The sequence below is a fragment of the Convolutriloba macropyga genome, chromosome 2, assembly GCF_964194025.1.
Source record: "Convolutriloba macropyga chromosome 2, txConMacr16.3, whole genome shotgun sequence".
NCBI lineage: Eukaryota > Metazoa > Xenacoelomorpha > Acoela > Convolutidae > Convolutriloba > Convolutriloba macropyga.
The window spans coordinates 55,590,685-55,728,959 of NC_134469.1; the positions used below are offsets into that span (position 1 = coordinate 55,590,685).

At 34.4% G+C, this 138,275-nt stretch overlaps 1 protein-coding gene across 1 annotated transcript; it reads left to right on the forward strand.

Moving 5' to 3' along the window:
• Positions 1-51,796: 51,796 nt before the first annotated feature.
• On the forward strand, positions 51,797-101,315 carry LOC142335363 (uncharacterized). The gene is made up of 3 exons (XM_075383824.1): positions 51,797-52,752; positions 96,533-96,609; positions 100,907-101,315. The coding sequence occupies exons 1-3, from the start codon at positions 52,439-52,441 to the stop codon at positions 100,996-100,998; spliced, it is 483 nt and encodes a 160-aa protein (XP_075239939.1). The 5' UTR covers positions 51,797-52,438; the 3' UTR covers positions 100,999-101,315.
• Positions 101,316-138,275: the final 36,960 nt, after the last annotated feature.

Genomic DNA, 138,275 nt, shown 5'->3' on the forward strand with positions numbered 1-138,275 from the left:
TAAGTAAGAGCAGATCCTTACATAGACAGCTTCACGGAGGCAGGGGGTTGAATTTTCAATCATAGGCGTGTGGTGTGAATCACACACCATACCTCTTGGCTATCCCGCCACAAGAATGAGTAAATATGAATTCACCTCTACATTTCACATTCAGTTGATAGAAGAAATCAACAAATGATTTTTCGAGCAGAAAAGGCAACGATTTGGTCAAGCAACAAAATGAGATTCTGAATTCAACTATCATTCAATTTTCGTATCTATTCTGCTTGCCCCCCCCCCCAGTGTTTTTATGCCCCGCCGTTAAAGTATATGTTGTTATATAGCACGTTAGCATGTAAAAAAAATAGAACGAGCTCCGGGGGCGTAAAAATGTAAGCTCACTAGGGCGGGGGGGGGGGGGCAAACAGAATAGATCCCAATTATCAAATCAAACTTCAAACGTTAAATTTTTTTCAAGAAACAATGCTGTTTGATTATCCAGCTTTGTTAACTCTTATTGACTATTGACTATAAGTTAATTTTCAGAATTTTCCAGTTTGCGTCCCCCTAGCTTAGTGGGTGCATTTGATTTGCACCCACAGACGCACGTGTTTTAATTTTACATAAAAAATTACCCTATAATGACATGTGCTCTATAACTGGGGATATATAATGTATTGGGCTGCACAAAATAAAAAGATCCGATTTTGCATTTTAAAAATCAGTTTTATGAAGTGAAATGTTCTCGTCAAGCACGCAAACTTAGTTGAAGATTGTTAGAACGCAGCGAAAAAGACATTTTTGCTTTTGACCGGAAATAGATGACCGCAACTAAAAACAAGGAAGACAACTGTTTAAAAACAGACAAGCCAAGATTTGAAATACAAGGAAAAAAAGAACCCAGGTTGACGTCCAAACCCAAATTTTTGTCTGATCAGACTTTCCAGACCGAAATAATATCTGATCAGACTTTCCAGATACAGACGGTCTTTGATCAGACTTTTCAGACCGAAAGCGTTCTGATCAGACGATCTTCAGACCATGGTCGAGACTCAAATTCAGACCATTGCTCAGACCTTAATTAGACTATGATCAGAATCAAGTGCGCTTGAGGAAGTTATGTTCAGACCCAGAACCAGTTGCGCTCGAAGCATTTATGGTCAGACCCAGTTGCTCTTACAGCCGGTTCTGATCAGACTCAAGTGCGCTCGAAATAGTCTGATCAGAGAAAAATTTTACTTTTGAACAAATCTCTTAATTTTGCTAATATATTCATTTCATAAAATGTGATGTTTGCAGTATTTAATTCATCTAACCAAAAATCAATTATAAAAGTATTGCTAAAGAAAACGAAACACGACTGTTGAGAACAAATTTTATTTAGCATACCGTTTAGTGTATATTTTTGACGCAATGGATGAGTATAGACAGCTTTCCGTAAGAAACATCGTGGTCTCCAGCTAATCAAAATTTTGTCTTAAGGGGAACTTCTTTGCTATCAACTGGACTCTTTTTTCTGATCTGAGCTATCGGACTTTAGATAAGTCTCTGATCAGAACGCTTCTTTATTGTTGCCTCTTAGTAAGACCAATATCTCTCCGTAAAAAAAAGCAAAAAATGAAAAAAAAATACGGCGCTCGAAATGGTCCCTGATCAAGCCCAATTGCGTTCGAGAACATATCTGATCAGACCCAATTGCGGTCGAACTGTTTATGATCAGACTCAAGTGCGCTCGAATGCGCTTCCGATCAGACTTTTCAGACCAAATTGACCTCTGACCAGACCAAATTCAGACCGTGGCCCAAACTGTAGTGCGCTCAAACTTCCGTGCAGACCATGTAATTTCGGTCTGGGAACACACGGGTGTGCTCTCGATTGGGTCTGATCATAATGCAATTAGGGTCTGCACCTCAACCTGGGAACCGGGTTTTCCAGTTTGTGACCCTCCCGTTTGGTGTGTGCATACTATTTGCAACCCTTCCGCAGACGCAGGTGCCATAATTTTTTGTGATCATATACTATGCAATGACACGTGCTCTATAACTGGGGGAGCATAACGTACAAAGTGGCACTACCGAAAATATCCGAAGAACCTAACTGTCCATTTATAGAGCGTTGAAAAATGCGCACTAAGTGTCTTTAGAAGATAGAACAATCAACATAGGGGACAGAAACGGACATTTCGTAAAATTCAAATTGTTTTTATGAGTTGATGGCCACAAGCTTAACAACAGCCGATAGTCACTTAATGAAAACATTTACAAAATTGTCCAAAAAATCAGGACTGCCTGCTACTTTTTTACTGCTGAACAGTGGCAAAATAACCTACAAGGCAACCGGAAAACAACAAATGAAGGCTACGTTCATAGAATAAGAAATTGTTGAAACTGAGTCTTATCGCAGTCAATAATACCACTACAAACTGAGACAACCAATAGGATTAATAATGTAGCATTAAAACCCGGGTCGAGGTGTCGACGCCGTTCAACGCAAAATTATGTAATATGAGCGGTGAATGCTGGAAATTTTGTAGGATAGGCGGTGAATGCGGTGAAAAAAAAACTTTATCGCCTTGTAGCGGTGAAAGTACAAAATTTCACCGCCGAATTTAGCGGTGAGTACACATAAATTCACCGCTCTGAAAAAAGTGTCCAAATTATGTGAAATAAGAGGTTATTGCGATGAAATTACATAAATTCACCGCCTAACTTAGAGGTGAACTTACATAAACTCACCGTTTAGAAAAAACTGTTCAGATTGTGAGAGATCACCAGTGAATGCGGTGAAAATAATGCGGAGAAAGGGTGGAATTGTTAGATTTAAGCCCCCCCCCCCCCCTAAAATTACCGCTTAATCTTACATCTTTTTGACACTTTTTCTAAGTAGTGAATTTATGTAATTTCAACACTAGAGTAAGCGGTGAACTTACAAAAATTAACCACAATTCACCGCTAACAAATGTAATTTCACCGCTGAAAATCGGAAATCAAACAAAAAATAACCGCGCATGTTTTACAGAAAGAAGAGTGAATTTGATTTATATTCAAAACAAAAACACCAGTAGTTAGTGAGAGATGGCGCAGTGGAAGAAGAAGTACATAATATCCAGGAGGAGAGAGGTTCGAACCCTTGTAAGAGCAGAGAAAAGCGTTACTTTTTGTAAGTTCACCGCTTATTATAGCGGTGAAATTACAATTTCACTGCATTTCACCGCAAAATTCTGTACAATAAATTTGCGGCGAAAAAACCAACTTTTCACCGCTTATCTTACATATTTTTCCGATTCTTTCTCGACCCGGGAAAGTTTATGATACCGGCTAGTATTGGAACCGAGACAAGACTCGAAAAAAAATTTGCGAGCAGATCTCAAAAATCTACCATGCTTTTTACAAACAAGATATCAAAGTCGAAAATCATTGTAACATTTTCGAAGCCTTAAACATGCTTAATTAGCAGCTGTAAGTAACAGATTGATTCAACTTTTTCACAAGAAATCACTGGGAGATTTCATTAATGAAACTAAATGTGAAGACTACAAGAAAACAAGCGAGAATTAAACATCCACCAACATTCCAATAAAAATCAATTATTTAACTCATATATTCTTTCTGATAAAAATACAAAGAACAGCTATTTACAGAAGAAATTACTTTTGACCATTAAACCTCAACTTGATCTCAAGGAGGCCTGTCATAAATGACACTATATGACAATACATGAAAAAGCTCCAGAAAAGCGCTGCAAGAAGAATGATTCGATTACTCAGCGCTCTAATTGAACCTTGATCAACTGCCTTTGAAATAAGAGTACAATTAAACTATTGAAACGGTAGCAAACACCCAATAACCAAATAGTGATGCTGATTGTGCTGCCATTTAAATCATCAAAAGATCTTTCAAAATCTCTTCAAAAATAACTTCTGAAGCGTTTTCAGAGCGTTTTGCAATTTTTAGCGCCTATTGTTCTATTTCATTTGTGTCACAAAAGGCAAACTTATATAGATCTGATAAAATGAAAACTGAATTGTAAAGAGCCTAACATCCTCGTATTACGACTTACAAGAGCAAAAATCTTGTTGCCGACCAAAAATATTCATTTCTCTTTTTTGATTTAATTTCAAGTAATTATCGAAAAAACACTGATTGCAATGCTTTTCAGAATCGAATAGCGATCGACAAATCTCTCCCTTCAATCAAAGATTAAAACCTTCAGAGGTTCAATTCACAAGACCTACGGACCATAATTAATGCTTTTTTAAAATTGGATTTAGTTAGGGTACCGACAAGCAAGCATCGTCTGGTTACCTGCTAGAGTGCTGCTATGTGTTTCGCAGAACTTTTTCCTGAGCTATTATGAGCTATTTTTTTTTTGGTATTTGTTCTAAATTAGCTTGAGTTTTGATATAGGGCTATATTTTATTGTGAAAGGTTGCATTTTAAAATGTTCTATCAAAATTCTAGAAAGATGAGGGCAATTTAAATTCCATAAAACTTCTATTAGGACAGATTGGTTTTCACTAGGCTGTTATTTAATCTTACTATGTAGAAAATCTGGCATAAGGAAATTTTACAATTTTATTAGATTTAGCCACTAAAACTTCAGGAAGATAAATCATACTAGACTGCTGGTATATGTTTTGGTGGAACGTTTTCCTAAACTTATATGACCTAATTTATTGAGTCTTCGTCTAAACTAAATTGAGTTTTGCTATATGGCTATATTCAATTTTATGATAGGGAAAGTTTATGATACCGGCTAGTATTGGAACCGAGACAAGACTCGAAAAAAAATTTGCGAGCAGATCTCAAAAATCTACCATGTTTTTTACAAACAAGATATCAAAGTCGAAAATCATTGTAATATTTTCGAAGCCTTAAACATGCTTAATTAGCAGCTGTAGGTAACAGATTAATTCAACTTTTTCACAAGAAATCACTTGGAGTTTTCAATGATGAAACTAAATGTGAAGACTACAAGAAAACAAGCGAGAATTAAACATCCACCAACATCGAAAAAACACTGATTGCAATGCTTTTCAGAATCGAATAGCGATCGACAAATCTCTCCCTTCAATCAAAGATTAAAACCTTCAGAGGTTCAATTCACAAGACCTGAGGACCATAATTAATGCTTTTTTAAAATTGGATTTAGTTAAGGTATCGACAAGCAAGCATCGTCTGGTTACCTGCTAGAGTGCTGCTATGTGTTTCACATAACTTTTTCCTGAACTATTATGAGCTATTTTTTTGGGTATTTGCTCTAAATTAGCTTGAGTTTTGATATACTGCTATATTTTATTGTTAAAGGTTGCATTTTAAAATGTTCTATCAAAATTCTAGAAAGATGAGGGCAATTTAAATTCCATAAAACTTCTATTAGGACAAATTGGTTTTCACTAGGCTGTTATTTAATCTTACTATGTAGAAAATCTGGCATAAGGAAATTTTACAATTTTATTAGATTTAGCCACTAAAACTTCAGGAAGGTAAATCATACTAGACTGCTGGTATATGTTTTGGTGGAACGTTTCCTAAACTTATATGACCTAATTTATTGAGTCTTCGACGAAACTAAATTGAGTTTTGCTATATGCCCAGGTTGAGGTCCAGACCCAAATTGAGTTATGATCAGACCCAGTCAAGAGCACGCCCGTGTGTTCCCAGACCGAAATTACAGGGTCTTTTCGGAAGTTCGAGCGCACTACGGTCTGGACCATGGTCTGGAGATGGTCTGATCAGAGGTCATTTTGGTCTGAAAAGTCTGATCAGAGGCGACTTCGAGCGCAATTGGGTCTAATCATAACCTCTTCGAGCGCACTATTATCTGATCAGAGGCGACTTCGAGCGCAATTGGGTCTGATCATAACCTCTTCGAGCGCACTTGGGTCAGATCAGAGGCGACTTCGAGCGCAATTGGGTCTGATCATAACCTCTTCGAGCGCACTTTTGTCTGATCAGAGGCGACTTCGAGCGCAATAGGGTCTGATCATAACCTCATCGAGCGCACTTGGGTCTGATCAGAAACGCTTTTGAACGCATTTGGGTCTGATCAGGGACCATTTCGAGCGCATTTTTGTTCCATTTTTTTTGTTTTTTTAATGAAAGATGTTGGCTCTGCCAGGAGGCAGCCATAAAGCAGCGTTGTGATCAGACACTCATCTAAAGTCCGATAGCTCTGATCAGAAAACAGGAGTCCAGCCGATAACAGAGGCCGGTCCCCTTCAGAAAAAACTTTGATCAACTGGAGACCACGATGTTTCTTATGGAAAGCTGTCTAAACTCATCCATTGAGTCAGAAATATACACTAAAAGGTAAACTAAATAAAATTTGTTCTCAACAGTTGGGTTTCGTTTTCTTTAGCAATACTTTTATAATTGATTTTTCCTTGGATGAATTAAATACTGCAAACATCTTTTTTTTTAAATTAATATATTATAGCAAAATTAGAAGTTTTTTTCATAAGTAAAATCTTTCTCTGATCAGATTATTTCGAGCGCGCTTGGGTCTGATCAGAGGCAATTTCAAGCGCAATTGGGCCTGATCAGAGGCAATTTCCAGCGCACTTGGGTCTGATCAGAGGTCTAATATTTTTATTCAAATTCATCACAAAGCTTTTATTTTATAGCTAATTTTGCAGTAAAATCTCAACCAAAGTGTGTGTAAGTTTTGTGTGTGCGTTTATGGGGTAACCTGTTTGTCTTTGTCTGTTTGTCTGTGTCTGTCTGTGCCTCTCTGTGTGTGTGTGTGTGTGTGTGTGTGTGTGTGTGTGTGTGTGTGTGTGTGAGTGTGTGTTGTGGGTGGGGGTCAAGCGACGGGGTTAGGGTTGAGAAGAAGGTTGATGAGAGGGGAGTTCAACTCGATAGGGGGAGGAGAGTGGACAATTTAAGTGTTGTGGTTAAACAACGGGAGGGCTGACGATGGCGATTTTGAGTGTTTTTGATCAGAGTGGTCAGCTGGGGAGATGGTCTCGACTGAGTCTGATCAGAGGCTACTTGGGTCTGAAATTGGGTCTGATCATAGTCTGATTAAGGTCTGGGCCATGGTCTGAATTTGAGTCTGGACCATGGTCTGGAGATGGTCTGATCAGAACTCCTTCGGTCTGGAAAGTCTGATCAGAACTCATTCAGTCTAGAAAGTCTGATCAGAACTCATTCGGTCTCGAAAGTCTGATCAGAGATAATTTCGGTCTGGAAAGTCTGATCAGAGATAATTTTGGTCTGGAAAGTCTGATCAGAGATAATTTTGGTCTGGAAAGTCGGATCAGAAGAAAATTTGGGTCTGGTCCTCAACCTGGGTGGCTATATTCAATTTTGAGAGATTGCATTTAAATTATTTTTATTAGTACTCTATCAAACGGAATGTAATATATCAAATGAAGTAATTCCTCTTGGACGACAATCTTTATTAAACTATTTTCATTAGATCTTGAAAATGAAATTTCAGTAAGGAAAGTTATGTATTGGTGTGTCTTAAATGACTTGAATGTCACTGAAGAGTAACTGCACGTAGTCTAGTGGGGGTATGAAAGCTAATTTAAATGATGATGCTGATTTAAACTGATAAAAATTAACTTACAGAGTAGCTCGCAAGCAACAGTACTGTGTCCACCCGATTTCAATCCGAGAAACATTTTTTTTTACAAAAGGTTCTCATGGATCGGGGTTTTTTCAATTTTTAGTACGAACTGTGGTGAAATGCTTTGATAATGATCAAATATACAATCAAAAATCTGCAAACAATCAGCTCAAAATATCATAGATAAAAATGCGCTGAATTGAGTGAAAAATATGTAATGACCAACAAAAATCATTTATAAGTAAGATAAATATTTGAAAACTGGAAAGCGATTTTACGAACCACATAATAAATCCAAAAACTACAAGCTGTACTTTTACCGTCTGGATAGGAACAATTTGCTTTGCTTCAAATTGTAAGGACACAAAACTGTTTACATATACAGCACCTGCAACTGTATATATAACGCAAATTGCGCGTCCTAGGTTTGAAAGCTTTGGAATCTATTTTTGGTGTGTTAATTGCAGGTTTGTAAATATACATAAATGAAAAACTTTCCATAGTACACAATGCCACCTTGTGCATATTAGACTACTATAGAATCATTGAATGATGGATGCGGCTTTCGAGCAGATTTTTGACGCGAGAGCATTACAAGTGATGATGATGAAATACTGAAACAACTCAATAAAAAACATTACAAAAAAAATCCTTTTTACACCTGGAAAATTGGAAAAAAAAAACATTCTTAAAAGGTCTTCCAAACTCGAAATATGCTTAAAAATCATCGTCAATTTTGTTTTTGAAAATTTACGTCTTTTTCACCTTCAGCCCAGACATTCTCTAAACGACCAACTGCGAATTTTTTTGCCTCAATCATTTTCAATGTCATTGTCATTGTCATGCAGTAGTAAGAGCTGCACATACCTCTAGATATAGGTAAAGAGTTTATTTTATATAGCGTTTATTTCAATATATACTTTAATAAAAGTTCCATATTGAGCGAATGAGAAACCATCGGGAGCAAGTTTTGTCACCTTAGCAAAATGGTGTGCAAAAGTGCTTCTTTTGAACGAGCACAATCTGCTTGCAATCACAGAAAATATTATTGATAACAGAGGAGCATTGGTGGAGCATCCGATATGCTAAAAATAAAATCATTGCAAAAATTTGCGGATTGGTTGCAATGGCGAGACTTCGGTTTGAGAATGCCTCCAGTAGCTGGTTAACTCAACTCAGTTCAGATATCTGATTTTTCCGAACACAGTTGAAATTTGCGAATAATTGTGAATTTACTGTAAATTTATTCACTGTTAGCGAAGTGGCTGCTGCTTATTTAAATGCAGATTTTATTATTGAAAAGATTGTGTTTATATTGGGGAGCCATCAGTTTAGGAAGCAAAAAATTAAGTAGTTGAAAAGTGTACAAATTGTTCAAACTGCTATTAAAGTAAAGAACACTTTCTTTGAGCGAAATTTCGGAACAGTGACTTTTATTCTTAAGCGTCAAATTGATTATTGTCTTCGCTGTATTTCTTTCGGTTTTTTTAAAAAAGTTGTTATAGACTATACCTTTGATGTAATGGTGCGCATCAGCTGTTTGTTGATTTGATGATTTGATCAAGGACCAACAAAATTTTTAAATTGTTTTGACTCTATGTTTTTTTAAAAATACCTTCAATTTTTTTAGTTTCACTCGTATTTGTTGTAATTTTGTTGTCAGTATCAGTTGACGGTTTTGAAAATGCATGAAGCAACTTATATTTTTTCTGTGATGAGTAAAATTTGTTAGATTCGTGAACACTATCTGATTTTTTTAATTCTTCCGTTCTTTAGTTTTTTGGTGTCTTTTTTAATGAAATTTTTATTAATTATTTATTTTTATTTTTATTAATGATGAATTTTTATTTTTATTAATTAGAATTATTATTATTCTATTAAAATTTAATGAGAGGAAAATTTGGCCTTTTAGCGGAACATATATTAACTTTCAGAGAGTTTTGAGTGAAAAGATTATTGCTTCGAAACTAGGAGTTTTCGAGAGCCCTTTGCGACGTTCTTGTTGTCCCTGATTAACAACTTTTTTCCTGCTTATAGTTGAATCGAATTGAAAACAAGCAATATTCAGCTATCTAACATGGTAAAAATCATTTTTTAATGAATTTACAAAAAAAAACATATACAATATCATGAACCTTCTGTTTGCTGTTTATAATTTGCCTTTTTTGGCGGTGTTATCAATCAGTCTCAATAATGAGGAGATCATAAGGCTTACCAAGGTGCTATCAATTTACCCCTGTTTTGTCTGAGGTCAACAATTTACGCCTTTCATGACTTCATAAACAGTTTTTTAAATTAAAAAAATTTCTTCATGTGCTAGTCTTATCGTTTTTTTTTCTGGATTTGTACATACGTCTTATTAATAACAGCCGTCAGCTGATTTCAATTGAAACTAATTATCTCTTGAGAATGAAAAATCTATTTAGTTGTCATAGTTCTCATCGAAACAAAAACTTAGATAAAAACATACTTTGGATTTTTCATTGCTTTTTTATTGTCCTGAATAAAAATAGATCCAATATTATTTCCACCGCAATTAAGCGGTTTGTTGGTTTCGCAAACAGTTCTTCTTTTTTGGTATTTACATCCCTTGTAATTTTTTGTTGTTAACTGTATATTGGGAGGAATGTCTGAAGTTTCAATTACTCAAAGTTATGATAACGTAACTTCACTAAATTGCCATTACCAATTGAAGCACAATTTTTTTTGTCTTTGATCAACATTGACCCAAATAACTTGAAAATTTTGCAATTTGCACATTCTGTTTTTTTGCACGTCTCATAAAATTTTTTGTTGCAAAAATACATTAAAATTTTGTTTCCAATTAAGATAGCATCCTTTTATTTCGAACGAATTAGACTTTTCCTGTGTTCAGCTTTTTGTCGATTTCTTATTGTGATTATTCCCCTGATATGTTTTGTTCTATATCGAATGCTAACGTCACTAAAGATATTAAAAATTGGGTTGTTAGCTTTTCTATTTATTGGCTTTAAGTTTGGCGCTTGTTCACATTTCCTACGCTAAATAGTTGTATTTCTTTCAGTTACGACCATCTGCTACCGCTTCATATACTCAAAGAGCAAAATTTTCTCGTCAAACTGAAACATTCTGCCGCCGCTTTTGTGTTCTTGACGTTTTTTGATGGCACCTGGTGTATAGGTTTGTAACCAGTCGATTGATAAGTTGTCTAATATGTACGGATTAAGGTGGTTTTCGGCTTAATATTTTTAGGTTCCCTACAGTATTGTTGGCTGATTACGAACCAATTCTTACGTCGATAACATCAGACAAAAAAGCGGTAAAAGTCGGTTCGTATATCAAAAAAACAACAATTTAAAAAATGAGAAAACAATTTACTAAATTGTTCCATTATGAATTTTTTTCATTAATTTTCATGCAACCTAAAAAATTATAAAATCAGTACTGACAACTGATTAGCCGTACTTTCAAGCACAAAACCGTCCAGTTTACTAGGTTACCATTCCGTATTCAAGAATTTGCAAAAAATTGACCAAAATTGGAGAGAAAATTGGACAAAAGTATAATATTTTGACATTTTTCAGGAATCAATTTTTCCGACTGGAAAGTTCGTCAGTGGAGTAAAACCCAATACACACAGAAAGTAGAATAAAAATCACAACCACCGACCTACAGAAAATTATCGATTTCGTTTAATTTTTCTTGTTTCTCGATTCAATATCGTACGGTCCGCGTATTTTTTGTCCTTTAACTTTCCAAATCTCCACGTTCCGTTTATTTTTCACTAACGTCGCTCTCCCAAAATTTTGTTTTTATTTGCGTATCCGATTGTTCCTTTTTTTGTTCAGCGACGCATTTTTCCGCTTAATTTATACCTTCGATGTAGTATGCCGTATTTGATTAAATATGTTTCTGTTTTGTTGCAGTATGCTGATTATGCTTTTGTCTGGTAGCTTTTAGGGTTAACTGGGTTAATTGACGAGTTAGGGCTGAAATGTCGTTTGAATCTTTCAACCTTACTAACTTACTGGCTCCGCGGTTGTAGTATATTAAATTTTGCTGCTGTATGTTTGTTGGTAACTACATGATTGTTAGTTGGGTCGGTCTTGTTGCCTTCTAGTGTGTTACTTTGCTAGAGTTACGGCTAGACTTTTTCTTGATTTTTTCAGCTGTCTTAGCCTACAAATTCAGTTTTTCAATTTTTTGATCTTTTGCTGTATTTTGTTTAATGTTGTTAGTATGCTGATAAGTTGTTTAGGTTTGGGTATTGCTGGGGTGTGATTTAACTTTATTCTGCAGTTACGTCTAGTAAGTTTCTTGCTATTTTCAACCTTTTAGTATACTACTACGTTGCCATAAATTATCTTGTTCGGGTTTATTTTAAGTCCCATAATTGCTTGTTTTGCTGCAATAGCTTCTCACCTTTTTTCTAGGGTCTGACTAAAGTTCGTTCTGATTGGTTTAGTTCGATGCTGTGGTCTGCTAGTATAGTACCTCCCCACCTCCCCAATTGTTTCCTGCTCGTTTCACGCCCGTTCTTTCCCGTCTTCCTGTATCGTTGCGCTCTATTCGCTCGACGTTTCGTTCAGTCCATCTGTTTTCCTGTCGCGTGTTGCGCCCGTTGCCTGACATTTCAGTTTCGTCTGTTTCGTTTTCCGTTTCTTCGTGCATCGTTCGCTCAGCGTTAACGTCGCGTGCGTGTCGTCGCCCGTTTCTTACCTGCGCTTCCGCCCGGTCCATTACGTTTCCCTTTCGTTGTGCGCTGTTCGCCTGTCTTTCCCGCCCCGTCCGTTTCGTTTCACTTTTCGTCTTGCTTCATAGATCAGGGCCTATTTCGCCGGTCGCCTGTCTTCCGTCCTGTTTAGTTTCACGTTGCTTAAAAACACGTTTCACGCTTACTCAGTTTTTTACTTTCTCCGAGTAGTTCCTTTCTCGGTAATTTACTTCCTGCTCTTCGGCGTCTTGATTATCTAGTCGTGTTTATTTGGGATCGGTATAACCATCAACCTACGTGTTTGGTCGGAAGTTACTCTACATTAAGAAATTAGCCATTTCAAGATCATGACCGAACAGCAAGAGAAATCAAAAAAACTCAATATTGCAAAATCTAATCTAGAGTCCGAGTTACGCAACATCAACAATGACATTACTGACGCCATAGATCGGCAAGACAGGAGGATTGAAGTTGAACGCTTGGTTTCTAACTTGAAGGATTTTTTCGATAAACTGGTGCAGAAGATCGAAAAATCTTTGACTTGGCTATTAAAACCAAGACACCAGTTGCAATTCATCCCGTCACTGAGCAATAGTTGGATGATGTAACTAAGAACAATGATATTTTCTTGCTTGCCACTACAAACTATATTGATTCAGTTGCTGACCGAGACACCGTATGCCAGGGCGTTAACCCTCAAAGCTAGGCTAAGACAATTTGGCGCCTCACCACGTCATGAATGTCTAGCCAGCGTAAACATGACTTCCTTACGGCAAAACTAAAATCTGAAGAGTCTGAAAAGCAAGAAAAAGCTGCAATGCGCCTTGGAAATCAAAAACATGAAAATGCCATGTGGAAAAAAGAGCTTGAAAAACAAATGGAGCAGATAGCACTTCAAGAATTGGAGGAGGCCACAACTAGCGTAATGCGCAGCTAAATTAGATGAGGCCGAATTAATGGATAATCGTTCTTTGTTTAGTCACCACTCAAGTGAATTAGGTTTACTTAAAGATAGGGCATTAGATAGAAGTCAGAAACGTGTTCAGGATTGGGTAAATTCGTTTCCACCCGGTAATTCATTGACTGCTGCAAATGAGTTTAATTTTTCCCAACCTGATTCAGCTACCGCTGACCATCCCGTTCAAGATAATGCCCATAGTAAACCCCCAGAAAACTCATTTTATAATGCCGGTAACTCAAATCACCTTGAAATGCTATCTCAGTACAGACGGCCAGGAGTTGCAGTTTCCATTGCTCCGCTCAGCAAGAGGCATTGTATTGGGAATACCTCCAAGATTAAATGTCAATCAGTAAGTGACAAGGGTTCAGCAGATACAAAAACCCTCAGGCAGTGGTGTGGTGAACAAAGTGAACCAAGCTTCAGCCGACGTACAAAATATTGCACTGCCCCCACTCCAGCCACCTAAGCAACCTCCCCGGCCACCAATAACTGTTACGGCACAATCGATATCATACATTTTTGCACCTGGTTTTTCAACAAACCCTCAGGAAAAATCAAATTCAGGATCAACCCGCTGTACACTTGAGACCAAAAAGCTCTAATAAGCTTGGTCAGGTGCATCTGACCAACCTTCCTTTTGCACAACAACAGAATCTAACTCAATTTAACGTTCCACACGAAACAACTACTTATTACCAATCCCCCGCATGATATTCCTCGACCTCGAAACCTACACGTGAACCAACCAGCCTTAATCCCGCCTCAACAATTATTTAGTCCTCAGCCTCCCGTTATTCCGTCGTATTTTTCGAGCAAGCGCAACAACGTACCTACCCGTCTCTAACAATCCAATGCAAAACAGTGTCCATCCACCCCGAACCGGCCTGGTATCGTGCCCCAACGCACCGAAAAGTTCCCTTAACAGCAATCTTGATCTATACTTTCGACGTTTTCCTCAGACTAACCCCACAAACTCAAGTCAGGCAACAAACGGGGCAGCTGTTTTCAAAAACTTCCTATCGACTCTACTGCCAGGCTATGCTAACCCCACCATCAGTCATCCAATCATACAATCAACTCCTTCAAAAAGTGTTAACACCAACCATGCATCAAAGTGTGGCATCCCGTCAACCCCTTCTGTACAACTACTAACATCGTGCCGCCGTTTGTCACGCCCGTTATAACTCCAATATTTGGGCTTACCACCCAGATAACTTTCTGCTGGGGTAGTTCACCGCATCCCACGCCTCCGTTCGGTGCCAGCAACAAAAAAGCAAGCTTGATTAGGGCATCAGTTGAGGCCATAACTAGCAAGAGGAAAAAACCGCTACCCGAATGGAAGTTGTCACAATACAAGGGAGATCCCCTACAGTGAAACGAATTTTATGGTCATTTCAAAAGTTCAATTGACTCTCAGTCTCTCACTGATGACGTTAAACTGACATGCTTAAAGACCCCTGTAAATAATAACGCTAAAGCAGCTATAGCTGAATTCTCCTACAGCAGCGCAATTTACAAAGACGCACTTAGGACCATAGAACGTAAATTTGACCAATCACAGGCGGTCATAAGTGCTGTTTTGGACAAACTCAGCAGCTTTCCACCATTGAAGATGCAAAATAGTGAAAACATCATTAACTATACAGGCTTCATTTCTGTTCATGTCGGGGTCTTTAAACGGCTCCCATACGATTCGGATTTACAGAATGCTGGGCTCCTCAACAATGCCTTAAAGAAGCTACCGCCCAATATGAAGGAGTCATGGTCACTCTTCACTGTCAGAAAGAATTGTGTGCAAACTACTCTTCTCGATTTTATCGACTGTTTAAAGGAGAAAGCCGAGGCGCGAATATTAATGAAGAATACAGCAATTAAAACCAAGACTGAGGATATCATCAACCCAGTAAGCAAGACAAAAAATGCATCGAAGGCATTTGCTGCAAATACGCAACAAAGCGGGGTTTAAGAAACCGCAACAGAGATTTTCGCCAACATCTAACCCAATCTGCATTGTAAGCAAAGGCAGTCATTGGCTGTGGGAGTTTGGTGTATTTAAGGAAAAGACTCCCACGCAGCAATCCAAGGCTGTGGCAGAAGCAACGCTCTGATTCTTTTATTTGCGTGATAAACACATCTTCAGATAAGGTCCTAGTCCCCGTAAGTTTAGGATAGATGGCTGCAAACAGCTTCCATAACAAATTACTCCACGTAGCCGAAGGGTTTTCCGAGGTAAACCCACAACAAACATCATTAATTTGAAGTCAAAAGTAGGTACTGTTAAACCAGCTACCAGTCAACAGCAACCAGCAAAACGACCACTTGTCACGGATGTCAATGGCCTCCTTCAGGTGACAGAATTTCAACTAACAAAATCTTCTGGGACCAATACCAAAGCGTTGGTTTTATGCAATGCCACTCGCAGTATCTCTTGGGTATCCGATAGTCTCCAAGGGTAGCAATAAAGAAGAACTATTTGACACAAAATTGGTCCAATTGACTGTAACACTCATAAAAGTCAAGACTTTGTCGAACCTACTGTGCGTCCCTGTATAAGGGGAACATTAAACGTACGTTCCGTCATCATTGAAGTAAGGTCCATGCATGAAACTTACCCACTTCTGGCCGTCCTAGATCCGTTAAGATAAAAATCTATGGAGACAATGAGATAATTCTTGGACAGGATGTCTAACATGCCATCCGTCCGTTTGAGTACTTTTCAGCCGACGAAAAGCGCTCACTGTTTGCTGTTTGCTCACACATGGGTTTAGTTCTAAGTGGCCCATATCAGGTGCAGTTTTATTTTTGACGTGTTTCACAGCCAATATTGAACAAGATTTTGAACTGGCGTGTCAAGTTAAGTCTGGTTACGATATGGAATCGTACGGCGCGTACAAGCAGGTGGACCTGCGATGAGCAGCGGATGCTCGCGCGCATGAAAAACTAGAAATAAAGAATTTTCATAATAGGCAGAGGTGCGATGTCGGTATGTTGTGAGCCCAAGATAACATCCAGCTCCCGAACAAATACTCTTCGTCTATAGTTCAACTTAAATCTCTCGAGAAGCGCCTCTCGAGGGAGACAACATTAAAAGATGTCTACGCGAAAACCATCAGTGAGGACATTGAAAAAAGTTATCTAATAACATTTCCTGACGCTCACATGGTTGAGCAGCGGTCGGATAAAGAGTGGTACCTACCACATCATACCTTAACCACCCCGAACGAACCAGGGAAAGTGCGTAGAGTACAAAACGTTGCAGCGAAGTTCCACTGTACTTCTTTGAACAAAACTTTGGTCACCGGTCCCGACTAGCTCCAGAAATTAATCCATGTACTACTCAGGTATCGTCAACATCCATTTGCCGTGTCCATAAATATCGATGGTATGTCATCCAGTTTCGTGACCCAGAACGTGACCAGCCATCACTGCGTTTTTTTCTGGAGGGAGGACCCCACCACAAATGTTGTAGTGTATCAACACGCGCACCTTATTTCGGGGCTAAAGACTCAACAACTTGCACCAACTATGCATTGCAACGTACGGCTCGACAAAACATAAGACAGTACCCGGAAGCAAGCAAAGCCGTCCTAAAAAACTCTACATGCACGATTACCTAGATTCGGTGGAGTCCCCTGATAGGCTCTCATTAGATTGAAGGAATTGGTTCATCTTCTCCATCTATGTGGGTTCAAGTTTACTAGGTTTGCAAGCAGTGTACCAAATCTGGCTGATCAAACTGATGGGTCACCGCAGTCCACCGAACCAAAAGTAGTCGGTTGCGTCGTCTAAGGAGGAATCTTCGCATGTGCTTGGATTGAAATAAGATTAGAACAAGGATACCCCAGTTGTGAGTTGAGGTACCTCCAGTAAATTAACTAAGTCAGAAACGCAAAACTTGGTAGTGAGCCTAGTGTCTAAAGTGTTTGATCCCATCCGTCTAGTGGCACTATTTACCATTGGTGCCCGATTGATATTAAAGACATCTGGCATGTCCGCGGGCAACATTGGGATGAAGAGCTGTCAAAAGACACTGTAAGTTTCCTCGAATGAAGAACTATCCAAGCATGCCGAAACCACTATACCAAGGAGTTACTTTTTGGGAAACTTCGCACATTTGTAATTGCAAATATTTGGTGATAGTTATCCTGAAGTTTTAGTGCCGTTGCTTTCCTCCAAGCTCTGATAACTATTTCGAGTGGAACCCAAAAGGAGCTTGCGTGTGTCCTAGGCAGAACGCTTGTAGCACCTATGAAGCTATTCACAGTTCCAAAGCTGGAGTTATAGGCAACTCCACTGGCCGCTTGATTGAAACAAGCTATCTTTAGAGCTCTCACAGTGAAAGTCGACGGGGTTTTCGTGTGGACCGACAGTACTACTGTCTTGCAATGGCCTAATTCTACAATCAAGCACACAATATTTTTTTTGCAAACAGTGTTTGCGAGATCCTAGAACACACTAGCATTGACGAATGGAACCACGTTGCCTCAAATGATAACCCAGCAGACACTGGTGATCGTGGTATGTCAGCTGTGGTTTTGCAATCAAGTAGGTGGGTTCAGGGCCAAGACTTGCTAAGAACCAAGCAAATCCCGTTCGAACCAAGCACAGAAGTAGTTAATAACATCAAACTCGGTAAATCAACCAAAGAAAAAGATAATACTTGGGGTAAACCCAGTTAAACACTCAACTTACATCAATAAATCGAAGTGAAAAGTAGGTACTGGTAAACCAGCTACCGGTAATCAGTAATAAGCAATACTGTCTAGCAATGGCTTACTTCTACAACCAAGCGCGCAATATTTTTTGCAAACCGTGTTTGCGAGATCCTAGAACGCACTAGCGTTGACGAATGGCCCCACGTTGCCTCTGATGATAACCCCGCGGACGCTGGTACTCGTGGTATGCCAGCTAAGGTTTTACAATCAAGTAGGTGGGTTCAGTGCCCAGATCTCCTAAGAACCAAGCAAATCGCGTTCGTACCAAGCCCTGAAGTAGTTAATAACAACAAAATCGTAAAACAGCCAAAGAAAATGATAATACTAAAACATTGTTGGCCGCATCCGCAACGAGGTCAACAAAAGAACAGCCTAAGCAATTGGTCGCTTTTGATAAATTCAGTTCCTATCAAAGATTACTACCAATATAAGCAAACATACTCCAGCTGTTACCCTCCCATGAAAGCTACCGTAGTGTCGATGGTAGTATAATAGATCAACTGAGCTTGACAAAGCCGGTTGTCATCTTCAGTATCTCGTTCAGAACGAATCTTTAATTTCCGAAGGAAAAGATCTCATGAAAAACGAATCCTTTAAACGGCGTAGCCGTTTTGCCCCCTTTTCCCCTTTCGTCGGACCAAAAGGGCTAATCCCTTCGGCTGGCCGCATCAAACGGTTGGTCGAAATTGACTTTGTTGTAAAACATCCTATCGTTCTTGAAGGAAGCCATATATTTGTAAAATTGTTTCGACGGCATAACCACGTAAAAAACCACCATCAGGGCGTTGAATATCTGCTGGCTAAAGTACAGCAACCTTATACCATCCATAAGTTACGATCCCCTTTGCGTTCGATTAAATCCAACTGCGTCACTTGCAGAATGTTCCGCGCTGCCACTATTCAACCCATCATGGCTGAACTCCCATTAGAAAGACTCGTACACCAGTCTCCCTCTTCACTTCATGAACACCGGCTTCGACAATTTTGGCCCGTTTTACGTTATTCGGCGTAGAACTACCGAGAAGAGGTGGGGTTTCCTCAACATATGCTTAACTACTCGTGCTATTCATGTTGAAATTATTACGTCAATGGACGCCAGCTCTTGCGTTAAGGGAGTGGAGCGGTTTGTCTCCCGTCGGAGTACACCTTCAATTGTTTGGTCAGACAATGGTACCAACTCCGTTGGTGCGGAAAAAGAACTACGCAAGAATATCCAAAAGTTGAATACTATCAATTTTGCGGCGAAGTTTGCCCATAAAGATGTTAAGTGGGGTTTCAATCAGCCCAGCATGCCAAGCAAACGTGTATTCGATGTATTGCCGTCTAAGTTTTCACTTGTTTTTCCGACCTCATTGTGATTGGAGGAACTATATTCTCTAATGGGTTTTTTTGTGTTCAGACAATTTTGGCCGATCGATATATTCATCGTCGAGAAATGTGAATGGTGTCAATAAAAAGATCGTCCAGCGTAGAATTCGAATCAGTTAAGATTTTTTGAATTTCGTTTTTTGAGGAGTTATCGAGGGTTGCAGTTTTGTGAGAGCACGGGATATTTGATACAAAGAATTGTGTGCAAACTACTCTTCTCGATTTTATCGACTGTTTAAAGGAGAAAGCCGAGGCGCGAATATTAATGAAGAATACCGCAATTAAAACCAAGACTGAGGATATCATCAACCCAGTAACCAAGACAAAAAATGCATCGAAGGCATTTGCTGCAAATACGCAACAAAGCGGGGTTTAAGAAACCGCAACAGAGATTTTCGCCAACATCTAACCCAATCTGCATTGTAAGCAAAGGCAGTCATTGGCTGTGGGAGTGTGGTGTATTTAAGGAAAAGACTCCCACGCAGCAATCCAAGGCTGTGGCAGAAGCAACGCTCTGATTCTCTTATTTGCGTGATAAACACATCTTCAGATAAGGTCCTAGTCCCCGTAAGTTTAGGATAGATGGCTGCAAACAGCTTCCATAACAAATTACTCCACGTAGCCGAAGGGTTTTCCGAGGTAAACCCACAACAAACATCATTAATTTGAAGTCAAAAGTAGGTACTGTTAAACCAGCTACCAGTCAACAGCAACCAGCAAAACGACCACTTGTCACGGATGTCAATGGCCTCCTTCAGGTGACAGAATTTCAACTAACAAAATCTTCTGGGACCAATACCAAAGCGTTGGTTTTATGCAATGCCACTCGCAGTATCTCTTGGGTATCCGATAGTCTCCAAGGGTAGCAATAAAGAAGAACTATTTGACACAAAATTGGTCCAATTGACTGTAACACTCATAAAAGTCAAGACTTTGTCGAACCTACTGTGCGTCCCTGTATAAGGGGAACATTAAACGTACGTTCCGTCATCATTGAAGTAAGGTCCATGCATGAAACTTACCCACTTCTGGCCGTCCTAGATCCGTTAAGATAAAAATCTATGGAGACATTGAGATAATTCTTGGACAGGATGTCTAACATGCCATCCGTCCGTTTGAGTACTTTTCAGCCGACGAAAAGCGCTCACTGTTTGCTGTTTGCTCACACATGGGTTTAGTTCTAAGTGGCCCATATCAGGTGCAGTTTTATTTTTGACGTGTTTCACAGCCAATATTGAACAAGATTTTGAACTGGCGTGTCAAGTTAAGTCTGGTTACGATATGGAATCGTACGGCGCGTACAAGCAGGTGGACCTGCGATGAGCAGCGGATGCTCGCGCGCATGAAAAACTAGAAATAAAGAATTTTCATAATAGCCAAAGGTGCGATGTCGGTATGTTGTGAGCCCAAGATAACATCCAGCTCCCGAACAATTACTCTTCGTCTATAGTTCAACTTAAATCTCTCGAGAAGCGCCTCTCGAGGGAGACAACATTAAAAGATGTCTACGCGAAAACCATCAGTGAGGACATTGAAAAAAGTTATCTAATAACATTTCCTGACGCTCACATGGTTGAGCAGCGGTCGGATAAAGAGTGGTACCTACCACATCATACCTTAACCACCCCGAACGAACCAGGGAAAGTGCGTAGAGTACAAAACGTTGCAGCGAAGTTCCACTGTACTTCTTTGAACAAAGCTTTGGTCACCGGTCCCGACTAGCTCCAGAAATTAATCCATGTACTACTCAGGTATCGTCAACATCCATTTGCCGTGTCCATAAATATCGATGGTATGTCATCCAGTTTCGTGACCCAGAACGTGACCAGCCATCACTGCGTTTTTTTCTGGAGGGAGGACCCCACCACAAATGTTGTAGTGTATCAACACGCGCACCTTATTTCGGGGCTAAAGACTCAACAACTTGCACCAACTATGCATTGCAACGTACGGCTCGACAAAACATAAGACAGTACCCGGAAGCAAGCAAAGCCGTCCTAAAAAAACTCTACATGCACGATTACCTAGATTCGGTGGAGTCCCCTGATAGGCTCTCATTAGATTGAAGGAATTGGTTCATCTTCTCCATCTATGTGGGTTCAAGCTTATTAGGTTTGCAAGCAGTGTACCAAATCTGGCTGATCAAACTGATGGGTCACCGCAGTCCACCGAACCAAAAGTAGTCGGTTGCGTCGCCTAAGGAGGAATCTTCGCATGTGCTTGGATTGAAATAAGATTAGAACAAGTTTACCCCAGTTGTGAGTTGAGGTACCACCAGTAAATTAACTAAGTCAGAAACGCAAAACTTGGTAGTGAGCCTAGTGTCTAAAGTGTTTGATCCCATCCGTCTAGTGGCACCATTTACCATTGGTGCCCGATTGATATTAAAGACATCTGGCATGTCCGCGGGCAACTTTGGGATGAAGAGCTGTCAAAAGACACTGTAAGTTTCCTCGAATGAAGAACTATCCAAGCATGCCGAAACCACTATACCAAGGAGTTACTTTTTGGGAAACTTCGCACATTTGGAATTGCAAATATTTGGTGATAGTTATCCTGAAGTTTTAGTGCCGTTGCTTTCCTCCAAGCTCTGATAACTATTTCGAGTGGAACCCAAAAGGAGCTTGCGTGTGTCCTAGGCAGAACGCTTGTAGCACCTATGAAGCTATTCACAGTTCCAAAGCTGGAGTTATAGGCAACTCCACTGGCCGCTTGATTGAAACAAGCTATCTTTAGAGCTCTCACAGTGAAAGTCGACGGGGTTTTCGTGTGGACCGACAGTACTACTGTCTTGCAATGGCCTAATTCTACAACCAAGCACACAATATTTTTTTTGCAAACAGTGTTTGCGAGATCCTAAAACACACTAGCATTGACGAATGGAACCACGTTGCCTCAAATGATAACCCAGCAGACACTGGTGCTCGTGGTATGTCAGCTGTGGTTTTGCAATCAAGTAGGTGGGTTCAGGGCCAAGACTTGCTAAGAACCAAGCAAATCCCGTTCGAACCAAGCACAGAAGTAGTTAATAACATCAAACTCGGTAAATCAACCAAAGAAAAAGATAATACTAGGGGTAAACCCAGTTAAACACTCAACTAACATCAATAAATCGAAGTGAAAATTAGGTACTGGTAAACCAGCTACCGGTAATCAGTAATAAGCAATACTGTCTAGCAATGGCTTACTTCTACAACCAAGCGCGCAATGTTTTTTGCAAACCGTGTTTGCGAGATCCTAGAACACACTAGCGTTGACGAATGGCCCCACGTTGCCTCTGATGATAACCCCGCGGACGCTGGTACTCGTGGTATGCCAGCTAAGGTTTTACAATCAAGTAGGTGGGTTCAGTGCCCAGATCTCCTAAGAACCAAGCAAATCGCGATCGTACCAAGCCCTGAAGTAGTTAATAACAACAAAATCGTAAAACAGCCAAAGAAAATGATAATACTAACACATTGTTGGCCGCATCCGCAACGAGGTCAATAAAAGAACAGCCTAAGCAATTGGTCGCTTTTGATAAATTCAGTTCCTATCAAAGATTACTACCAATATAAGCAAACATACTCCAGCTGTTACCCTCCCATGAAAGCTACCGTAGTGTCGATGGTAGTATAATAGATCAACTGAGCTTGACGAAGCCGGTTGTCATCTTCAGTATCTCGTTCAGAACGAATCTTTAATTTCCGAAGGAAAAGATCTCATGAAAAACGAATCCTTTAAACGGCGTAGCCGTTTTGCCCCCTTTTCCCCTTTCGTCGGACCGAAAGGGCTAATCCCTTCGGCTGGCCGCATCAAACGGTTGGTCGAAATTGACTTTGTTGTAAAACATCCTATCGTTCTTGAAGGAAGCCATATATTTGTAAAATTGTTTCGACGGCATAACCACGTAAAAAACCACCATCAGGGCGTTGAATATCTGCTGGCTAAAGTACAGCAACCTTATACCATCCATAAGTTACGATCCCCTTTGCGTTCGATTAAATCCAACTGCGTCACTTGCAGAATGTTCCGCGCTGCCACTATTCAACCCATCATGGCTGAACTCCCATTAGAAAGACTCGTACACCAGTCTCCCTCTTCACTTCATGAACACCGGCTTCGACAATTTTGGCCCGTTTTACGTTATTCGGCGTAGAACTACCGAGAAGAGGTGGGGTTTCCTCAACATATGCTTAACTACTCGTGCTATTCATGTTGAAATTATTACGTCAATGGACGCCAGCTCTTGCGTTAAGGGAGTGGAGCGGTTTGTCTCCCGTCGGAGTCCACCTTCAATTGTTTGGTCAGACAATGGTACCAACTCCGTTGGTGCGGAAAAAGAACTACGCAAGAATATCCAAAAGTTGAATACTATCAATTTTGCGGCGAAGTTTGCCCATAAAGATGTTAAGTGGGGTTTCAATCAGCCCAGCATGCCACGCAAAGGTGTTTTCGATGTATTGCCGTCTAAGTTTTCACTTGTTTTTCCGACCTCATTGTGATTGGAGGAACTATATTCTCTAATGGGTTTTTTTGTGTTCAGACAATTTTGGCCGATCGATATATTCATCGTCGAGAAATGTGAATGGTGTCATTTAAAAGATCGTCCAGCGTAGAATTCGAATCAGTTAAGATTTTTTGAATTTCGTTTTTTGAGGAGTTATCGAGGGTTGCAGTTTTGTGAGAGCACGGGATATTTGACATGATTTTGCTCTTTTTTAGCGTAATTTTTTTTCAATTTTGTATCATTTTTATAAAAAAAAAGATTAATATAAAATTACATTTCACTCCACAAAATGAATCAATTTTGAGTTCCTAATAGACGAAAGGCAACAAAAACACTAGTTCAGGTCTCATACTAGCCCAATGAACAAAAACTTTTGTTTTCATGGAATCGCTTGCGTTTTTTTTGGCTTCGACTCTGAGTTATCTTAATTTTACATTCTAATTTTACATTTTAAATCTTTTATTTTTTTCGGTTTTAATAAAATTTCGGAGTCCCATGGCATAGACTCGCTAATTAAAAGTGTAAGAGGTTTCATGATGGGCAATAGGAGAACCTATCTAGGGCTTTGATTGGACAGCTAATGGCTGTTAACGTTTTTTAAAAAAGAATTTTTCGGGAATTTTTTTTTATTATTAACCGCTAATAAACATATTTCCGTTAATTGAAAGTCAGTGTCAACAATGACATGAGCCATCGTTGTAACCAAAACTAATCTGGTTAGCGGTTTTATCGTCTAACTATTTGGTATATGACTTCAATGCCACAAGATTTAAAATATTTTTGAAAAATTTTTTGGTTATTTTTGTATTGTTGGTTCTTCTTGAAATCTTATCACATTATCCCGATATTTATGTCTTGCATTTGCTTAGTAAAGACTTGCAATGGGTCATGGATAAGAATTTTACAGCAAAGCTTATGTTTTAAATGGCTTCGACACTTTCTCCTCGCACTTTCCTAAAGAATTATTGGGTTTTGCCTGTATTTGTTGTTGTTTCCATAGTCATAAGACTTATTGTGATGTCTTATTGATTACTCATGCATGAAAAATGTCCTCGTCCTCCAATTGATGAATAACTGGGCGTATTTATTAGCTTCCGTTGAAAGCTTTTGAATTTAACGGCTGTTAAGACTATGAAAATGATTTTTCTAGAATTTTTTTTAACGTTAATCGATCTTAAACTTTTTATTTTCGTGCGTGAAATGTAAGTCAGTCTCAGTTATGACTGGATCCCCATCTTTTCTACTTCAGCCAAAAATAGTGGAGTTAGCGGTTTTATCTCCTCACTATTGGTCTTATTACTTTGATGCACGAGTTTTCTTATTTTTTTTTTAAATTTTTGGATATTTTTTGTAATTTTTGTTCCTTCTGGAATATTAACACATTATTTTAATATTGACAGTTGCATTGGCTTAGATAACACTTTCAATGGATCAGACATATAGTTTTCAGTGAAAAGCTTATGGTTTAAATGGCTTCGACTCTTTGTTCTCGTTCTTTTCTTGTTAATTAAAGGATTTTGTCTGTACTTGTTGTTGTTTCTTTAGTCAATGACTCATTGTAAGGTCTTGTTGATGACTTATGATTGACAAATATCCCTATTCTTTCAACAGGGCATAACTTAGCGTATTTATTAGCTTCCGTTGACAGCTATTGAGTTTAATGGTGTTGTTACTATGGTTTTCTCTGAACTTTTGTGGTTTTAATGTATTTGTTCATTTTTGTTGATTTATTGGAAACAAAATGTTGAAAAGAAGAATTTCATAGCTATAACTAATTGAAATTAAAATAAATTTTTACCGAAAAGTTTATTTTTCATTGGCTTCGACATTCTTCTCGCACAAATTTGTTTCTGAATTTGCTGTTTTTGCCTGTTTTTTAATTCTTTATGTAGCCGTAAAAAGCTGACCAGTCTCATAAGATTTTAATTGAGGATTGATTGAATTAAATTTCCTGATTTGAACAGTTTGTAGCAAAAATGCTCAAGATTTTTAAGGATTTTTTTCACTTTTCGTTCTTTTCGTTAACTTGTAATTATTCTCATCATTGAGAGGCCTCAAGCAATTCCTTGTATTTCAATGTCCAGCTGGTTATTGTTATTTCGACATAAATGATGTTTTGTTTGTAGTACACTTTCCGTTTTCATAAGAATGTTATGTGAGTGCTGTATTTGTGTTTCCTTTTCTCTTACTTTAGCACAGGCCAATGATTTTCAAATGTCGCCCCCAATAGAACTTATTTATTCATTCGCTATAATTTTAGCTGAATTACTCTAAATAGAAACTGTATGAAAAGACTTGATGTTGAGATAATAGCTAATGATTTTATTGACTTAACTAATTTGTGTTTTCGCAATGTTTGTAAATTGTTGTTCGTAATTTTTTTTGTTTTTCTGCATCTTTAGTCTGTTCCCATGGCTTAGTCTAACCAACAACGGGTCCTATTGTTTTCATTTTGACTTTTTAGTACATTTATCAAGAACTATTTTGTCAAAGGCTAATAATTTTTCAGACTTGAAATTTTTTGGTTTAAAAAATTTTGATTGATTTTTGAATTTCGCCTAATTTCTTCTTCTTTTCGTCGATTTGTTACATAGTCTCATCAAGGAACAATCCCATCTGCTGTGTAGTTATGACAAAAAAAATTGTGTTGTTAGGGTTTTGTCTGATTATAATTTCACATTGTTACAATTTGCTTTCAAAATTAGATATGAGTTTTTACCGTTAAATTTTTGTTATTACTTTTTTTGTTTTTTTTTCTCGTATTTTTTTGGCAGATCTCGTTGAAGTGAGGCACGGCATACTTTAATTCAATTGATGATTTGATTGTGACATTTTTACTAGGTGCAATTTGACATTTTTAGGTGCTTGTAAATTTGGATATGAGTTTTTGCCATGAAATTTTTGTTTTTGCTTTTTGTTATTTTTTTTCTCGTATTAATTTTAATTGCAGATCTCGTTGAAATCAGACACGACATTATTTATTTCAATTGTTGATTGGGTTGTGTATCGATTTTGTTAAAACTCAAACTTCTATTATTGATTATCTTCGGCAAAAATGTAAGTCAAAAGACAGTTATGTCAAAATAAAGATGAGCGCGGGTCGGAACATCATGTGCGAACGCATATTAACGAGACTCATTGTTGCTTTGTAAGTTCTATAGCTTACACGTTGCGATTAAACTGTTCTTAAATTGAATTCTTAATTTCTTCTAAATCAAATTGAATCTTTCGAACAACAGGTCCCTACTGAGTTACAACTCAAATAACCTAATGTCCTAGGTTCATTTCTCGAAAGCAGCCGTTACATTAAGGTCTATACTTTGGTATTTAAATCTGAACTTCTTAATATGTTGCGAACCTCAAACCTACAATAAAATATGATAGAATAGACATAGACTATAAATAAATGATCAGATAACCTTAGAATTTTTACATGATTTTGCACATTAACTCTAATCATACATGTTTTTGTGCTTCTTAGCGCAAACACCTCGGCCGAGGAGTTCCTCAAACTTAAGGTTTCCTCGCAAAGTTGTTCATATCACATAATTGTCGTGCCTTAAAATTGTATTTTTTTATTATAACGAGTTTTTTATTTATAAACATTGGATAACTTTAATTAGTAAAGTCATGCTTTCCTCTCAAGTATTCATTTCAGAATTTGCTGCCTTCTCCGAATAGATCCAGATTATAGTGCGGACCTCTAGATCATCTGATACCTGTCATTCCATGCATGTACTAGCAGGGAGGCTCGGTAATCTGCGCTTGCACACAATGAAGAAAAATTGAACTGACGTATATTTCATATTTAGTTATGACAAATAAACTCAACGCATAACTTCTCGAGCAAAAACACAACAAATTTTTTCACGTAAAAAACTCAAGCTGTTGCAGAAAACGAAATTCTGAACTCAACCTCCACGCAAATTTAAAATCAAAGTTTACGACTCATTGTGTTTTGAAACGTCAGTTGGAATTTTCTTTAATGAAACTAACTGGCAAGACAAAGAAGCGCGAATCGAAAAAATATCTACTTAAGTGGAGTAGGAACGATTTAAAACAACTTGGGAGATCAATTGAAGAGTTCAATGAAAGTTTTGAGAGGCGTAATTTGAAAAGTATAACTATTTGGCTTTTTTTTGTGGTACACTCTTCATTATTTTATTTTCCAGGCAAATTTCAATATCTGTTGGTTTAATTTTTGGTTAGGAATAGTTTACAGTCATTGATATAGATAGAATGTTGATCGATTGTGTCTTTTGCTGTCTGTGTTCAACAATCAGTTGTATAGTCTGTCCCATAAAGTTGAAATAAGCGAATGTTCGAAAAACGCCAAAAACGTGCAATTGAGCATCAATGTGGTCATTTGAATGTCAGCGTTTTTTCCATTAAGTTTTCATTCATCAATTTTTTCTACATGTTTTAAATTTGAACTGTGACCTTTGAACTCCAACTTTTGGCTTTTGAAACGTTCGTTTATTTCAACTTTATGGGACACGCTATATATATATATATACCAACCTATTGAACGTGGACTTTCTCATTAGACCATAATGATATAATGATTTTTGATATCGGTATCGTCGCTGACATCGCGAACTTTTTACACAAATGTAGCTGAATTGAATTCTATTTTTGAAAAAATTTTAAATTGATAAGACACGATAAGATTATAAAAAAACGGGCCACACAAAAAATGCAAACGCTTTTCAATTTTCTCCATGAGCTCAGGCAAAAGATAAACAGAGAAAGAAAACATAAGACAGTTTGAATTTGTTGTTTTTATTGCCGAATGATTTCTGAGCAACAAATGCAAGGCAACAAACACCCTGTTCTCACTTTGAGATTATTAAAACTTTTGAGTTAATAAAAGGAAACGAGGCGTAGTGGCATGAGGTTTAATGTATATGACATAAATTCCTGTATAAATATTTTTGTGAAGTACAAAAACACACCAAATGCGACTGAAATAAACTTTTCCCTGGAAACTCAAGGATGACGAGTTTTAAGTCTGATAACAGATAAATCGTCGGTAAAATTAAACGTAAGAAATGTTCGCTATGTTCTGTTAGAAAAAGTAAGATTTCTTTGTTAGCTTTGGCTTCGATATGTTTTGTTTGAAAAGTAGAAAATCATCGGTTGCCCCATACAAAAATTTGATTTGGTTTTTAATGCTGTCAAATATTGAAATAATTTTCAAATCGTAGGAGTTTCCGAAACGCTCTTCGTGACAAACTTTTGAGAAAAAAGTCTAAATTTATCAGTTTTCCAGTACAGCTCAATAATTATACTTAGTGCGAAAAAAGTTTCTTTTACCGTTTTTCAACTTAAAAGCTTCATTTTGTTGAACTTGGATGGGCATTCAATTCAGTAAATCTTAATCACCTAAACTTGTTACGATCATGAAAAATCAGGTACATATATTAGCTACTCATGATTTCCGGTGGTTTGAAAACAAACATGGCGACAATTTTGTTCGTTTAAAATAAAGATATTTAATCTAAAAAATTTGACTGACCAACATTGTGTACGTTTTAAAACCGAACAGACCAATCATTTTGTAAAGATGATTGAAATATTCTAATGTATTACTCCTTTTTAAATATTCTTTTGAATTTGTCAAGTTAATCTAAATTTGTCGTGGTCGGTAAAACTGGTCAAAAAACTATAAGTTGAATTTTAAATTTAATTTGGAACTAAAAAAATTAAAAAAAATTAGCTCTAGATAGCACTAAATAAATTTAGTGTTATCTATGCGAAAAAATACCGAGAAAATTTAGATTAGCTAGAAATATTTTACTTGATTGACATGTGAATAGATCTTAGTTTCGAATCCCGGAGTTGATTTTCTATTTTCATCAACATTTCATGAGACTCATATATGTCCTAGAAACAATCGAATTCATCAGTTGGAGGTCAGTGGATGTTAGAATCAAGTTTCTGTTGGTGGGAAAATTTACTTCTGACATGTGATTGAAAGTTCAATAAGATAATGATCGTGCCAAAACAAAATTAGAATTGAGTTTAGTATTATGGCCATTCCTTATCGACATAGCAGCAAAGTTCGTCAGGTAAATTCATCTTTTGTTCTTTGAAACTCCGATAAAGAACACTTCTAGGTTTCTTGATGTTTCTTTTCACATCCTCCCTCATTTTTTAAGCAAGTTTGGGGGTACAGGTTCTCCAAATCTGTTGTGCTGTTTTCCGTTTCTTGTTGATGTTCGTGAAGGCTCTGGTGGATCGGATTGTTGATGCTCTGCAGCTTATGTGGCTGCAGAAGCTTCATACTGATGTGAAGGTGCCACATCTGTGTTCTGAAGTTGTGGTTCTGATTGATATATGGTCTCCTCCATTGCTGTTTTGGTTTTCACATTGTCCTCTTCTAGTCTCGCAATTTGGTTGTCATTCACTAGAAAAGTCATTGTCGAGTTTTCGGGCTGTATGGAAGATAATTTCAAACTCTTCCTGATGATGAAGGATGCAAGAACTGTCGTCGTCGTTTCATTGGCCTTGAATAGAATGGGTTAGCACAACTCGAAATCTGCTATTGCTGGTAGTCTCACTCTGCGTCCCAACAGGAGTTCAACTGGAGTTTTGATCCTCGTCTTTGAAGTGTTGCGGTGTGTCATCAGTGCCTTTTGCAGGAATGCTCCAAATGACACATTAACATTGGGACTCCATGTTTGAAGTGCCCGCTTCACTGTCTGAACTGCTCTGTCAGCTGGTCCATTAGCTCTTGGATGATAGACGGGGGGCTTCATTTTCTTAAGTCACAGTGATTGACATCACTGTTTAAGCTCATCCCTCACAAATTCAGGACTATTATCAGATACTAAAGTTTTTGGTATTCCGAATCTTGCAACGATTTGACTAAGATATAATTTAACTGTTTCTGATGTTCTGTTTCCCGCGGGGAAAGCTTCTATCCAGCCAGAACTTGCGTCAACAATTACTAAGATATTGCCCCGGTCCTTAGCATAACCCAATTCCATGTGGAGACGTTCCCAAGCAAAGACCGTTTTCCCCAGGCTAGGCCTGTTCATTTGACAGTTCTTACAATTACTAACAAAATGTTGAAAGTCTTGGGTAATGCCAGGCCACCATGCTATCAATATGACTGGTGCCTCAGTTGCATTCTTCCCAGGATGTGTCTCATGCGCTTTTGACAAAACAAAGTGCCGTAGTTTGGGTGGAACGAAAGGAACAACACCTCTGAAGATGATTCCTTTGTAAATGGTCAGTGCATCTTCGTGCTGTTCGAATCCTTTTCCACTTCTGAAAATCGTTTCCAAATGCTGCTTTTGATTCGTTTCATTATATTCTGGAAGAGTCTGTTTCTTCCAAGTTCAGTTTTGATTTCTGCTTGGGTCACCAAATCACTCTGAATGAAGTAGATGTTATTGATTGCGGAGCACACTCGATCGTTGTCGGATTCGTCTTCGTCAAAATCCATTCTGCTCAAAGCATCTGCATGGGTTGTCTGCTCTCCTGGTGTGTACTTCAACTCATAATCGAAGTACATTAGAGCTATTGCTCATCTTGTGATTCTAGCTGATGCTGTCTTCGGGATCTTTTCGTCTGGTGCAAAGAGATTTTTGAGTGGTTTGTGGTCCGTCTCTAGGGTAAATCGTCTTCCAAAGAGGAATCGCTTCAATCTTGTGACCACAAACAAAATTGCCACTGCTTCCTCCTTTATGCTCAAGTAGTTTTGCTCCGCTGGAGTCAACTTTCTCGATACATATATGACTTGATGTCCTTCTTGCGAAAGAACACCGCCATTGGCTTTTTCAGAGGCGTCATTAGTAACTGTTGCTTTTTTGTCAGCTATATGGCTGTAAAAGTGGGTTAGCACATAATTCATTTTTTATGTCTTCATGGCTTTCTTTTGCTTTTGCCCCATGAGAAATTTCACACGTTATTCAAGGGTAGCATTTTTGTTGCAAAATCAGGTATCATTCTTCCGTAAAAATTCGCTAGCCCAGCACACGGTTCAAGTTGTTTGTTGTTAGTTGGTGTTTTGCTTTTTTTAAAATTTTTTCAACATGTTCAAGATATGGTGCTATTCACTCCTTTGAAATGGAATATCCCAAAAAGCCAACGCTATCGACTGGTCTCGAGTTAGAATTTTTCTCCTTATTGGTAAACTTTTTCTAAACTAGTCGACTCTTGACTGCAAACTTTATCTTGTCGAACTGCCTCTTGAATGTTCCATAGACCAACACATCGTCTTGAAAGATCACAACACCTTTGATTCCTATGAGTGTTGATTCGATGCAATTCTGGAAGATTGAAGAGGAGTTTTTCAATCACTGAGGTAATCGGCACGTCTTGAACAGTCCCTGTGATGTGTTGATTGTGCATATATCTTTTCCCTCTTCTTCATGTTCAAATTGATAGTAGGCATCTGAAGGGTCCATTTTGCCAAAGTATGAGGCCCCATGTAGGTTGTGGAAGGTCGTCTCCATGTCTGGTATTGGGTAGTCCTCATCCATCACCTTGCCATTGATATGCACTTTCAAGTCCACGCAAAGTCTCAGTTCTCCACTCGTCTTTCTCTGCCACACCACCGGAGATGCATTAGTGACTCCTCTTGGCTGTACCGATTCAAAGATTCCCTGTCTGACCATCTGCTCCAGCTTCTCTTTGACCTTGTCTTGAAGACGTAGAGTTATTTTTCTGGCTTCGCAGAGCATTGGCTGCGATCCTGGTATCAGCTTCACATAAGCTTTGTAACCCTTTACAGCAAGTAGGTGCTCGTTTGTGATGATGTTCACATCGTGCTTTGGTAGAAGGTCTCTACCCAGAAGTCCAAATTTTTTATCAGACTGCAGAACTGCTAGTTGTTTTTGTGTGAGCTTGCTTCTGTTCCATTCAAAGTCACAAGTAAGTGATCCCTGAAGCGTTAACTGATGACCATCATAAGCTTCGAGATGTATCATCTTACCATCGAACTGAGGTTAACCAAACTGAGTCCATATTTTTGATGATATCACTGTGCGATCTGCAACTGTGTCTACCTGCATTTCTACATTGCAATTATTTACTGAGATATATTTCCATGTCGCAGACATGCTAAAGATTTGTTCCTTTGTATAAAGCAATCCCATCTCTGATGCTGGAGTTGCTTGCTCTGATGAATTGTTTCCTTCCTCGAAAAAGTTATCCTATTTATGTTACTTACCTGAATCTGGTTGAGGTTTGCTTCTACACATTTTTGAGAAGTGTCCCACCTTTTCACAGGTGTTCTTAGCGCTGGACAAGGTCTGCTATTAATTGTTTTACCTCCACACCTAGTGCACATATTGTAACTTTTATTAGCCGTAAATTTTTCATTTGGCTTTCAAGAGGTTTTTTTGATGTTGAACCCAACTTCTTCTTTCACAATAAAAGGATTTCTACCAGATGAACAACTTGCAAAAGCCATTGCTTGACTTCCGAATTGTAAGCTCTCGGTCCTTTCAGTAATCGACATTGTTGATTTTGCTTTAATACCGGCTAGTAGTCTGATTTTTGCTTCAGGTTCCCCAAACCTGAGATGAACTTTAATTTTACCAAATCCTCTTCGGGGTTGGCCGCTGTTTTGAGTTTTTCGAAGTCACAATAGCGTGCTTCTTCTCTAAGACTTGCTAGGATATCGTCTTCTGACTCCTCTACACCTTTGTATTACGGACAGAAATTAAACCCTTTCTGTCGTTACTGCTCTCTCTTCAGGAGAATTATGATTTTGAATAGCCAAACTGATGTCTTTATAGGGAGTGTCTATTAAATTTCGAGGACTAATTAGGCTCCTAAGTTTAATGATTGCAACTTGCCCGCACATACTAAGAAAGACATTGGTTACTTGTAGGTCCTGTAGAGTACCATCGGTGTTGATGTTTTCCTCTTTCTTCTCTGCTCGACATTTCACCACCAAAGACAAAATCCACGCATTAGCTGATTCTGCAATCTGTAGATTCAAAATTTTTCTGTCTGTAGTTGGTCTGGACACCATTTGCGTTGTCGAAAACACGGGTCAAAGGAATTCTGTAAGTTGAATTTCAAGTTTTTTGGAACTGAAATTATACAAAAACTAGCTCGTATTTATAGTACTTATCTATGTGAAAATATGCAGAACAAATTCAGATTAGCTAAAAATAATTTACTTGATTCTCATGTGAATAGATCTAAGTTCCGAATCCTGAATGTAATTTTCTATTTTCATCAACATTTCATGAGACTCACATATGGCCTAAATACGATCAAACTCATCAGTTGGAGGTCAGTGGATGTTAGAATCCGGTTTCTGTTGGTGGGGGAAATTACTTCTGACATATGATTGATAAGTCAATAAGATAATGATAGCGCCAAAAAAAAACAAGTATAGAGTTTAGTTTTGTGGCCATTTCTTATCAACATAGCAACAAAAATCGTCAGGTAAGTTCTTCTTTTGTTCTTTGAAACTTTAATAAAGAAATTTTCTAAGGTTCTTGATGTTTCTTTGAAACCATCACAAAATTGAAATGTTCTAAAGAGAGAACATGCAAAAATTCATTCACAAATGACGCAGAATTGGTTGTTTTCCGGTCAATAAGATAGGGAAGTTTTTCGGATTACAAATAACTAAAAGATTTTAATCATAGAACTTATACCTTCGACCAACGACTTCATATATTTAAAAAGTACTGAGAAAGTGGCAGGACTACAATAGGGCCATTAATGAAAGTTCTATGAATAAACAATTTCCACAATGGGAGTCCCATGATTAATTTTTTCAATTTTTGTCCAATTTCTATCACCAGTATGATTTAATTATATTGTGTTTTAGCATTTTTAAAATTTCTACTCAAATTTAACATCTTTAAACCTATCACTTAGAAAATTTGATTGCCTTCGACTTCAAATTTATAGTTGCCATAAAATGATCGTGTAGTTTTATTATTTTTTAATTAGGAGGTCAATCAGGGTAGATGAAATTTTACATAAACACCTGAAAAATTACAAATTTAACTAGTACAAACGGATAATAAAAGAAAGCAAAAGACACTTACTTTGAGCTGCCTTTTCTTAGCGATTAGTTATGATATGGTTATTGTGGTTTTCATTTTTTATCAATATGGTATATTGGTGACTGAAGAAGGTAAGAAGGCAGTAAGCAAAAAATGATTTCGGTATGAGACTCTAACTAGCCTGCGTCAGGACAAAATACAATGCCAAAGCATCTGATATGACCAGAAAAAACACGGCTTAAAACCTCGTGTCATAAAACATTTAAATGTACCCCGTAATGTAACTAGTTTTTAAAACTTTTAAATCACTACTTTGCATAATGTAAGAGCAGGTCAAATGGTTCCGCATACCAAAGATATTGCTCCTCCGAGCCATTGATTTGCCGAATGAGCAGATATTTTAGCGCATTCGAAAGGACTTGTGGGCAGAAATTCGCATTTTCTCTAGTTCGGCCAAGTGCCCTGTGGCTAGTTTCCAGGAACAGCGGTTATGATTGGTAGGTGCATTCAATTTTCTAGAACGAATAGCAACTGCGAACCAGATGTCTGACTTGTATGTTTCGCCACATACAACATTTATACAACCAAGCTCCTGGTAATCTTCTGGTCACTTCTACGCCTCCGGTTTGTGCCGTCTGAAACTTCAAATTTAAATCAACTGTAGTCCTCTTGCAGCGATCCAGTTGAAACCGCTCAAGCTTTTTTGGTTTTTCTGGGTGTAGAGTTCAAGGTAGATTGGAAGCTTGCTCTCTTTTCTTCTGATACTGAAGACCATAGACAGGTGTCCTCTGTCTGCAATGTGAAAAGTTTGCCTCGAGTGCATTCTTGATATTGAACACTAATGTCAAGCATTTTCATGCATCTATAATATCGTCAACCCAGACAAAAATACAGATGCGGCGCTCTCTATCGGCTATCATGAACAAGCTATGATAGTTCATGCACTGGTGAACCCCTGTCGCAGTAGGGAGTTCGCCGACTCCTTGTAACATTTGCATACAGTCTGTTAAAAATCATAAATTTATTTATTGAGTAAGCGCACCAAATTCTCTCCACCTGGCCCTCGTTTCAAAAAGTCCTCTTTCAGATTTACTTCTTCCTCTATTGATGAGTGATTCAAAGCTGTCTTGACATCAGATTGTTTCATCATATGGCCCTGCTTTGCTGGTAACTGAAATGGAAACCTGAGTGTCTCGGACTAAAGGTAGGCGCAAAAGTCTCAAAAAAGTCCAGTCATTCCACTTGTTTAAAATTTTTTGTCACATAGCGTGCTTTGTATTTGTCAATTTGACCGCTGGGTCCCAATTCAGTTTCGTAGACACATTTGCGCTGTATGCCTTTCAGTTCTGTGGGTGGTCTCAATTAGTCCAAAATCCTCAATTGTCTTGGAGTGCCTTAATTTTGTATTTCATTGCCGCATGCCACTGTTCTCAGTCATCACTTTGCTTGTTTTCGTTGATTGTTTTGGGTTCTACGTAATCAACGTCAGGCACAGCAAGGTCAGTTCTGGCATCTCCAAAAAAATTGCCGACCATTTTTTGCTCATATCCATCAACTGGGTTCAGCTCTGTCTGCTTGCTCCAGTGCTTTTTCATTGAAACCAATTGTCTCTGAATGTGAAAAATCTTTTGTGTCACTATCATCTAGTTACTTTGGGTCTCTGATACTCCCTCCTGTTGCAGTGTACTCCTCATTTTAAGCTGCTTCCTCATTACCCGAGGCATCACGTCTCAGTGCCCTTTCCTGATGCTTCTCTCTCTGTGTGTGTGTGTGTATGTGTGTGTGTGTGTCATTTAGCTCCTCTTTTATTTCAGTAGATGTGCTCTGTTACTCTTTGTTGCTAGAGTCTTGATGAGTTTCATCTGGGTGCCAGGTCCCGAGTTGCTGTGACCCTGCATCTAGTAGGTCAGGCGTCTCTGTGTTGAAAGGGATTGAGTCTCCTTCGGACACCTTGATGATCACATGTCGGACTTCCATCAACTCGCCAGAGCTGGGTATGATCACTAGATATCCATTGTCACCTTGATAATAACACCAATTTTTCTTTCAGTGCCTTGGGTTCAAGTTTGTTGACATCTCTCTCTCTCTCTCTCTCTCTCTCTCTCTCTCTTCCTTATGAAGTCTGTGCAGCCAAAAACGATAGCCTACTAAATGGAAAAGTAGGTTTTATACCTCGCATCGCTACAGCAGCTATTCATCTATCTTCTCCTTGCCTTACAACCAACGGTGAAATGAACGCTGCGTGGAGAATTGCTGAACCCCACATCATCTTGGGAAGTCCTGAATCAATGAGCAAACAAATTTCCGTCTCCAGTAAGGTGCTGTTGTACCTCTCAGCTAAGCGTTCTTCTATGGCGTTTGTTGTCTGTGTTTTGGTGTTCTTTTGTCGAATGTCTGCGTCTAAACATTATGTAGTGAGCGCCTCCGAGAACAACTCCTTTGCATTGTCTTGTCTCAATTTCTTGGGCGTTGCCCCACTGAAACTTCTTGAGGCCGACCAGTGCTTTACTCTTTCCCTTAAGCAAGTCCACCAACAAAAATTTTGTGTACAGGTATGCAAACAAAACGCAAAACCAAAAGCCTTACAATGACTATACTCTGAATTGTTCCATCATGTCTGTGAACGGTCTCTCGAATTTTTCTCTGATTAGGTCTCTGAAACTCTTGATACTGCACACTTTTTTGAGTTCCCACGCAATTCTGACTACATCCGCTTGATTCAAACGGCAAAATGTTGTCTGCCACTTCCTTGAATTTCCATGCTGTTGACACTTATTTTGAAATCTAGAACACTGCGGGATAAGTAAAATAAATTATCTCCTTGAGTCAGTGTCACCCGAATTGATTTCTGGAGTTTCATTCAGCTGTTTTTTTTCTCGAAATTTCGAAGGTTAATATATGTCCCCACCCCGGGATCTTGTGAATGATAGGAGGTTTGAAGAATTGTTAGGCACACACAAAACATTCTTGAGTTTTCACTAAAACTCCCCCTCTGTTTAGGGGAACGCTGATCCTCAAACAGCCTCTGCTCACCACTCTCGAAGCATCTCTCTTGGGATTTTGTATCACTGATCGATTCCGCACAAAGTCCAGTCACTCATCAATGTTTGTCAAGATGAGATTTGTACAACCATGCCTGCTGTCTTCCAATTGTTAAGAGCCGCCCAGTTTTTTATCTGTTTTAGCCAATGTTGGACTCATTGCTTATGAATCTTGCTTGCTTCTATCTCCTTGTCTTGTGCATGCCTTTTCTAAGTGAATTTTTTTGCCACACCCGCTGCATTGGGCTGTTTCATCCCTCCTGTAGTTCCAGGTAAAGCAATCCCAAACACAGAGCCGTTTTCCTTCTTTGGAACCTGTTTGAAATTGCATTTTTCTGCTTTGCCCCTGAATCACTATGTCCTTGTGCTTCTTTGCAGTGTTCTCATGGAGTTTCTGCATCTAGAGCCATTGCCAAATAGCACCAAACGTTGTATCTTTTCTCCTTGACGTCAGCAACTTCCTTCTCTGATATGTACCTTTCAGCATAATTTCGTTCTTCTCCTCGTTGCTTGCCCCATTGGCGAGTGGTGACGGCTCGAGGGGTTGATCCTCTGTTCCCATTGGTAGAGTGTAGAACTCCTTCGTCGGCATCATCGCCACAAATCTTATGCTTCCTATTGGAAGATGATGCGTGAGGGCATTGGGTACTCTGGACACCGAATATTTTTGCATTGACTACAATGTCATGTCATCTAGCTTGCTTATGCTCAAAAGTGTTGGGCTTTGGACTTTTGAATGCAGAAATAAAGCGTACTTAACTAAGTAAAAACATTTTATTTCGCAAAATTAAGAGAGAAAAACAAGCTGGTTTTTTACAGAAGACTTTGGAGACCAACAGGAGAGTTCTGGTTAAAGAATAAAGATGATAATTTTATTTTGAGTATGAAACAGGGCTCAAGAATCATTTGTATAAATACACATTAACAGTGCAAAAAAGTCGAGATACAAAACTAATCTGAGCGCCCCAATTTCTAGTGGGGTCGCAAAGAATACCCAATATAATTTGCCTCTGCAAAATTCCTAGAAATCAGTTGAAATGCATGCCATATATTGGATGCATATATAATTTGCTATGAATGTATTCATGCCTATGGTGGTCATAATAGCTCAATAAATGCTGCTAGGGAGATGTTACATCAAACAATCTCCTCTAATATTAACTAACTGGAATCGCCAGTTTGAACCGAGTTTTGGTTCACAGCACCAGTTATGAAGATTCTTTTATATTGATCAGATCGTTTATATTGATTCATTTATCGATCAAATCAAGTTGCCCTTGTCTGATTAACTGGTAAGTTAAATTTTTTAAAACTTCCATATAAGTATAAGAGTAAGGTTTATAAAACCAAATAAATGGTTAGATAAATTGTTTCTGTCCAAGGAGTGGTGCTCAAGATGACTCTGATCAGAGTTCATTTTGTAAACCAATCACCATTTTCTTTCCTCCGCCATCATAATCATAGTGCTTTTTTGTAGTTTTTGAGACTTTTGACATCTTTAAAATAACGGGATAAAAAAGTACTTTATTGGCCCAATAAAAAGCCAGAGAGTTGAAGGCAACATTTAAATCAAGAGCAGCGCTTAGTGCGTTTAATTTTTCCCTTTCTTTTGGTTTTTTTAACTGCTTTTCTAAGTTAAGCGCTTATTTTTTTTTTCATTTCGTGTGCACTCATTACGTCTTTTTTGGGGTCCAAGAATTTTTTTCGAGTTAGAAGCCATATAAATCGATCATTTTTATTATCTTCAGACAATCAAAATTTAAAAATTTCATCTTCTTATGCGACCAAAGTTTCCCAATTTTCTAGCTTTTTGGCAGACATATCTCTTTGTCTAATGAGGATGGTAGAAAAACTGGCTTGACTCATATAGTCCTGCTTCGCCGGTATTTGAAGTGATATCATGATTGTCTTTGGCGTGCACAGGGGTTGAAAATTCTTTAATTGTTCCTGTCTTTCCACTTGTTTGAAGTGCTAAATGTTTAGCGTGCTTTTTGTTTGTTGATTTGACCAGTGGGCGTCCACTTCATTCTTTTTAGGCATCATTATAAGTTTTCTCTGGATGACGACATTAGGTCCCAAATTTGTTGTTTTGGTTCATATCCTGAAGCCACTGATCCCAATTATCACTTCGCATGGCTATATGGATTTTCATGGTTTCACTTAGTCACACTCAGTCACAGCAACACGGGTCTTTAGTTCTCCAAAAAAATTTTTAACCATTCCTCATTTTCGATCTTTCTCTGGGCTTTGCGCTTTCCGCTTGCTCCTTCGAATTTTCTCTGTAGCTTAAATTCATCCTGTGTGACTGCTCCATATGGACTATGAAACTCTCCGATTTCCTTCTATTTGATAGATCGTTCATCTGGTTCTGTTTCCGAAATATTCGAGACTTCTCATCTCAGTGTTGTTTTTCGAGTTATCATACCTTCTGCGCCATAGCAATGATTTTTATTTTAGTCCTCTAAATGTTTTGTCATTGTCTACATTCACATTCTTTGACCCCTCATTCAGGAGGTCAGACCTCTCTGTTTGTCAAGGTTTGAGTAAAATTTATGTCCTTAGATGATCACTTCTCCGGTTGAGTATGTGCACGAGGTATACGATTTCACTCTCAGTGCAACCCAAAAAGTTTCCTTCCTACGCCATATTTCAAGTTTTTCTTATTTATTTAGATCAGGCAGCAACAATGGAAACTTTGCTAAATTAAAGTTTAACTTTTATAAACCTCATTAGCTCTGCCGGACTTCTAGTTTCTTGTCATCTAACAATCCTGTTTCAATTTCTAGCTAAATGGAAAAATACTGCTCCACACATCATCTTTGGAAGCCCTGAGTCTATATCCAAACATTTCGAGCAATAGATATTTGCACTTTTTGACTAATTGCACTATTATGTCGCCTCTGTAACAATCTTATCCCGAAGAATGCCTCTGTTTGATCAAAACACTTTAAATTGCTCTGAAAAAACTCCATCGCATTGTTTTGCCCAGCTTGGATTTTTTCAAAACTGATAATGATTTTCTTCAAGCTGACCAGCGGTTCACTCTTCGCATTAAGCAAATCAAATAAACACAAATTTCGTATGGTTTGCCAACAAAATACAGAATGAGAACCATGACAGTAATTCTACAACATAAACTTGGTTTGGATCGTCTGTGTCTATTTCTATACTGTGAAATTACACGCGGCTGGAATTCATCTTGATTTTTAATAGGCTTCAGTGTCAGTAATTCGAATTTTTATCCTGATTAAAATTTACTTCTGGATATTTTTTCCGGAGTTTTATGCATCTGTTTTTTTCTCTATAGTGAAGCTATGTTCTATCTCCTTGCATTATGAGAATGATAAAAGGCTTGAAGAACAGTCTGGCACACACGAAATATTAATGAGGTTGCTTTAGAATTGTCAATTGTATGATGGTACGCTGATCATCAAATCTTGACTAAAATTTGTGTGCACTAGCATGTTTGCTGTCCTCCAATGTGTCAGCGCTGACCCGGTACTCGTCGCCTGGTGTAGCCAATGTCAGACCCATTGCCACCTAATCTTATTTGTTCATATGCGTTTTCCTCGTGCATGCGATGTGGCGACATTATATTAAATATGGTGCTGTCTCTTATCTACTGCAGTTTTGGCTGAATGTCCTGGGACCCCACACGAGAAGTGGTTTCCGTTCTTGGGTTGCCTGTTGAAGTAGCAATTCACTGCTAATTCAATTGAACTAGTTTGTCTTTTTTGCTTCTTTGTTGTATTCCCTTGCAATTTCTGCTGCAGTTTCCTCATATCTGCATATTTTGTTTTAGGTTTGAATACTTCCTGAGTAATTAAACTTTTGCAACTCTGTGAGAGACCATTGAGGCTCATCAAAGCTGAAAAGGTCCTCTCAGAAATCTTCCCTTAGTTCTTGAAGCCTTGTACGCAGCTCGTACCCTCTGATGAAGAATATGTCCAGATCGTTATACTGCTTGAGCTAAATTTGAGCTAGCTCTGCCGCAAAAGTCCCCACACTCAGCGTCACCATACTCTCAAAATTTCTCCTGCAAAAAATTTCAAGTTGTTGCTCCGTCCCTTATTCCGTCATGCTCAAGACAATCATGTCTCATCAGCATGAGAGCAGCTTGCACATAAAATCACTGCCTGATTTTTGCAATAATTGTCCTCTTCCTCTTGATGTCCACAATTCCCTTATCATTTCGAGCCTTCAGTATTTTGTGGTTTTTCTTCTCGCCATTGCTTGTTCCAATGGCCAGTAGAACAATTTCACTGGGTTGCTCCTCTGTCCCCATTAATTATCCCTAGAGCCCATTCGTCTGCATCATAGCCGCTAATTTAATGCTCCTGGTTGCCAAATTTTGTGGCTTTCCTTTTTAGGTCATCATCCATTGCGTTCCATTGTTATTCGAGCAACCAAAACAATTTTGAAAAAGAAGAAGATCAAAAAGCAGAAAAAGATTATGAATGTCAAAAAACACGCTGAGTGTGCTTTATTTTTTTGGCACCAAAAATGCGCGGCTCATAAAAAGCTCGTGTATCAGCTTTTGCAGGAGTAATAAGAGCATTTTTATCTACTTTTTTCAGAGATAGAGACCGGCAAATTGATCTTCACAGTAGAATTGGGAGACTTACAGAACGGATTTTTTTCATAGCTTAAGAAGCTGAATTGAAAATGTGAGATGAGAACGGATCAAAATACATTTACATTATCAACGAGAAAAATCAAGATATGGATTCTAATCATAGCACCAAGGTTTTTAGCGGATTCCTAAGCGTGACCAAATATCGCTGACCTTTAAAGTTTGCTTAGAAATTGTATGCAAGGGATAGCATAAATTATGTGCGCTTTTCTACGAATTTGTCTACGAGGTAACATAAATATTCAATATTTTCTCAGAAGAGTTTACACAAAAAAAGCTCAATCTAATAATAGTTATCAAGATTCATCAGTTTGAGCGGAGTGTTGATTCTGAACGCCATTTCTTGAGATTCTTTTGTATTCATTTAGTGACTTGTATCAATTTTCCCTTCTCAGATTAAACTGGTAAGTTAAATTTTCTGACAAGTCCAACTATTTTATGTCTTTAGTTTTAATAGAAAGTGTGAGAAAAGAGTTTTTAAAACCGCTAGTATAATTTTGGAATGTTACTGCTTCTTATTTTTCTAAATATTGTTTTTTGAGACTGTTATTCTTCTGACTAATCAACAAAATACAAATAAATCATAGAAACCAATTATTTGAGCCAAACAGTTTTTTGATCATTTTGGCTTCTTTGCAAGTTATATCAAATTTTGAAAATTTTGTTTATTGTTGTCAGAAAGCAAACGCAATTTATTGTTTTTTATACCAGTAAAACTTATCTTTCTTTTCTCATGAAACACATTTTATTCCACAATTTATGTTTCTGTTGTGTCTTTTTATTTGGTTTTCTGTCAAAACTCAAAACAAATTAGAACAAAAGTTTATGGAAGAAGACTAAAGATTTGGGGAGCATTGCTCTTTTAATAGTTTAGGGATTTAGTCTCTAAGTTAGGCAAATACTAAGTAAATTGGCGATGATGCCTAGTTAGCTATTCTCTTGGTTATCGCAGTTCACAATACGCAACCATTTTAGTACCATATTAATTGTCTAAAAATATCTGGTTTCTATGTGAAGTGTAGTACTCAATTTTGTCCTAATTAAATTTATTTTTATTGAAATTTTTACAAATGTTTCTGTTACTTTTTGTCAAAACAAATTTGATTCCTTATCACTTCATCGGCAAATGGGACTAAATAATAAGTAAGTCTCCAAGTCTGTCTCCAAAGTAAGCGTCTTAATTTTTTTTATTTTTAGTAAAAGCTCAGAGCTGGGAAAAAAGTGATCAAGCCTTTATATTTTCACAAAACATTTAACACTAAAACGATATTCTTTATATTCGGTTAAAAGCAAGCGAAGTTATTACCTCAACTGTTTTTCTTAAAAGCACCTTTATTCACTTTTCTGTTGTTTTTAAAAGCCACAGAAGTCCAGACAACAACAAAGTTGGGTACTTTAGGTAGCAGCTTGCCCAACACCGGGTCGGCATTTCTTATATAGACTATTTGTAGATATAATTTAATGGTTCAATTTTCCGCCCTATCAAGCATAAATCCCGCAACAATAACCAACTAAACTTCCTAAATTTTAGTTGCGAAATTCACAAATTACTAATACCATCTATCAACAGAATACAATCTGAAAGTGGCTCCAGTTGATATTTTGATGACAACCGATTCCAAATAATCCTATTTTATGACATACAGTGAATTTAGTTCAGAATCAGCAGGATTTTGGCCTTGAAGTGTTGGGATTAATTTAATACTGTATAGTGATCTTCTGGTCTGGAAATCAACCATAGATTAATTTTGACCGCTTCCTGAGTGCTTTTACATTACAATAGTCGAATTTAGGACAAAATCCCTACAGTTCAAATTTTATTTGAGTGTTAATGAATAATTTCTCATTTCTGTGGCAATGAAAATTTATTTTTGGCTCGCGATTTTAACCTTAGCATCCCTCATTTTATGATTATATTTTCTCACCCATATATTATTGCACTCAAAAACTTTCAACAAATCTCTACGAATTTCTAATTTCAGTATTAGTCCCTAAACGTTTTACCCAAACCCTACATATCATTTATTATAATAAATGTTAATTTTACCAATTATATGTATAATCCCACCGAGATTTAGCTGGAATTGGTGCACTGGTTACTATTAGGGTTGAAAAAGCTGGACGTGGATATTTTTTGGTTGTCGCCACAAAATTGGAAAATTGTGATGGTTGATTAAGTTGAATTGAAATTTCTTTTCACTCATTGATATATTGAACCATGACGTATGAGAGTCTGAATAAAAGAGTTATGGGAGCATTTCAGGTTTATCTCGTATTTTGTTGATTACGCGTCATTAATTAGAGTTGATTATTAATATCTATTACTATAAGCTGTTCAAATGCAGATATGCAAGGTAAACTATCTTAGCTGTTCTGTAGTTTGGACCACTTTAAATTCAAAATTGCCGGAAAATTACAAAATTTATAGTTTTTGTCGTTTAAGATTATTTTAGTCTGTTCATTAGAATCTCCTTGAAGCTGTTAATACTAGTCCCGGACGCAATTATTACTGAAGGCTTAAAAATGAGATTTAAAACAGACTGACTGAATATTCATGCTCTCAAGTTCTCTTTTCGCACAATTAACCAAAAATTTGCAACATTTGGCTGGGAATTTACATATGAATGCTATAAAACTTTTGAGTTGTTTGATAAATTTTGGAGAGATTTCAATGTGTTAGCAAAACTATTGGGTTTTTTAGACAATGCAATGTCGTACTATAAAGAGTGGACATTTTTCATGCCGATTGTGGTCAAACGGTGACCCAGGTTTGGCCCCATAGAAGCCCATCGATGGATTATGGTAATTTTTTGAGGCACATGGCTGAGTGAAACTGCGCTCCATTGCCATATTATGGATGGCATATACTACTAATTCCATATTTAAGAAACTAGCCGTCGCACCCATATGACCGAAACTATTTTGATTTGTTGTGCGCAAAAGCGTTTGTAGCAACTATAGTAGCCATGTTGTTTTTTTCTGAATTTTTTTGAAACAGTAATTTTATGTTCGACAAATCGCTGGGCAGTTCTATTGGAGCCATAGTAGTCCGTAACCATGTCTTTGATTCACCGAAGCTGCTGAGGAGACATAAATTTATAGTGTAAACGCCAATTCTCAGATTGTTGGAGCTCCGATTCCCTCAACTCCCTCCACCCACGCCAACATTTGCAGTGTAAGCGTTAGCTCATTGTGATAATAGGGCAATAGACACCCCCGCCCCACCCTGCACCCTGTCTTTTGAAACCCCCGCCACATCCATTGAATATTGGAATCGTTTTCAAGAATTCAAGAAATACATTGCCTACGTGCAATTTGTCCGACGTTAGTCAGTTATGTTTTTAACTCCACTAGATAATGCTACGATTTTTCTATAATTATCTATGAATCACAGAAACAAAATGTAGCTCTCAAAATTATGTTTTCTTGTCCCTGCGTGCTAGCAAGTAGTAGCATTAGCGACTTGCAATTTTTTCTGCTCCATTCTATACTTGGAATCAATCCAGGAATATGTCTGCGAAGAGTCTGACTGCGCCAGCCTCAGAGATACTGTTCTTCTACTATATTTTTTTATTATATTCCGATGTACAAAAGATTTGGCAAAAATAAGTAGGAAAGAGAAGAAAACATTGATAAAAAATATTCATTGCTTTATTCTGAAGAGCTCCCTTCAACGGATTGAACACATAAGAGAACCTGGTCTTTGAGTTAATTGGTGTTTAAAATTGTTCTTGTTTCTTTTACATTTTTGGACGTCTATCTTGTAAGATTCTTGCAAGGTAAGCGTCCGGATCCTGCATCTTGCAAGATTAGCGTTATTTGCAATAATCTTTCAAGATCTTGTAAGACAACCATCCCAGCTTGTCTAGTGTAACTAAGAGTTATGGGGCGTAAAAAACTTGAAAAAAACTCGAGAAAAATGTTGCTATTATTGCCTGACGGAAAAAAATGAAGTGCAACAAATACTCAATATTGAAAAAATGTGATTTTATAGCGTCAATTGGATATTGAAATACAGCTCATAAGTAATTTAATTGAAATTCGCCTAATGTGCAAATAAACTTAACTCGAAATTTTTGCCTAAATAGCTACAAAAAATGTTCTTGCTTAATCGAGTTTTCGACTAATATCCTACGCCCCGTGGTGAGCACCTCCATCAAGCAGATACATCAGGTAGATCAACTGATAAACAAACGTTAATTTATGAGAATAACTATTATTGGACCTGTTTTCATATGTAGTACATTACTTGATATGGCTAATGCCTCAACACTTAAACATTAACAAGAAACTTAGTTAAGAAAATATAGATTATCTTGTTTTCGAAGTTTTGATAAAAGTCAAGTTTTTGTGGAGAAACGGGTTTCAATAAAATACATGTACTGAGCTTTTTATATTGCATAACTGTTTTGGGAGCGTTTAATGTCAAAAATGTTGTAAACAGGGACTACTTTATACAATAAATTGTGTAAATAAATTAGCCAAAACCAAAAAACAACTTATATTGCAGAACATGGATTAAGAGTTTTAAGATGTGCAGAACATCTTGCAAGATGTCCCATCTGAATTTCCACCCACGTATAGGTTCCAGGCCAAAGCCAGCTCTATTTCGATAAGACCATTTGGGTCCCACATGAGAGGTATGGATCAACCCATATTACAGGGTTTGAGAAGTGTTATGGTCGCACGGAAACTCGGACAATGGTTGCCAGATCTGGACCAAGATCTGGACATACTCTGATGAGGACCAAAGTCTGGACATATTTTGATTAGAGCTGGCTTTGGACTGGTACCCTAATGTGGGCAGATAAAACATTATCTCGAAAGAACAATGCCATCACAGATAACGTACACTACTTACGAAACGCTTTCTGATAGAAACTGAACAGGCTGCATACACTTTCTAGATATGAAATTGACAAGATTGTCATTGATTTTAGCGGAATTTGCAGGGTATCTCTTCCTTAAGTTTTTTAGAAATTCAAACTTTTTTGAAAAATTGAAAAACTGAAATGTGTCCCTACCGATCCGTACAACAAACAGCATATCATCTCTACAGTTTATTCATCGTGAGATGATTAAAATCTAGTTCCGTGCTCAGGTCCGAGTAAGTGCCATGAAAAATTCGAGGAAATTTATTCAAAGTAAAATGATGTTATAAATACTTGTTCTCATTTAGGGTGCGATTTTAGCTAAAAATGACAAAAAGTAAAGAAATTTCTTTTCCTTTTCAGTTTTTTGCCAATTAAACAGCAATGAAAACCTTTTCTAATTGTTTTGAAGAAACAGTTAATTTCTTTGCAGAAATTTAACATCAAATGACACCACCGGAAAATATAAAAATAAATTTATAAGTAGCATACAACAAAAATTTAAAATTCTCATAAATTTTTGTGTTCGCACTTTTTCTCCTCAATAGTTTCTCTTTTGCTTTTTGCTCTAGTGAAAGATATTATGAAGTAAAAATTTAAAAAAGCTTGTTTGAAAGAGATCCAAAACATTAAAGACATATTTCTAAATCAGAATGATCATACATCATGGCCCTCTATATTGCAAATTTGAGCATTCTTAAAAAAATCATTTTGTTGTTTTTCATGACATTCAACGTGCCTAGAGAAAGCATTTCATTGATTTCCGTTATATGAATTAATTTTTTTTATGAATCAGCTAGCTTTGCATTAGCCTCGCAATTTTGTCAAATGTATTGTTTCACTGCCGTCTAACATGAACGCAGAAACTTGTTAATAAAAAAAATGTTTTCTTTTGATATTTTTTTTATTTTCTACGCTCAGTCTATCTTTAAAATAAAAGGTTATTGAAAGCTATTTGATTAATATAATATAGCGTCGTATGTGCAGTCTTGAATTTGATTTATATTGGTTTCCTTGCATTGGTGGAAGAAAACAGAATAAAAGGGGAAAGTTTTACTAGGGTAGGGAAGAAGGTGGAACTTTTTCGTAAAATTGGACGGGTATTATTGCTTGCCAGACCTGAAAAATTTAACAGTTGGTCTTGGTAAATTCAAATTTGTATTGTTGTAAATTTTGCTGTTTTTTTGCAGTCTCTGTCGCTAAGAACAAAATTTAACCGTTTACTCGTTTACTTTTTAAATTTATATATGTATGTAAACTGCAAGTTTATGTATCTTAGCCTCCAACTGTATACCATAGAATTTGATGAGGTGAATTGAATTATTGACAGCCTGATAGGTTTGTTTATTACAAACAGTTTGATTTATTGATAATTGAAATCCAGCAATAAAACAAAAAAGTAGCCAAAAACGAGCAAAACTCTGGGTTTTGGTAAGCTTTAGTGATCCTAGTTTTCCTCTGTAATCTAATTAAAAGTTTCAGGTTGAATTTCTCTGCTAATATTGATTCGCACAATTGTGTCAATTTGCAGGGGAAAATCTATATTTTTTTGTAAAAGAGTATCAATTTATGTAAAAGAGTAAGAAATACCGTGCGAATTTTCTTGTCAATTACAACAGGTAGATTGTTTTTAAAAATAAATTAAATTATCTCTCACTTTGGTTTTTTTGTATCATTTTGTATTATGTTTTAAATTGTTTTTATTTTAAATGTTTAAGAACCAAATATGATACTGAACAAAAAACCCTCTGTATGTATATTTACTTTTGGGAACCTAAAAAGCAAGAGTGAGTGGTTCAGAAAAATTCTTCAGCCAGATTATCAGAAATAAGTTTAGAAGATCATGATTTAGTAAAAAAAATGTTATTTAATGTTGTAAAGTGGGATGGGATTTAATACAGGTGGGGTTTATTAAATGGTTAGTAAATTTCGATGAAATGAGGAAACAGCAACTTTTTCTTAGGTGGAAGCAGAGATAAATTTATTGACTTTTTAAAATAGGGTTCAACACATTCCATCTAAATGCAGTCCAAATAATCTTTGTCTGGCTGATAATCTTATGAAAAGCAATAGCATAGAAAAGTGCAAAAATATTTTTGACTCCTATGAGAAGTACCTCAGCAAAATTCGTATGAGGTTCTAGGGTTCAAGTTGAGAAAAAAATGTGGAGAAATGGCAGATCTTACAGCAGAAATTTGTATTTTTTAATAAGCAACTTATATTTCCACAAATTTGGACGTTGACTTTTGAAAAGAAACCAAGCAGTTTATGGGGTGCTGCAAAATTTTAATGTCAAGCTTCTCAATAAATACAAGGAAAATTGTGTTCATGGGTTGATTATCATTTTTTCATGAACTTCGTGTGCTGAGCGTGGTCTTTTAGCGGGCGTCTGGGTCAAGCTTCCAGTGAGTCTAGCTCTGGACAATTTATCGGTAGAGTGTGATCTTTTCATAGGTTAAGCAAAAAATTTTCCATGAATTTTGCTATTTTGGAAAGTTTGTCATTAATTTTTCCTCTTAGGAACAAACTGGAGGAACAACGGATCGATACTAAACTGCATTGCACAACAAGCACAGTACAACTTAAAAAAGCGTCATAAAAGTGCCAAGACATAAGAATTTTAACTAATCCATAAGATAGCGCAATTATCGCTGTTGGACTATGTTTCCAAATTGTTCAATTGAATGAAACTAGGTAGCTTAACTTTAATGGCCGTCTTATAATTAGACATGATGAGGGAATTTTCAACTTTTTTTCAAATTTATGATATCATTTTTTAAAACACCAAAAATTGTTTTTGATTACTGAATGAGACTTGATGTGAGACCATGTTATAAGCATTAGTGAGTAAAATCGACTCATGGCAAGACTTATCCTCAGCTCATGACTTAACAATTGCTCGGCCCCTATTTTGTAATTCACCTATTTGAGTCGAGCAAAAGTCAAGCATGATTTTTTTTGTCGGTCAAAAGTGCAGCGTGAAAATTTTGGGTCGAGCAAAAGCTGAGCATGACAGTTTGACGGAGGAAAATCCACCGTGAATAAATTCGGTCGAGGTTAATGCCAGTTGTTCGCTAAGTCGAGCTAAAGTCATTTCAAATGATGTTTGGGTTGATTATATGGTCTTTTCATGCCCTTTTGCTTGGGCATGGTTCTTTCATAAGTCAAGTTTTAAGCCCCGTCTCCAGGTGATTTGATGACATTGTGATGATACAAATGGTGGGCTCATCTTTATTCTGTCTGCGATCTGCAAGCAGTGGGCTTTTGTCCCCCCTATTGAGCAAACAATTGTTACCTGTTATGTTTATCTATATCAGAATGTGAAACAATTTGCTAACTTTCCATCGCAATTTGCACGAGAAAACTTAACTAGGCGTGGAATTTAATATGAATATGCTTAGGTATATACATATATAATCATAAATATGACATTGTGTAACTGGAGATAGGATTGACCTTCGACCGTGTAGTGTACTTGAGTCTGCAAAAGAGCAGCGTCGTTGGTCTGATCTGATATTGTTTAACTTCTTCACACTTGAGGCCCTAATCCTGGCGTAAACACAGTTATCTTCAAGCACAAATACACAAACAACAGTCACTGAGGGACATACAGAGCACACACACATTCTTCAGTCCTTTCAGATCAGAAAGAACCATAGCTGACAATTATCAGAAAGAGCTCTTAGCCGATTCAAATTTTTGGTGGAAAAGGGGGGGGGGGTGGAAAAGAGAGTCCAGTTATATTTGAATTTGAGGGATTCAGAAAGGATGCTTCTATAACAGTAGCCAGACAAACTTGACTCTTTTGAGCTGTATAAGAGAAATGATAAAATGCATTGTGATTGAGCATCAAGTGAGGGAAAAATTAGAGCCACCGCAGTTCAATTTTAACTTATCTTGCTCTCAAGATCTTGATTTGTCTCGTGAAATACTTAATGAAGTATTTTGTTTGAGCAGCCCTCGCGTTGCAGAGCTCAATCAGGCCTTTATAAACAGCACTTGAAAACATCAAATTATTTAAAAAAATGTAGTATGTGCCAAAAAAATTAGCAGACCAAAGGCGCCTAAATAACGTTGATGACATATTAAGTGTGTTCAATTAGTGCCAGAAAGCGAATTCGATGGTCTATATTAAATGGCTATTATTTTTCAACAACTTTCCCTTTATCGGGTGAAATAATTTTGCGCTTTTTTGGAACATTTGGTATTTTATCAATAAGGTTGCAAAATGACCACTGCCATGTAACTGTTAGGGTTTCCTCGATTTGTTTAACTCAAAATCAGAGCTGCTAAACAAAACATTTTTTTAAAAAATTTCCGCCTAATTTGTTTTGATTATTTTGTTTTTTAATGAATATCTGTGTCCACTTTTCTGCTTCATGGACTCGCTAAATGTTTCATAATCTTTTCATTGCCACAATCTAACGTCTGGCTTTAATTTCTGACCAAATCCTAATTCTTAATTAATCTGTTTCGCTTCACAGTCTCTTTTATTTATTGGTCTGCATTATCAAAGCTTGCGGCCCAAGTCATAATATTTGGTCAGAACTTGAAAGAAGAGCAGAGGCCTTGAATTGAAGCATTAGAAATGATTCAACCTCCGCCCCTAAACAGCTTGGTTACTTCAAACTAAATTTATGTTTAATATACTCGAGTAAACAAAGCATATAAATTACACCTCAGCTATTTGTTATCATTTTGTCCTATTCTGTTTGGTCAAAATATCTTACATTTATCACACTTAGTTTTTTCTCAAAACTTTTTTCACACTTCAAAATCTGTTCAAAATTTATTCCAATGTTTATTCAACTCTTATGAAAGAAACCATTTTCATTGGCTAAAATTCCTTCACTACTTTGACTATCTTCAGTTTGAATATTCATATGCAAAAATAAATTTTGTCAGTGTTATAAACGGAGCCACCGAGTATTGTAATTGGTTATAAAAATTGATAAATGAGTGAACCGAAAAAACTAACCAGTCCTCCACGAATATTTATGATCGCAAAAAATTATTTCTCACTATTTGTTCTTATTTATTTTCGCTCGCTTCCTTGAAAAGTAGTTTTTTAACTTGTGGTTATAAATTTCCCTTTTATTGTCTGTCCAACAATAAATTTTGAGAAGCTATGAACCATTTAATTTATTGCTTTTTGATTGCGCTGAACTTGTTCGTGTCGGGTAAAGATCTCCCGGAAGAGTACAGAAAACCCGCGAAAACTGAGTCCGCGAAAACTGAGTCCGCGAAAACTGAGTCCGCGGATCTCGGCGAAGACCAGTCAAATTCTAAGGCAGGTTCAGATGAAACCACAGGTGGTGGCGGAGGTTCCGGAGTGATCGAACCAATTGTGATGGCCTCGGGATACGTGTGTCGGGCACCGAACCCATCCTGGTGTCCTCTTCTAGAGCGAAACGATCGCAACCGAAGATTCTCACAGACAAGGTAAGTTGGGTTCCAAATTGTGTTCAACATATCAGAATTGTTCTCATTTTTGCTGTTCAAAAATGTCCTTCAAAACATTCGCATTTTCGAGAAACTTCAAAGTTAATGAAAAGTCGTCAATTCTCTGTCGCAACAATTTTTTTAAGCTAAAGATTTTTAAGATTACCCAAATTGTTTTGCAGACAAACTTTTGTATCTCTGCCCCCTTCCACACCTTAACCAAATGGGATGTTCACGAGACAGTAATGTTGGCAAAATTACCGCAATAGAATGTGAAAAAGTTTCATTTAAACCCATTGAAGTGGTTTCATAGACAAGAAACATTTTGTCCCCCTATCACTGCGCTTTGCTTGCTTGTAGGGATGAAAAAATCAATACATTTTAATGAAGTCATAACAGTACAAATTCCCAACAGACCAATTATTTTGAAACTCTCAGAATGTATGCAGACGTACTAATTGTGTGCAAATATTTCGTTCATCTATGTTTATTTGAATTTTGATTTGCAGTAAATGAAACTGCGAACGGTAGCTTCCTTCCTCTCCAGAAATTTGTAGCTGTCATTTTTGTTCCAGAAATTTATGCTTATCAATAATTTTCAACCTATTTTATTTCAATTCAATTCTCAAATGCACAGCTACGCAAAGTATGTCAGACGGTTTCATATATTTTGGATAACTTTTAACAAGTTATTTTTTTCAATTAAAATTGATTTTCGAACAAAAGGCAGTCATTCTGAAATTTTGAGAGAAAAACAAAACAAAATTGAACCATCTATGCTTTATAAATTTTAACATTTTTTCTATTTAAAGTATTTTCTGTATTTGAATATTTTTAAGGTACCTAATAGAGAATCCCCCTTCTGAGCTATACGTTACCACAATATTGCTTGACTTACAGTTTAGATAGCCGAATATCAATTTAAGCGCAAATCTATTCAACATTAGCCCCTCTTCACAAATGGGGGTGGACGATTGCTAAAAAAGATCAAACTTCTAGAACAAATAGTCGCAATATTTACGATTGTTATTCCTAATTGATGCCCTGATTTTTTTTTGCGAGAGCTGTCCAAGGAATTGATTTGCATTCTGTTACAACGAAATCTGTTTGTAAGAGGTTAAAAATATTATGAAATTGAGTCAAATTTTGGATATTAAAATAAACGTATTTACCTTATTTATGAATCATATTGAACACAAAAACAAGAAAAAGTCATACAGTTCATATCAGATCATTAAGCCGCTAAAATTTTTGTCTGGCGATACTTTTTTGGCCTTTGTTCTGAACACCCTTCGGAAATAAATTTGTGTCGTGTAGTTTTAACCACAAGTTAATTTTTCTAATTGGTTATTTTATTCCAGCAATGTAATTGGGCATTGGTTTTTGCGTCTAACCAAACAAATTGTTTGGGTTGAAATAATCTTTTTGAGTAATTTCATTGTCTCGTGTTTTTGGTCTGCGATCTTTGCCTCTATGCTTTTCCTGTTATTGTTGGAAGAAAGGATTGACAATAGTTTTACAGTAGAAAGTTCCGGGGCGCACATTAAAAAGCAAAGGAAAATATATGTTTTTTTAAAGTTGTTAATTTTTTTCTAAAAATTTACTCACGAGTAAAAAAAAACGTTGAAATTGTCTTGGACTAACTGTAACTTCATCTGTCTGCGTATCTTATCCAGAACATAAATTTTAAAAATAGACGGTTTTCTTTTTAAAAAATTTGTTGTCCGATCCCAAATTTAGGGGATAGATTTTTGTCCGAAGAGAACTAACTTTGTGCTAAGTCGTTTAATTGTGGCCAAGCGATATATTTAAATGTAGTTGCGTTCTTGCATGCGTTTGAGTATCGAGCGGGGAGTTCTCTATTGGAGTGTGCTCCGTTTGTTCTTATTGACTGATTCTGCGATTTAAGCGAGAGTGATTTTTCGGTGAAATTTTTATCGTGTTCTGCATTTGGCCGTTGGCGGGATTAATGATGAGTCACATGAGATTCCTAAAGACAATTAGTTTAATCTGCCTAAAGGATTTGTTAAAATACTAAAAACTTCCTTCAATTCAAAAGGTTGTCTGAAATCATTTGGAAGTCTATTGTTTCCCTTCATTGAAACCTGTCATCTAATTGAAACCACTTTTAGCACGTTTAATATCGTGATCAATTATGCTGATCTTGACAATGATGTTATCAATTGAGCCTCAACATCTCAAATTATGAGGATGCAACTTCGCAAACGTGATTTTGAAAAAGAGAAGGGGGATGAAATGTACACAGTTTTGCCCTTGATTCTCTAAACGAGTTCACGTAAACCCTAGACATTTTGGGCTGGTCGCCCTAATGTCAGGTCACGAATTCCTTCGGGCGACTAAGATTTATTAATGTTCTAGCATAATCTCAGTTGGAGTCAGGCTTCCTCCCTCAAACAAAAATAGATCACAATGAGGAAAATTAACATGAAGTTTTAATGCTGTTCTTTTGAGTATTGGAAGATTTAGAAGCTATACTTTGAGAAACTATTTACAAAATTGGATTACTTGTGTGTATTGTAATGGAGCATAGACACTTCCTTGGAATATTTTCCCTGCAAAAACAATGGGGGGATCTCAAGTAAATTTGGGAAGAACTTGACTCCATTTCTAGAGATAGGTAATCTTTTTGTAATCCATATTATCCATCCTTAGGAGGAGAAAATTCCAGGAAAATGAGGACTCCACAGAATCTATTCATTTGCCTTGGTGATACGTCATCTGTCGCAAAGGAAAGCCGTTGCAATCAGAGATTTTATGAACTACTGCAATGTTTGCAAACTGTTCATAAATAAAGATTAAAACTTCCTGAAAAAAAATTATTTTCTGGAATAATTACAGTTAGTACACAAATTGTTGCAAAAAAAACATTTATCTTTTTCTCGCTCAGGGAAAGCGTTGGCTGGGAAACCGAAAAAAATGAATGCAACAACATTCTCATTGTAAAAAACAATTGTTTGAAAAAAACCACAAGGTCTAAAATCAACCAATTAGTTAGATAGAAATTAACCACTTGATTTTCAAGTACATTTTGTTTAAAAAAGAGTAGACATTAAAAGACAACAGTAATATTTGTTTTCAAATTTTATAGGTGGCTTCAATATTGATCGTCATATGATTTTGCCCAACTCTTCGCAAATTTTAAGGTTCGTGTGATCTAATATTTTTGAAATTTTTTAGGGTTTGTAAATTTTGACAAAACAGCAGTTGACAGAAGTATTTGAAAACTATTTTCAGCATATCGCGCAAGAAGGGGTAAGACCTGAGACATTTTCCTGTGACATCTTGAAAATTGTTGATAAACTAATCAAACGATTATTAGAATGATATTCTTCAAGAAAAAATTTCAATCTTTAGATTCTCTTGTGGAAGAAAATAGAATTATATGAAAGAGATAAAATATTTATCGATATCAGGTGACACGAATGTAAATCAGACTTCTGGCATTTTTTTCTGCGAGTAACAATGGATTATGGCGATCTAAATCACTCCTATCTAGTGGTAATCTCAGCATAAAAACATTTTTAAAAAGCAGATAGCAAAGAATTTCAAGTATTATTATTGGCTTTTCAAACAATTTTTGAGAAGTGTGAAAATTTAGAGAGGTTCTGAAATGTAATAAAGTGCACTTAGATTTCTTTAAAAGAATTACGTTTTAAAACTTCACCAGTTAATTGGATTGATCTATTGTCAGAGGAAAGAAGCTTTTAAAAACATACTTGTACTTCATGAAGTTTTTTTTCCACTGTAGGTAATCTTTTTATTAAATGTTTTGACTAAAAAGAGATTGAATTCATTTTCATCTAGAGAAAGCATGTCAGCTAGACCTAATTGTTGTCTCTCTGTTGAAGAGTTTATTCAAGTAATTTTAAGCAAAACAAAAAGGCTCAGTAATGTTTGTTTGCACATAAGTTTCCGACCTCGCTCAACCACGCTTATGACTTAATTATCCGCCAAATGAGGAAGAGATAGAAAACTTTCAAAAAATCAATTTTTGTTAGAAAATAATTGCCTAATTTTTTTTAAAAAATTGCTTTGGCTCTAACCACTATACAAATGAAACAAAAACATATTGGAAGGCCGATGATACCTGCCACTGAGGAGAAAAAGAGACAAGTCAAACAGCAGTACCTGATAAAAACAACAAGCCTTACTTAAGATCAAAACTCAATCGTTTAACAATCTTTAACGTTTTTATCATATTTTATAAAAATGATCAATATAAGCAAAAATTACGAAAATTGTGAACAAAACAATGGAAGGGAATTTACGCTATCGTTCACAAATTTGTGATTCTTCATTACTCCTCGGAAAAAAACTAAAATCTGAAAATATTTTTAAATTCTAAATTCTACGCTTGACAAGCTTTTTATTGACACCACTCACAATCCTGTACGATGAATATATCGATCAGTAAAAATTGACTGAACAAAAGAACTGTGCACTTGGTAAACTAGAAGTTGTTGTTTAAGAAATGCAGTTGAAGCGAACTTTTTTTTGCAATTGAAGAGAACGTAAAACGTTGAACGGCACTCTAAAAATCGGTTCTAAAATTTCCTCATTGTTGCATTTTCAATCTTAGCTTTCAAAAAAACATCGCTTGTAAACATGCATCATTAAGAACTTAAGTTGTCTCTTAAATTAAGATAGTCTATTGAGATGTGAGAGCAGCTTTTGAAAATCAGTTTTACACTTTATAACTGTCACAGAAATCATCTTAAAACTGTCGCAAAACCACTCACTAATTTAATGAGATAAATTAGAATGGATGCTCTGTATTCTATCGGATCTGCTATTCAGATGCAATCATCGTGACAGTTTCAAAGACGACTCTTCATTTTTCTCAAAATCAGTTATTCTTTTTTATGCTGTGTTTGCAATTTGAAAACATTCATACAACAAGTCTAGCATGTGAACATTTTACATAAGTACGCAAAACTCCTCAAAACTGAAACACAAAATTGTGCATTTGCAACTAAAGTTGTATTAATTTGATGTTAATAAATGTTACAAGACCTGCTCTTTTAATCAATTTTGGAAAATTACTTCAGAAGAGCTTACTTCTTCATTATGAGGGTTTTAAAAGTAGCTCAAATTTAACTTGAAAGTCTGCTGGTGAACTCTGCCTGTGGTTTAGTCCCTCCTGCGAAATTTGACACCAAATTTTGTCTGAGAATTAAGAATAGAGATTCTATTTCCAATTGCGACTACATGGCGTTTCTATTTCTGGCGATTCTATTTCCAATTGATTCTATTTCCAACATGGCGATTCTATTTCCAATTGCGAAAACATGGCTTAAAAATCAAACTTCGAATCGATCTTTAAATCACCTCAAAAGTGCGACTTGAAGTCTGCGTGTTGAGGATTAACTTGAACTTCTAAAAATATCATCGTTTGCGCACAAGGCAGAGGTTTTTTCACTCATACGTTTTTTCGTAATGATATAACTTCTGAAACAGTTTTTCCGAACAATTTTTTGCTGAAAAATCATGTTTTATTAATATTTTTCGTCTAATGGAAAGAATATTATAATATTAAAGCACTTTGCGTACTTTTTTAAAAAACACTGAATATCTAATTTATATAAAATGGAAAGGAACGTTAACTCACTAATGACATTTTCAGCAACACAATAAATATAATAAATGTTGATAATATATCTAAGTTATATGCTGGACATCATAATTGACTTACATGAAACTGCGTCTGTTTTTTTAGTACCAGCTATCGCGGAACTTAGCTTTCTAAATAACAGAAAAAATACTTTCTTGAGATTCTTTTGAATAAACTGGAACAAACATAGATTTGCACACCTAATCACGTGCCACAGAGCCTGTTCCAGTATAAGGTAAATCATTATGCTAGAGTGGCGAGCTTTTTTAAGGGGGGTGGCTTCAAAATTATGTGAACTTTTAGACTAAAACTTATCCTGGATAATGAGATATTGTATCGGAATGAAGTACTTAGTTACAGTCATCATTATCAATCATAGCGCATAATTGTATGTACTACTAATGTGAGGAAATAAGCTAAGCCCCTAATTGAGAAATTTTCGGTTATTAAACATCAGAAATTGTAGGCATTGTCGTTTTTTTCTAGCCAAAAACGACAAAAGTTCCTATGATTTTCTCGCCGGTCTTGTCGTTTCTGTTCAGTATTTCACACAAGAAAGATTTGGTATGGTCGTCTTTAAACGTAAGACAGATTCGGTATCGTCATTTTTAAACGTAAGAAAAATTCGGTGTCGTTTAGAGAAACCGCACGATTTTCTAAACCGGATCTGAAAAGCAGTATTGTCCAGCAGGCCGAACAAAAAGAAGATTGGCATTGAACGTTTTGAAATGCAACCAACCGCCAAAATCTTTTCATGCCATCCTACAAGAAAGTATGTAAAAACTCAGTGAATGCGAATTATAAAACAAAATTTGCATCAATGTTCAGCAAATAGGCTAATTTTTTCAATTCAAACTTCATCAAGAAAATAAAACTAGTTCCATTATTTTTCGTGAATGAGCTAAAAAATGGCTATTAATGATATTGCACATTTTCTTCAGATATTTTTTTCTGAGAAAAACGTCAGATTATCTTGCAAGAAAACCGTATCATAACATTTGACTACATTGTATGCAGACAAATCAAAATTTCCAATAGAAAAAAACCGACATTTTCTTACGTCTAAAACCGAACATACAGAAGATCTAATACGTTTAAATACAAAACACACCGACTCTTCTCAAAGTGAACATGAACATACCGAATCTCTCTGGCGTCCAAAAAGGACCATACCAATTCTTTCGTACGTTTGAAACCGAGAATACCGAACAACCCGAACATACCGAATCCTTCTTACGTTTGAAACCGAATATACCAAAGATTTTTTTACAATTTTTTTCGTCTTTTTGTTCCGTCTTCTCAACAAATGATTAACTCTTAATGCTCGAGCTATATCGCTAAGCATTTCGTCGTCGCGCTCAGTTGAGTTTGTTGTTGTTCGCGGCTGTTCCTCTGCAGCGGGCTCGAATCGGATTGTATCTTCGAAAAGTGCCTATACTACAAATTCACTCCTTTTAATAGTAGTGATTGTTTATACTGTTTGCCAAATGGCATATTGTGAATGATTGATTCCTTATTTCGACATATACTACGGCAACAGCACAAGTTTGAATCAGATAGCACTTAATATTTTGGAGTTTTGTATTGTATGTAGCACTGATACGGCACCCACTAAAGTACTCACGGGGTGCAAGGAAAATATCCAAATACGGATATCAAGAACCATTAGTCAATAATCTGCCAGAACTTAACCATAAATTACTTAATAAATAGTTCACATGACATAATTGTTTTGGTTTAAAAAAATGCATTTACTTAACCGGAGGTATAATTAGTAATGGAAAAACAAAAACAAAAGGGGTACGCAAACATTTTTCACGTAATCAGCTATCAGTTTCAGAATTTAAAAAATCAACTATTATTTCACCCAAGAACGCTGCAAAATCTTTTTACGATACAAGCACGTTGTTTTGCAATTCTTTCGTTTTGAAAATCGAATTGTTCTTTGTTTCTACCCGATTACCCTTTGCAGTATCCCTTATTATCTCCGATACATTTCTAATGAAAACAAGGAAATTCGGTACTTTATGACAATAGATCTGAGATCACAACTTAAAAACACTTCACATTCATAAACAAAGCGATTATATTAAAACAATACGCAACGTGCTTGATAATCTCGAGCGAGCAAGAGTTGTTTCTTCGTTTTTTTTCGTATTTTGGCCAGCAGTGCGTCTAAATGGAAGTCTTTTATGGTTTGTTCCCCCTTTTAAGAAGGAGCTGCTGTGATTATTTTTTAAAATCGTATAGATTATAGTATATTCATTTGTTTTAGCAATTTGTAATCTGTGATGGTTGTAATTCTTAGCTCCAAAATAATTATCTGGGGAACTTTCATTATGAGAAAGTTAGGTTCTCTAATCTATGAGTCAAACATGTGAACAGCATCTAACAGAGTCTTTTCCTGTTTGATAAATCCGCTGGATTTCTTCACCGATTAACGAGGGTCAAAATAGTTGGCCAAAACATTGGAATGATGAGTAGATGGTAAATTTTAATCTTTCTAAATTCTGAATATGGCTCATTAAACATATCGCGCGAAATTTCGAAAAGCTTTCATATTATATACTCTGGTCTTTATAAATAAATCAATTGGCAAAAAAAACGAAAAGTAAAAAAAACTCTAAAGTAGTTTACTTCCAGATTTTTGTCTGCTTGAGCCTGAAGTTCCTAGTTCATGACATTTGGTCTCACATCAACAAGAGTAAAAAATATTAGTTATCTTGCTCGAATTTTTAAGAAGTGCGACAAAAAAATTCAGATTCTTATATATCTTAGATTCTTAGATTCTTACATAGTTAACGCCTTATTTTGCAAGGCTCTTGAAATAAAGAATTTATCTTTCGAGAAAACAATCTTCGTGCATGTTCCTGTAGGAAGTATCTAACCCTAGTTGATTGAGGACGGTTATCTTGCAAGATCTCGCAAGAATCTTGCAACACTATGCATCATCTTGCAAGACTCTTATTTTGTTCGAAAAAAGCAAACTTTTATGCCCCATCTAATTTGTTTGTTTATTCTGTCAATTGAGTAGGACGGCAAACTTTGAAAAAATATTGCACTAAAATCTAAATGCGATAAAACAAGTGATCTAAAGAGATTTATTCGAGCCTTTAAAGGTATTTGATTGCGTACCAAATAAATTGATCTGATAGCTAAAGTCATTTTACTGATCACATTATTAAGTTGTTTTTGGTATGTCAACTCTTTGTCAAGAATAACACCTACGTATCTGACTTAATCTGTTGGTTTCAATGAATGACTATTAAATTCAACGCAATTGTCAGTTGGTAACTTCTCATTTTTGAAAACCATTATTTCTGTTTTTCCTCCATTTAGAGTTAACTTGTTTTGTTTCATATATTGTTCAGTTTCCATCAATATTTTTTTAGCCTTTGCTTCTAAACACTGTTCATTTTTTCATGACATAAAATTGCTGTGTCATCTGCAAATTGTAAAACATTCGAACTTTTCCCTATTTCCTCACCGAAGTCATTTACATAAAGTATGAATACTAGTGGGCCTAGTACAGTACCTTGTGGAACACCATGATTTTTAATTGTCCAGTCGGATTCAACTAATCCGTTTCTAACACAATGTTTCCTGTTAATTAGAAACGAATTCAATAAGACTCTTGCGTTTTCTCCAAAACCATATTTTTCAATTTTTTGAATAGAAGTGTCCAAGAAAATTGAGTTAAAAGCTTTCGCTAAATCCAAAAAGAATGTTAAGACTATATCTTTTTCTTCAATATAATGATTTATATTCTCTGTCAGTGCAATTATTGTATTAAGACACGACTTTTGTTTTTGGAAACCAAATTGATTTTTGTTAATTATTTTATTCATATCTAAATTTTCCGACATTTGCTCCAAGAGAAGTCTTTAAAAAATTTTTGCTAACGTTGGAGTGACCGATATTGGTCGATAGTTTTCAGGGTTATGCCTGTCTCCTTTTTTATACATGGGAGTGACATAGACTTCTTTTACAATTTCAGGTAATGTGTTTGCGTTTATACACTCATTAATAGCAAACTGTAAATAGGTTCCAATGGGCAACTTACAATCTTTCCATGCCCAGGATGGTATATACCCTGGTCCAGCTGATTTTTGTATTGGTAGTTTGTCAATAACTTTGTATAGTTTTCTTCTGGTTACCGGCCTGAAATTGAATTCACTTCCCTTAAAATTAAAAGAAAGCAAATTAGGAGCATTTATTTCGCCAAGACGGGCAAAACAATTATTCAAACAGTTAGCAATGCTTTTTTCATCTGATATTACGTTATGGCCCTCTTTCAGTCTTGCAATTTTTTCTGTCTGTTTTTTTAGTTAAATTTGTTCTTGATAAATTTCCATTGTTCTTTTGAAGTTGGGAGATTCTCGAAAAATTGTTTGGTATAGTCGTCAGATGCTTTACGCAATTTTCTATTAACATTGTTTCTAAGTACTTCGTAACTGTTAAAGAGCTCTTGATTAGGATCTTTTTTTCATTCATTGAATACACTATGCTTTTCATTAATGAGACTACGCAGTTCTTATGATAGCCATTTTTTGTTCTCCTTTTTTGTTTTCACTTTTATATTCTTCAAAAGTGTGTAACTATTTAATACATTGTGGAAAATTTCAATAAATTTATGAAAAATGTCATTTGCTCCAATGACTTTGTACATTAGTGACCAGTCTTGCAAAGCGATATCACGATTAAACTTACTTCTTATGTATCTCTTTTTATCTCGCATTAAATATTCTGTATTTTGCTGCTTCCATTCTAATTTCAATGATGATTGATATACAATAGTGAAATGATCATTTTAAAGTATTGACTCTATTATATGTGTTTCAAAGATTTGATTTTTAGAAATAAAGCAGTGGTCGATTAAAGAAAATTTTTCTCCATTTGTCCATGTTGCTTTTTTTTTGTTTACATACTGAAGCCCATTATCTGCAATGAAGTTGTTTAGTAATTGTTTCCCAGTTTCTTTAAGTATATTTATGTTGTAATCTCCAAGCAGGATTAGATTGTCAGTGCTAGAGTAAATATTTGAAATTTCTCATGTCATATCATCAAGGAAGAATTTTGAAAGGTTCACGTTTTGAACAATACGCCACATTTATGAGCAGTTTTTCTTTCAGAGGCTCAGTTACTTCTATCCATAGTGATTCAAAAAACTCCGGTTGATGGTGTTCAAGTCATTTCTTATTTTGATTGAAAACTTCTTGGGTATCCATATGCCTACACCTCCCCCTCTTTCCAGTTCAGTCGATGATGATCTCGGCTGGTGAACAAATTGATGACTATTGCTCAAAAAAGAATCTGGAATAGTATTGTTCTCTTTAATCCATGTTTCGGTAACAGCTAGGAAAGACAACTGATCGAGAGTTGTCAAAAAATTTGATAACTTTTCGTATTTATTACTTAGGCTTCTACAATTCATGTACCAGAACTTGAGATTATTGTCTGTTCTGTTCTTTTCTTTGTAGTACTGATCTAATGTTTTCAATTTTTCTATTTGAGCTGGGCCAGGGTTTGTTTCATTATCACCACTTTTTTGCAGAATAATTGATATGACGGATAATAAATACGTAATATTGATGAAACCGAACCCTAGTGAAAACAAATTATTATAATAAATCTGACAAAAATTAAATTAAATTAAATTAAATTAAATCACAAAAAAAACAATTTAAAAAAATCAATTGTACCATTATGTAGAACAAATATTTTCAACAAATATGAGGAAGAGTGGCGGCAAAGAAATATTTTCAATAAGTGACGTAGAAAACCGTGAAATAATTTTGATTAATTGTGAGTTTGTTAGGATCGTAATCTGGGTCTTTTCTCTCATAGAGCATTCACTTCGAAATTATGGGTATTGCTATATTTGCAGCCACTCTGTAGATGCGTTACTCTATAACTAATGCATAAAAGCAATCAGACAGTCTGTGAGTACTTAATTGTAAATCGTTAACTGAAAAAAAACCTATAATCATTTGATGATGTAGGGAGAATGTTGGATTATGTTATTGGTAACAATGGTAACGATATGATATAAAGCATGACAGAATGGGAAAAAATTTTTAATCAATATTAAATTTCAATTTTTGCCGCTGTACCGTTCTGCTCAAAATCGTTTACCTTGAAGTTCAATTTCGTTTGATGGCGTTTTGTCCGCGCCCAATTTTACTGCTTCTTTTAATACCTGTTAGGATCTATTTTAATGGCCTTTAAGATCGCGGTACTTAGTGACATTTTGTCAGGCGTTTGAGGGTCATAAAATATTACGTTCTCCAATTGTTTTGCTGTTGCTTTAATGTCTGCGCAGCTTATAGGACTTTAGAGTGATATTTACTTCATAACTTAACAATTATTAACAAATAACGAATGGTGCTTAGTTTGATTAGATCCCAGACGGTGATCAATTATGTCACGTGGGAAGCTGGCATACAACATTACCTTAAGTGGAGAGACTTGATAGAAAATAGCAGGTTAAGTGTGAACAAACTCGTTTTATGATCTTGTCCTCACTGCGGGAACGCTGTCTGTGTGAATTACAGACAACTTATGGTCTTTCACAATTGATTCTTTTTCGCTATTCGTCTGTTCAAGAGTACTAGTAGAATATTAATTCAAACCACTCATTTTTTAACATCACATATTTACACCTGCACGTTAATTATCCCCGGAAAATTTTTACCCCAGGCCCTTTCACAAAATCCTTCATATTCTTAACTTTTTGGCATAATCTTCCTAGATATGTAAAGAATATAATGTGGGGCGATATGAGAGAGTTGTGAAATAATTGCGGTTAAACAGTAGAGTGGAAATAAACAGCAGAGTAGAAATTAACAGCGTTGAAAATCAGAACACCAAATGAAAGGATCTAGCAAATTTTATCTATTTTCCACAAATTTTACAATCAGATACGTAATTAGCATCAGTCCTAAGCAAATGATAAAAGTGCTGTTGAAACAGATATTATCCTCTATGTAACTCAATAACTTGATGTATCTGGTAACCGTCTAAAAGTTTCGATCAAAACAAATTGAATGGAAAAATGAAAGCACCATATTTTTTAACGTATTAAGAATAACATGATTAGATTAACATTTTCAGAAAAAATCTTACGCTGAATTACGTAACATCTCCAGCCCAGAAGAATATGTAGGGAAAATTAGTACTAGTTTCACAGGTGGATATGTAGTGAGGACGGATGATTTGCGACAATATCGGAACCATAGTCTATGCAGCCGAAACTCTTGGGAAAATACAACAGTACTGGATTCGAACCAACATCTCTTACTTGCAAGCCTAGTGTGCTAACCATTACACCAACTGGGCTTAAGATCTAACTTGGGCATCTCTTATAACCTATTCTCATGTTCTTTCTTACTCCTCAAGGCCCTCTTTTCTATAGCCAAGTATGCGCGCTGAGCAAGTAGAGCTTCTTGTCAAGCTATGTCAAGCTTATTTTTTTGCACAATTTACATTAGGTTGTTCTCTCTCAACCTCCTAACGCATATCGTTCTCGACGACCCGATCAGTAGGTGCAGCAAAAGTAGGGTAGCAAGCCCCAGGATAGCTTCGTCAATCAACGGTCAATTAATCGATTTAACGGTCAGTTGTTGACCTGTTTCTCGGCAGGTGTTCGTTTTGAAATAATAAATTAATCTTATAATATTGAAAATTTTCGGCAAATAGCTTAAAACGAGACGTCGTTTCTCATCAGACAGTTCATTAAAATTACCCCTTAAAATTAGTTTGGCTGTAATTTAACAACTTTTCGTAGCAATAAGTTCGAAAACTTTGGAAAAAAGAACCCCAACTACATTGCTTCCCAGTCAAATTTGCTGAAACAAATACAACTGATAAAATGAATAATAAAACGAAATATGGTTAACAAATAACAAAATGAAGGTTTCCTGAAGAGAGGCATGTATCTCATTTGAGGCAACGACAAAAACTTGGACTCGCTTTCAAGTTTTAATTCGAAGAAAATCTCTAATTTGTACCATTTTGCACAATTGAGCTGCAGTAATATCATATCATATTTATGTGACTGTATATTGCGTTTTTTAAAGAAATTAAAATGTTGATGAATTCTATTTCATTAATTTATATTTCCACATCGCACTCCATTTTTTTCTCAGCTATATGCATTAAAAGAAATTTGGTTTCTTAAATTTAGCCATCGTTATTAAAATGTTTTGAAAGATCTTATTTAACTTGCTGATACTTTCTATTCTTGAAAGATAAATTGGCATGCAATAGCCAGCCTTGGCAAGAACCCAGCGAGGTTTTACGAAGCAACCATCCGATTGCGACTAGATGGGCTGTTATTTTGCAACATAAAGTCTACAAAATGAAATTTCATTTGACAATATCAACATATTGAGGCTGATTTTGTGCCGTGAAAGCAGTGCAGGAATAATTCATATTGTTTAGCGAAACATCTGCTATTGGCAGAATTTTAATTTGAGTTAAACGAGTTTTGATGGATTTAGCGAAATACAATCATAAACCTCTTTTCTCCTAATATCATCCAATGGTCTCTAAATAATTTATTAACAATCTTTAAAAGTTTTGCTTCGCGTTTTGGGTTTCAGCTTAGCCACTGAAATTAGTAATTTTTAGCAATAGTGACGATTCTTATTTATGGCATTAAAAATGCCTTCAAAGTCATTTTTCTGAAGACTCAATTTCTTTAAAAGTGTTTCCCTCCTTGGCAAACACTGATAGGAAGAAAATGCTTTTCTCTGTAGTAGAGTGTAAGACAAATCTTTTTCTTAAAGACAATATCGTTTTCTGTTAATTTTTATGCAATCCTCTCCAATGTACAGGCAGATAACTCCCGTTTCAAGTTCAGAGCTGGATTTTGTGCTATACATACATGTCTTAGATAGCTGATTCAACCCATGTCACATTAAAGTTCATACTGAAATTAGTTTTAAAGGTTAGCATTTTGTGGGCTTTTTGTGGGCTTTTTTGGTCTAAATTACTGCCACTAAAATGCTTAAAGTGTCCAAATTTTTAAAGCAAGCATTAGATTATTGCTAGTTCTGGAAAATGGATTACAATCACATCGTAGAAAAGTTCTCTCTGCATTGCAGCGATCCAACAGGTAGCCTTCCAGAATAAAGCATATGCCTGAGGAGTACTATGGTCAGAGTCACGTGATTTGCGAACGAAGGTTCCATCATTGATAACATAACTATTTCCCACCATTTGAATGAAAGCTTAGTTCAATTTGTATTACAGTAAACACATCACCGGTACCAGTAGTATGGTAATCCGCCATATGACTGTAGGGGGGGGGGGGGGGGTCCGACCCCCCCCCCCCTACAAGACTTTTTACCACCGAAAAACTGATTTTCTCTTTGTGAAACCAAGTTTTTTGGTTAAGTTTCGTCAGCCTGTGAGAAGTTCTTATGTTAAGCCGGCTGGCTCAACTTAACCAAAAAACTTGGTTTCACAAAGAGAAAATCAGTTTTTCGGTGGTAAAAAGTCTTGTAGGGGGTGGGGTTCGGACCCCCGCCCCGACAGTCAAATGGCAGATTTCCGCTGTTGCAATGTTTGCTGTATATAGAATTAGGAGTTTTGAACTCTCACTAAATCTTTTTGGTGAAAACATAAAAAATCTGATATAAGACACCAGAAGCCTAAAATTTTTCAAAAAAAATTTTTTCAAAAATTTTTTCGCAAATTTTTCGAAGTTTTTCAAAGTCCTAAAATGGTCTTAAATGGATTTTGCTCTATGAAAGAGCACTCAAAAGTGATTTTTTGTTGACTTCACTTTTTTCACCTATGCTGTTTGAGGGTCGAAACAAACAAAATATTCAATAAAATTTTCGAAAATTTTTCAAAGTTTTTCAAAGTCCTAAAATGGTCTGAAATGGATTTTGCGCTATGAAAGAGCCCTCAAAAAGGATTTTTCGTTGACTTCACTTTTTCACCTTAGCAGTATAGGGGTCGAAACATATATAAATTTTCAAATTTTTGAGAAAAATTTTTCAAAATTTTTCAAAGTCTTAAAATGGTATTAAATGGATTTTGCGCTATGAAAGAGCACACAAAAGTGAATTTTTGTGAACTTCAATTTGTTCAAACAAGTAGGACATGAGAAACTCAGGTTCTGAAAAAGTCTGAAATAAGTCAAAGAACTGTGAGAAGCAGTTTTTGTTGACATTACTTTTGCAAATGTGCAGTATGATGTCTAAAACAAGTCTTTAGTTTTTGTATACAATTGTAACTATGTTTGTTTCTATCCAAACAAGTACGTCTGTTTGCTTGCATGTGTTCAAAATCGTAAATTTTTATGTATGAATGAGCAATTGAAAAAAATGGAAGAATGAAAATGTTATGTATAAAATTATGCGTATTCATGTATATAGTCGTGAAAGGGTATATATTTGTTTATAAGTAAATATAACTTTGCTTAATTTTAGTAATATGTTTGTATGAGTATGAGCTGGAATGTATGCTTGTGTGTAGAAGTTCTAAATGTTTGTATATGTCAAGACATTTGTGGTTTTATGTGTGTACGTTTTTCTATATGTTTACGGTGGAATGTTTTTATATATGTCTGAATGTGTTTATGTATTTATGTATTTTTATGCATGCAAGTCTGACAAGAGAGAGAGAGAGAGAAGTCCCTGGGGAGCAATTTAGCTGTTTAAGAGAATGTTGTCATTTTTTTCCACGTTTCATTATTATTATACCTTGCAAACATTTTTTGACCTTCAACTTTGTTAAACTCACGCTTTTGTCCTTTAAACATTGGCAAACAAAATGTCACAACATGAGACGATTACAAATTTTTAATGTTCTAAGCATGCTTTTTTTGAAAACAGACTTTTCTACACTTTTTCAGCTAACCTTTCAGGATTGAGCAAGATTATTTACAGGACAAATGTAATTGAGATAAATTGTTGAGAGATAAACAATAAACTGAGCTGAGTAAAAAGAATATATTCTGTTAAAAAAACAGAAAAAGTTGGTGGGGAAACCATGATTTGCAGGGGCAGCCGGCACTTTTTACTTAAATAAATTAGAATGATAGGAATTCACCAAGAGCGTGAATCAGAGAAAAATTGTAATGATGTACAAGAAGTGGAGTTTCCACTGGAACTGTAAAATTTAAAGTTAAATAGCCACTTGAACAATTAAGCAAGAGCGGACGCAACCTCTGTATCTGCGGGGGGTTGCTAGAAACAGCTCCAGTAGTGTATAGGTCTTGCATACGTATTAGGAATAATACTAGTAGATAATGCATGCTGGTATTGAAATCATAACAAAAGCTAATCGCTTCTTCAGTAAATGTGGAAGTAAATTAGCAGAGCACCCCAAGCCAAAAGATATCAAAAGAGTTCAAAATAGTTCTTTCTTGAATCAAGTATGCTCAGCATTCTGTAACCCTGTCTTAACATTTTGGATTAATTAGTGTTCTGTCGACGTTTTTAAAATAACATTACCGTAACGATATTTGATAGAAATTTGAAATTAAAAAGAACAGAGTCTATATATCATAAAATTGGGCTAAGAGGTCTGGCAAACATTTCGGAATTGAACACAACACTACTGCTACCTACTACTATTGCTACTACCAACTACTACATCTCCTGTCTACTACTACCTACTAGTAGTACCTACAACTACTAATAGATACTACCACTACTAACTACTGCAACTACTTATTGCTTCTAAGTTACACTAGTACCTACTACTACTCACTTTTTACTACCTTCAAATATTATTTTCTTTACCTTATCTACAACAATGTTGTTTTTTGTTTTTCTAAAGAACGAAAACAATTCTTATATCTAGACACTCGTTTAACATAAACAATAGAAGCTTTTGTCTATTTTAAGGTAATGTGTTGTGACTGACGCAGACCGACAGACAGTATCCGTCAATATTTTCAACAAATCATCAAGTGTTTGAAGTTTTTCTAAGGATATGAAAAACTCTAAAGCTTTGTTGCATACATTAACTCAGCATTTTTCAACTTAATGTTATTTTCTGAATTAACAAATACAAACATCCGTAGTATGATATATCAGGTGGTATTTAATTAATTAAATCAATGTAGAGTTTTTACTGTTTAGCGAAGGAGTCTAATTTTTAAAACTTCAATTAACTTTCATTTTATGTTCTGTTTTTTGAAGTGCAACTTTTTGTGTATTTTTCTTACTTATGGTGGATCAGTCATAAGCTTAAGTTTTTTGTTCAAAAGCTGAGTTTTTTTGTTTTTTCAGTGTATGAAGTCTGATATCATTTGCAATTAACTGAAAGATATAAAAAGCAAATTTAAAGTTCTAGTTTGAAGGATTTTATGGCGTAAACATTGAGTGTTTCACAACGGCGCTGCACTATTTCTTCTTTTAATATCAACCCTACAAAAATATGCTTGCTTCCGAAAAGTCTATAGTATGTACTAAAATGGAAACAAATACTTTACCAGGTACTTACACTATCCAAACAACTGCGGTTTGACTGTATATAGTTGTTTTCATTTGATTATTCAAAGTCACTTATTATTTCAGTTGTAAGGTTTTACACAACTTTTTCTGAATCCTTACTTTTCAGCTTTTGGTATAAGCTGGAAACTGCTGGGACAGCTTGCCAAAAGAACAATATATTAGTTGTGTTTCAAAATGAACCTCAGCTTCGGCTAATGATGTGTTCCCAGCTAAGACTGTAATTGTGAAATTGCTGTTCAAAGAAAAGTTCAGCGCTAAATGATTTTGCAAATTTTTCTGTATGAGCTTCTTCCTAATATTTATTGAATTTCATTTAATCTCTGTTTATCTGAAAAAAATGAAAAATAAATCAATCCCATCAAACGTTTCTCAGCAAAATCGAGTCAAACAGTCTTGTTGGGTTTGTGAACTCAAAAACAAAACCTTAACTATAGAGGTTAAGGTGAACAAAATTTTGTTTGTTTTCGACATCTTCTTACACTAAACGGACATTAAATGGTTCCGAGATGTACTTTTTGTTTACTTTGGAACAAAAAAACTTCAAAACTCAATCGGAAATGGTATGGCTTTGGATGAGCAAGCATAATAAAAAGAAGAAACATGGCCGATCATTTTACCTAAAAGTTGAAATTTGAATTCAAGTTTGAGTGTTTGATCTGAAAACAGTATTCAAAGGTAATTGACTTAAAAATGCTTCTTTGTTAGTATTCAAAACTCGACAATCGGAGGCCGCATGGACTTCGATAAGCGAGTATATTAAAATGGTGATGCTTGGAAATCACTCTCCATAAAAGTTAAAGTTGTGAGGTAGTTTTCGAGTTTGCTATCTAAAAACACTATTCAAAGGTAATTGAGTTTTAGAAAAGACTACTTTTGGTGTTGTGACAGTGTAACCTTGAATTACCAAATATAAAATGGGAAAACATGGCCTATCGCTCTATTTAAAAGTTCAAGTTCAAGTTTGAGTTTGTGATCTAAAAATAGTATTCATGTGATGCTTACGTCATAATAATTGAGTTAAGTTATACAGTTGCGAACGCAGAACAAATGAAACACGTTCTCACAACCTAATTGAACTACCCCCAAATATATATGTAAAAAAGCGAAAGAGACCTTCTGGTTTTACTAAGCTTTTTGATAAAGTTTAGATTTTGTCCTATAATTTGTCTTAAATTTGTTAGACAAAAGTTAAGAAATTTGAAGTATATATTTCTCTTGTTGATGTTTTTTTCAACTTGGTATGAACACAAAGAATAGATTTTGCGTAAATTTTTTTTCAAAGAACAAATACATATTCCAAACCTAAAAAGTTTTCAGACTCTTTGTATATATATTTCAAGAAATGACATTAGAAATGCAGCTGTAGTTTGTCAAAATTTTTTAAAGAATGCCTTGAGACTATGGAGACTCTTCTTTGTGAGACTATAGTTTTATAACTATATAGTTTTATATACTCTTCTTTGTGAGACTATAGTTTTATAACTATTTCTTTTTAGTAATGGAAACCGATGTCTTTTTGAGAAAACGCAGAGTTGTATTTTGTCATTTTTTTGGGAAAAAGTGGTCACAAAATTTGGTTTGTTTGTTTTATCAGAAAAGCAATGAATGATCCTAAAACGACAGTTATAAAGTTGTATTAGGGTTTTTATCTAAATTAAATAAATAGCTTTTTTCACGAGTTTCACAGTTTCATCATTGAAACGATATTCGATTGGTCTATTATGCACTCTTTACTTCACGAGTTCTATAAGCATTCCTGAAGAGTATAATTTTGCATTGTTCTATAGAAGAGTACAGAAAAAACACAGAATTTTCCTGGTGCTAGGAAAATTGATCGACAGAACGTTTAGCCGACAAGGAAAAAATGAGAAATTTACCTGCCAGTTTTTATCATAGTTGGTAATAAAAGTGTGATTGGTTTATGAATCAGTAGTTCGGTTGTGATAAATTCATATCAAGTCCCACAGACCGTTGAGGCATGGCCGCGGCCCGCGAGGCATGGCCAGGTGAGCTTAAATACGGTCCGACCACGGATAGACCTCCTGTACACTAGTTGATGAACAAACTTCAGTGTATTTGTCCGATTACGGAATAGTGTTTTAAATTGGTCAATCATAGATTCAGATTAAGTTTTATTGCTCATTTTACTTAAATTGGTGGTTAAATTTCTCATTTTTTGGTTGTCTATAAACACTCTGTCGGCCAATACGGCGGCCACCGATTTTCCAAAATTAGCACAGTGTTGACATTTTCTACCATTAATCCTTTAAAAGAGAGGTCAGTGCAACTCTTTAAATGATTAATTTTCTCTTAAGAATGTTCTGCTAATGAACTTTAAATATTGCAAAATAATTAATATGGAGATACTTTGAAGTCATGACCACATTAGGTAACAGTTAACACAACTAACTTTGATTTTTGCCACCATAACAAGATTTTTGCCACTACCGATTTTTGCCACCACCGAGAGTAGAGATCTAATTAGGCGCTCTGATACCATCGTCAAACTGACATGTGTATTTCTACAGTCATTTTGACCGATTTGGAAAAGTTTCCAGCGTTAAAACCCTGATACCCATAGCGCTTCAAGTTCAAATTTGAAGTATTACACATTTTCGGACATTAGTGTTTCACTTTTCAATGTGTTAACAAGTATTCTTGGTCGTGCTTACTTCAATTTGATGCTATCGTTCCAAAGGGGTTTCGATTTTTTTTTCAAACGTTGGTTTGTTATGGATCCTATGAGGAGTTGATCTGAGTTCTTTCAACTTAGCCAGAGAAAAAAAACAACTGACAAATGACTAGTTTTGATTATAGAGGCAATTAGGCTAATAAAGTTTCCAGGTTTTTTAATATAGTATTTTAATTTTCTCTAAGATTACACAATGTGAGATATATGTAAAACTGTCTTTTAGAAGAAAGTTCCAGGCGGAGTTTTACTACTGCGTGTTGTGCTAATTGCCACTATTGTCAAAAAAAACATTGCACTTTAACACCATTTTGATTTTCATGCAAAATTGTATCCACTATGACAATAAATGGTAGAATCATTATGTACATGACAAGTTTTTTTTCACGAGTAATCATATAGCAAAAACTTTATCTTCAATAATGCTTTTATGTTCTGCAATTTACGCTATTGAAAAGAATCAGCGGTATCACAGGTGGTATGAAAAGGTTTTTTTCATGGCGCTCAAAAAAGGAAACTTCTAACGGAACTGCAAAATTAACAAAAGGTTAGAAATTAATCGTTTTTTCTCACGTCAACTTTGTTGTTTTTTTGATTGATTTATTATAAAACAATGCCTAGCTTACGGTAAAAAGCCTTAGATTTTGCGAAACAAAGTTTTTGAAGATATCCATGTCAAACAAAACGTCTATTTAAAAACCTATTTCTTGTTACCAATTTAGCAAAATTGTACTTATAAGACCTCAATAGTTCACCTTGAGGAAACTCATAAGAGAACAGACAAGTATTCACTTCTTGAATCTATTGGAAACTTCGTTCTGATACGTTCAATGCTTACTATTCTTGATACCATAGCTTTATGGATTAACGTAGTTTTTGCGTCCGTGTTAATGAATACTTAGGTTACAAAATTTTATGAAATAGTTAGGTAACATACAAAATTACTTCCAATTGATACATAGCTTTAAAGCTACTGAGTGAATTCCGTGAAAACCAAATATTCCACAAATTGTTGCACATGTATACAGAAAACTCTAATGCATATTTACGTCTATGGTTCAGGTTGAACATTTTAGCAAAATTCGTTTGTTATCTACTAACAGAAAACGTGAGCAGAAAAATTCTCGTCGTTGTTCAAAGGAAACCACGTCAATACTATGCAAAATCTAATTTTTTGTACAAATAACTTGATATTAAAACTACGTCTTGGAACCAGTTACTATATAAACTAGAAGCAATTGTAACCATGAAAATCCAACAAGAACGCCAATAGGTGAATTTAATTGAATTTGAACTCTTCCGCTTATTCCATTGCTTCATTTAACTTTACGTTATTTTGCTTAGCTGGAGCACACTGGGGGTCGTAGTGTATTCCCTAATAAACAATTGCAAGCCTACGTACTCACTCTATATTTGTCTCAACTTTTTCTGCACGCATAAACACAGTAGAGTACATGTATATACACCTTCTTGATCAGAGACAAGAGAATAATTAAGCAAACTAATAAAAGTGCTTTTAGCCGAAAACTTTATGCAAGTATTCTTGCCGAGCAGACTGAACTTCTCATACGCACAGTGCAAGTCTTCTTTATACGTAGCAAGCAGATCGAATCGTGAATTGTCAATGCCTGAGGTACTTAAGAGAAACTTCAATTCATTTTACAATTGAAAACGAATAAGAATTAGTCAAACAGATTTAACAACTGACGCCTTCTCGAAATGTTATAAGTGCTCATTGAAAACTATTTTAGCCAGAAAACGATTGCTAATATCCCAGCCAACGGTTTAAATTTACCTTCAACTGGTCATTTGCTTCTCAAAAAAAACATTTCAACGTTTTCATTCTTGACTTCCATTCCATTCAGTTAGTGTATGCCAAAACACAAACTCAACTGCTGGTTTATAACTTATATTATACCATATCCTAACGCAATTTGAAGGATCATTTCAACGAACATTTATCTATCAAACTCGATATGAAAACAATATTGCCTTTATAGAACAAAGGAAGGACAGTTCAATTTCAAGCTGGGATACCTTCGATCATTGCCTCATACCCAAAAAATTTATTGACTTTGTTACTACTTTACCTAATATAACCGAAGAAGAAGACTTTATCAACAACTCAACCCCCTCGGAAACTGGAGTAACTTATCAGCATACACCTGATCACTTGACTTCTGATATAGGATCGCTTCCCATGGACATCAAGAAGATTTTGCGCAGTTACGATTTCGAAAGTTTGCCCCCCTTCAGGAGCCATGAAGAATATTTCGCTGCTTTAGAAAATTTGGAAAATATGTGGCAAAAGCACGAATCATGCATAACTGAAGCGAAACTAACCACTATTCATGATAAAATTGATCATACTACATCATCCACATCCGATGATAACAGAAAGACTGTGATATCTTCGATTTTAGAAAGATTTCTTAGTCTTCTTGAAAAAAGCTCAAAATTTGAAGAAAACTTTCAGAAACATAGCACTGAGCCATCGCCTAACAATGCTCTAAAAAAGAGGAACCATTTTCGTGTAGTCCGAGGATGTGTCCTTCACAGTGGAAACTTTCCAAAAAGAATGAGATTCGATGAAAATGTGAGGTGTTCATGCGACAATAACAACTAGAACTGTAAAATTCTTGCTGATTAAAGCTTATGAACTAGACTTTGGTTTCCCGTAATGAATTGCTTATATTTATAACCTGTTTGAATTGCTGTGCATTATTAAATTTCGTTGTGTATGCTTATTATCTCAATTCTGATTATAGAAAAACCACTAGTTTAAAGTCGATTAAACATTGTCGACGTCAGAGGAACAGGAAACAGTATTCGGCCTGTTCAAAGGAGTAGAAAGTCAGAAATTTGTTGTAGAGTGGGATCCCCAAACCGTAGGTTTTTGTTCTGAAAATGTTGAAACGAACACGCGCAAGAGAGGCGATGTTATAAAGAGATGACGTTAGAAAACGCCGTAACTTGTTTTGATTTATGTGGAGCCAAAGTTGCTGTTAATTACACTAAATTGTTAGTTGATTACTAACAAAATCACCTGAGTGGGTTATTTGGTCTCATATTTGGTTATGATAGTTTCATATCAAGTCCCAACAGCCGCTGAGGCATGGCCATGGCTGGCGATGATTTCTAATTATTTATTATTTCGTTTTCAGTGTCTTATACTAGAAGATACTAAAATTTCATTTCTCAAATACTCAGTTATGATTGGTGGAAAATTCGACCGCCTCATTTCAGTTTTCGGTTCTTTTTCAATCGATTCTTTTCCCTTCGTTTCTCTTACAAGTCACCGGTTGAAACAAACATTCAAACTGACTACTTGATTTTCTTATGAAAAAAATACCTACATTGTGCGTATGAGAAGTTCAGTCTGCTCTGCAAGAATACTTGCATAAAATTTTCGGCTAAAAGCACTTTTATTAGTTTGCTTAATTATTCTCTTGTCTCTGATCAAGAAGGTGTATATACATGTACTCTACTGTGTTTATGCGTGCAGAAAAAGTTGAGACAAATATAGAGTGAGTACGTAGGCTTGCAATTGTTTATTACGGAATACACTCCGACCCCCAGTGTGCTCCAGCTAAGCAAAATAACGTAAACTTAAATGAAGCAATGGAATAAGCGGAAGAGTTCAAATTCAATTAAATTCACCTATTGGCGTTCTTGTTGGATTTTCATGGTTACAATTGCTTCTAGTTTATATAGTAACTGGTTCCAAGACGTAGTTTTAATATCAAGTTATTTGTACAATAAATTAGATTTTGCATAGTATTGACGTGGTTTCCTTTGAACAACGACGAGAATTTCTCTGCTCACGTTTTCTGTTAGTAGATAACAAACGAATTTTGCTAAAATGTTCAACCTGAACCATAGACGTAAATATGCATTAGAGTTTTCTGTATACATGTGCAACAATTTGTGGAATATTTGGTTTTCACGGAATTCACACAGTAGCTTTAAAGCTATGTATCAATTGGAAGTAATTTTGTATGTTACCTAACTATTTCATAAAATTTTGTAACCTAAGTATTCATTAACACGGGCGCAAAAACTACGTTAATCCATAAAGCTATGGTATCAAGAATAGTAAGCATTGAACGTATCAGAACGAAGTTTCCAATAGATTCAAGAAGTGAATACTTGTCTGTTCTCTTATGAGTTTCCTCAAGGTGAACTATTGAGGTCTTAAAAGTACAATTTTGCTAAATTGGTAACAAGAAATAGGCTTTTAAATAGACGTTTTGTTTGACATGGATATCTTCAAAAACTTTGTTTCGCAAAATCTAAGGCTTTTTACCGTAAGCTAGGCATTGTTTTATAATAAATCAATCAAAAAAACAACAAAGTTGACGTGAGAAAAAACGTTTAATTTCTAACCTTTTGTTAATTTTGCAGTTCCGTTAGAAGTTTCCTTTTTTGAGCGCCATGAAAAAAACCTTTTCATACCACCTGTGAGACCGCTGATTCTTTTCAATAGCGTAAATTGCAGAACATAAAAACATAATTGAAGATAAAGTTTTTGCTATATGATTACTCGTGAAAAAAAAACTTGTCATGTACATAATGATTCTACCATTTATTGTCATAGGGGATACAATTTTGCATGAAAATCAAAATGGTGTTAAAGTGCAATGTTTTTTTTGACAATAGTGGCAATTAGCACAACACGCAGTAATAAAACTCCGCCTGAAACTTTCTTCTAAAAGACAGTTTTACATATATCTCACATTCTGTAATCTTAGAGAAAATTAAAATACTATATTAAAAAACCTGGAAACTTTATTAGCCTAATTGCCTCTATAATCAAAACTTGTCATTTGTCAGTTGTTTTTTTTCTCTGGCTAAGTTGAAAGAACTCAAATCAACTCCTCATAGGATCCATAACAAACCAACGTTTGAAAAAAAAATCGAAACCCTTTTGGAACGATAGCATCAAATTGAAGTAAGCACAACCAAGAATACTTGTTAACACATTGAAAAGTGAAACACTAATGTCCGAAAATCTGTAATACTTCAAACTTTGAACTTGAAGTGCTATGGGTATCAGAGTTTTAACGCTGGAAACTTTTCCAAATCGGTCAAAATGACTGTAGAAATACACTTGTCAGTTTGACGATGGTATCAGAGCGCCTAATTAGATCTCTACTCTCGGTGGTGGCAAAAATCGGTGGTGGCAAAAATCAAAGTTAGTTGTGTTAACTGTTACCTAATGTGGTCATGACTTCAAAGTATCTCCATATTAGTTATTTTGCAATATTTAAAAATCATTTGCAGAACATTCTTAAGAGAAAATTAATCATTTAAAGAGTTGCACTGACCTCTCTTTTAAAGGATTAATGGTCAAAAATGTCAACACTGTGCTAATTTTGGAAAATCGGTGGCCGCCGTATTGGCCGACAGAGTGTTTATAGACAACCAAAAAATGAGAAATTTAACCACCAATTTAAGTAAAATGAGCAATAAAACTTAATCTGAATCTATGATTGACCAATTTAAAACACTATTCCGTAAGCGGACAAATACACTGAAGTTTGTTCATCAACTAGTGTACCGGAGGTCTATCCGTGGTCGGACCGTATTTAAGCTCATCTGGCCATGCCTCGCGGGCCACGGCCATGCCTCAACGGTCTGTGGGACTTGATATGAATCTATCACAACCGAACTACTGATTTATAAACCAATCACACTTTTATTACCAACTATGATAAAAACTGGCAGGTAAATTTCTCCTCATTTTTTCCTTGTCGGCTAAACGTTCTGTCGATCAATTTTCCTAGCACCAGGAAAATTCTGTGTTTTTTCTGTACTCTTCTATAGAACAATGCAAAATTATACTCTTCAGGAATGCTTATAGAACTCGTGAAGTAAAGAGTGCATAATAGACCAATTGAATATCGTTTCAATGATGAAATCGTGAAACTCGTGAAAAAAGCTATTTATTTAATTTAGATAAAAAACCTTAATACAGCTTTATAACTGTCGTTTTAGTATCATTCATTGCTTTTCTGATAAAACAAACAAACCAAATTTTGTGACCACTTTTTCCAAAAAAAATGACAAAATACAACTCTGCGTTTTCTCAAAAAGACATCGGTTTTCATTACTAAAAAGAAATAGTTATAAAACTATAGTCTCACACAGAAGAGTATACAAAACTATATAGTTATAAAACTATAGTCTCACAAAGAAGAGTCTCCATAGTCTCAAGGCATTCTTTAAAAAATTTTGACAAACTACAGTTGCATTTCTAATGTCATTTCTTGAAATATATATACAAAGAGTCTGAAAACTTTTTAGGTTTGGAATGTGTATTTGTTCTTTGAAAAAAAATTTACGCAAAATCTATTCTGTGGGTTCATACCAAGTTGAAAGAAACATCAACAAGAGAAATATATACTTCAAATTTCTTAACTTTTGTCTAACAAATTTAATATAAATTATAGGACAAAATCTAAACTTTATCAAAAAGCTTAGTAAAACCAGAAGGTCTCTTTCGCTTTTTTTACATATATATTTAGGGGTAGTTCAATTAGGTTGTGAGAACGTGTTTCATTTGTTCTGCGTTCGCAACTGTATAACATAACTCAATTATTATAACGTAAGCATCACATGAATACTATTTTTAGATCACAAACTCAAACTTGAACATGAACTTTTAAATAGAGCGATAGGCCATGTTTTCCCATTTTATATTTGGTAATTCAAAGTTACACTGTCACAACACCAAAAGTAGTCTTTTCTAAAATTCAATTACCTTTGAATAGTGTTTTTAGATAGCAAACTCGAAAACTACCTCACAACTTTAACTTTTATGGAGAGTGATTTCCAAGCATCACCATTTTATTATACTCGCTTATCGAAGTCCATGCGGCCTCCGATTGTTGAGTTTTGAATACTAACAAAGAAGCATTTTTAAGTCAATTACCTTTGAATACTGTTTTCAGATCAAACACTCAAACTTGAATTCAAAAGTTCAACTTTTAGGTAAATTGATCGGCCATGTTTCTCCATTTTATTATGCTTGCTCATCCAAAGCCATACCATTTCCGATTGAGTTTTGAAGTTTTTTTGTTCCAAAGTAAACAAAAAGTACATCTTGGAACCATTTAATGTCCGTTTAGTGTAAGCAGATGTCGAAAACAAACAAAATTTTGTTCACATTAACCTCTATAGTTAAGGTTTTGTTTTTGAGTTCACAAACCCAACAAGACTGTTTGACTCGATTTTGCTGAGAAACGTTTGATGAGGTTGATTTATTTTTCATTTTTTTTCAGATAAACAAAGATTAAATGAAATTCAATAAATATTAGGAAGAAGCTCATACAGAAAAATTCGCAAAATCTTGTAGCGCTGAACTTTTCTTTGAACAGCAATTTCACAATTACAGTCTTAGCTGGGAACACATCATTAGCCGAAGCTGAGGTTCATTTTGAAACACAACTAATATATTGTTCTTTTGGCAAGCTGTCCCAGCAGTTTCCAGCTTATACCAAAAGCTGAAAAGTAAGGATTCAGAAAAAGTTGTGTAAAACCTTACAACTGAAATAATAAGTGACTTTGAATAATCAAATGAAAACAACTATATACAGTCCAACCGCAGTTGTTTGGATAGTGTAAGTACCTGGTAAAGTATTTGTTTCCATTTAGGTACATACTATAGACTTTTCGGAAGCAAGCATATTTTTGTAGGGTTGATATTAAAAGAAGAAATAGTGCAGCGCCGTTGTGAAACACTCAATGTTTACGCCATAAAATCCTTCAAACTAGAACTTTAAATTTGCTTTTTATATCTTTCAGTTAATTGCAATTGATATCAGACTTCATACACTGAATAAACAAAAAAACTCAGCTTTTGAACAAAAAACTTAAGCTTATGACTGATCCACCATAAGTAAGAAAAATACACAAAAAGTTGCACTTCAAAAAACAGAACATAAAATGAAAGTTAATTGAAGTTTTAAAAATTAGACTTCTTCGCTAAACAGTAAAAACCCTACATTGATTTAATTAATTAAATACCACCTGATATATCATACTACGGATGTTTGTATTTGTTAATTCAGAAAATAACATTAAGTTGAAAAATGCTGAGTTAATGTATGCAACAAAGCTTTAGAGTTTTTCATATCCTTAGAAAATTTTCAAACACTTGATGATTTGTTGAAAATATTGACGGATACTGTCTGTCGGTCTGCGTCAGTCACAACACATTACCTTAAAATAGACAAAAGCTTCTATTGTTTATGTTAAACGAGTGTCTAGATATAAGAATTGTTTTCGTTCTTTAGAAAAACAAAAAACAACATTGTTGTAGATAAGGTAAAGAAAATAATATTTGAAGGTAGTAAAAAGTGAGTAGTAGTAGGTACTAGTGTAACTTAGAAGCAATAAGTAGTTGCAGTAGTTAGTAGTGGTAGTATCTATTAGTAGTTGTAGGTACTACTAGTAGGTAGTAGTAGACAGGAGATGTGGTAGTTGGTAGTAGCAATAGTAGTAGGTAGCAGTAGTGTTGTGTTCAATTCCGAAATGTTTGCCAGACTTCTTAGCCCAATTTTATGATATATAGACTCTGTTCTTTTTATTTTAAATTTCTATCAAATATCGTTACGGTAATGTTATTTTAAAAACGTCGACAGAACACTAATTAATCCAAAATGTTAAGACAGGGTTACAGAATGCTGAGCATACTTGATTCAAGAAAGAACTATTTTGAACTCTTTTGATATCTTTTGGCTTGGGGTGCTCTGCTAATTTACTTCCACATTTACTGAAGAAGCGATTAGCGTTTGTTATGATTTCAATACCAGCATGCATTATCTACTAGTATTATTCCCAATACGTAAGCAAGACCTATACACTACTGGAGCTGTTTCTAGCAAACCCCCGCAGATACAGAGGTTGCGTCCACTCTTGCTTAATTGTTCAAGTGGCTATTTAACTTTAAATTTTACAGTTCCAGTGGAAACTCCACTTCTTGTACATCATTACAATTTTTCTCTGATTCACGCTCTTGGTGAATTCCTATCATTCTAATTTATTTAAGTAAAAAATGCCGGCTGCCCATGCATATCATGGTTTCCCCACCAACTTTTTCTGTTTTTTTAACAGAATATATTCTTTTTACTCAGCTCAGTTTATTGTTTATCTCTCAACAATTTATCTCGAATACATTTGTCCTGTAAATAATCTTGCCCAATCCTGAAAGGGTAGCTGAAAAAGTGTAGAAAAGTCTGTTTTCAAAAAAAGCATGCTTAGAACATTAAAAAATTGTAATCGTCTCCTGTTGTGACATTTTGGTTGCCAATGTTTAAAGGACAAAAGCTTGAGTTTAACAAAGCTGAAGGTCAAAATCTGTTTGCAAGATATAATAATAAAGAAACGTGGAAAAAAATAACAACATTCTCTTAAACAGCTAAATTGCTCTCCAGGGACTTCTCTCTCTCTCTCTCTTGTCAGACTTGCATGCATATAAATACATAAATACATAAACACATTCAGACATATATAAAAACATTCCACCGTAAACATATAGAAAAACGTACACACATAAAACCACAAATGTCTTGACATATACAAACATTTAGAACTTCTACACACAAGCATACATTCCAGCTCATACTCATACAAACATATTACTAAAATTAAGCAAAGTTATATTTACTTATAAACAAATATATACCCGTTCACGACTATATACATGAATACGCATAATTTTATACATAACATTTTCATTCTTCCATTTTTTTCAATTGCTCGTTCATACATAAAAATTTACGATTTTGAACACATGCAAGCAAACAGACGTTCTTGTTTGGATAGAAACAAACATAGTTACAATTGTATACAAAAACTAAAGACTTGTTTTAGACATCATACTGCACATTTGCAAAAGTAATGTCAACAAAAACTGCTTCTGACAGTTCTTTGACTTATTTCAGACTTTTGCAGAACCTGAGTTTCTCATGTCCTACTTGGTTGAACAAATTGAAGTTCACAAAAATTCACTTTTGTGTGCTCTTTCATAGCGCAAAATCCATTTAATACCATTTTAAGACTTTGAAAAATTTTGAAAAATTTTTCTCAAAAATTTGAAATTTTATATATGTTTCGACCCCTATACTGCTATGGTGAAAAAGTGAAGTCACGAAAAATCCTTTTTGAGTGCTCTTTCATTGCACAAAATCCATTTCAGACCATTTTAGGACTTTGAAAAACTTTGAAAAATTTTTGAAAATTTTATTGAATTATTTTGTTTGTTTTGACCCTCAAACAGCATAGGTGAAAAAAGTGAAGTCAACAAAAAATCACTTTTGAGTGCTCTTTCATAGAGCAAAATCCATTTAAGACCATTTTAGGACTTTGAAAAACTTAGAAAAATTTTCGAAAAAAAATTTTGAAATTTTTGAAAAATTTTAGGCTTCTGGTGTCTTATATCAGATTTTTTATGTTTTCACCAAAAAGATTTAGTGAGAGTTCAAAACTTATGTAACTCCTAATTCTATATACAGCAAATATTGCAACAGCGGAAATCTGCCATTTGACTGTCGGGGCGGGGGTCCGAACCCCACCCCCTACAAGACTTTTTACCACCGAAAAACTGATTTTCTCTTTGTGAAACCAAGTTTTTTGGTTAAGTTGAGCCAGCCGGCTTAGCATAAGAACTTCTCACAGGCTGACGAAACTTAACCAAAAAACTTGGTTTCACAAAGAGAAAATCAGTTTTTTGGTGGTAAAAAGTCTTGTAGGGGGGGGTCGGACCCCCCCCCCCCTACAGTCATATGGCGGATTACCATACTACTGGTACCTAACTTTCAGAGTAATTCAGTACTGAATCGGGAAGTTTTTCAGAAACAATTCAGTACTGAGTCTGTTCGTGTCACATTGTGCTCTTATATTCTCTGATTCCGACTCTGCCTCACAGTTATCGTAGAGCATACATTGGCATTAAACTTGCAACTCTGCTAATAGACATAATTCCCCTTGCGAACAGAAATATAGTTACTTAAGTAGAAATCCTTAGACAAATAGGAATCATATTAAGAACAAGCTTTTACCTGACAAAAATAAGCAAACAAAACAATGTTGTCAAATACCTTTTCTAAAAATGTTGTCAAAACTGCTATCATTATGAGCGCTTACCGGTACCAATTTTTTATAGTACATTCACTCAATTTGTAACCAGGTTTCATTTTTCCTATCTTAATACATTGTACATCTGGAACATACTTACAAACTTTGCAGATGAAAATGCGGACTTTATATGGAAGGTTCAGTACTTGTTAGTCGAAAAGTGGAATCTACTTTCCAGCGCAAAATAACTTTTGCAGAAGTTGATTCCGAAAAATTGCGGTAATTAGATTTCAATTAATTGCATTATAACCTCCCACATTAGTAACCAAGGTTGATAAAAGTTTGTTAGTCATATCTGCCGGTACACTTCGCTTCAATTCAGTATCTCTTCACTTCAAAAAGGATTAAAATTATGCAAATGCCCTTACCGCCGATCGTGGCTACCGATCTATTTTTTTATGTATTTTCTATTTTAGGCTGATTAATTGCCGTATGGAAATTATCTACAAAAATTTCAGCGCTTTGTACAGTGGGAGCCAAAAGACGTTGAAAAGTACCAGCCACATTCTCCGTACTAGTTTTTTTGTGTACCGATAGACGCCCGTAATGATTGATCTATTGATTAGTAAGTTCAACATTGAGGTAATTTAAAATTGGTTGTAACCTTTGGTTTTGTTTTCAATCCCGATGACACACATCGAGAATGCAATGATCTAATATACTGAATTTTATATTTCTGGGCAGATAAATATATGTTGTTTTAAAATATCACTGAAGTTTTTAAATTAATTTTAACGAAAAACAGTTTTTTGATAAAAGACTGAAGAATTATTACGAAATTTTTGGGTTAAATTTTAAATATGATGTTTGCTCGTTTGAGGGAAAAAAATTAACTGCTCTATACATTTACGAAATAAACATAAGCTTCTCGAAAACTCATCATCATGTATTAAGGTGGAGCCTAAACTAGTGAGGCACTAAAGATTTTTTTTTTTCAAAATTTATCATTCTAACAGTTCATTGATAAAATTTCGAACAATCAACTTTTTTGGATAATTTTTTGGGTTCAGAACAAGTTTGTTCCGTAATAAAAATTACTCTAAAGTGACTGTTATGTTTAGGAGAATAGAACTGTCAAAAATTTTAATTTCGTTTTGCCAAATAAAAACCAAAATTCTATTGAGTTGAAACTTTTTTAATTCGAAAACACGTGCAATACTCTTTATAAATGTTTTATTTTGTTTCTTAATGAAAGAGATCGTTTGTCTTGAGCTTTTTAGCTTTTTAAAAACAGTTCTGGTACAAATTAAAATTTTGTATATGCTAACCTACAGTTTTTTTCACGTTTTGAAAAATGTAGTTGTGCAATTTTTACAAAAACGGGCATTAGAAATGCCTTTAATTGTTTGGCGAATTTTTGTCAATTGATTATTTTTAAATAGTGTTGCTAACAAACCTTCTAAAAAATCTTTGTTTTGTTATGTTGATGTAGATATCAAATGAGAAACAAATTTTACGATATTATTATGCAACATTTTTTGTCAATTTTTGGATATTAGTCTCTGCTGCTTTGCTTAACCTGTTTTTCAAAAATTTGGGAATTTTGTAATTTTCCTACAAAATTTGTTTCAGTCGTGTTTGTTGCTTTCGCAAGAAATGAATAATCAGTTTCAAAAGCGTTCTACCACTGTGCGTGCTACCTCATATTTTTAGAAACTGAGTTCTATAAAATCTGATTTAAAAGAAAACGGTAAGTGACGTCTACGGAAAAGGTAATTTTCCTACACTACATTGCTGTGAAAGTGACCATTTTCGATCACTAATGTTAAGGGGCGAAAAAGATTGTTCACAGCTTTCTCATAACTCTCTGCTAGCAATCTACACTCGAGCACTCCCCCTCCCCTTCCCAACCCTCTCTCACTGCAACCACCGGCCTATTAGACGGAACTATTGACTGTTGCATAAGTTTGTTAAAACAAAAGGCGTACTTTTATTCATTTTGCTTTGTTATTTATTTCGCTTTTTATTAATTTCAGCCGTTAATTTAGGATTAATACTTACAAATGGTGAATTTTGTTCACTGTTTTCACCGGATTTTTTCGATTAGTTTAGCGTACTTTTTCAAACGGTCCAGTAGTGCTAGATCCATCGCTGAAACAAAAAGGGACTTGAAAGAACTGCATTGGTACCAAGTTGTGAATTTTGGTTTTTCACCGCATTCACTGCATTTCTTACACGAATTCAACGCACGCATACCATTATTTAATTAACTTTCCATTTGATGGAGATGATTTCTCGACCTATTTTCTTTTCTGGAGAGTAACTTTTATTATTGAGATTAGTGGCATTATTACACCCTTCATTTCAGAAGGATAAATTAGGCGGTCACAAATTTGCATATGACACTGTCTTAAGGTCTTTACAACTATAATCCTTAATATCTGAAAGTATTTTCAGCCACAAGTCAAATTGCATTTCAGAATTTTATGTATGTTTGAAATCGTCACACGCTTTGAATAGATTAATGTTCTAAACCTCAAACTTATATAAGGGTTAGAAATTTTAATCTACCCTGGCTTTTTTGTTAACATTGGCCGATCGATATGAAAGGCCCTTCAGAAACCAAAAGTGGGATCTGTCGTCGAAGAGATATCAAAAAGTTTCAGTTTTTCAAAGTTTCAAATTTTTCATATCCCAGCCTTTTCACGATTTGTTTACGCTAATAAACTTAAATAATCTTTACAAAAAGAATTAACAAAATCAAACGTCTGGAAATGCTAATAAAGATCATTTGAGTTTCAAGCATAATAAAACGAAATATAAAAAACAATAAAAAGATCAAGAATGACACGCTAAATTATAGTAAGTTTTCAGTTGAAATGTTGGAAAAAAATTGATTCATCTTTTAATGAAAATATTATTCACTATGAAAAATTTGTTACTGTTATATGAAATTTTGCTTGCTTCCGGAATTGAAGTTATATCTGATTTATCGGTATCAGTTTTTGGGACACCTTGGTTTAATTACTTTAACTGAATGAAAAATTCACTCAAGTATGCATTTGGAGTAGTCTGTTCCTAACAAAAAGAAAATTAGCGGAATCTCAAATCAATTTTTCATACAGAAATGGAAAGAAAAAGAAAGAAAAAGAATAAAGAAAAGAATTTACAAAATATTTATGTTATCAAAAACAAAAATAGTGAAAAAGTTGTGTTGGATATTGGATCTCGAGAGGGCAGACGACGAGGCCAACAGGCCTGCACAAGGTCCACCCGAATGTGCGTTACTCAAATCGAGTAGAATACGAAGAATGCTAGACTATATGAAACTACTTCATCACTGTAGTGCTGAAAAGGTTTAAATTTAAGTTTCATGTACCAAAAAACACAAGATTTACAAGAGCCAATTCCCTTCCATTTTGAATTGGGACAAGAGTTATTGGCTTTCCAACGAGGCATTTTCAAATGCATCCAAATTTTTCAGTTAAACAAATTTTTAATCAAAATACGCTCTGATTTTGACCCTATTTTTTTCACAAACTATTTGTGAAATGTGAAATTTGCCGCTTTTTGTTGTATTCTTTGTTGTCATGTAGCTTGGAATCATTTGTGATAGCTTTTAGCCGTTTTCTAATATGCAGTTGATGCCCGAAAGCTTTTTACTTTGATACTAGTTGAATATTTCAGTGAAGTTTGTGATGTTGCCAGTATTTGCTTTTTTGTTGCTTCAGACATAAGTTTAGAAGTGAAACAACTCATTCGCTTTACTGCGCTCGAACAGAAATTTTTTAAAATTTTTCGCAAGAATTTGATTTGAAGCTTTTTCTCACTTCGACACAATTTGCTTTTTAGAACACTGGAAATTTAAACAGATCACGTCTGATTGTGCTTTCTAAATAAGCATGTGCAAGTGAAGGAGTTCAGCATAGAGCTTTAAGAACTTTGACATTACTTAATTTTAAAAATTACTTAATTTTGATTTTACTTATATTTTGCAATACTTATTTTCGCTGTCCTTTTAATGTCATTTCAGGTAGTCTCCGCAATCACAATTTTCTTATAAAATTAACACTTGCTAATGATCAATAGTTTAGCTTTGTTAGTTGGTCAGTTGTTTTCGCAATTGTTTAAATTTCCTTGCTCCAATAATTTTCCAACCGGAAATAATTTTCATTTATCTTCACTTCTTGTTCATTATCCCAAGTTGCGCCAATTAATTGTTCCGACCCCTCTTGAGGGGGGAGGAACTATATAATCAACTGGGTTTTTTTTGTTCAAGAGAGTTGAGACTGGTATCATTAGAAAGCTTTTCCAGCGTAGAATATGAATTTAAAAACATTTTTTGATTTTCGTTTTTGACAGGGAGATATCGAGGTTTAAACTTTCGAGAAAATAGAGTGAATTCCGTTGATTTCATTCAAATTTTTCGGAAATTTTGACTAAAATTTTGCCAATTTTGATATAATTTAAATAAATTTTTCATGAAAATGTTGTTAATTTTACGTTTAAAGACAAAGAAAATTGTCGGCTATTTTCATTGAATCTTTTTGTCACAAATTCCGGGTAAAATTTTCACAAAATTCAGACTTTTTCATCAAAAACAGCACGAAATAAGTTTCTTTATTCCACTCTGATTAAATTTGCAGGAAGTGCACACCCAAACACCACTAACGCAATCATTGTAGACTGAAAAAGGGGCTAAGTCCACTTCAACTTCCGTTGAGAGTGCTCTGTAAATAAAACTTTGCCGTTTTTCGCTAACTTTCTTCGTTGATTATCAAAAACGCAGCATTTACTTTTGATTTTTTAACAAAACAAATATCCAAATCAATGACATTCCAACAATTAAACATTCCTAATGGACAGTCAACATTAGCAGGACTAGTTCTGTACCAATCTTGGACCGTTACAATCCAAAAAAAAAAATTCGGATTGTCATCAGTCGGTTTGTTGAAAAAAATTCGATCTTTTTTATATTAATTAAATAACAGAACATTTCAAATCAAAGCTCACTAGTGATAGGTCCTATTGGCTTTTTAATTAGCTCGAAATAAATTTATCTAGTTGATTGCTTGAAAGCTTATGGTCGTTTTGACTTTTAAAATAATTGATTTTTAAATAAAAAATGGCATATTGAAATTTGCCTCCATTTTTTGATTGTCAGCAATCAAAGAATGCTCCTCCTTTCTGCTGAATTCATATTTAATCTTTATTGCGGTTTCAGGCTTTAAGTTATGGTGTTCTGGCTTTGATACTACAAGATTTCACAATTTTTTTTTTTAATTTTTAGGTATTTGCCCATTTTTCATAATTTCTAGTTTTGTCAAATTATCACGTTATTGTCAGTTCATATATCGCATTTTTCGCGTTCAAAATAACATACAATTGATAATATTTAAATCCATAAAGATACAGATTGTGGCTGTTCACCGCTTTGACAATACTTTCTCGAAGAATTTAATTGAATTTTTTAATTCTGTATTTAACTGTCGTTTTTACTTTGTCTTTTTATTCGTATCTAATTTCCTGTACCTTGACCCGATTTGATTGTTTTTTCTTGGAAGAGTAATTGAGTCGATGTTCAGATATTAGAAGATAGATAATGGCTTTCATGACTTTGAAAACAATTGTTTTCCAAAATGAAAAAAAAAACTTTTCTACTTCGCAATTTTCTTCCTTTTATTGTCTGTTTGTTACCTGGTCTCGTTAATTAAAGGCTAAAGATGACATTATTTTTGTCAAGGGAAGGTGGCAAAAGGGATTCGTGTCGCAAAATCTAGTGTTTTTAAAGAATTCGTTATGAATTTACTGGCTTGGAGACGGGTTTTTCACAAAAAATAAAAATTAATTTTTGATTTTTGACATATTTGACGTTCTTTTTGTAGACGTAGGACATGTTCTGGATAATTGCAGGTCTCGAAGGTTTCTTTTGGAAGAATAAACGAACGTATTCATTTTTTTCATTTTCTAATTAATGGCTATCATGTCTTTGGAAATAATTTTTTTTCGATAAAAACAAGTTTTACATAATAGGATAATTGCATGTCTCAAGGATTTCCTTTGGGAGAATGAACGGACCTATTCAACTTTTTAATTTTGTAATTAATGGCTTGCATGTCTTTGGAAAAAAAAATATTTTCGAAAAGAAACACGTATTACATAATTTTGCATTTTTTTCTTTTTTTTTCTATTTGTTGCTTATTTTCATTAATAAGCGGCCACATAATACATTTTTGGTGTTCGACGAAGGTGCAATCGAACATATTTTGGGGGCCAAAGTATGGCTTTACGGCTTCCAAAGCATTTTATGGCAAGTTTTCATTGATTTTTTGTTTGTTGTCTGTTTGTTGTTCTTTTTGTAACTGCATAAAAAACTTGAATACCAAGAGTTCTTAATTCCCTTATATAAACGCATTGGTAATTGTAAACCTGGGATATTTTAGCTGATTCCTAAGGGTTTTCATTACTTTGAAATTATTTGTTTTTTCTTTTTAAATTCAGCAAATTTTCTAACTTTAAGCTTTCTGTTGTTTTTTGTCTAATTGTTACTAAGCTTTATTATGAACTGGTGAATAACCATTTTTTTTCTGGTGAATTACTAGTTGATTGTTTATTTTCAGTTTTATCTGACGCTATTTTGACTTTGTTATTAAGTTTTGTTTTTAAAACGGACATAAATTTTTTGATGTGATTAATGTTTGTTATTGTTGTTTGATTTTGCCGTTCGTCTTTGCTCGCTTTCTTAATATCGGCATATCTCATCAACCTAATGCACATTTTTACTCCATTGAGTTATTTGCTTTGGAGCCTATCTTTTCGTTCATACACCAGTTTTTTTTGAAAAATACTTGAATTTTTTGTGTTTTTCTATCTGTTCCTCATTTGGTAGACAATTATGCCAAAATTGTGGATGAGTGGGGTCGGAACCTTATGTGCAATCGCACATTACCGAGCCGCCTTGTTTCCTTCAGGGTTAGTTTAGGATTTCTCACCACTTATTGCATTTATTACCTTTTAGCAATTGTTAAGGAGTTTTCTTGCGAGAGTTTTGTAATTCTTTGCTAATCTTCTACGCACGGATACATTCTTGTTTATATATTTTGTTCGGTTTTTCGGAGTGTACATAGCTTTGTTTTTTTACGTCGTAAGACATAAATTTAATTCGGTACATTAGCAGTTTTGAACATTTTGCGTGGTCTTTTCAACTTTTCTATATTAGTCTCAAACTTCGATCAAACAATCAATCAGCCTTGAAGAACAATCTGATTGGCACAATAACTTGAATTTATCTGCAGAATTTAACTTGACGGAACAATGGAGTCGATAAATACAAAATTTAAAACTAACGGAATTCATCGCTACTTAAGCTTTGTTTTAGCCCCTCTTATCCTCTTTTGGGAGCAATAGTGCTCTTAAAAGGTAACTGGAGAAATCTATTTGGAATAACACATGCCTTCGCTTAATTGCATTAAACACAATCTTCTTTTTTCATTTTTTTCTTTGCATCATTTAGTCGTAAAGGCGTAATGAGCATCAATTGTACCTAAATTCGGTCGAAGTTCAGTTAACAACTAACAGTTTGAAGCCCCTGTAACGCTATTTAAACTCAATGTTTTCCAAAGCTGATCTTTCAGATAAAATGAAAAGACAAAGATGGTTTTTGTAACTGTTTTCAGAGTTTATTGTCAGATTTTTAGTTTCAAAAGAGAAATTAGACAAAATAAACCTCTCTAAATGTGAGACACTGTTCTCTGGGGTATTTGCGTTCTTACAAAAATAATGTTCAATTTGTATGTTTTGAAAAATTTAACAAAGGCTTTAGAATTTCAATCGGTTTCCCTGAGCTTTCTCATTACATTTGATTTTTAAATTACTCATTGACGCATTCTTGGTATTGTTGTGGCTTGAGGTAACCCGACACCAAACCTTTTTCTGATGGGTGTTGCGAACAACGTAGATTTTAATGTTTTTTTTTTCAAACCTGTCCTCTGATTTTTTTTCAAATTAACACTTTACGTCCAAAGCATAGCGAAAGCCAATCTTTTTGTTTTTAACCTGCTTCAATATTTCAACTCGTTTCAATGCAGTCAATAAGTTTTGAAAATTTGCTTTGCCAGGCCTCAGATTGTCAACAAAATATAGTGCCTTTTACTTCAGTGAAATGAGTTCTAAAATTGCGTTATTACGTTTCAATGCGATGCTTGCGGAAACATGAATCTTTCAAACTGTTTTCCGCCGTATTTTTTTTTGCTAAGGAGGATGAGATTAACATTTTCTTCAACCCTTCTAGCACATGATTTAAGCCAATTAAAACGCATCATTCAACTAATTGCATGAACATTTTTCAATTCCTTGTTCATCTTTTTGAGAACAGCTTGTTCACGGAGAACGGAAATGTGTTGAACACAATTTGGATGTGGCTTTGAAGTGCATTCTTATGGATTGTATAATTTGCAATACATGGAGGATGTTCATGTAAAATTGGACAATGGTAGGCGTAGGTGGGAAGTCTACGAATAACTTGTTTGCTGCATTTTTCAAACCAATCAGCAGTTGGATTGCGCAAAAATATCAAAGGAGTTCTTCTGTTTTTATTAAGTATTCTTTCTGCGTTGCAAATTACTTGGATAATTCTCGTAGGCCATAACAATTTGTGCCCACTTAGAGGTCGCATCAGGGTCATAAATAGGCCCAAATTGGGAATTTAAAATGCCATAAAAACCACAACGATAGTTTAAAATATCACACGCATCAATGAACACTACGAAAGGGTTTTACCATGCTGGGATTAACCTCCATCTTTCTCAAATGGGAAAGACAAACCAACATAACCCCTGTTTAATTATATCAAGATATTTTACCTGTTTTGAGGGCATTTTTTCGTAATAATGCACTAACTGTATAGCTAATCGTTCGAACCACATCAAGATCCTACAAAGCAAAGAGATATCATACCATGCAGAATACAAATCTTTAGATCCATGTAAAAACGCATATCTGATGCACATTTTAAAAATTTACCTATCAAAACATTTTTTAAATTTATTATCTTTTGAAAACTTTCCGTGTTTTTTTTTTTTTCGTTTTTGCTGAAATTAAAAGGCCAATTGTCCTAAATATATTAGTAAAGTTAAAAGTGACTGTCAATAAACAAAAAATTGTTTTATTTTGACCAGAAGTTGTCTTTGTCTGAAGCAAAAACTATTTTTATCAAAAGATCTTTGAAAAAATAAAATCGCAAAATTGTATGCAATTAGATATCTGAAGATATAATTGAAAACGATCTGATATTTTTGTAAAATAAGTTTGGGTGGGACATGCAAAAGAAGCAATGTTTTCCAGACCGATAAAAACCATATTGATACCTTGCTTCTATCGACTGCTTGAGCAGAAAGCCTGAGTTTTCATCCACGAAGTTCACCAAATTTTTAGACTGAGATTTGAAACCAAATCTATAAATTAAAAAATTCTTTGAGGTTCTCCCATTGTGTTCCCGGAAAACTGTTGTTGAAACAATTTTTCTTCATAGTTGCATCAAATGTGCTAAATTTTACCGTTTGCGATTAAAATCTTTATGCTATTATTCCCTAAAATTTACGCATGAGAACCGTCAGAACTTTATTTCAAAATTCAGCTTCTTTGATTTTTTCAGATTTTTTGCTGTTAGTTCTTAAATTAGTTTTTAAAAAAAAGATCATCAATTGTATTTCTTCTTTACCTGCCAATTTTCAACTACTTTAGCAAAATTTAGATCAAATATTTGTAGCGTAATGTGCCATCAATGCGATGATCCGACAAGACAACAAAAGAGAACTCAAAATGTCCAAAAATCAGAAAAAAGTTATGGACACTAGTAAAATCATAGCCAACAAAAATCAAAATTTAAATAATAAAACAGGACTATACACTACATTTTAATTAACTTGAAGGGGATTGCAACATCTTTTTTGCTGAGATTGAAAAAAAGGTGGCAGAATTAATGTTAGAAGTGGCAAATCTCAGAAGAAACAACTAGTATCTTTGAAAACAATTTTTATAAAACCATAAGTCATAACAACCATCAGTTTTCAACAAAAACCAGTGAAAAATTTAATTTGTTACTGCCTACCCAGCAATTTGGGCATGTAATTAGTAGGACTTAGTCAAAAGACTACAAAATAAGAACAAAAATATGTGGAACTCAAAAATTTCTCAAGCAATTTTGGGCAAACGGCATTGAAGCCAAAGAAATCACAGGCTGGAATTATCTTGCATAACTATTGGCCTTAAACTGCACAAAAATTTGATAATCCAAAATTTGAGGTTAGACTTGACAACATTCTGATCTGTAACTAAGATAGAAAAAACAAAAAATCCCAAAGTATATTGAAAGATAAATTGCAATCGGGATATATTTTGAATTCCAAAATTGCGCAATAATTGAAGCAAAACTAGTTGTGTTTTTCAGGTTTGTCCGTTAAAACAGAAAAACTGTTCCAAAATGAACTACGAAAAAGCTGGTTTGACCAAGAAGTAATTATATCAAAAATAAAACATGAAATTTAGATACTTAATGAATTGTAATGGCGAAAAACTAGTATGTATCAACTGAAAGTATTAGATAGTTTCAATAAAAAATTATCAGATGCCAAATTAGACAAATGAATAAATAGACGCATTCACAAGACTACAAAAATAACATCAAATGCTGGCAAAAAATAACTCATTTAGATTTTACAAAAACAAATTGTTGGAGCCATGAAAACAATGAGTTTTTTCAGAAAGCACAATATGAATTCAATGGACCTCATTTACACCTAAATTGGAGCTTTTATCCATTGAATTTTAATTAAAACAAGACTTGCCTGTAATGAGGATAGAAAAACTATTCAAAAAATACTTTTGAACAGACCCCAAAATACAACTCGAATCTTTTTCATCGCAAAAACCAACTAAAATACAAAATTTGGCCTTATTTTTGCTGCGCGGCTGCTAAAAACTGCACTTGATCTAAATAATTGTCTAAATTGTCTTTTGGCACAATTAAGGGATGCATCAAAAGTAGTTGATTCGTTTTTATAAATATCGATTTAAATTATCGAAAGACCGCTAAAATGTTGGTTCCAAAACCCTTCCATAGAAAGCAGAGGTTAAAATAGCCCTTATATGAGTAAAAGAAGAGTGAGATAGCAGTTTTTTGTGTGCACTACTGTTCAAACTGGCCAAAATTTGTCCAAGTAAGCGTATTTGATGCATTTTTTTATGAAAAGAAAAAAAAACAGAAAAAGTTGTTTCATTTTCAAAAATGTAGCCAAAATTATAAGCAAAGCAGTTTGTTCAAATAATTCAGCAAATCTCATTCATTGTTAAAAATAAACCCATGAGACTATTGATAAGATCTTTTCGATATGTTAAAAAAAATTAATCAAAATTAGCAAAAAGATTACGAACAATGTGAACTAAACAAAGGTGGTTAGGCTAACGTTCAGAAAAATTTAAATCCCGTTACTCCTCGGAGAAAAAAGAAAACTGAAAAAAATATGATTATTTGACAAGCTTTCTAATCATACTAGTAAAAACTCTGTACGATTAATTTATCGATCCGTGAAAATTTACTGAAAATGAAAAGACCCAGTTGGTTGGTCGGAACAATTATTAACCTTCGAACCCAGCTGTGTTTCTTGATCAAACTTATATTTCTATTTCCTTAACTCTTTAAGTATTTAAATTAGTTTGTGTCTCATCCGAACAAAAAAATGGATGCTTCCGGAATCTGAACGGAAGCTGATAGATTTTAACGTTGATTTTGTTTCATTTTTGGCACTGAATTTCTTATAATTGATGATTAAAAATAATCAGCAAGGAGCTCAGTTCTATGACATAAAAGTTATAACTTTCCCAGAAGATAGTGCTGCTGATATTTAGGGACCAGTACCAGAAGTTTGTGTTCGACCTATTTGACACTGGAAAGTACGACAACCGAACTCGGCCCAACTTCAGTCGTAAGTTCTTGGTGATCATCTGAATTTTGCATTTTTTAGTGTATTCTATCTCGAAAAGCCAACCCCCCCCCCCCCCAATAAAAAGCAAACACTGTGAAGTTGATATTGGCGGATACATTGCAATCATGAGGTTGAAAGAAAAGTGTTGTAAAAGTAGCTGTTGGTGTTTATAAATGCAAATTATATATTTAACCAAAAGTTTCACGGCTTTTAATTTCAAAATGCTTCAAAACGCACCCTTCCCTGTCAAGTAAATCATGACAAATTACCTAGCTGATCTGCTAGCTTAACCTTCCCCTCAGATTCAGTACCCTAAATAGGAGTTTTAAAAGCCATACAATTTGCGGTACTTAATCTCAAATTTTTTAGCGGCTGTCGAATTATTTGCATTGTCTATGGTAAAAATATGATGTCAAAGATGGAAAAAGCTTTAAAAAGTCTACATCTAACGTTCGGAAATAAAAAATACCCAATGATGCATCCATCCTTCAGAAATGATTACTACATAAATGGAGAACACGCAACCACTTTTGAAAATTCTAGAACATTCGCCAAATTCAGATTGAAAAACAAACGAAACCATTAAAATTAAGATAAGCACATAAGGATGCAAGATAACATTGCGAAGAGGATTAAAGTAAGCAAATTGATACATCTTATGTTCAATTCTGCAGTCCGATGTTAGTTTCTAATTCTCCAAATTTCTCTGCATTTTAATATTGGCGTTACTTGTTGCAGAACGAGCACGTCACCAATTTTTCCTGTCATCAATTTTGTCAATTTGGGTGGAGTTTATGGTTAGGGAGGAATCAAATTTGAGCGGCGTTACCAAATACCACTCTATACTTCAATGTGAATAATTCGAAGTGATGAGAATAATTTTGTTGTGAATAACTCGAAGATGTGAAAAAATTACCATGTGCCGCTGAAATTTATGTCCATGTATAACTAGAGAGAGTAGTTGGGCTGTCATTGTATTTAAGGCATCCTTGATCGTCTTTACTAGCCCCAATTAAAATGTGCAGGTTCAGCCTTTCTAGACTGTGTTACGTCGGTGGTGGGGTTGTTGAGTACCCAACATGTATTTATAATTCAATTCATCTCTATCCTTGAACCTGTCGGATTAGGAACGCACTAGAATTTGAAAGTAAGTTCAGGCAAATTATTCTACTTTGTCTGATTTACAAGGTCAAACTGAAGATTGAGAAAATGTGGAAAAAGTAGTCACAATCAGACGTGCCTTAAATGTAGTTCAAAATGTGTATCGCCCCTTTGCGGTCAGGTAAAGACGAAAGAAAAGTAATTGATAACGGTATGGGAAAACGTAAATCAACATCTTTGATGTTCTTTCCTTGATGTCTGCTGGCTCTGAGATACGAAATATTTGGATATAAGTTTTAACAAATTGAATAATGCATAAACAACATTACCACTACATATGTCAGGTCTGAAAGAGGTCAATGGGTCGTTTGCAAACTGTATTAATTATTAAACAAAACATAATTAAGGAAAACTAAAATTTCCGCGAATATAATAATTAATATAATTTAATCAACACTAATGTATTTAGATTTACATTCTTTGTTAATCTGTGAAAATAAGTTTTCTGGTTCGCCCCAATCCTGTTTGCCCAAAAATCAGGGCAAAGACTTCGCAAGTCACCGCAAAATTATAGAAAAATTTGAAACGTTTTGCTATTTTTCCCCTTTTCAAGGGCCGAGAAATGAAATTCATTAAAATCCACCATTGGCAACATGCTGGCATCCATTTTTGATCAGTTTCAAAGCTTGAAGGATATTTTTGTAGTTATGAAAAATAATAGTGGTTAGGAATCAAAATAACAGTCGTGAAAGCGCCTTGTTATCGATGTGATAATTCTTAAGTATATTTTGCCGCCTTATCTTTTCCGAATTCCCGACCTTCTGTAATTTTCCTCCAATTAATTAGCTAGAGCTGTTTTGCATTAATTTAAAAATCCAATGGCAATAGTTTAAAAATCCACGGAGACAAATGTTACTGAAATAAAAATTTTCATGAACAGGCGAAACAGTCCCGAATAGCAAAATATTCCCAGACAAAGCAGTCCCGGACAAAGCAGTCCCAGACAAAATGGTCGCAAGAAAGCAAATAAAACAGTCCCAGATGAAATAGTCCCAACTAAACAAAGAGTTAATTTTATGCCCAAGAAAGTTTTAAGTATATTCATATAATGTATGTCAATGAGCAGATATTATGAGCTCATTACAACATAAATTAGTGTGAAATTAAGTGTTTTGAAACAAATTGTCGTTCATTTTTAAATAGTATCATTTAAAAACAATAGACTTTGTTTGTTATTTGTATGTAGATTATATTTACAATAGTCTCATAATTTATTCGGGACTATTTTTCTTTTTGTCTGCTTCTACTGGACTATTTTGTCCGGGAATATTTTGGATATTACAACTGTTTTGTCTGGAACAGTTTTACCCGGACACAAAAAATTTTTCCTGTTCAGAGCTATCAGTTTGTCAACGTAAATTATTGCTAATGCAAACTGAAATACTTAATTTTGTCATTAGGGAAGAAGTTACAAAAGTGATTTGTTATTTAAAATTTTTTTGCACTCTTTAAGGTGAACAAGTTTAACTTCCGGTGTCTTTAAAACTATGATGGCTGTTGCCAAATGAATTGAAAGATGTTACATACTACCACAACTCTTATAACTTTGTGTGAACCTTATTAGCCGCAAAATATATATTGGTCCGCATAGACTGGCATTAATTTTATACTGTTCTTATCAATTTTTTACTGCTTTTAAAAATTTGGTCAATTTTAATATCCTCCTTCTCAAATTGAAACAAATTGTGCCTGCAACCTATGAACAAAATTACTGCTATAAAATCCGTTTTTGTTGAACAAGTAAGAATGGGCAATCAAAGGGTCTTTAATTTGGTTCTAATTCTTTTCACCCATATTCATTAAAACCCCGAATTTTTCACCCCTCTTTTAACCCCTCTATCATTTCACCATCTAATCATTTCATCCCGTCACTTAGCAGTCGACATTAAAAGCATGTTTTGTCATAATTAAGCGGATAAATTAATCCCACGTTCGGTTGTGATAGTTTCATATCAAGTCCCATGGGCCGCTGAGGCATGGCCATGACCCGCGAGGCATGGCCAAACGATTATATTGCTAATTTAATTATCCTTATTTTATAGAAAGATTAAAATCGGGGTGAAATGATAGAGGGGTTAAATGATACAGGGGTCATTAAATCGGGGGTTAAATGATAGGGGGTTAATTGAGTAGGGGTGAAGAACGGGACACACTTTAATTTTATTTATTTTCTTGACATTATTTTTAAAAATTAGTTAAATCATTTGCGCACTCTGTTTTTGTCAATTGCGGTAACTTGTCAATTTTACTGAACCTTTCAAGCAGTTGTGAGTATGTAGAGAAAGAGCAACCTATAACAAGCGAGTTAGATTTCTCTATGTATCAATGATAGCTATAGTTTTGTTATTCATTTTTTTACGAAAGAACTCTAACTCACTTATATATCTTAGCCACCTGTGAAAGTATAGGCGAAATTTAACCTTAAATTTTGTACAGAAAAAAAGATCGTTCTATAAAGTTTCGAAAATCCTAATAGCGAAAGGTGATCCAATTCTGCTGTTTCCCTGTCCTTAGATCCAAATTTAATTGAAAGTTCGACACTAAAAGTTTATTTTAATTTCAAAATGTTTTATTCTACTGTATCTTTTGGCATGTAGTGTTCAAAATAAACGCCGAAGCTACTAACTATTTTAAAAGTTTATAATTCGTGGAGCACCTAATAGAGACAAGTTATCTTACAATATTTAAAAAGACTTGCTGGAACCTGTAACGTACGGGTTTTTTTAAGAAAATTTAACAAAATTGGTGAAAATTTGTAAAAGCTAAAAACGAGTTGTTAGAACCTGAAACGTATACTAGTATGCTTCTTCTTTATGCAGCCTCGTAACCTATTTGTAATAATACTTAATCATGTAGTTCATAAAGAGACAGAATTTTAGCTCGAAGAATCTTTTTCGTACATAGAGGAAGCACTTGGGAGAACGTTCAATATATAGGCAATGAAGTTAATCGACGATGTGGTTTTCTTTACTGCTTCCATTGGATTGTGAAATACTTTGGAGTACACGAAATCTGAACTGGAGCACTTCAAGCTCAAATTTGCTGCAAGATCGCTCAGTTAATTAATTAAAAATTGTATTGTATGTTTGGATTTATAAAACTTTCTGGGTCATCGGTGAACTTTAATGTGTTTTAGGAAACCCAGACATGGTCAAAGTGAGGCTATACATTGAGTCCCTGGGGCCCGCTTCAGAAAACGAGATGGTGAGTAACTCAAATTATATTTAATTATACGTTGAAGTGGAGTTATAATTAAAAAAATGCCCTGTTTGAAGTTACAGCAGATCTAATTTGGCTTCCGTAAAAGTACTGAGGTCAAAAGAGCTCGGATACTCAACCCCCTGTTGGTCTTGAAGCATAAATACCTAAAGTTATTAACCGGACATAAAGTCAACACACACACAAACTGCTCTTTTTTTACTTTTTTCGCACAACTGTATTCAACCTCTTTATGGTTGAATTGCGTTCGAAAGAATTATACAACACGCTGCTATAAAACGTTTCAGGCCTAGTGCAATGATATGAAACACAAAAAGAGACGTACTTCTACGAAGAGTCGCCAATATGTCCATAAGTTTTTCTCTAAAAATTAAAAAAAAAAACGTGAAGTAAATATACAATACAAATAACTTTCCTAATGTTTTGTAGACAGATATTTGTTGACAGATATTTGTATACGAAGATGAAGAACAAATCACAAAAAGGAAACACAAAATTATGAGGCAATTGTCAATTTCAAATTTAAGTTACTCTAACACTGATCTCCAACAATGACGGTCATAGGTTTATTTATCTAATACCTGATTTGAAAAGTTTATTTTTCAATTTAGTTTCTTTTTGTTCCGACCACTTTAGTGAGGACGGAGGAACTATATACTCAAATGGGTTTTTTGTTCAGAAAATTTTGGCCGATCGATATATTCATCTTACAGAGTTGTGAGTGGTATCATTAAAAAACACGTACCCTGGAGATAGCGTATACCTTGATGAGGAAAACACGTATACCTTGGAATAAAGAAGATTTTTCGAATTTCGTTTTTTACAGATAGTTGTCAAGTTTTAAACTTTGTGACTATTTGACGGTTTTTTTCACATTTTCAATAAATTTTGCTAAAATTGCGCTCAATTGTGCTAACATAAAGTAAAACGAGTTAAAAACTTTTAACGGCAGAGTGCTATTGTTACAGTTAGAGATAGTGGAGTGCTGCTGAATTGTTTGACTGGAGTTTTTTTGGCTAAAACTCAATTTTTCAGAACTCAGATTTTTTTCATCAAAATTTGCACAAAGTATGCTTTTTTGCTCCACTTTGTTTAAATTTGCCCGAAATGGAGACGTAGAAACCGCTAACTCGATAATTATACAAAATGCACCAATGTTTTTTTAATTTTTGAAGTAATTCACTCAACATTTGATCTTATTTGCAAATATTTGGAACACTTGGGCGGTTTTTTGGGCGTGCGGCAAGGTATATGTTTAATATTATCAATTATTTTTACAATCAGATTTTTTTATTTTTATTTTGGTGCTGCCTTTTCCAAAAATTTTGCTTTTGTCTTTTTAATGTTAATTACTGACAAAATTTTAATTCACAGCTCCGGTAATGGCTGCTCCCATTGGCGTAAAAATGAGGCTGAATATAGATATAATTTGTTTTCACAGAAAAAAATGGTTTTAGTGGCTTTGAAGGACAGTTTAAAAAAATTTAACTGAATTATTATGTTTCGCTTTCAGTTGTTAATTTCTAGAAGCCTGAATACAAAATCTACCCTTCAGAGATGAAAATGGCCTCTTGAGGTGCAAGTGAACCTCAGTGATTTTTCACCCATGAGAAGTAAGTGAACCTGTATATGAATTCAGTTGTTGGTTAATGTCTCTTATGTCATTGAATGTTTTTGTTTTAAAAATTCGTCAGTGCATCTTTGAACTTGTAAGTCAACTTGTAAGTGAACTTGTAAGTCATTATTTTTGTCAATTTTTAGTTTATTCTCAGTAAATACAAACATTCTTTCTTATAGAATACAAACTAATTTTGCGGCGGTTTTCATACTAAGTTTAGTGATTTTTGTGCATAATTGCCCATTTTTTCTGTGGTTTGTGTTTCGTTGGAAAAACCGTATCGTTACTTAACAATCTAACTGAAAAACGTGACAAAATTTGTAACTGAACATTTTTATTGTTTGCATATCATATGGTTTTAAGGGCGGCGATATCGTTCTCTTGCAGAAAATGGTGTGCTGCCTTTTAATTTTTGTTGTCATTTGCAAAATATGGGGTAATTAAAGGTCTCAGTGACCAACACTCATACATAAATGAAATTAATTATTCATAGTTTTAATTAGCTACCGGTTTAATTGACTTTTAAATTAAATTTTTCCCAAAAATTTAAGAGTATTGTTCGACTTATACTTTATTGTTCTGGTTTACATTTTTTGCTTTTTACAAAGTTGTATCGTTATCTTAACTTCGCTTCATTATTGAGAGACCACTAAATGTTATTTTGAACCAAACAATAATTTTTCTGTTGGTTAAACGTTTTGACTGATGTCTTCAGGGCTTTGAATATTTGTTTAGAGAATTACTTTGCGAAATTTAGATCAAATTCAACTTTTATGGTTTTTTTGCTTTCTTTTTGAGATACAGAAAAGACTTCGATGTTCAAAGTAGACTTACAAAAAGATGCAATTTTCCTGCTGATAATTTTTTATCAATTGAGTGGCTTAATCACAATGGTTTTGTAAAGTTGTTTGTGAAATTTTTCAGCTTGTATTAAATTTTATTGTACATTCTTTTAACTTTGTTTCGCTAATAACAACAGCAAATAGTTTTCAAAGAAATTGCAAGATAAAATGTATACTCTTCAAGTCGAAAGCTTATGTTGGTTTTGAATTTTGAAAGTTTTTCTTTATTAAAAAAATACAGTAGATTTCTGAGATTAGCAAATCTGATTTCTGTTAATTTTTAGCTTGTAATCTTTAAAGACAAGTCACATCCCTTGTCTACCAAACCACAATTTGCTCCCAAAAACGATTTTATTTTTCTCAAATAGTCTCTGTTCTTGGTACAACCAGTTTTCATAAAAGATACATGATTTTTGTAATTTCGTCAATTTTTATGGGTTTTTGTTTTCCTTTCACAGTACCAGAATAATGCCCAATCTTCTGATAATTTGACAAGAAAAACGCACTTAGAAGTTTTTAATAATTTTAACGAATAGCTTATGTTTTAATTAGCTGGAATATCGTTTTCCTACAATTTTTAATTCTAAAATGTTTTCCTGCAATTTTTGTTACTTTTTTGCTGCATTTCTTGACTCTTTTTGTCGTATCCTGGATTATTGAAACGTTTCAACCACTTTCTAAGGAGGCATAAAAGAATATCTCAATAATATCATTTGATGTAAAATGATTCTAACCAGTTTGACAAAACTTTTTTTCAATTTTTTTTTGAAACGTCGCCAATTTCTTGTCGACTTGTTACCAAGTCGCTTTGAGAAACAAATTCACTTTTTTTCTAAAGAAATTGGGGTTAACCTTCTTTAAAATAAGTTTTATCTGATGCCATTTTGATTTGGTTATCAATGTTTTTCCGAAAATGTACAGTAATTTTTGGTCCTGACTAATATTCGTAGCTTTTTGATTTTTATCGCCGTCTTTTCTGGTGGTCTTATTATGGCAACCACAGGTCTTATCGGCCCTCTAAAGATGATTGTTTTATTCATTTAGTAGTATGTTGAACTAAATGTTGATAAGGTTAAATTTTTGTTATCTCTTCTTCATTTGGTAGACATTTACGTGAAAAATGAAGATGAGCCAGGTTGGAACTTTATGTGAAAACGCACGTTACCGAGCCTCCTTCTTTGATAATAAACTAGAAGTGAAAATCAAATTTGGTTTTTCCGTGTTATCTTGCTAAAATCTTCAAAGTATTGTTCAGCAACTGTTCAGAGAGTTTAATAATGATATTGTGTTGAGTAAAGTAGATAAAAAGTAGATTTCTCATATTTTTTTTTTGCCTTTTTCAGACAAAATTGATGTTTTACAGAAATGAAAACAAATGATGATATTTAAGTGCTTTAAATATAAAAATTAAACTTCTATTCAAGTGCTGGAAATATAACGATTAAATTTCAACCGAAACAAGGAGAATCGGTACTGTGCGTTGGCAAATATTGTTCCGACCCCGCTCAGCCAAGTTTTTCTTATTAAATGACCATCAATTGAGGAAGAAATATAAAACTTTCAAAACCTCGTTTTTTGGTCAAACACAATTGATATCCAATTACAAAATCGCCATAAACTCAAACTTTTCCACAAAATTTAAAAAAATCCTCATGAGAATGCTGATGAAACGGTCGATATCGAGACAAAGACACAAAACAAGCAACAATGACAAGTGAAAACAACAAGCTTTAATTAAGAGCAAAAATCAGTGGCCATCATAAAAAACCTTAATGATAAAACCAAAGTAGTTTCATACGAAAAACAATCTCAACAAATTGACATAAAGTTCAACAGAAAACAAAACTGTCTTTATATAGCAAAATTAACAAGTAGATAAAACATAGGGATCAAAATTATATAAGACGTTTATAATTGTTCAAAACAACTAATTCCAAAGTAATGAAAATATAGCTTTAAAGAAAATTTTTGAATGATTCAATTTAAAACTCCCTCAATCAGTGAATGGTGTCGTTATCCCGAGTGCTGATTGATTAAAGAACAAACAAACTCAATGGAAATTGGACAGAAAACGGTGTGGAAGCCTACATATTCATAGTTTTTTGCTAATAAAATTTCACATAATCAATCGCGCTCACTTTCCTTGCCATTATTTTGTTACTTGACTTTTGATATGATTATACAGGCGGTCAATAATTTGAAAAATGGACAATACAGAAAAAAAAGAACATCAACAATTTGACAAAAACCAAAAAATTATAAATGTTCTTAGTAGCAACAACAAAAAGCAATTATATAATTGACAAAGCAGCAAAGCAAAGCATACTGAAATCGAATTATTTGGAAAAGAATGTTGAGACTAATCTTTTTTGCTAAGACTACGATAAACAATTGCCGAGATGAGTGGAAAAAAGTGACAAATATTCAAAAAAATTGTTTTTATTGCTTCAAAGGCTTACACGCTAACAAACATAGGCTTTCAACTAAATCGATTGTATATCTCATTAAAAAGACTAAGTCAGGAGAACAAAAAATAACAACGCTAAAAGGCGGAGTTCAGAATTTCAAGAACAATTTTCCGGAAACAGTACAGAAGCCAAAAACCATTCGCTTCTGGTTGAAATAATCTTGCATTTTTTTTCATTATTTTTTTCAATAATTGAGCTTTAATTTCACATCATTTGGTTCTTTAATTATCAAAAAAAAACAAATTAGGCAAGTTTTTAATGACAGCGCCCTTAGTTTGTTCATGAGCTCCTTAGATAAAGAATTAGGATTTTTCAAAATTAGGCTCATTCATAAAACTACAATAAGAATATCAGATGCTCGCAAAACTCAAGTTCTTGAAAACAGAGATTTTGTCGGAGCGATAAAAACCGTAATTTTTACCCAATAAAACGCAAAATTTATCAACTTGGTGTCATTTGAACACAAATCGGACTTCTCATCAATTGAACCTCCAAATTACGAGAAATTTGTCTGTAATTTGGATGAAGAAAATGCAAGGAAATTCTTTAAAAAGGACAGACCAACAAACAAACCGAACAGTTTTTCTTTGCAAAACTGGCCCAAAACGATGGAAACAAAACTAGCCTTGATACTGCTGCGCGGTTGTATAGGGTGTCATTGTCCCAGGGGATTGTCTTATAGATTATTTGGCTAGGGAAATCTTAATGTATCAAAAGCAAATTATGCATTTTAATAAATATTGATTTAAAATAACAAAAGACTGCTAAAATAGTAGTTGAAAAACACTTTTCCTGGAACCGGAGGTAACAATAGCGATTATTTGAATAACCGAAAGATGTCTTAGCAGTTTGTACGTCTACCGTTCAGTTTGTGCGAAGAGGATGAAATGTTCGTTTTTGATTTTTGTTTTGAGTTTTCAAAATTTTAAACAAAAGTTTAGCCAAAAAAGATGTTTCAAACAGCTCAGCAACTCTGTTTTCTATTTGAAAGTAAAACCCATGACACTATTGTTAAAGTGTTTTTCTTAGTTTTAGCAAAGCTCATCGAAACTTCAGCAAAATTGCCCAAAAATATGGCCAAAACAACGTAGTGAGTTTCATGTTCACAAAACTTTAAACCTCCATAACTCCTCGGAAAAGCGAATATCTTTTTACTTTGAAGTTCTAGGTTTGACTATCTTTCTAATGATACCACTGACAATCGATCGGCGAAAGTTGACTGAACAAAATAATCCAGTCGAGCATATAGATCCCTCGACCCCACTAAATTGGGTCGAAACAAAAAATATTGATCTGGACAAACAATATGACTATAGCTTTGAATGTTGGTCAAGGCTATTTCTTAGCAGCCTGACGATCTTAATATCAGTACAAATTTGATTGCTAAAATCAAACCCACTTACCCAAAAACCTTTTATTTTTTTATATTAATGAGACACCAAGGCATTGGGATTATCAGAACAATGATGATAATATGATAGTTTTAAAAGCAGATATTTAAAATAGACGAAAAAATGTGTGATGGGAAAATTAGTTACAGCATTCACTTATATCGATCTAAATTTTTTCATTGTAAGGTTCCATCATTGTCCAAGGTCCAAAGCCAAAAGAGGTTAAGATTTTTTAATAGTAGTGGCATACGCTCGAAAACATACGTTTTCTTATATACGTTCGAAAATATACTCACCACTGGAAAAAACTTGTCATTTTTCATATGTTTGCCTCAAATGCAAAAAAAAAGAGATTTTTAGATAAAAGGACACTCAGATTGGTATGCTGCAACAATTTACTGATGTTCTTTGTTTATTACAGGATGGAAAACTTTAATATTCGAGAAAATGGAGACTTTTGTAGAATGAGGTTGTTCACGTGACATCTGTTCAAAGAAAAAGTCATTTTAGATTCATTTAGTAGCGTCGTAACTGCATGGGTATACAACCTTTGGAGCGCTTTTCTTTAATTGCAAAGACCTTATCGGCTTAGAAATTACCATTTGCTACGAACTTTAACAGCAGTATGCTGTCATTTCTTCATTGCGCGTAATCGCGGCATTTTTTTGTTTTAATTTTTTTTCAATTTCATTTAAATACTCGAATTAAACTGATTTGAAGCATTCTGCCTCCGGAAAAATATGAACAATGACTATCGACAAAGCTTCAACGAACATAGTATTTTGTGCTTGACAAAAAGCAGATGTACAGAGATTATTTTGTCTATCGGTGAATGTAGTTCAAAGCAAAAAATTATTGCCGTGCCTCCTTGAAAACTTCTTAGGAGATATTTGGTACGGCAAACGGGATAATTCAGCCAGGGACCGCGATATGGAAAAAGCACTTATGATTTTAGTAAAATAAAGCTAAACTAAAGCACGCTGTTGAACAAACAAGGAATTTAGACGTATAAAGAGATGTCGGAACTGAGGAAAAGAGTTTTGGTTGCATCGTGTTATAAAAATAACAAAACGCAACTCCCGTGGGAACACAAGGCGTCTGGTTATAAAAGTTGAAATCACGCGCAGAGGCAGTTTCTTTTCAATGCAGTCACTAGAGCTTTAAAATTTTAATCGATGAAGAAACAAAAGAATTTTCAAAGAAGTAGAAAATTTATAGAAATAACACTTGTGAATTTGGCTGTTTGGCCATGAAACAAACTTAAATTGAAAAATAAACCTAAAAATGTAGTCGAGAATAATTGATAGTTATGAGGGAATCTTTGAAATGACAGATTATAAAAGTGAATAATAAATATCTAAAAATATCATTATTCTTGTCTTTTTTCAAAGGCCTCAAGTGTAAGATGTATTTTCCGATTCCTCCTTTGAAGAAATTGTTTCATGCCAGAGTTTCACAATTAAGTAACTTATATTGATTGACCTTTTCTTGTCTCGGAGAATTATTGGGAAAAAAGCAATAAGCGTGGCTGTACGTGAGCATTCGTCAGAATTCAATTCACAGTTGAGTTCATTGCAGCAATTTTATGGTTTAGACAAAAATTTTCTGACTCACCGTTGATATCAACATATTTCACTAATGACGAGCAATTTTTGAAAACAAGCACTCTATAAAATTGAATTTGTTTTGAAATCAAGTGTCATTTGCTTATAACTGATTGACTTCTTCTTGTCTCAAAGAATTATTAGAAAAAAATTATTTTAGATTTAGAATTCTTTTTTAGTTTTTTAGATACCTTTTTAGGTTTCTTTTAATTGTCTCGTAACTGCATGTGTCTACAAACTTAGGAGTACATTTTCCTATTAAATTGTTAAAATAATATTGGATCAGACATTACGATTGTCTACGTTTTTTAACAGCAATGCTTTCACTTTATCATTGCGCAGAATTTCTATCTTTTTCAGCGCGTAACTCTTTTCGTCTCGAACTTTTTCAAATATTATTCAAAAAGTCATATATTAGAGCAGCAATGATTGATTTGGAAATCAAACTGAAATTGAATCATCAGTTTTTTCAAAAGGATTTTATCATTAAAATTGAGGGTTGGAAGATTGCTATTTTTAAGCCAAAACAAGATAGCCCGAGCGAGTCGTTGTGTAGCTAGGTATGTTCCAACAAATTTCTCGAGGTAGCAAAAACAACCTTTAATTCCTATCAGAGAAACCGTTGGGAGGAGCCGAAAGCAACTTATATGCCTTAGAGAAAAATATTTTAACTGTTTCATTTTGCCAGCGGTTTTATTACCAGATTTTGCCGTCTTTTATCGGCAGACAAAAAAAATATTTTCAACACATTCTAGAAAGATAGGTGCAGTACAATTTTAAAAACTCCGACACAAAAAATTCCATAAAACCCGCACAACACACAAACACTTTACACATACAAACACAAACACATGAAAACAAACACAAACACCAAAAAAAATCAGTTGCTAAAAAATTTCTGTTCTTGTTAGTTGATCTTTACACAATGTTTGTCACCGTCAATCTAGGTATTCTGCTTGTTTTTCTGAATTAAAAGGTGTGAATTTTGTCGGGCAAAAAACTTTGAAATGAATTTTTTGAAGTTTTTAATAAATATTTTTAAATATATATTTCACATATATGCACATACCACCACAATAAACACGCACGAAAAAACGTACAAACTTCCAAAGAGTTGCATGCGCACACACACAGAAACACAATCACACAAGCACAAACCCCGACAGCAAAAACAGAACTTTCTTAATCTTCATTATTTCAACTTATTTTTACTCATGCATCGTCTCCGTTCTTATGAATCTTGTTTGCTTTATCTTAGCAAAAATGTGGATTTCAAGAGGCAATTGCGTTTTCTTATAGTAAAATTGGCACTAAAATTGAGATGAAAATTTTTTGGCATTTTCTGAAAATTTTGTTGCTTTTAATGTTTCATGAGCATAATGGGCTAAAGCGTTTTTTTTAATCTCACAGATATGTTGCCGGTTGTTTAAATTAATTATAAGTCTGGTTTTGCAAAATTTTCAAAACCGAACTTTGTAGCCAATATTAAGCAATCTTTCCAATTTTTGAAGATTTCTGACAGTTTTTTTACTCTGCCACTTGTTAACGGTTTTAAGTTGTCTCTAATGGCTCATGTAAAGCAGCCTTGGTGAATTTTGGTTACCTATAAAAATTTTGTTTTGGCTTCTTTTCATAAAAATTTTTATAAATAAATCGAAATTTTTATATTTTCTGCATTTTAACTGAAAAAGAAAACATATTTATCATTCAAAAAGATTTAAAACCAACAAACTGAATATTCTTCAATTTACAGAAACCCCCACATAATGCAAAAAATTTTTTGTGTTATGTTTTTCATCCTGTTGACCCCTAAACTTTGTAAACATCATATTCTTCTGTCCTGCATCCTGCCAGAGGAGGCTGATTCGATTGATCTGCTCTAACACAATGAGGAATACAAAAAAAATGATAAAGAAAGTTTTTGTCTTTAATTTTCAACAATGCATTTGGTTGAATTTTTTTTCATTCCTTGGAACTGGTTTTTGACATTCCCGTGGGTTTTAAAATATAGAAACAGTGAGTTTTGATGAAAAAATAAGAATTATTTGCGAAATCAAGTCTAAACGTTAGAAAAGAATATAATTACTTTTACATTTTTGAAGTTGTTTTTTTTGCTATTTTGTCAGCTATGAATTGTCTGAAGCCTTCTGTTTTCCAAAAAAAAGCTCAATACAAAGAAACAATAGTTCTTACAATACTCTTAATAAACACAAAAAAGAAACGGATCAAAAAAAAAATTTTAACGCAATTTTGAGGAGAAATCAAAAACTATTTTGCGGTCAAGTAGTTTATATCAATAATTTTTTAGGATTGAAAGTAGAGAATTACTCTTGACGATCTGCAGAATTCCCTTTAACAAAAACAAATTTACTACAAATTTCTCCCTTTGACATCATAAATTTGCCACAATTTAAGAAGACAATTTAAACTAAGCTGAGGGACTAATGTGTCACAAAGGATGAAGGCGTTGCCAACAATGCGGGCAACAAGGAACCATAAATATGCATCTCATCGGTTTTAATAGATTATTTTTATTTATGCAATTGTTTTTAAGGTTTTTCTTCTGCAGAGAGCCAGATAAACTTGTTCTACACTCTACAGTTGAACTGATAACACTTCCTTATTTTGAAATATTGATGAAACTAATTTTTCAAAATTTGTGACCCTTCCGCAGCTGCTTACTTGGTGTACATTATGTGCAACTCAGAAGCAAATGTACTATATTATTGTCTCTTGTTTTGAATTTTAATGAGAACAGCTGGCACCTCTGGCCGTACGTATACTTGCTAGCACCTGTGAACGGTGGCAAACATGGAAGCATATCCGAATTCGACTCCTCAACCTGGGAATCATCAATGAAAGTGTCTGAAAACTAAACTAAAAAAGTGTTAAAATCATATGCTTCAACTTCTATTGACCTCACGCCGTAAAATATTTTAATTAGAATTTTCGACATATAGCTGCGTTTGGGCCATTATAGATAACGATGATGATATGCAAGCTCTGATTGAGCGACCAATACGTTTTTGAAAACTGACGTTTCTTCGAATTGCAACTATTCCGTTTGGACAACTGCCATTTAAACTCAATCAATTCCTTTTATAACTTTTATAAGTTAAAGCCGAAATCAAAATCTATGATATAAAAAATGCCTAGTCAATTGTACTTGATTATAAATTAAAAACATTGTCTCGTTTTAGTAAAACAAGCATCGGTAGATTTTAAAAAAAAATGATACCAATGATTTGAATTGATCAAAAATCTCAGATCCACGAAGATTGTTTAAACTGACATCTAACCAAGGATAAACACTTTTATGCTTGTTCTGTCTAAAGCACTCTGTTGAGCTTATTCTCAGACCTAAAATTAGAAGATTTGATTGATTCGATTTGACTTGCAAATGCGAAATTCTGCGGGGGCTAGATTGACTTTCTGATTCGAATTACGAGGAACAATTTATTCCTTGTTAAACACCGGCGGCCAGTCTGCAAAATTCGGCGTGAATCTGCTGAATTTCCCAAATTAAATTTGTCTTTTGTCAACATTTAACTGTTTACCGCTTCCCACTTAAATTCCCACAAAATTTACATTTGTCTAACCTCATCTCCTAAGTGTTGGAAAATTTGCTCAAAGAAAAGAGTAATTTCGCAGCCATCACTTTTAATTTCCAGTCACAATGGCACACAAAAAGGCCTCAATATAGCGTCTGTGGGGGGCTGTCTGTCTGAAATCTTATTTTTAAATCATTAAAACAGGGCCATTTTGGCATGCTTTTATCTTGATGTTATTATTAGTAATGGTTGATATACAATACTGTTTTAATTCAGAATGGCTGATCATAATTCTTAGCAAAAAGCACGCTTTTAGTGCAGCATGAATTATAGAACCCCCAAATAATTATGTCTCGAATTACCAAAGGTACCTTTTAATGCTGCTATCTTTTCAAATAATTAACAAAAATAAGCTTAGGGGTTTGAAAAAATTTTTTTCTGTCTGGTGATCACGTCTTAATTATTTTGAAAGTAGCGAAAATGTCGAAGTAGTGTTTCATTTTTTTTCAAATTATGAAATCGACAATATTTGTTACAATAATTGTATAAATGTACAGCAAGTTTAAGAAAAGCTTGAAATAGGTAATATTACTTTTTAATGGTATGGTAGCTAAACAGCAAAAACATGTTAGCGGAGCTAGAAAATATGGCTCCCGATTTTGCAGCGCTGTAGAAGCTTAATTAAGCCTTCAGTTGATATACGAAATACAAAAGAACTGGCAATTGTTTAATCCAACTTCAAGCAAAATTTATTCCAAAAAATGCGATGACAAGAGAATTCAAAGTTTCATACTTTAGAGGTTATCTTTTCAATTTCTAGAGATTAAAAATTGGTCCCACTCAGAAGGTAAAATTATCATTTGTTAATCAAAGGCTTGTATCAAAGTGAAGCACACCTTTTAAAACTAATTTCCCGTGAGGATCACGCAAAAAAGGATCATTTGAGACAACCTGTTACCAAAATAGCACTGAACTACAGGCCATAAAAGGTGTGACTTAAAACGTTTTTATTGTGAAGGTGTTTCCAAAAGCAGTTCACCGGACACGAAAATAGCACAAAGCAAGTATATACAATCTCAGAAAGACAGCCAAACAAAAGCCACTGAAAGACTTACGGACCACAGAATGTTGTAAATTTTAAAGGTCTGAAAAATTGTTTAAAGTTCTAGAATGAGTCGTCTGGTGCAAAATTTTTCGCCCAATTTTCGTAAAAAAACTTTTTGTAAAACTTTTTTTTCTTCTTCTAGAGGTTGTTAGAATATGGCACTCCAGAAAAATTAGGTTCGAAAAATAAATTGCAACATTGTGATGGATGAATGGTACCCATAGAGTGAAAACCCAACTATTATTTGATTTTTAAAACATCATTTAGAGAAAACAACATCCAAGAAATCAGCTTTAAACCTTTAACTTTTGCGTCATATTTATATGATTTCTTGGCTAGCGATCAGCTACGTTCTACAAAATCATAACCTGTTTCCCACAGATTTCAGCGTTTTTCTTAGGCAACACAAATTTTCATCAAAGAACAGTATTTTTAAAAGATTAAAAACCGTTTCGTCAAAATAGCATGTTTGTCCAAAATACACTGAAAGCAGGATTGTTCGTAAAATGAACCAAAACACCAGAAGGCAGTGAAGACATTAAGAACAAAACAAAATTTTGAGTAAAATCTGATCGATTAACCCAATTACGTTATTCGCTGTTTATCTTTAATTTTGGTTAGGCTTTAATGGCTTTGTGGACTTTCACGTCAATTTCAAATATGAGAGAAACTGTCTTTTCGAAAATTGATTGCTCAGCAAAACTTCGCGAATTTTTCGCTGGATGTAAAAAATTCACTCGCAGACTTGCATATAAACTAATTTTTAGCAGCTTTCATTCAGTGGGAACTATTAAACTTCAAAACACTAATGCCGCAAAATTTTCCAGAACTTACTTTTGACAAACTGTGCAGATGTTGTACTTCAATTTTAAATTTTTGTATAAATTTCCATTTTTCTGGTGCTTGTCCATAACTTGGGAAATTTTCAACCCTTTGTTCTTCTAATAAAGATTTGACGGGTTTTGCAGGAATAGGGCAGGAACTCAAAATTGTTTAGAAACTTGTTTAATTTAGTAGGAAGTTGTACTTTAATTGGTTAAGCAGTTAACCACTCAACTGCGTTATTCAGTGATTCAGGTAATTAATAAAATCTGACTAGAATTGAACGCATCAATTCTCCTTAGTTTCAGCTTCAACAATTTTTTTTCAGTCTCAATTTGTCAATTAATTTGCTTGCAAGTGGAAAAAAGCTAAAAAAAGTTCTTTTCTATACTTAATTGTACGTGAACCAATTCTTTTTCATTCGAAGTCAAACATAAAACATAATTTCATCAACCCGGGTCATGCAATCTTCACCTGAACTGTAAGCGAAAGAAGACATTATTCAATGCATCACCGCCCTAGCAATTCTATATTTACCATAACTCTGAGCCAAACGCAGCATCACCCACTGTATCATTTAGCACAGCCGTTCTACGTTTTTTGTTTTACAATTTTTTATTCAAAAAGTATTCAAAACCCACAATAAAAAAGTCAATCAAGCAATTGAGAAGAACGAAGAGTGTTAAAAATTCTAAATATTTTCACACCTTTTTCCTAAAAATGTTTTTCATGATATTGTTACCAATCTTCAAATGTGATTAAACCTAAATTCAGTCAAATGGGACCATCATTTTCAGTAAAGATGGTCTTGGTAATTTGCAGTTATTAACAAAGAATATTTTTCTATTTCACGAAAAAAACAATTCTTTGTTTGTTTTGAAATCAAAAAAGCACTTCTGCAGAATTTCATTTAATTTTCATTTAAATCAGATATCAGATCAATTGAATAGCTTACTATTATACGGAAAACTGTTCAACGCAATCGTAAAAAGGAATTTAACCTCTATCAAGGATAAAATGATGAAGACACAGATTTTTTCGTTCTTTCCTCTACTGGTTATTCTTCTGCTATGATTTTGACTGACCCTTGAGAATCCGGTTACGTAACTTGGATGTCATTTCATAAAAAAAACAAAAAGTTAGAAGCACGGTTGAAAGCGATAATTTAAATTGACGTAGATATATACAAAAAAGTTGTTTTCCCAAAAAGTAATTACTGATCTTGATTACTGATAAATGACTTATCTATTTCTAAATGAAAGCAAAAACATACTAGTGAGTGCTTCTTTTTTTAAACATAGTTTCATCTAAGTGGGTCATGCAGTTTTCAACTAAACTGTAACCGATAGAAAATATTATTCAATGCATTACTGCTCTATCCGTTCTATATTTATCATTACTCTGAGCCAAACTCAGCATCACCCACTTTATCATTTAGCCCAGCCATTCTCAATTTGTATTAACTGTTGTTTAAGAGTGAGAGATCCAGCTATATATACAGCTTTGAATGGTTTTTCTGTAATGATGGTTTATGCCATTGTTTTTTTGAAACGATAGATTCATGAAAAACGTTCAATAGCGAGTGGTAACAGGCCCCCCTTTAGCGTTTTTCATGCCACATCTTCTGACTATCTATTATTTGAAGCTCAAGTTGCAAAACTTTTCTGTACGAATCTTGAAATTTTTGTTCTGAAAGTGTTCAAAACCCACAAAAAAAGTCAACCAAGCAGTTGAGAAGATTGTAGAACGATAAAAGTTCTAAGCATTTCTACACTTTTTTCCTAAAATTGTTTTTTCTGATTTTGCTACCAATCTTCAAATGTGATTAATTCTAAATTCAGTCAAATGGAACCTATAAAATTTGGAAAAAACAATTTTGCTCACAATATCGCATTATTTTTTCCGATGAAAAATTTCCGCATTCTATCGAGCTTGCTTTTTCAGCGCCAATTTCAGCCAGTGCTTGTGTGAGGTAACAAGGTAAACTGTTGAAAAAAGAGCTCAAGAATAATATGCAGGTTTCAAAATTGACGTTTTGTGCTCCTCATGTTCGTTTTCAGACGGTTTTCATCAATTTGTAGTGTCAGACGTCGTCTTGTATGCTTTACCTCGCCATATTTTGAATCACAATTAAATTTTTTTGAAGCCTGTAATAACCTTTTAAAAGCATTTCCCAGACATACTTTTTAGAGCAGTAGAATATTGATTCCTGTTTTGCTAAAATTTATATTATCTATTTATCATTTATTATTCTGCGAGATTCGAATAGAGGAACAATAGCTCTGTGGAATGATGCCAAACATAAATTGATTTAAACCTCATGAAGTCGATCCTCAAAAGTTAGTTGTTTCGTTGAACCAGTTGTCTGAGTATAACGTTAAAAAATGTGCAGATTTTCATGCAAAAACAAGCAAAATCAGATTCGATTATTTAAAATTTTGTACCATTGTTTTCATTAATTGCCGATATTCGATATTATGCACAGAAAATGATTTGAAATAATTATGTTTGCATAATGGCACTTCAGCTGGGAATTTACAGAAGGGAATTTTCAGAGAAAAGGGAAAATTTTGAGGACTAATTGGTTCGTTGGACTTCAAAAGATCACATTATCATGGTTAATTTTGCCATTACAAATATTGATTGCTTCCCGAGTTTTTTACATACACATGTCGTATACTAATGCAACATTAATAAACACTTAATGCAACTTCAAAGTTAAATAGGAACAACAGCTTGAAAAGTTTACTGAAAAGTCTGGAAAAATCAGCCAGCGTGACCGAGCGTTGAAAAGTTTTGTCTAGACGTCATTATTGTTTATTGGCTGAGTGACCCATGGATTTCCTTTCACAAACAATAGCATTTTAACATGTACGCTTGACAGCGCTTCATGTTGGTTGTTGCCCGCCTTATCTTTTTATTACGGACATTTCCATTAAACCCAGTGATCAATTGCTCTTTTCAAAGTACACGTCAGAAGTTCCCCTAGGACTTCAACGTGTAAAATTGGTGTTGCAATTGTATCCATCTGTTCATTTCAATAGCGCTATTGTGGTCACACAGAAACCTGTTACGCACTATTTGACTATAGCATTTAGCATGCAGACGCCGGCTTGCTGTGGGTTTATTTCCTTTTCTCAAGGGGGCATAGCTCTATGTCTGGCAGGGGCTTTGGATTGGAAAATAAAAGGATGCTGAGAAAATCCTACTTTGTATCATTCGAAATTCACTCCTAAATTATTCCTGCGTTGTCCTATTTCTTAAATGGGTACGGATTTGGTTGGAAGTATATATTTCAACTTTTATGTACATTTGGAAAACAAGTCTCGCGCAATTCTTTTGCTTGAAAACGCATTTTGTGATAGGCGCGCACAAAAAAGCATGAATTATTATCGGGAATTGAGGTTGATGAAATATGGAACAAATGTATAATTTATAAGCCTGAAATTGCATGCCAATTACTGCTGCTCATGGAAATTGAAGTATTTCACGCAGATTACAAAAAATTTTGGATATCTTTCTAAATCTTCTGTGATAACGTCGGAGTTACCATTGTCATCGAGAATAAAGAAATTTTTCGGTTTAGGGATTAAAAATTATTTATAGCAAACGGGTATGCCCTAAATGATGTCATTTTTGTAGACTTTTCAACTCAGCAATTTGCAGACAGAAATCGATCACTACATGAAACGCTCAGGAAAACAACTGAAAACAATCTTTTGAAAAGTTGAAAAATCGTAAAAACGTTATGTATTGATCAAATAAGACTCATGTAAAGATTTAGGAACAATTAAGTTTATAGACAGGATGGAAATATTTGTGTTATCAAATTCGTTTGCGCCATAACTTTTATATAGTATTCGAACACTTAGTTCCTTTTTTATTTTTCAGCTTTTAATCATTCGTAAGAGGTGAACTACACTCAAAAATGTTTGATGGAGAACTCATTGATTGCAGATCCCCCTAGCGCATTTTATTAATTAACTTGAGAAAGAGTATTTTTGGTTTAGTTTTATATAAATCCCTGTCGTTGTCACATACAAGGCTTATAGCAGGGAAATCAAATTGTTTCTTATAAGACATCTGTTTGGTGCTCCCCTCACTGGAGTAAAAATTCCAGCCAATTAACTAAATTCCCTTTTAAAAATGTTGTTTTCTAGTTACACAAATCTCACTTTTTTCGATCTCAGTCTTGAAAATTACTAAAATACAGATTCATAAAAATTTTTACATGTAAGTTATATATGTTTATAAACATATATATATATATATATATATATATATATATATATATATCCAAAGATATGTTTAATAAATATTTTTAGAATTAATTTAAACACGTATATATATATATATATATATATATATAAACATAAACATGAACATATATATGTATATATATATATATATATATATATATATATATATTATATATATATATATATATATATATATATATATATATATATCCAAAGATATGTTTAATAAATATTTGTAGTAGTAATAGAGTGAGTGATAGTCCCTGGGGGGGGGGGTGAGGACCCCCATGTATTAAGATAGGGTATAGCGTATTTTTCGGGATTTGGGACCTCCCTAACGTATTAAGATAGGGAATGAATTAGCATGTATTAAGATTAGGTATAGCGGTCTCAATGTATTAAGATAGGTTGCATGTATTAAGATTAGGGTGCATGTATTAAGATTGGGTATAGCCGCCATGTATTAAGATTAGGGTGCATGTAATAAGATTGGGTATAGCCGCCATGTATTAAGATTAGTTATAGCGGACGACATGTATTAAGATTAGTTATAGCGGTAGACATGTATTAAGATTAGTTATAGCAGTCGACATGTATTAAGATTAGTTATGGCGGTCGACATGTATTAAGATTAGTTATAGCGGTCGACATGTATTAAGATTAGTTATAGCGGTTGACATGTATTAAGATTAGTTAAAGCGGTTGACATGTATTAAGATTAGCTATAGCGGTCGACATGTTTTAAAATTATTTATATCCGTTGACATATGTTAAGATTAGGGGTATTTTTCGAAAAATTGTTGAGATTTTTGTACATTTTTACGTCGTTTTTTCAATAATTTCTAATTACTCTCTTCTGATTGGTTAAAAATGACAGCTTTTTTGAAAAAATTGAATTGAAAAAGTTATAGATAACAGACACAGTATAAATTATGCACATCAAAATACAAAATCACTCGAACATTTACATTAAATTGGTTTAAATTGCTATTAAAATAAATGAAAACCGAGGTACATTTAGCCGAGTGGGTTAATAAAGTCGACAAAAAGGAAAAACTTGCGTAGCTAACTGAGTAAAAGGTACAAATGTTAAAAACTAATGTCGACTTTATTGGGCATCAGCTTTGTGTATACCCCAGTAATCAAATTTACATATAATTACTAATAAAATTTAGTACATGCACATCATGAACATTGTTCAAGTTTGTTTGTAAAAATTTAAACAGATGAAAAGCAGCATAAATAGTGTAGAACCCACACAAGTTTTCCATTTTCTGGAGTGGTCTCTGTATCATTTTCTGATACTTTTTATTCAAAAATTTGTAATGTGTGATTGATCGTGCTAGAGAATCCGCATAGTAATAGTTTCTATTGAGGCGACCAATCATTATCCAATGTTCACCAGCTTCACTGCTTGGGGAAGTGTTGATAATTGCAAAAGTAAATTTTGGCAAATTTGGGACAAAATCTGCTGGAAAGGATCCAATATACCGGAATTTAAGCTCTGGAATACGTTCAATAATGTCACGAAGTGAGGTGTTATCCATGACAAATAAGTTTTCTTTTCTTTATCTCACAAGCTCCGTTTGTACAAGGATTCCTGACAGAGCAATCAAGTTGAAAACTTTCGTTCTGTTGAGAGAAGCAACAATCTTTGGATTTTGTGATTTTGTCAACCGTTTCGTTCTGGGTGCTGGGATGAAACAAAACAATAATTATAAAAAGTCCAAGGAAAATTAGCAAAGGAATATAAATATATATATTTGAAGTTAGTCTACCCCAGCTCACATCCATTAGTTAATTAACAATTGATGTAGAGAACAACAACTAGATAGAGAGGTTAAGCCCACAAATGTTCCAACAAAGTACATAAAAATGAAAAAATGATGAAAAATTATTAGACATTTTTAGCAACAGTCCCAAACTGATCAATTTTGACAGTGGACATCCTTTCTCCCAGAACAATGATTTCTGTTACGTTTCTTAGTGAACGATCAAAAAACATTTCCAATCGAATACTTTCACCACTGAGTTCAGGATAATGAACATTTTCGCCAGCATCTTGAAGTGAAGTGAGATCGAATACAAGTATGTAGTGGTTCTCAAACTGATGATTCGGTAACGCAGGAATTTCCTCGTTAAAATTCATTGCTTTCATTGTTGTTACGTATGCTCTACAGTCATTAATTGTATCAAGCGATACAATAGCTCTACCTCCGCGAACAATTCTAAGTTCTCGCAAACCAAATTTCTTATAATGGAAAGGATTTTCTTGAAAATGTCCTGTGAATGCCGAATTGGTGTTCATCGCAATAGCTACTCTTCTGATTGGAGCATTGTTAAAAACATTTTCCTGAATAAACTGGTTCTGTCCTGAGGGAATAATAAATGTACGTGCAATGGTTTCCATAAAGTTGTAACAAGCAGGTTGATGAGTTAATTGGTATTTGATAGTCTGGTGATACACTTCGTTAACAACCACGCGTCGTGTAAATAAGGAACAGTCAAGAACCTTAAGGGAAACGTGAGGATTGTAGGAAATCATGTAAAAATTAGGTCTTGCACGAATCAATTTCAATCTTACTTTTGTATTTGGAAGCAGTAACTTTTCACATTGAAACAGGTCAATAGCTAATTTACCGTAGTAAGTGCTTCCATTTTTCAGCAGAAGTTCTTCCTCTCGGTCTATAAACGGGCTCTTCTCATAATCACTAGGTTCTTTTTCAAATTCGTATCCATGACAAGCCAAAATGCCTTCATTATTTCTCGTTGAAGCATTAAATTCATTGGAAATTAAAGCCTTGTGTCCATAGAGACCATTTGAGTTGTACACTTGTTGATTGTTCAGATACACTTCACAGTTGGAGAAGAGTGAGTGTAAAATATTGTTGACATGAGTTAGATAATGTAAATCGTCATCTGTGAAAGACATACCCATATCTGGTTTTCCATGCTCATCTTTTTTCATAAAGTCATCAAACAATCTTCCCTTTTGTAGTCCAACTTTGATTTGAAGGTGGATATCTCTCATATCAAGATAGATGCTTCTATCTGTTTCAAATTCAAATTCAATGCTGCTTTCATCCAGTGAAGTACTAGGATAAACTTCTTGAACATGAGAAGACTCAATTGGTTCCAAAACAGGAATTTTGTCAAAAATCTCCAAGCAAGAGTTTGTAAAGTGTCCATATCGAAAATTGGAATCGTTTGTTGATCTAGAATTCATTTTAGATTAGCAAATATATCTTTTCTCGTTCGACGACGTCGACTGATTTTTGGAGGTGATCTACGAATAATGCGACGTTTTCTTGTTTTTCCTGCACCTAGCTGTTTACGTAAAGTTTTCTTTCCAACATCAGCAGCGACAGATTTGAGTTTTTTCTTCCCAGTCAAAACATTTCCAATTTCAGGAGCAGCCATTTCAATTAAATCAGCTCCCACTCTTTTTGCTGCTGGGACAACATATCGTCTCAAAAACGGAATTGCTGTCCTCCCAATTGTTTGCGCTAAAGCTCCAAATCCCCTACCCCTTTGTCTGGCATATCCGCGAAAATACGGTAAATCACTATCAGCAACCATTTTTTACAGTCTTAATTCTAAAAATGATTTTCAGAAGTTTTTCTAAACATTAGTACTGCTCTAGTTACTCCAACAGAGTTGAAAGGTACTTTTTCACCATAAGAGTCTCGGAGCTCTAATTTTATGCTGTGGAATGAATTTTTCAGAATTTTTTTAAACTGTAGGTTTGGAAAATTTTGATAATTCATGTATTGGCCAGTTGAGATGATGTCTCCATTCTTAACCTTTGATATAAAAGGAATGCATCGTAAAAGAGCAGCTTTTGTATCACCCACAATGTTGTATTCAACAATATCACTATATATCATCAATGTATGTATTCGTACAATGTCATAAGGAAACTTGGGAAAATGTGGACCAGCACCACTCATGAAAACACCCATCCCATAAACAGCTTCTTCACATCCATAGACATGACAGAGATCAGCACTAAATATAACAAGTAAAGAATTCTCATTGGGAAGACTCCAAGAAATTCGCTGTGTAATTTTGTTAACGTGTAATCTGATTGGTGTTTTTTCATACTTTTCTCGTTCTTGAACTTTTTTGTTCATTTCGTTTACAATATCAGAGATCGAAGGATATAGACCTGGATCAAGTGTGTAATAGTCTGATGGTTTTGTATTCGGTGTTGCTTCATCTAGATAGAAAAATTTCCCTTCCGTGATGTTTTGGTACAAGGAAGGATAAGATAGTTCTGTAATTGCAACCTCCCATTCTCCTTCGAGATTAATTTGTTCCGGAAGAAAGTTTGTAAAAGAACTTAATGTATTATTTGGATAACAATCAAAGGAAGCATTCGAAACCAACTCTACAGTAAAAGAATTCATATCTAAAAGATACACTTTGCAAGCTCTTGTTCATAAAATTTGCCTAGAATTTCATCACCTTGTTCTCCATGAAGGTTATAGGTTGGTGGTTTTAAAGTCGCAATTTTAACAATTTCAAAAATTTCACTTGTGAATTGAGACTTGTAACCTTTTCTAAATGGGATATCGTACTTGGATATTCGAACTTTGTCTCCAATTCTAAAGCGTGGTTTTTTGTACTCAATAATAGGGTTTTTGTAAAAAATTGACAAAAAATCTGAATTTTTAACGTTTTTGGGTGATTTACCTATAGATCTGTTAACTCTTGTATTCATAGTGTTAACAAAACTATCCATTTTGTGAACGTATTTATCGCCGTTTTCCTCCATGTAGCGATAAATAATGTTTTTTAAAGATCTAATTGCTCTTTCTGCTACAGCAGCTTTTGTTTCACTTCTTGTAGAGTAGATTTTGATGTTTCTACTCTTGCAAAAATTTTTGAATTCTCCCCCGAACTCAGTACCTTGATCAACCCAAACTCTATCAGGTTTAGTGTTCTTCCTTAACATTTTTTTAAAGGCAGCTACAGCATCAGAGGCATATTTTGACTTCATTGATTGAACACGGACCAGGCGAGAAAAGACGTCAACACATATCAATAAGTATTTCACACCGTTATTAAATTCAGACAGTTTATCCATAAAAGCCAAATCAAGGCACCAAATCTCATTGATACGTTTTGCAAAAGCAGGTAATCTTTTGAAATGTCGAATTGCTCGTCTAAACTTAGTGTAAGAATTCTTTCTGTATAAAAAATCAGTAACCTTCTTCTTTGACAACCCACTGGCTTTCTGAAGGTTTTGAATTGAACCATATGCGGCTTTTCCTTCCCTGTACAACCTCTGTAGCTTGGCTTTTTCAGATTTGGAAAGGGATCCAGCTTCCTCGTTCTTTGCTTTTGGCATCTTTGTTTAAAATTTTATGTGGATTTATGCCGATTGCGTCAAGAATTGTGTAGTAAATATCGGGACATTCAACGTTTTTCTTCTTCAGAGCGTATACAAAATCGACAAATGCAACGTTTGTATCTCTTCCGTCTAACAAAATGGAGTCAGATAGGGATAGTTTAATGCGAGGTGAATTTAAAATTTCATTGATAAGTGATTCGTTGCTAGAAGACTTTGTTTTAGCGTTAACTTTTCTATAAACAGTTTCCAAATTTTTTGGAAGCGAATCCTGTTTTTCGTTATATTTGTCCAATCTTTGAGGTGATAACCTGATTTTTTGATCATAAAGTTGTTGAGGAATCAAAACAAACTGATCCATTTCAAGAGAGACGATTAATGATTGACGGAGTTAAAATTGATAAAAAACTGATGCCTTTTTTGGAACTCAGAATCTGTCTTCTTTTACTGAGGCTTGTTCTCTTTAAAATAAGAAGATGATTTTCTTCTCTGAACTTTAAAACTTCTTGATTTTGAATTTCTTTTAGCTCTCCTCTTAGAAGGTTTACTATGCACTCGTTTGGAAACTGGATAAAGTCTTTGGGACAATTTTTGAGAAAAGTTATTTTGAAGCTCTGGGAATATTTCTGGAACGCGATCAGAGTAGAGAGATGTTGTGTGCTCATCGTTCAAAAATGTAATCTGTTGCTTGCTTTGAGGTAGGAAAAATAAAGATGGTGTTGAACCACTGTTAGTACAGAATCTCAGAGAGTCGACTGTTTTTGGAGTCAAGTCAATAAGTAAATGACCATAGGGAACTGAAGTTGCTGTGTTGTATACCAGTCTTTTAGTTGAGATCCCAATCCCAACTGTTGACTGAGCGTGTTTATTTGTAAGACGTCTCTGGGTGATTTGAACAAAACAATATGGGTGTTCTGTAGTTCAATATCCCTTCCTAGTCGACTTTGATGAAAGAGATTGTGCTTTATGTACACTGTACTTAAACCTTTATGTCTACCAGCAGTTGCTATTTTTACAAATTCTTTAGAACTAGAAATTTCTTCACAAGAGTCATCAAAAATAAGTAAATACTTTGTTCCATTATTAGGTGAATTTTGTATCAACTCAAAATCAACACCTTGAACGAACTCAATGTTTTTTATATTTTTTGACATTAGTCCGTAAAGAGATTGATAGTGTTGATAAAAATAGTAAATTTTGTCAAATTCTGGTTGAAAAGTTCCAAAAACTAACCAATCACGGATGAGTTGGGATTTCCCAGATCCACTTGGTCCAACCAATGAAATAAAAACTCGTTCCTTCGTGGAAATTATTTTGTTCATAATTTTGGAGAAGGTAAAATATATCCAACTGTACTCGACAAAAAGGCGATCCAAACTGTTGTCTCCTCACAAGTCTCAGCTAATGTAATTCTTACGATACAACAAGCTAAAATCAATAGTATGACAAAGAACTGGGACAAAAAAACTACTAAAGACCGGTTACACGTCTGTCCAAAACATTTCCAAGATTGACGTTCTTGATTATTGTCATCAAAGACAAAATTACCTAATTGAAGCCCCTTATCAGTGTGATCAGTCATTTATACGCTATCTTCTTCCCTAGGGATAAAGGAACTGTGCAACTGAATTGAAACGTAAACAACGAAAAAAATGCCAAAAATTAATAAAAAGATAAGTGAGCTAAACATAACACACAACCAAATTATTGTTCCCTCAGTTGAATCAGTGAGAAAAAGCATCAAAATTGAAAAAAGTACCAAAGTTAGGAGCAAAACTATGAAAGAATAATAAAGTATGGGAACACAGTATTTGTAGATATTTTTTGACCAACTCATTCTCTTATACTAATTTCAGAGGAAAAAAAATTACAAATAAAAATGATAAATTACAATCACAAATACAAACATTAAATATTATCAAAAAAATTTAAAGTCCATATCCCATAAACGTAAGCCTTCTTTTCTGCACAATGAAGAGTCTTCTTGTGTCGATAGGGGTAGTTGCTGCAATTCCATTCAACATCCTTGTTTTCTAATAGTTTGGAAACCTTCGGACAACCAAGATCATCAAGATTTTCCACATCCTTACACAAGTAGGGTGATAAAATTTTGCATTTTTCAAGTCCTTTAGCAAAGTACTCTGTTGTTGGTGAGCAATGTTGATGTATAATAAAAGCCAACTCAGAATAATCAAGCTTTCCATGGTTCCAATTTATACCGTGCATATTTTTTGTATTCCATTTTGTTTGAAAAGTCGGCTTGTAGTCTTTAGGTGGGAGAAAACTGTATCCAAGTACAATTCCGTCCTTAAAGATTCCCAACTCTTTGATAATTTTTCCTTCTAAGCATTCAATATCTAGTACAACGAGAGGCATTCTTTCTTCTGGGATGATTTTTCAAAAAATGATCAACAGTCTAGCATTTTGAAAATACGTGGATGACAAATTTTTATAAAGATACAAAAGAACAGACCAGTAATGTGACCCAAGAGACATGAGCTCGGAAATTGAGGTAACATGTAACAATAACCCGGTCCTTGGTTTGTAGTTGCTTTAACCGCTCCAGCAGAATCGTGTAAAATTGCATGTAAACGAAACACTTTCGATCTTGCTAGGAAAAAGTTCAGAATTGAATTACCGTATCCAATAAGTCCTCCGTGGGGGAAGTTTTGGTCAATTTCCTCCAAATTAATGTTTTGATCCCAAATTTTACATGCAGCCAGGAAACAGTTTTTTCGTTTTTCGTTGTTGGGAAACATTGGAAAAATACTACTGTAACAATTAAAAATGTTTAGAAGTGTGACAATATCCATCAATTGTTTTCTTTATTTATCTAAAGTGATACTGGTCTTTTTGAAAGTCTCTACATAAGAAAGAAGGTCAGGAAGATGTTCCAATAATTTTTTGTATTCCTCCTTTTTTATTTCAATTTTTGTCAAAAAATTCCATTGAACTCCGTTCCAACGATGTTGTGAAATGGAAATTTCGTGTTTATCAGATTGATATATTAAAGTAGTGCGTCGTAATCCGTTATGAATAACCCACTTTAGTTCTGAAAAATTGGACTCACTGTCAAGTTTATCAATTTTGGGAAAATTTAGAGCTTCAAGAACTGTATAAGAAGACTTTTTTAGTTCGTAGTGAAGTCTAACGTGGAATACTTTAGATTTATTTCTTAGACTCAGAAAAATATTTCTGGAGGAACCAATATTCCAACTCATTTTCAGTTTGAAAAAAAGAAAAATGATTCAAATAGTATGAATTAAAAAGACAAATACATTATAAAATTACACATTTATTGAAATGTACATTGTTGAATATTAGAAAAGTCCTTCAGATTTTGTATCAACTCCTTGAATTCATCCAGAGTGTAGCTGACATAAGTCACTTGTTTGAACTCGTTGTTCTCCTTTCGACAAAAAAGTCGAATTTGTACATAAGTTGAAGCTGGGTTGTCCTTGATGTATTGGAGGAAAGTAACATAGAGTCTGCGATTTCGTCCAATGCTAATCTCTCTCACTTTGTGACACTGTTCCAGCACGTTTTCCATTCCTATGTTTTTGTCGAATTGGGGTTGGTTTTCTCTCATCTCCAGTTCTCCATTGAGAAGATCCTCCTTGAGGAAGCAGAATTTCTTAAACTCATAGTCTCCAATTCGCAGTTGCTGGTACTTTTCAAAAGTCCCAGAATTGTCTTTTCTAAAGACTTGGAAGGTTGGTTCAGTATAAAGTTGTCCGTTTCTGGAAATCTGGGACATAGTAAATCTCCCAAATCTTTTTGAATTGGAACCAAAGTCCATATAAAAAGGAACCGAATCAGTCCCTGGTTTTGGTGAGGATTGAGTGTACATTGAAGGAGCACTCGAAAGAAAAGGTGATACTTTAGAGAGAGACATTTCAACAACTTGAGCTTAGAGTGAAAGAGAAAATAAATGATGTATTTGTACGCAATTCCTCTCAATAACTTAAAATTTCCTTTTATGGTAATGACGTCATGTATACCCATAAAAGGTATGCTAAATGACGTTATTTCCTTATAGGGTAATCTATTCGGAAATCTTGAGGTTCGCAAATTTTTTAACCAGAATTTCAAACGGATCCTGGTGTTTAGCTCGTCTGTGTTGCATTAAAGAAAAATAGTGCTTGAAATATTTTGAACAATTATAACAACGAATTTTTTTAGCCTTCTGTTTCTTGAACTGTATCATTTCGAAAATGGGTTTTTATGGAAACAGAACTTGTTATCTCTAAAAATAGAAATTACGTTACCGTAATTCTTGTTTCCATATATAGGTTCTATAGTGTTATCCCGATATAGAAATGGCAGCAATAATGTGTCAGGTTTTACCTCAATTTTACAGAGATTATAATGACAAGACATTATTCATTTCTGTATCAGTTAAGGAGTATAAACCTTATCTACTCACTAAAAAATACTCCGTTGCTACTCATAATGACAACTTTTGTCCATTAAAGACATGTCACTACCACATTATTCTCATTTCATCCTCAGTGATAGAGATACTAGAGAAAATGGAAAATTTGTCTTATGTTTATCAAACAGTTGATTGCTTGTACACACTCTATAAACATCAGTTCTTTGGTTCCATTATAGAAGAGTCAGGAGTGGTCTTTACTCAGTTAACCAGAGCGGTAGAGCACAACTTGGAGAATAAGTACGTGGAAAAAGTGCCCAGTATCTCCAAAAAACGATTGAGTAGAAAGAAGTTCAAGCGTCACCTTCTACGCGCTGAGCAAAGAAATGCGAGTACTCAAACCCTTGGATCATCTTTTCTAGATAGGGTGCATTCCCTTAGAAATTCAAAGTATGAGAGTGAACTTATAAAGATTGTTGATTGTTTGTTAGATGGACATGGCATAATTGATAATCCTCTTTTGTATCTTGAAATTAGAAAATAAAGTATATAATTTCTTGCTTGTGATTTGTATTTACCTTTATAATTTAAATTAACTTATGTTAAAAATCAATTTTTCAAAAACTTTTCTTAAAAATCGAAAATTCAAACAACTTTTTTTATTAAATATCGAAAAAATTTTCAAACTTTTCTCCTAAAAATCGAAAATTTTTTCAAGAATTTCTGTTTAATATCGAGTTTTGAATTGAAAAAGTTTTCTTAAATGTCGAAAAAATTTTCAAAAACTGTCATTTAAAAACGCAAAAAAATTTCATTTTTCTTCCTTTTACGGTATGATTTTGCGCAAATAAAAGAAATTTTCTTTACATTTTAAAATGACAACTTTCGAACTTGTTTTGTTTCAATAAATATCAATTTTTAAAACAAAGATTTTTATTAAAAATCGAAAAAGTAATTTAGTTTTTTTTCTTAAAAATCAATTTTTAAACGATCGCTTTTGTTAAGAAACAGAACTTTTATCAAAGTGTTCCTAAAATTTTGACAAAAAAAATTGCTGTGTTTTTTTTCAACATAGCTTGCATAGTGTTTGTAGTAACGAAAAAGTTCAACTTAAAAAGAAATGAATTAAAACAAAAGTATAAATACATCACAAAGAATTCAAGTATAAAATATACAATATCAAACTTATTCAAAAAGAGTTCTCACAACGTGATCTGGCAAGTTTTGAATTTCATTGCCAAATGGACGGACTCTTTCAACAATTGCTGGCGGTTCGGTAGGTCGAACACTGATGGGAGTTATCGGAGCCTCATCAGTCAGCACAATTGGGTTGTGAGCTGTTCCGTCCTCTATGGAGGGGGTTGTCATTGACGGTGTAGTTGACATATCAGTCGAACCATAATATGGAGCTGGATCGAAGTTTTCCAGATCATTAAATGACCACGTGGTGCTGGTATCAACACTCAATTCGCTTTGTTCACTGCTGCCAGCATTGCTCACTATCTGGAGAAGGCTGTTTTGCGGTTCTGGACTGGATACTTGACTTGTCTCGGGTGTATTGAACCAGTTGTTGGGAATCTGTCCTTCCTCCCATGGAAATGTGTACTGAATGCTTCCAGCAACGTAGTTTTCGGGAAAATCTGTTCCGTTAACGTGAGGGTAGTGATGCCCACTGATCACAGCAACTTCGTGACCCATTGCGTGAGTTCCAAGCTGATTCTCCGTGATTGGAACCTGTCCCTGATGATATGTGTCAAACTGTTGTCGCTGGTGCTCAATAATGTGCCACACTGTGATAGGCAGGTTTAGAATTGACTCGTAGAGACCATTCGACAGGTCTATGATGCTGATCCGAGCAGTCTCCTCTGTGAAAGAAACTGAGTAGAGAAGGCTGTTGTTCTGCACTGTAAATTCCATTTCTCAATGAGGTGAGATTAGTTGAGAGTTTATAGTAGTTGAGACAGAGGTGATGTTGATTTTAGAGAATAGAAAGCAAGTGATGCCGGGAGAATTTTTCAGCTCTATTTATACTAAACTCCAACCAATGAGAACAAAGTTTCCAAAAAGGGTAAAGTTTAGCAGAAAAAGTGACGTTATTTTCCAGAAAAGGAAATGTCTCAGTTGTAAAGTTACCAAAGAAGGAATCAACTCATAGAAAATCTAACATTACTATCCGAAACCCGTAAGCTCAAAACTGAATAGTGACCAAAAAAGGTACTTTTTACAGGTCTTATCCTAGTTAACAGCCAAAGATGGATAAGTTAGAGGAAATGAGTTGACGTAATTGATCAAAAAAGTCAAACTTTGATAAATTCTCTCCATCTCGTTAAATCTCAAATCGATCTCGGAAAATGTTCCAAATTTGGAACCAAATTTTTGTATATAAATGTTGGGGAGTCGTATTCCAAATCGTAGTCTTACCCCCTCTGCATTGTAGTCCTTGTAATAATGAAAGAACAGCGCACTCTGCAGAGATGAAGTAATTGTTACTGGTTCAGGAATTGGGATATAATTAGATTGAGACAAATTTCTGTACTGTTCCATTATCTCTGGGACAGAATTCAATATGAAGAGCATTTCATACTTGTTGATGTGTAGTTCTGACGATAAATCGAAAGATTGTTTTGTTATGTAGTCATCATACTCGAATTTTTTTATAGAAAAGGTTGCATATTCAAATCCTTTACTAAATCGGATAATTCTGTTGTTTTGAGTAAAAACGTCCAAAAAATTGTAAAAGAAATAAGAGTCAACATCAATTTCGTCTACTCTGTAAGCATCAGCGATTCCTTCCTTTCTTTTGTAAATTTTTTCCAAAAGTTGTAAGTGATTTTTGATCAACATTTTTCACAAATGAATACGGTATCAAGTAAAACTCTGTTAATATAAAAGAAAATTAAAATAGAAAAAGCAATGCATAAAATGAAATCGTTTATCTTGAGAATTAGATTTCTAAAGCTGAAGTCTGATTGGGCGGGAGGTTCTATTACAACAACATTAAGTTGTACAACGTAAACTTGTTCTTCAATAGTAGATGGAATTTTTTTCTTGATCTCTCTCTTGTTGTGTTGGAAGCACATTCATTCACTAGTTTCTATTTTCAGTAAATCTAAAATTGATCTCAGGCAGTAAATTTTATCAATATTTGAGATACAAAATTTTGGACTAAATCTATACAAAATACTGTAACAATTGTGAATTTTTAAAGAATAGTTTTCTTGTTGTAATTTCTTTGGAGAAATAATCTGAATGGAAAAATTCAAGTAAAGTTTAACAAATAAGAGTGAGAAGAAAATGAGAAAAAAAATGTTAAGTTCGAATTTTTTGCCACGGAATGAATTTGTACAATTAAACTGGAAGCTAGTTAATTATATGCAGAACTGTTGCAATTAGAATCATATCAATGTTCTAGAATGTTCTGACATGACGCCTGAATCTAAAAATAGAAATGACGTCATTTCCATATATGGAAGGGATGAGTCATCATCGAGTACCTCAAAGTTACATAGCAGCTTTAAATCATTATAATTTCTGTTTTTCAGATTCAGTTGCTTCGCAATTTACCTGAATTTTACTCAATTCAAATTGAACTAACATAACAATTCCTGCTCTCGATAGAAATCTCCCAGTGAAATGCACAAAGTGCGAAAAAATGGTGGTGAAGAAAAATATGGCAAGACACAAACAGTCTTGTGTTAGTGGGACTTTATCATGTCCCAAATGTCCCAATTACTATACTCAGAAGAAGGAAGACTTGAATTATCACCTTGCCAAGCATCATGCCCCAAAAGATGTTAAGCTTAGTACTGTGTGTACTGTGTGCTTGGAAGAGTTCCCAAGTTTTTATTCTCTTCAACAACACAAGAGGAGAAAGCATGGAACTTCGACAAAAGTTGGGACCAAATCGAGTGAAAAGCTCAAAGAAGTCCTAGAATCAGAGGAGCTAGACCAGAACAACGAGCAATTGCAGCAGGAACTTAGTGCTTGCCAGCACTTTTTTGATGATACGGAAATGGAAAATGGGAGACATCGAGTGTTCAACTTCAAGTTGTCCAAGCTCGATCCCAATGAGATCAACGAGAAATTAAAAGAAGTTTTCGAAAAATTAAATTGTGCTGCCAAAGTGAATCTAGCTCTTGGTTTTATCCTGCGCAAGGTGGACACAGATGAGTATCGATACTTTTATGCGCATGAGAACAACACTTTCTTTGAAAAATCTCATTTGCTCTGCTCAAAAGGTGACTTGGTCTCTCTTCAAGACAGAGTAGAGAAAATGGATCTAGTGGAGACGTGCGCACAGGAGAGGGAAAATACAAAGTGGCGATTTGCTTTGACTACTAACGTAACAATATTTTGCGCTCTCCTAAAAAACATTCCAATGGGATGTATCGATGCTGTTCTTCCTGAACAGTTACTTAGACGACCAGATGTGAATTGTCTTGTATCGAATGGTTACGGCGAGACCTACAAAGATTATCTTTGCCTGTTCAGAGCTATAGCTGTTCACTTGTACGGATCATCTGAGTTTGAAACGAATGCAGCAAATTTGTTTAGTGCCTTTCTTCATGAATCCGGACATGATGCAATCAACTTTAGGGGAGTATCAATCGATCATCTCGTGTTTGTTGAAAATGCGATAAAGCATAACATCTTTATATATGATATTGATATAGAAGAAGGAGAATTCGTTGGAGAACTTGCAAGAGGAAGTGTTCAAATGTACGAAAAGAACATTAATTTACTGCGATACAACAACCATATATGCTACGTGGATGATATTAACACATTCTTTAAACGATTCCGTTGCCCCAGTTGCGATACATTTATAAAGTACGTAAGTAATTTCAACCGTCATGTAAAATCCTGCAAAGACAGAGTACAGCATATTTATCCAAAGAGTGTGTATGCTCTGCGAGAAACTTTGTTTGATAAACTCGATGCATTTGGAATTTCCTACAACGATGATCAAAAACTGTTCAAAAACTTGGCTATTTTTGACTTTGAATCTATCTGCGTTCCCACTGAAGAGCTAAAAGATACAAATACAACTACTTGGATTGGAAAACATGAACCAATATCTGTCTCCATTTCCTCCAACTTGATTGAAGAACCTGTGTTTCTTTGCGACAAAGACCCTAAGAACCTGATTGTTTCTTTTGTCGAAGCTCTTGAGGAGTTAGCTAACAAGAGTAAAACCGAAATGCAAGCAAAATTCGCATCAATTCAAGAGATAATCAATAGTCGAGTCAAAGCCATCTTTGAAAAATTGAACGAAAGGAAAGGTCGAACAAATCCTGCATTTGATTTTGAAGATGAGTGTATTGAGGAGGAGGACGAAGCTGATATGTCTACTCAGTTCCTACAAATGCAGAAAAATCAACTTTTGGACTTGCAACAACACTTTGAGCGCTATATCAACACATTACCTGTATTTGGATTCAACAGTGGAAAGTACGATTTGAATCTCATCAAATCCTACCTTCTACCTTATCTCATTCATGAACGGGATATTCAACCTACAGTTATCAAAAAGGCAAATCATTTTGTTTCCTTCAAGTTCGGTGACGTGCAGTTCCTTGACATTCTAAATTTCCTTGGAGGAGCTACATCTCTCGATTCATTCCTCAAAGCTTACAAGACCAGCGAGACTAAAGGTTTCTTCCCATATGAATGGTTCGATTCTCCAAATAAAATTGACGCACCTTTTCTACCCCCCTATGAATGTTTCTTCAGTAAGCTGAAGGATCACAACCCTTTGGAGAAAGAATTCACTGACTTTACTAAGTTGCTGAACAGTGGACTATCTCAACAAGAAGCTCTGAAAAAATTGAGACTGAAAGAAGTTCCTCCATCTGGAGTCGATAACTACAATTACTTGAAAGTGATTTGGGAGGAAGAGCAAATGTCTACATTTAGAGATTTTGTCAAGTGGTACAACAACAAGGATGTTGTTCCAACACTAGAAGCAATGCAAAAAATGATGAAATTTTATCACAACAAAGGAATCGACATGTTAAAACTCGGATGTACACTTCCCAATTTAGCAAACATTTGTCTTCACCAGTCAACAAACCACAAATTTTTCCCATTTGTTGAAAGTGACAAGGATTTACATGATAAAATACGCGAGGACATGACTGGTGGACCTTCTATTGTGTTCACAAGAAAGGCAGTAGTTGATCAAACCTTTATCAGGAATTCAGAAAATATTTGTAAATCTATCGTGGGTATTGATGCTAGTCAACTCTACCCTTTTTCAATGTGTCAAGAAATGCCAACAGGAATTTACACACGGTGGGAACTCGACACAAATTCTCAAAAGTTCAAAGCTCGAACCAATAAATTTCGAATATTTGAGAACATGGTCATGTCTTATCTCCAATCACAACGCCCGGAATGCATAATTGAAAGCTATTATACGACCGGGAAACAGAAAAAGATTGACTGTTTTAGCGTGGACGGTTTTTGTGCTCATTGTGACACAGTATTTGAAGCAATGGGTTGTTATTTCCATTTTTGCCCATGCCAAGAAGATCGAGCAAGCCTCTCGGAGGAGGAAATGCAGAGAGGAATCAGAAAAAGAGAACATGATGAATTGAGAAGAGACTATTTGAGAAACAAAGGATACAATATTGTTGAAGTCTGGGAGTGTAAATGGTGGAACATGTTAAAGAAGAGGAAGATGTTAGAAATCACGTGAGGAAGAACTTTCCCTTCAAACTACCTATGAAGCAAGAGTCTCTTTTAGCGAAAATAAGAGATGGGAAAATGTTTGGATATGTACAGTGCGATCTCGAAGTTCCAGACGGATTAAAGTACAAGTTCTCTAATTTTCCTCCTAGTTTTAAGAACTTTAATGTCAGTCGAGCTGATATTGGAGAATATATGAGAGAGTATGCAATTGAAAACAACCTACTCAAACAACCTCAACGAATGTTGATTTCGAGCTTCAAGTTGGAAAATGGGACAATCATTACACCTTTACTCAACTTTTATCTCAGTCTTGGTCTGAAATGTACAAAGATTTATAGATTTGTACAATACACCCCCAAAAAATGCTTCAACAAATTTGTTCAGTCAGTGGTAGATGCTAGAAGAGCGGGTGATGAAAATCCTGACTCTAGCGTTGTGGCTGAGACAATGAAATTGTTGGGTAACAGCTCTTATGGGTATCAAATTATGGACAGAAGTAGACACACAGAGACCAAGTACTTGAATGATGAGAAGACGCACAAAGCAATCAATGGGAAAATGTTTAAGCGTCTGAACAATGTGTCAAAAGAAATTTACGAAGTTGAGCTTGAGAAATCGAAAATTGAGCATCGAGAACCTATAATAGTTGGTTTCTTCATAATTCAGTACGCAAAATTACGTATGTTGGAGCTCTACTATAACTTCTTCGACAGATTTTGCGATGTGGATAAATTCGAAGAGTTAGAGATGGATACAGATTCTCTTTATTTAGCGCTAGCGCACGAGAACTTGTATGATTGTATTCGACCTGCTAAAAAGGAAGAATGGGAGACTTTGCGAGAAAAGGACTGTGATGATTCCTTCAGAGCAGATGCCTCACACAACTTTTTCCCTAGAACATGTTGTTCTAAACATAAGAAGCATGATAAACGGGAACCAGGTCTTTTCAAGGAAGAATTCAGATGCACCGAAATGATTTGTCTCTGCAGTAAAACCTATTGTTGCTACGATGCTAAGTCGGACAAGTACAAATTCAGTAGCAAAGGTCTGAACAAAAGCACTCTGGAGGAGACTGGAGATGGACCAATGGAAAAATATCGACGAGTGATGGATGAAATTATCAACCTTACTTCGACAAATAGAGGTTTCAGAACAATAAATCATTGTGTTGCTACATATGAACAGACAAAGAAAGGGTTATCCTATTTCTATCCCAAGCGAGTAGTTCTAGCTGACGGTATCCATACCGAACCCCTCAAATTGTAGAGCTTTTATAATAACTTTTAATATTCTCTAACATGTGATCTTTTTATTATTTTGTCTTTGTCAATTTTTATAATTATGCTTTAAACTTTATACCAATTTAATATAAATTATCAAGTGATTTTGTATTTTGATGTGCATAATTTATACTGTGTCTGTTATCTATAACTTTTTCAATTCAATTTTTTCAAAAAAGCTGTCATTTTTAACCAATCAGAAGAGAGTAATTAGAAATTATTGAAAAAACGACGTAAAAATGTACAAAAATCTCAACAATTTTTCAAAAAATACCCCTAATCTTAACATATGTCAACGGATATAAATAATTTTAAAACATGTCGACCGCTATAGCTAATCTTAATACATGTCAACCGCTTTAACTAATCTTAATACATGTCAACCGCTATAACTAATCTTAATACATGTCGACCGCTATAACTAATCTTAATACATGTCGACCGCCATAACTAATCTTAATACATGTCGACTGCTATAACTAATCTTAATACATGTCTACCGCTATAACTAATCATAATACATGTCGTCCGCTATAACTAATCTTAATACATGGCGGCTATACCCAATCTTATTACATGCACCCTAATCTTAATACATGGCGGCTATACCCAATCTTAATACATGCACCCTAATCTTAATACATGCAACCTATCTTAATACATTGAGACCGCTATACCTAATCTTAATACATGCTAATTCATTCCCTATCTTAATACGTTAGGGAGGTCCCAAATCCCGAAAAATACGCTATACCCTATCTTAATACATGGGGGTCCTCACCCCCCCGGGGACTATCACTCACTCTATTACTACTATTTTTAGAATTAATATAAACACGTTTATATATATATATATATATATATATATAAATATATAATTAAACATAAACATGAACATATAGATGTATATATATATATATATATATATATAAATATATATTTATATATATATATATATATGTATATGTATCCAAATATATGTTTAATAAATATTTGTAGAATAAATATAAACACGTATATATTTAAATAAACATATATATATATATATATATATATATATATATATATATCCAAAGATATGTTTAATAAATATTTGTGGAATTAATATAAACACGTACATATATAAATAAACTTAGATCTATATATAAATATATATATATATATATATATATATATATATAAACATAAACATGAACATATATATGTATATATATATATATATATATATATATATCCAAATATATGTTTAATAAATATTTGTAGAATAAATATAAACACGTACATATATAAATAAACATAGATCTATATATATATATATATATATATATATATATATATATATATATGTATTTATATATATATTTATATGTATATATATATATATATATATATATATATATGTATATATATGTATATGTATATATATATATATACATATATATTTATATATACATATATATATATATTTATACATATATATATATATATATATGTATATATATATATACATATACATATATATGTTGATATATTTATATATATATATATATATATATATATATATATATATAGATATATATATATATATAGAAATATTTATTTATATACATATTTATTTATATATGCAAATGCATATATATACAAACATATATATATCTAAATATATATATATATATATGTATATATATATAATGATATACATATATATATATATATATAGATATATATATATTTTAAGTATATATATAAATATATATATATATATATATATTCATACTGATTATAAATATGTATATATATATGCATATATAAATATATATATATATATATATATATATATATAAATATATATTTATATATATATATATATATATATATATATATATATATATATATGTATATGTATCCAAATATATGTTTAATAA

Coding starts and splice junctions, on each gene's coding strand:
- LOC142335363 (XM_075383824.1), top strand. CDS start 52,439: ATGAACCATTTAATTTATTGCTTTTTGATTGCGCTGAACTTGTTCGTG. Junction 52,753..96,532: donor CGAAGATTCTCACAGACAAG/GTAAGTTGGGTT, acceptor GCTGATATTTAG/GGACCAGTACCAGAAGTTTG. Junction 96,610..100,906: donor AACTCGGCCCAACTTCAGTC/GTAAGTTCTTGG, acceptor AATGTGTTTTAG/GAAACCCAGACATGGTCAAA.